The following is a 144,179-nucleotide window of genomic DNA, read 5'->3' on the forward strand; positions in this document are numbered from 1 at the left end:
CCAATGGCTCATACCTGTAATTGCAGCTACTCATCAGGCTGAGATCTGAGGATTATAGAAGCCAGCCCCGGCAGGAAAGTCTATGAGACTCTTCTCTTCCAAAGATTAACCATCAGAATGATGGAAGTGGAGCTGCGGCTCATTGGGAGAGTGCCAGCCTTGAATAAAAAAAAAATCTTAGGGACAGTGTCCAGGTCCTGAGTTCAAGCCCCAGGACTGGCAAATTTACCTTTGACCCAAAGAGGACTGGGGCATTCTGTTTCCAAAGAGACTCCTTCCAGAGGAAATGAGGACCAACTCCCCGCTTTAAGAACAGCACCTGCTCCAGGCCCCTGAAGTGTACAGAGGTGTCCAATAACTACGATTTCCCAGGGCTCCTCCCAGACACCAGCCTCTCCCCTTCTGACTCCTTTTACTCTTTGGACATTTTACTCCCCTCTATGAGTTCAAGAAACTCCATTGTCTTTGTATTATGATGCACACAATTTAGTTTTTCACATACTATCAAGTTCTGGAGCAGCAAAGACATTTTCATTCCCTAAAGCTTCGAATGTTTTTATGGCACTGGACATGGAGTGCAGAGCCCACCCTTTATCTGCAGCAAAAAATAGGCAGAGACTGAAATTTCAGTTCTTTCTCCTCACCAGTGCCAAGATGGTGGAGGGGACACGTGGTGTCAGTGGCTCCTGTGAATGGTGCCATTTCACTCCACACACCTCTCAGGAAGCAGAAGTGTACAGTCAGTTTGGGGATTAACTTATAATTCTTCGTATGTTTTTCAGATATCCATTCGTAGTCACATTTTCATCTAAAAATTGAGATGCCAGCAAGGGATGAAATATTACAGCAACAAAAGAAATTAATGCCAGGTGCTTAGTGGCTCACACCTGTAATCTTAGCTATTTAGGAGTCTGAGATCTGAGGATCTTGGTTCAAAGTAAGCCCAGGGAAGTAAAGTCCATGAGATTCTTATCTCCAGTTAACCACCAGGAAGCCACAAGTGGTGCTGTGGCTCAAAGTGGTAGAGTGCTAGCCTTGTGTGAAAAAGCTCAGGGACAGTCGCCAGGCCCTGAGTTCAAGCCACACACCACTACCAAGAAGAAGGAGGAGGAGGAGGGGAAGAAGAAATTAACAGGATTGGGAAGGTGGCTCAGTGGTAGAGCGCTTGCCTAGCATGCATGAAGCCCTGGATTTGATTCCTCAGAACCACATAAACAGAAAAGGCCAGAAGTAGTGCTGTGGTTCAAGTGGTAGAGCGCTAGCCTTGAGCAAAAGAAGCTCAGGGACAGTGCCCAGGCCCTGAGTTCAAGCCCCAGGACTGGCAAGAAGAAGGAGAAGGAGAAGGAGAAATTAACAAATGTTTTTATTTAGCCAGAGGAAATAAAAATTTATCAGCGCCAGACACAGGTGGCTTATACCTGTAATCCTAACTACTCAGAAGACAGAGATCTGAGAATTGTGGTTCAAAACCATTCCAGGAAGACTAATCTAAGAAAATCTGACTTCTAATAACCAGCAAAAAGTAGAGGCATGGCTCAATTGGCAGAGTGCCAGGCTTACGCAAAAACCCAAACAAGGGCAGGTTGCCCTGAGTTCAAACCCCAGTAGTGACACATACACATGCACATGCACACACACGCACACACACGTATACGTGTGTATACATATATACACACATACATATATTTATAATATATTGTCAATGGATAAATGAGTTGGCATTCACAACCACACTCAAGGTTGAGTTTTCTGTTTGGAGTCCTAATTTTCTTGCTTTGTCTTCAAAGTTTGTACACCCAAACTCCACAGAGACAGAGACGCTAAAAATGTGTGCTGAGTGAAGTAAATATTAGCTACCCAAGAACTAACCACACAGAGATAAAGCTGTCTTTCATATTGTCATTAGGAAAAGTATTAAATGATTGCCTGTCATATACCAAAAATACTGTCAAAACCCTGCAGGAATGATCAGGTTTGCTTAATATATCATAGAGTTTTCAAGGGTAGGAGAGGTTGGTATGACTCATTCATGGTTCATGAAAGATTATGGTCAGATATTGACCATTAATCTCTCAAAAGCTTCTTGCTGACTTTAGAAGAAACAATTTATCTTCCTCATAATGGAATCAGTTTAGGAATACACTAAAACCTATGGATTTAGCCAAATGGGAAATACAATCAAAACCCTGAATTTCCTCCATAAGCTGCAAAGCAAAATTCTCTGCCAACGTCTGCCTGAAGGTTGCTGTTCATAACGAAATACCTGAGACTGAATACTTTATAGGGAAGAAGGGTTATTTTGCTCACTGTTCTGATGGTCTAAGACCATGGCCACTGCGCCCCAGTGAGGGCCTCCTAGCTGTATCACAGCATTGCAGAGCCATTGAAAGGGAACAGGCTACTGGTAGGAGGGTCAAGTTCATGCACTTGTAAGAACTCACACCAAGAGACCAGAGACCACCATTAATCCTTCCTCAGGGTCCTGCTCCCACGAACTAATTATCTCCCTTAGGCCCCCACTACAGTAGCACTGCCAGCCAAGCTTCCAGCACATACCCAATGGAGAAGCAATTCAGTCATATCTCAACCATACAACCTGCCAAGACATCATGCCCAGGAGCCTGTGTCTTGGATGTCACACTGTCTCCATGGTGATCTGTAGGAGGATCTTGGCATTCCCAGCATGGGAAAGTTCTAGACCCTGATTTTTATTTCCATACATAAAAGAATGAATACTATCTATTGAACTGTGCTTATTCTAAGGAATTAGTTCATGAGACCGTAGGAGCTGAGAAGTCTTACAACCTGGCATCTACAAATTGTAGACCCAGGGAATCTGATGGTGTCATTCTGTCTGAGGCCAAAGGCCTGAGAAGCCAGAGCGGGATGTGTCCCAATCCACGAGCAGAAGAAAAATCTGCATTGCAGCTTGACAAAGCTCTACTTATTTGATCCTTTTCAGGCCCTCCAGGTCCTGGGCAATGTCCTAATGTGCTAATGCTAATTGCAAAAGGAAAGGCCCTCAGAGATCATCCAGAGACAGTGCTTCATCAAATATCTGGACATCCTGTGGCCTAGTCAAGTTGATATACATAACTAATCATCACAGGTTTTTCTTCTCTAAGTTTCAAATTTCCTATAATAAACATGTATTGACCTTAGTTCTCACAGTGGTTTGGCTCTCTGGAAAGCTGAGATCTTTATTCAATTCATCTCACATGCTTTCCCTTATTTTTCTTAATGTAGCCATCATTTTAAAAAATGAATTAAAAAATACTCCTTGAATTTTTGTGAGCCTGATTGTGTTCTTGGGGGTAGTCTACATAAATTAGAAAATAAAATGGATCTGGTATTTATGGTATTTAATTTCCAGAAGGAGATTAAAATACACACATGTGCACGTGCGTGTGCGCACACACACACACACATATATCAATTGCTATTACAAGCTCTTCCACAATGCAAACAGAATAGTTTGACTGCAGTATGCACTGAACATCTGCTAACCCAAATTAAAATGAATGAGAAACTAAATTAGAATTGCTTTTTCCATCTAACATATTATGAGCTAGAAATTCTCAGTGTTTTCAAGGCATTGTCTATTAGTGAGCTCAGTCAATTGGTGCAACAAATAAATCGTATCCTGGGGATCTAAGGAGTTAATGACTAAGGCTTCCTTGGCACTTAATTAACAGCTAGGTAAAGCCACCAGGCAACACCAATTCAGAAATAACAACAAAGGTACAGATTTGTTCTCAATACTCAGCCAAATATTGGTCACACTCTTTCCCCGCCCCCTCCCCCAAATTGGATCATTTTCTATCTTTGGCTTTAATTACCTTGTTATCAAATATATTATCTCAAATACAGAATTCTATGAAGACAGTGTGACTCTCATGTTTGCATTCTGGAGTCTAGCCTCTATATGAAGCAATTTTAAAAAACTGAACAAAAAGTGCATCATCAAAAATTTGAAATCCTGGCACAGAAAGAATAATTCAATGCCCATTTCTGGTACTTACGAGCAGCCGAACCTAGTGCCAGCTCTGAAAGTTGTGTCATCTAAGAGACCCCTGGCCTGGAGGCCTTGGCATTGCTTTGGTGTTCCATAGCCATCCGAAGGCAAGCATCTCGAAGGCCAGAGCTTCTAGAAGCGTGGATGATGGGATTTCATGTCCTGGGGCACCCAATTTGTCAAGCAAAATCTCCAGCCAGGGTAGGAAAGGTTTTCTGAACAGGGAGCTCTGAGGGTTAATGTTGCAGAAGTAGATGTCCCAGAGCACACAGGTACAGAGTGGACAGGTCACCATAATTGCTCTTCCTACTATTTATTATAGCAAAGATGAGGAATTTGGCCACTGTCGGGGCCCAAGCACTAAGAAGGACTTGGTGAACATTCCAAGTGAAGAAGAGACAGAGCATTGAACAGCTCCATCAACGTTGGTCCAGCCTCTGCTCTGAGGAGGTCTGGCAGCAAGTTCTTTGCTAGCCATGTACATCACGAGTTGCTGTAACTATTTTATTCAAGGACTTGGGGCTCATATGTGGTGTTTGTCTTAGCTACTCTGCTTTCCAGGATGTTAGTGATGGATTACCTGGGTCCTTCAAAAAAGCACAAACCACAGCCATCCTCAGAGATGGAGCAAAAGCTAACGAAGATGTATGAGAAGAGAAAGCAGAAAATTGAAAAAGGATCAAACACTTAGCACAGAATTTCTTGAGGCAACAGTCATACACATACATTGACTTAATTTTTATATATCTCTTAAATTCATGATGTTGAGTAGTAACCACTTATTTTGATCTGAAACAAACTGTGTCTTGCTTGTAGATTTTCCATCAATCTAGGTTGTCTTTAGGATGAAGTTTACATTCAGAAAATAAAGGCACTTCTCTATAAAAAGCTGAAGATGCAATTTAAGAATCCTACCGTGGTTTCAATTATTATTTAATTTTTGACCATCTGATGTAGAGCAGTAAGATTTGAGTATGTTTACTTGATTATAAACTGTTTCCAAGTCTGAGATGAAAAATTATATTTCCCAAGATGTGCATTGCTGAGGTATTTAAAATTACTTTAGAAAAAGGAGTTCTTGATATAATTTTTCTCAGTTTCACCATGTGAAAAAAATAACCAGATTTCCTAAAGATGGGAATATTTCCCACACTCTGAAGAAATACATGTTTTAAATATCTGTGACCTTGGAGAGGTACAGTCCAAAGTTTCCTCATAGTTTTTAGATTATATAGCTAATAAAAAGTACCATGTTTTAATGACAGTTTCTTTTCATCACAAGATACATAGCATATACTACTAATTGAAGGTGTTCCCAGGCATCCATGATGCTTTTTTTTTTTCTCTGAGACTAGGACTTAAGTCGGTATCTGACCTTTTCACTCAGTGGCTTGTGTTCTGCCACCTGAGCATGCCTCCAACCCTATGTTTTCTATTTGTCCCTTGTTCAGTGTATGCGTTGTGTTTCTTCTTTTAAACTTGATGTAGGTTGCATTTTACAAATTTGCATTTTCTGTTAGGAAATAGTAAGTTTTTTGTTGTCTAATGAAGGAAGCATCCTTGGGTGGAGATGCAGAAATGGCCTTTTGCACATCAGGTAGGAAATCCCTGGTAGATGGTACCTGGGTCACCACTCTGGCCTCTAGAACTATACATTTCTGTTGGAAACCACCAAGGTTATGATAGGTGTGTATATTCCATACTATAATATACACATAATATAGGAAGTATGTAGATATAACATATGAAAGCTATTTCAAACAACTGAAAACACCTAAGAGCACTTTATAAAATCTACTTGAACAAGCTAGGTGCTGTTGGCTCATGCCTGTGATCCTATATTCAGAAGTCTGAGTTCTGAGGATCTTGGTTTGAAGCCAGCTTGGGCAAGAAAGTCTGTGAGACTCTTATCTCCAATTAATCACCCAAAGCTGGAAGTGGTAGAGCACTAACTTTGAGCAAAAACATTCAGGGACAGTGTCCAGGTCCTGAGTTCAAGCCCCAGGATAACACACACACACATCTGTTGGATCATGAAATCTAGCCAACACAGAAATTAAGATTTTTAACATGCAAACTTGGGGAAAAATAAGTGGTAAATAAATATTGATTCTATTTAAATATAAAAGTATGGATCCAATTTTATATTTAATGAAATAGAAAAAGAAATATACATCTAAATATAAAATATGTGGTAAAATGCAATTAATAAACAATAAAGAATTACTGCAAACCTTTCCTTCTCATACTGTTTTGTTTAACTTCATTGGCTCTAAAGCACAATATGTTCTCACTGTGAAGATGATTTCCCCAAAAGCAACAATTGTTTTTAAGTTTAACTTTGTTGGAGTCTTCTTTCCTCCCTCCCTTCTCCCCTCCCTCCAGCTTTCCCTTCCTTCCTTCTTCCTTTCTTTCTTTCTTCCTTCCTTCCTTCCTCTTTCTTTTTCTCTTTCTTCTTCCCTTCCCTTCCCTTTCATTCATTCCTTTCCTTCTTTCTCTTCCTTCCCTTTCTTTCTTTCCTTCTTTTTTCCTTCCTTCCTTCTCCCCTCCCTCCCCTCATCTCTCCTTTTTATCCCTCTCTCCTTCCTTCTCTTTTTACTTTCTTTTTTCTCTTTCTTCTTTCTTTCTCTTTCCTTCCTTCTCTTCCTTTCCTTTCTTTCTTTCTTCCTTCTTCCTTCTTTCCTTCCCTTTCCTTCCTTTTCCTTTCTTCTTCCCCCTCCCTCTTTCCATCTTTCCCTCCATGCCTCCTTCTCCTCTCTCCCTCCCTCCTTCCTTCCTTCCTTCCTTCCTTCTTTCCTTCCTTCTTCCCTTTTCCTTTTCTCTTTCTTTCCTTCTTTCTCTCTTTTCCCATTTATGAGTTTCTCTATAGCCACAGAAAAATTATTTAGCAGTCATTTGATTTTAAAAACTAATAATCAATTTAATTTATTCACTTAAAGCCATAAGGATACAAGTTCAACTTGCAAATCTCATTATTCCATGCTTAAGCTTAGTACATTTGAGCTGTCATTTTTAATAGCCTTTAATTAATAGTTGGTTCCATTTTCAAAGTTAGTTAATTAAATCTTTTAAAGTGTTTTAAACTGGTTTATAAATTTCATACATTTTCTTTTGTTAAAGTCTTTTAATTTTCTGAATGACAAATCTTTCCAAGTAATCAAATAATTTATATGTTGGATGAATTAATCTTAAAAATATGGTGAACTTTAAAGTCTATTAAACATTCTGGTACTATATATAAATTTAGTGAAATTCTTACATAAATTCACCAGTGTCAACCCATTACTCCATTTTCACATTTTAAGCTAGAAACAATCTAATAAGCCAAATTCTTATTAATGTTACAAAAATAAAATACTAAATATGCACAAGTTCTTATGCAAAATAAAATGTTAGTACATTTGTTTCTCTTAAATGCGTGTCATTAATTCTATCCATCTTCTGGGTATTAACTAAGACCTAGTATGAATTCCACTCACTCACCTCCAATTATATGGTGTCGGAGACCACTGTAAAACTTTTCCTAAAGCTATCATTTGCTAGAGTTATTGCTTAACCACAAAGCCAATTGTCAGCTCATAACATATCGATTAAGGAATTTTGTAACAGACCTCCCTGTGGCTCAGATTTATCATGAAGATAGATACTGATCTTTTACTTACCCCACCCAGCTGCATTCCATTTTTTTTTTGTAAAATATTGTGTTACCAATATGTTGCAACCACTTCCTCGTTCATTTATAGTATATAAGCCTGCTTGTAAGTTCAATAAACAGACCTTGATCAGAACCCTGTCTTGGTCTCCTTCCTTGTGTCTGGTTTGTCTCTCATTCAGGTCAGTTCCTCTTCGAGCCCTTGTTGACCGACCCCGCAGGCCGGGGCAATATGGGTAACTAACACAAGAGAAACCACACAGTTTAGGTGAAAAACAACAAGACAAACAAATAAAAAACCCTTATTTGTTTAAAATTCAGGCTAGTAACATTAGAACAAATCTTTTTTTTTTTTTTCTTTTTTGCCAGTCCTGGGTTTGAACTCAGGCCCTGAACTGCTTTTGTTCAAGACTAGCACTCTACTACTTGAGCCATAGGGCCATTTGCAGCTTGTTCTGAATAGCCTGGGCTGGCTATGAACTGTGATCTTTAGATCTCAGCCTCCAAAGCAGCAAGGATTACAGGTGAGAGCCACCAGCACCTGGCTTAGAACTAGAAAATCTGTGTTCAATTGTCCCACAACTATTTATTTTTATGTGTGCAGGTTCTGGGGCTTCATACCCTTGCTTAGCTTTTTCACTCAAAGATGGTGTTCTACCACTTGAGCCACACCTTTACTTCTGGCATTTTGCTAGTTAGTTGGAGATAAAGAGTTTCTCGGAGAGTTGTCTGCCTGGGGCTGGCCTTAAACTTCAGTCCTCAGAACTGAACCTCCTAAGTAGCTAGGATACGTGTTGGAGCCACCAGCACTCATCCTCAACTTTTTTTTTTTTTTTTGGTCGTGGGGCATGAACTCTAGGCCTGGGTGCTGTCCCTCAACTCTTCAGCTCTACCATTTGAGCCACAGAGCCACTTCCAGTTTTCTGGATGGTTTACTGGAGATAAGAGTCTCACAGTCTTTCCTGCTCAGGCTGGCTTTGAACTGTGATCCTCAGATTTCAACCTCCTGAGTAGCTAAGATTACAGGTGTGAGCCAGTGCGCCCAGCCTTCAGCTATTTTTAATTTGAAAGTATTCTAGTCTTTTCAGCCCCAGCCTTCTACTTTTACTTATTTGCAATGTCAAATGACGTCCTACTTTGTAAATAGTTTCCAGAAGGTCACTGAGGAACCTAAGCAACTCCATTTCGCTTAAGACCCCCATCTCAGTTCTGCAACCTAACCCTTGACCCTCTTCAGCCACAATGTCTGGAATTACCATATCTGAAACTCCAGAACAGCCCTACCTAGGGTCTGGTGACCATTATCTAAACCAGACACCCTGCAGTTTGAGACTCCTTGGTGGTGCAAGCCAACCAGTTTAAAGTACATCAGCCCCTTGATCTAACCAACAACTTGTTTCTGGTCCTTTCCCGCTTTGTAGTGCGCCATTCATACTATAAAGTTGTTTTATGATTTTCTCTCGGTTTGTAGTCATCTGTTACAAAAAGTTATGATGTATGCAAAGCCCCTGCCTTCCCTAAAAAATGTATAAAAAGTGCTGTAACCCTGGGCTCAGGGCTTCTCAGCGTCGTGGGCTGCTGTCATGTACTGGGGGGCAGGGGGGGGCGGGGGGGGGGCAAGCTTGAGCTTGCAATAAAGACTCCTTTGCTTTTACATTGGTGACGGTCTCTGGTGGTCTTTTGGGTAAGGATTTCCAAATTCGGCTTTACAGTAACTAATGCAGATCTTTTTCAAAAACAAGTAAGGAGATGAGATCCAGAGCGGTCAGGTGTGAAAGAATAAAGAGGCAATGTGTTTTCTCCATGTTTTCATTTATTTTTTTTCCTAAATTCTGTGTTTCAGAGAAAGGAAGGAGGGATTCTGTGTTTGTTTTTGTTGATCTCTTTTTGGATAAAAAGTGCTTCCGTGCATAACAGTGAACAAGTGTTTGGAAAGCATCCACCAAATAGCTTGTGGCTTTGGTTATAAAGAAGTAGTTTATAGAGAAGGGCAGCTCAAGGTGACACAGGCAGCTGGGGCAGGCCCAGCCCAGAGCAGACAGGGTGAGCAGACGGGCTGACAGGCTGAGGCTTTAGAGGTCCCCTCCCACAGAGGGAGGGAGAAATCAGTCCTGTGAATGGATAGAAAAAAAGTCCTAGTGATTTCACTAAACTGAATGTGTGTGTGTGTGTGTGTGTGTGTTTAAGCCACTAAACTGAGTAATATGTACACGGTAGATCCTTTAAAAAAAAATGTTAGCCCCTCCTACTTCATTGGTTTGATGGTCCCTGGGGATGTGTACCAGGGCTTTCAAGTTAGCTAAGTGTCCTCTGAGAACACTCTCGGTGGCTGAGGAGAGCCAATGACCACAGTCTGTTGTTGTGGGAGAGGCCTTCCATAGGACACACAAACCTCCCATTCTCTGTATCATTGCTCTTTCTGGCATCCTCTTGAGTTCAATTCCTTCCCCATCTTCCCCATCTCCTAGAAAATTGACACCCTGTTATTTTATGGAAATCTCCAAATGTTGGTCCTTAGGACCTCTTTACTTGTCAACCTTTTACTATAGGACTCAGATGTATTCCTCCCATGATGCTCATGGCATGACGTCTTGTTCCTCACACCAAGTCCACCACTCACAGGGCCCTTCCAGGCCCTTCCTGCCCCCCACCCCACCCCCACCCCATTCCTCCCCAACTCCAAACAGCAGGATCTTCTCTGACCTCCCACTTCCTGTCCACCATGAGGTGGGCAGCATTAACCTACCACATGCTCTCACCCCTGTGGTGTCCCGCCTCACCACAGCTCCATAGCAATGGAACCAACCAACCAACTGGAAATGGAAAACTTGGGACACATAAGCCCAAATAAATCTCTCCTCCTTGTAAGTTGTTGATCTCAGATATTTGTCATGATGACAAGAAAGTTAACCAACCCCGCTCTGATGGATCACATACAAACAGTTAAGAGAACAGAGAAAGCAGAAGAAAGCAGAACATGGCAGAGGTATGATTCTATGGACTCATGGATTCTCTTAATCAGAGAGAAAAGGGAAACAGAAGGGGGCATGTGGATCAGAGAGAGGCAGAGAAGAAAATCCTGCAGCTTTCCTGTTCCAATGAGACCTGTCTTCCTGCCAGAGCTTCTAGAAGATCTCTATGTATGACAAAAGCAAACAGGGCCATCATTCCCTACACCTAAGGGATCCTTAATTAGCACAACCTAGCATTGTGCTTTGCTCCTGCAGTGCTTACTCAAGGACACGTTAAGCAATAAGAGATGGGAATGAACTTGAATTGAATGTGGACGGAGCCAGTGCAAGGCAAGATGTTACCATCACATGTCTGACAGAGACCAGTCACTCCCACTCAGCCGATCCTCCAACACCCAGGAAAGAAGACAGTTCTGAAATATCTCACAAACTTTACATAAAAAAAAAAAGCCAGGCACAGTGGGCTCATGCCTAGAACCCTAGCTACGAAGGAGGCTGAGATTTCAGGATCATGGTTCAAAGCCAGCCCAGGCAGGAAAGTCCATGAGATTCATATTCCAATTAACCACCAGAAAACTGAAAGTGACGCTGTGGCTCAAGCGGTAGAGCACTTGCTTGAGCTGAAGAGCTGAGGGACAGCATCCAGGCCCAGAGTTCAAGTCCCCAAAAAAGAAAAAAAAATCAAGAGTAATTTCCCCAGCAAAATATAACCTATGCTGTTCAAACATGAATGATTCCATATTTTATATTTTTCTAGACTTTCAGTAATCTTGGGGTTCACTTGCTATTGATCCTGGTAAGTTCCACATGGAATACTTACAAGCATAAACGTTTGGACTGAATTAGTCACAGGGGATTTGATTAAGATGTATGGAATTCTGTCTCTGCTGATCTTTATTAATAAGGCCAAAGTGCAGTTCCTATTATAATTGGATCTTGCATATAAGATCAGAATTGGCTTGCAAGACAATCTGACCATTATGTAAACATTTCCACTTTGAAACCTTTCCTGAGTTAAAATAAATAAATTGTAAACCAATCAGTGTTAACACAAGAAACATTTAAATAAGAAATCTAGTTTGTATATACTATAGAGGCTCTAGTACTAGAAACAATTATTTTTTAATATGTTCAATAAAATGTTCATATGAACAGAAACACTTAGACATAATGCTATACCTGCGCTAGTCTTCTTACCACAATAAGAAATTGGTAGGGAATAGCTTAATTACGTATTGGATACAAGAGAAACATGGAAAATGTCCACTGTTTTCTCTACTTCATTTTGCCTCTGCTGGGAAAATGATCCAACTAAGAAAGTTCATATTGCTTCAGATTAAAAGAATGGTTAAATAGGAAATGAAGAAGGAATATTTGTCTCCCACAAGATTATATATTTCTAAATACATATACAGAAATATATGTATAAATAGACATAGCCACATAAATATAGAAATCATCTCCAAAAAGCGACCTGGGTAAGGTTGTATGGGCTTTCAAATGAGAAAGAAAACAACAATCAAAGAAGGAAAGGGGCCTGGGAAGGTGGCTCAGTGGTAGAGTACTTGCCTTGCATGCATGAGGCCCTAGGTTGGATTCCTGAGCACCACATAAACGGAAAAAGCCAGAAGTGGCACTGTGGCTCAAGTGGTAAAGCACTAGCCTTGAGATGAAGAGCTGATGGACAGTGCCCAGGGCCAGAGTTCAAGCCCCAAACCGACAAAAAAATAAAATAAAATAAAAGATAAGGCAGGAGTGATCATAAATCAATACACTGGTCTGGAGCTGGGATTAAGACAGCTGGCTATTCAGATGTAACAGGATTAAAGGACAGGAATTAATAAAGGACAACATAAACTAAAGCTATATGAGCGGTTTTACCCATGAGAACTGGGTCTCCCTGCTGTTTTCTCTGTTAGGCTCCTGACCATCAGACTGAAGTTCATACTTCCAGCCTCAACCTTACAAGACCTGTGACTCTGAGCTGCCGTGGGTGGAGAGGAGACAGAGGATGTGATAGACATGACTTCTGTGTTTGCTCTGCCACTTACTTGTAGCACCAAGCTGGAGACCAAACCTTTAACATGTAGCCTTTGAAGTGCGTTTCAGATCCAAACCATAACACCATTCAAGCTAAAATTGTAGTAAAAAAACAGTTTAAGGGTCTGGAAGGGGCTGAAAAGGTGGCTCAGCAGTACAGTGCTTGCCTTGTATGCATGGTGCCCTGGGTTCTATTCCTCAGCACCACGTAAGCAGAAACAGCTGGAAGTGTTGCTGTGGCTCAAGTGGTAGAGCATTAGCCTTACACTGAAATGTTGAGGAGGAACAGCGCCCAGGCCCAGAGTTCAGGTCCCATGACTGACCAAAAAAAAAAAAAATCCAAAAAACAAGAAAAAACAGCTTAAGGGAACCCTACTGCATTGTTGGTGGGAGTGTAAACTTGTTCATCCACTTTGGAAAGCAGTATGGAGGTTCCTCAAAAGACTCCACATAGAGCTCCCCTATAACCCAGCAATCCCACTTTGGGGCATTTACCCAAATGATCACAAACAAGACCACACTAAAGCTACCAGCACAACTATGTTTATCACAGCATTATTCACAATAGCTAAGATATGGAACCAACCCAGATGCCCCTCAGTAGATGAATGGATCAAGAAAATGTGGTATATATATAATTGAATTATATGCCTCCATCAGAAAGAATGACATCGCCCCATTTGTTAGGAAATGGGAAGATGGAAAAAATTATATTAAGTGAAGTAAACCAGGCCCAAAGAAACATAGGTCCCATGGTTTCCCTTATTTGCAATAACCAGTATATGTCTGGGACAAGTAGAAAAGGTCAAAAGCTATGTACATACATGTGACCAGATAAGATGATGTTAAGAAAAATGACTCTCAAGATAGGGACACAAGAAGTTTTATCTCTGTTGTTGTTGTTTTTAATGTACTTATAATGTACTATGTGTTTTTTTTTGTCTTTTGTATGTTCCTCCCCCACAATATAACCCCTGTTTTCACTGTATTTGATGTAAGTGCCCTGCATCTTGTATATACATTTTTCTAATTTGGGGAGGGGAAGGGAAATAACAAAATGCTGAAATAAGGATACAGGTTGACCCATTGTAACAATGAGATGTACAAGACATTATGTTAAAAAAGAACTTTACAACTTCAGCGGATGGTGGGGTGGGTGAGGGAGCTGGGGAGGCGAGGAGGTAAGGGATGGGAGGGGAAAAACAAAGGAGGAGGTAACAATGCTCAATAGGAAATGTACTCATTATCTTTCTCATGTAAACATAACCCTTCTGTGCAATATTTTTACAATAAAAAACATATAAGAAACAGCTTAAAAACAATCTCAAAAAGTTAGAAAATTCATATTATGATATTTTATCATTGACTACAGAAATAGTCATACCAAATTTCAAGTTTTTCAGAGGGACAAAGAAATGAACACTGAAAAATATCTACATGTTACATACAGGCATAGATAGGTAGGTAGGTAGATGATAAATAGATATAGGTGATAGGTATGTATTTATCTATACACAATTTAATCTGATGACTGAAAACAATTATGTTTGGCATTGATTATGAATCACAGACAGAGAATTAATGCACCATCTATAAAAAGAGCTAATTAAGGACAATATTTAATTTGAAACATTTTGCCTCAAATGCATTTGAACGGCATTTGTCATAACTGTTCCTTCTAGGAGTAATTTATGCAAATTAATAACAAAATTGGGTCACCAATAATGCAAACATAAAAACAAACAAACAAAGAGTTTCAGTGATTATTCAGTGCACTACTTCTGTAAAATCCAAACCATATGCCGCAGCCTAGAACAGTATGACATGACACAAAGAGATATTGGAATTGAAGAAATTAGAAAAGACGGAGAAAGTGTGAAGCAAGCAGAGACTAGGAGGACAAGGTTCATTGGTTCTTGGGCCCCGAGTTCCCATAAGCAAGCCTCTGTATTCAGTTCAGTACAGGGGAGGCTAGCACAGGTATATGCAGAAAAAAAGCTATCAATCTATCTTGTGGTTACAACCATTCACATGAGACAGTTTGTGTACACATTAATAACTGACTCCCTTATTTTAAGGCAGCAAAAGGAAGCAATGAACACTTATTAACTGTAACACAGTCATCTTAGTCCCAATGTGTCAAGCTTTATAGGGTCCAAACAACTCTAACTCAAGCATCACAGGGTCCAGTTCATAGTAACTTACACATTTGCTTTGCCTTGTCTGTTCCACCTTTTCTAGTATCTAGCTCTCAGCCTTCTGACTACTGATTAGGCAGCATTCCAACCTCTTAACCCTGTCCTGGCCTCAAGCTCAGCCTCAGAGTTCCCTACATTTCTATCAAGTAATACCTATCTAATAAATAGATATTAGGAACAAATAAGTGAGCAGAGAATTGGCTCATCAGTAGATGTAATACTAAAATAAGTGTAGCTTGGAAAGCAATAATGTTGTGTTAAAAGTTAGTGCAAGCTGGGTGCTGGTGGCTCACACCTGTAATCCTAGCTACTCAGGAGGCTGAGATCTGAGGATCGCGGTTCAAAGCCAGCATGGGCAGGAAAGCTATGAGACTCTTATCTCCAATAAACCACTCAGAAAACCGGAAAGTATTGCTGTGACTCAAGTGGTAGAGCACTAGCCTTGAGCTGAAGAGCTGAGGGACAGCACCCAAGCCAAGTTCTACTGACAAAAAAAAAAAAAAGTGTAAATGAATCTTCCAGCTTTCTGTGTAAGTGATTAGGAAATAACATGAACTCACCCTTGGTATATGTTCCTTCAAAGATCTCTCTAAGAAACAAGTGTATGAAAATAGCCATGAAGTTGACCCAAGGTGGTACATGTATAAAGAGAACATTCTTCTTAGCCAGTGGGTGTTTTCTAACTTGATCTCTTCTAATCCTCTAATATTCTATTAGCATATAACTCCATCATGGGTTTGTCACCTGGGTGATGGATGTTTCCAGAGCCTCCATATTATCACAGCAATGGCTGTGCTGCTGTCACAGGATTTTCCCATAGTAGGAAGATTTCTGGACAAGAGGCAGGGAATGGAGGACTAAGTTGCTGAAGGAAAACTGTTATTTTGCAGCTGGGCACTAGTGGTTCACACCTATAATCTTAACAATTCAGAAGGCTAAGACCCAGAGGATTGTGGTTCAAAGACAGCCTTAGCAGAAAAGCCTGTGTGACTCTATCTGCAACAAGCCAGCAAAATGCTGGCCTAGAGGTACGGAAGTCCTTAGTTTTGTGAGTATAGTTTCTAAAACAGTGCTTCGAGGTCAATAAAAGGAGGCAGGTTAGACCCTCTGTTGCTGGACAGCAGCGACTGCAATAGTCTAGGCAGCACAGTTCTGAAAGCTTCCAATAGAGGAGAAAGGCAGGTAGACACAGTGAAGCAGATGGCTGTTGTAACACTCCAGCTCACAATTCTTTGTTTCTTGAGAAACTTCTCTAGATACACAGAATTGGACATCTGGCAGTCATGGTCCTGCTGTATGACACTCTTCCCACCCCCTGGCCAGAACACACAACTGATCAAGTGATTGATACCTAGTGCACTCTGCCAAACCAAAGGAATTGGAAATTTTTGGATTGAAAGTTGCCCAAAGTATGAGGTGCTGGAGTTGAGTGGCCTTCATGACAGTTCTAGAACGAGTCTCCTACTGTTTAAAGAACTTCTGTTCTTTAGAGAACTTAGGACCAGGAAAGCAGCAGGAAGCAGCCAGGCAGGGCAATCTTCCTGCCCCAGCTTCTACTTTGCTTGGCTCACTGAATCACCTTTTCCCTCCTTTACCACACACTGGCTTCCTGATTTCTGTTGCACAAGATGGAAGGGAGTTACTGGCTTCTTCTGAGTTTCAGCCTCCTCTGTTCCCCACACCAGACAAATAAATTAAGGATTTCTTGATATAGACACTGAATGCTTGTGGAGGGATTCTGATTGGCCACTTGTTGATTGGCTACCATCTTTGTTGATTGGTCACCATCTTTGTTGATTGGCCACCATCTCTGTTGATTGGCTACCATCTTTGCCAGCAGTGACGTTGTCCTTGTACTCATGTGCCGCATGGCCATACCCATGGTGCAGCATGTTGCGTTTGGACTGTTATGAGGAAGTACCACATACTAGGTCGATTGTACACAGCAACAATTTATTCCTGGGCTTTCTGGAAGCCCAGATCCCTCAGTACAGGTTCAGGCCTCCTTCTAGATTGCAAACCAACCACTTCCTATCATCTCTTCACTTGGATTCCTCTTATAAGGACATAATCCCATTCTTTTTTTTTTTTGTCAGTTGTGGGGTCTGAACTCTGGGCCTGGGCACTGTCCCTCAGCTCTTCAGCTCAAGGCTAACACCCTACCACTTAAGCCACGGTGCCATTTTCAGCTTTTTTATCTGCTTATATGGTGCTGAGGAATCAAACTCAGGGCCTCATGCATGTGAGGCAAGCACTCTACCACTGAGCCACCTTCCCAGCCCAACATAATCCCATTTTAAAGAGTGCCACTGTCATAACTGTAGCACTTCTCAAAGGGGTCACCTACAAATACCAGCGTAATAGGAATTAAGATTTCAAAATTGAAATGGCAGGGGAAAACAAACTTCACTTGAAGATGAAACGTGAGAGATGGGAAAAGTGGACAGAAGGGTCAGTTTCCTAGAATGAAAGGGAAGCAAACAGACAATGCAGGTATGGAAACCAGATTGCTGACTTTTATGACTGTGTCATAATACATAGGAAATCTGCCTGTAGCCCCTGGAGTAAGAAAGGCTGGTCCAAAGACCAGGAGAATGCATACACTTAAAATCCTTTCACTCCATCTCCAGCCTTATTTTCTGCAATGAAACCAAGATTTTGAGACATAAAATTACTGCCTGGAGGACAAAGAGCTGCAAAAAGAAAATAAAACAAAATCCAGAGCTGAGCATTGCGTTAAGAAGGATAGGTTTTCTGGGAGCCATTTCACTACTTTTTCCCCCCCAAGAAATTTTAGATTGTCTGGTAAACTGACATTGTGATAGTTATTCATCATAAGGGCTTCTGCAATATTGGGTGTAAATGAAGACTGAAGGTCAGCTACTGAATTTCCTATAAGTGAAATAAGTCAGGCAAAAAAAGCCCTCTTTGGAAACAAGTACGTTTCCAAATAAGTTAGTGGCGCCACGTGGGAAAACTTGCTTCTTGTAAATAACTTTGGTCGGTGACAACGTAATTGGAATCAATGTTGGGGAAGCTTGAATCCCAAAAGCTTTCCTTTCAGATCTTACCATCAGTATTCTGCCGACTATCCCTGAGATTTTTCTTATTTATTGTTTTACAACTTTTTCATTTTTAAAACAGAGCAATAAATCAGTGGTAGGCTTTGAAAACCAAATTATTTGACAATAAAAAAAAATCTCATATTCTTCATAAAATCTTCCTGGAAAATATCTACACAATTCATACTTATAAATATCTACCGAAGGTAAAATTTCTAAACAGATATGAAGTTTAAAATAAAGGCACACATGGATTTATCTGGTTGGGAAAATACAGGTTTGCAGAGGTAGCTGGCGTGGTGTTTGGATCACAGAACTGTACCACCTGGAGAATTAATTGTGTCTTCTTGTTTTTGATGACATTGGCATTTGCTTTACCTCAGGGACAAAGAATCCAGACTGGAAGAAAAGGAGTCCAGATTCTTCTTTCTTAGACATGCAAGCTCCAAACTCGGAGGTGCCTGATTTGCTGCGTGCACTCTGAGGGCCAGCTGGTAGATGGCAGATACAGGAGGAATGGTCACAATTGTGAACCACAGTGACTCTTGAAGGCATCAAAGACATTAAAAAGTTAAAAGTAAAAGTACAGCTTAGAAGCAACCTAACTTCAGAAGTGTCTTCAAAGATAGGGATCATGTGAGGTGACACTTGAACATCAGAAAGCACTGGTCCATGTGACCATCTGTGAGCAGATTGTAGGCAGATGAAATAGAATGGTTTTCATGTGTGTAACAGCCAGAAGGCCTGTGTGCTTGAGGTAAACAAACACCAAGGAGAGGAGAGGCCAGGGGAAGCAAAGTGCCGAGTCTGTTTCTGAGCCAGCCAACTGTGAAATCCTAGCTACTCAAGAGGCTGAGATCTGAGGAGTGTGGTCCAAAGCCAGCCTCAGCAGGATAGTCTGTGAGACTCTTATCTCCATTAACCAGCAAAAAGTCAGTAGAGCTATGGCTCAAGTGGAAGAACACCATCCTTGAGTGAAAGCTCAGGCACAGCTCCAAGCCCTAAGATCAAGCCCCAGTACTGGAAAAAGAAAAAAAAAGTAAAAATGAGATGATGTTCAAGAGTATGTATGCATACATGTGCCTATTATCTACACATTTATAGTATGTGCATACAATGGTCTAGTATATATACGCAAATACATAGAGTGTATATGCCTGCACGGGTCTGTTATATACACATATAGTGTGCATACATGTCTATTATATATACATGTATAATGTGTATATGCAACATGTGCTTGTTATATACACACATATATATAGTGTGTGCATATATGTGTCTATTTGTGTGTCATTCATTTTTTTGTCCATCTAAAAACTGCCAAAGGAACTACTTAACCACTACATTTCACAGATGCTGAGTATTATCATACACCTGCGAGTTAATTAAGGAAATGAGCACCTTTAGAACGCACAGCAACTCACCCCTGCACCTAGACTCATCCTGATGCCTCTCACACACACTTCTACTGAACGGGAGTCAGAATTGGAGACTGTCTTAACCCTGATGCCCTTGACCTCTGCATCTGCCACTCGCTCAGCTCTAGAGACGACCTGCTGCCCCTGGGCACACAAAAGTCAAGTGCAGAACACAGCTTCTGTTCTACTTACGCAGCTGAGCTTTGGTGCAGGTTGGAGTCTGTTAGGGGGAAAATCTTTTCCTCACTGCACAAAGTTATCACATGACTTGACTCTGGCCCATCCTCCAGCCCACCCTCTCATCTCTTCATTTTATACATGTTAGTTTTTTTGGAGGAAGGGTGGGAGTCATGGGGCTTGAACTCTGGACCTGGGCACTGTCCCTCACCTCTTCAGCTCAAGGCAAGCGCACTACCACTTGAGTCACAGCACCATATCTGGTTTTCTGGTCATTTATTGGAGAGAAGAGTCTCATGAATTTTCCTTCCTGGGCTGGCTTTGAACTGCCATCCTCAGATCTCAGCCTTTCTGAGCAGCTAGGATTATAGGTGTGAGCCACGGGTGCCTGGCACATGTTATTTTTTTTTTTTTGATCAGTCCTGGGGCTTGAACTCTGGGACTGAGTGCTGTCCCTCAGCTCTTCAGCTCAAGGCTAATGCTCTACCACTTGAGCTACAGTGCCACTTCCAGTTTTCTCGGTAGTTTATTGGAGATAAGAGTTTCATGGACTTTCCTGCCCCGGCTGGCTTTGAACTGCAACCCTCAGATCTCAGCCTCCTGGGTAGCTAGGATTACAGGCATGAGTCACCGTCGTCTGGCCACATGTTAAATTTTTTAAAAATAATTTTTATAGATTTCAGAGGGCTTCTTGCCTTATTTTTTTGTTGCAGAAGGCAATCTTAGCACCTCCATTTTACACAGTGAATCAGGCCTCATGAAGCCCAGTGTGAGGGTGGAAGCTTTCCCACGGGCAGTAACAGAATCTACAGCCACTGGGTTTAGTGTCTCATTTCTACTCATGGCTGAGAGTGACATCGGAGCCAGGAGAACGGCAGCCTGGCTAGGCTGAGCCTCCAGGCCTGGTTCAACCAATACATGAAGCTATTTTATTTAAAAAAAAAAAATCCCAACTTGGGTGACGTCAGACCAATGGTCGTTTCTGCCGCGGGCACGTGAAGGAGGCAGCAAGTTCAGTTCCAAAGTATCTCTGAGCCCGCCGATTAGAAACCATGAGCAAAGCTCACCCTCCTGAGCTAAAAAAATTTATGGACAAGAAGCTATCATTGAAATTAAGCGGTGGCAGACATGTCCAAGGAATATTGTGGGGATTTGATCCATTCATGAATCTGGTGATAGATGAATGTGTGGAGATGGCTACTAGTGGGCAACAGAACAATATTGGAATGGTGGTTATACGAGGAAATAGTATCATCATGTTAGAAGCCTTGGAACGAGTTTAATAATGATGGCTCATCAGAGAAATCTGCATCTCTTCTCCAAAGGGACTTCTTTATTGTATAAAATTTGGTCATATACATTTTTATAGTTAACTTTTTTTTCAATAAACTTTTACAATAATCAAAAAAAATCCCAACTTGTTTCATTAGCACCTAGATTTATTTTTCACAGTTTTTATGCTAGAGAATGAAACTGTGTAAAAGCCATATAAAGATGACTTAGTAGGTCGTGATTTTATTCTCAGAAACAAATAGTCCTAATTCATATAATTGTTAAATTACTAGTATTTTTTTTGGAGGCGGGGGGAATTGGTCATGGGGTTTGAACTCGGCCTGGGTGCTGTTCCTCAGCTCTTCAGCTCAAGGCTAGCGCTCTACCACTTGAGCCACAGCACCACTTTCGGTTTTCTGAGCAGGTTATTGGAAATAAGTGTCTTGTTGGGAGCCAACTATCTCACTGGAACATCTTGAGGCTGAGTTTACAGAATCCCACCTTTTCACCTTGCCCCAAGTAAACACTCTGCAGCTACTAACAACCACCTTTTCACCTTACCCTAAGCAAGTACCCTGCTGCTGCTTCGGCCAATGAAAAAGCTTCCTTATTCCAAGCATATAAATACCCTTGTGTGAAAAATAAAAATTGGCAGCTTGATCAGAATCCTTGTCTTGCTGTCCTTCTTCGTGTCTCTTGTCCCTTCATTCCTTCTCGCTTAGGTTCACTGCCCTGGTTGAAGTCCTGCGGGTCGGGACAACTGGCGCCCAACGTGGGGCACGAGCCTCTGACTGAGGAAGGAACGCCGTCCTCCGGGAAAACTTGGCCAAGTACAGTCCGAGATCGCGAGATTGCCTCGACAGACCCCACCGAGAGACAGATCCAGGAGGAGAGTGAGGACGGCGCATGGTGAGTGACCCACTATGGGACAAGCAATTCGTCACATGATCTATTTCTGTCAGACCTCAAGGAGGCCTTCAAGACACGGGGAACTCGGGTTAAGAAAAAGGATTTAGAATTATTTTTCTCATTCATAGAGGACTTGTAGGAATCATAGATGCAAAAGGATGGCAAAGAGTAGGAGATTGTTTAACAGATTATTATGAAATCTTTGGTTCAGGAAAGGTTCCTGCTACCGCCTTTTCCTATTGGAATTTGATTAATGAAGTTTTAAAATGTTCTCTATTTGATAGTGGAATTTTAAAACTTGTAAAAATGGGAGAGGAGGTTCTTGAACATGCCTCTCGGCCCCCCGCGGCTTGTCCATCGGTTGTATTAGATATGACTGCTGGTCAATTTACTGAAAATCCCTTCCTTTTGTGGCCCAGCCCTTCAAGGGCCCACTGCCCCTCCAGATCCAGATGTTTTTTCTCTCCCCGCTTTACCCAACCTGGCCCCTTTACGCGAGACCCTTCAACATAGGCGAGAACACCTTCAACTTTTAAAAGAACTGCGGTCCCTTGGTTATGAACTCCGCACACTGGCCTTGGCCAATACACCAAAACCGCCTAATAAAATTAAGGTTAGATCACGCCATCAATCAGTCCTCGCCTTTCCAGTAACTCAGAGCCAGACAGATAGGACCTCAGAGGACGAGGAGGACAAATCAGAAGAGGAGGAACAGGATACTAGGGATGAAGAGGAACAACCCACCCAGGGAAAAGGCCAACAAGAGTATAAGAGGCTTAGCCTCCGGTTTGTTGAAAAGCTTAAAAATGCATGTGCCCAATATGGCCCGACTGCCCCTTATACGTTAGCCTTGTTAGAAAACCAAAGTGCACGATGGCTCACCACTAATGATTGGAAATTTCTGGCCCGCGCCACCCTTAGTGGGGGTGATTTTGTTTTATGGAATGCGGACTTTAAGGAACAATGTAGAGAGACCGCGCAAAAAAATTTGGCTAAAACATCTTCAAAAACCTGGACCTATACTAAACTTTTGGGTATTGCGCCCTTTGATACCAATGCTAAACAGGCACGCTTTCGTACCAGACTTTTGGCACAAATTCAAAATGCTGGCCTTTATGCTTGGAAGCGTCTCCCTCAAAAGGGATCGGCTACTACTTCCCTGGCAAAAGTTAGACAGGGGCCAGAGGAACCCTACAGTGACTTTGTCTCACGGCTTAACTTGGCTGTGGAAAGGCTTCTTGGTCCTAATGAAAGTGAAAGTGCCTTTGTTAAACATCTTGCCTTTGAAAATGCTAACCTGGCATGTCAAGATGTCCTCCGGCCACATAAAAACAAGGGTGACCTCTCTGAGTTCGTCAGGCTTTGTGCTGGAGTAGGAACTGCCCACACCATGGGACTCGCCATAGGCGCTGCCTTTACCAAGGCATTTCAAGGTTCAGTCCCCGGCTCGGCTCACATACTTGCTTTAATTGTAAACAACCTGGTCACTTTGCGCGTGAATGTCCCTTCGGCAAACAAAGCCAAGGGGCAGTACCCTCCAAAGCTACAGGTAGACCACTCCCTGCCACTCTTTGTCCCAAATGTGGTAAGGGCCGTCATTGGGCCAAGGAATGTAGATCCAAAACAAATGTCCTTGGACAGCCCATTCTCTCTCGTGTTTTGGGAAACTTCCCTCTGGCCCCGACCATCCCCAAGACAAGCCCAGGGGCGATAGGGTTTGTCCCCTCCCAAACTCCCAGTCCTACACAAGCCCCCCACCTCTCTCCACGATTGCCTCCCTCCAGCGGGCAACCCCAGGCAGTGCAGGACTGGACCTCTGTGCCGCCACCGACACAGTACTAGACTCTGTACAAGGACCTCAAATAATATCCACTGGGACCCTGGGACCCCCTCCGTCTCATATGTGTGCCCTTATTCTTGGAAGAGCCTCTGCTACCTTACAAGGTGTCCAAGTTTTTCCTGGTATTATTGATAATGATTATACAGGAGAAATAAAAATTTTGGCCACGGCCATTAATGGGATTGCAGTTATTCCAACTGGAACTAGGCTTGCACAATTGGTACTGCTCCCATTAAATTCAGGGGGTTCTTCCACTGCTCAGACCACACCACGAGGAACTGCTTCTTTGGGGTCTTCAGATGCGTATTGGGTTCAGCCTATCACTCAAAAAAGACCCACCCTCACCCTGCGAATTGAAGGAAAGGAGTTTCAGGGAATTTTGGATACTGGTGCAGATGCCACAATTATTTCCCAAAAATATTGGCCACCAGGTTGGCCCCTTACCTCGTCCCTAACTGACCTTAAAGGCATAGGGCAGTCAAAAAACCCTTTGGTCAGCTCCAGGGTTCTTAATTGGACTGACAAAGAGGGCAATAGGGGAACTGTTACTCCTTTTGTTGTTCCTGACCTCCCTGTTAACCTATGGGGCCGGGATATCTTGTCCCAGATGGAAGTTATCCTTGCTAGTCCCAATTCTGTGGTTACACATCAAATGCTCCGTATGGATTTTGTCCCTGGTACGGGACTTGGAAAATCAGGACAAGGAATCGTTGAGCCCATCCAAGCTACCCAAAAAACAGATAAACATGGGCTTGGGTATTCGGATTTTTAGTATCGGCCCCTGACCCTCCTGTGCCCCATGCAGATAAAATCATTTGGGAATCCCAAACCCCTGTGTGGGTGGATCAGTGGCCCCTTACCCAAGAAAAATTGGAGGCTGCCTCCATGTTAGTACAGGAACAGCTGGTGGCAGGCCCTATAGAGCCCTCTACTTCACCATGGAATACTCCTATTTTTGTTATAAAGAAAAAATCAGGCAAATGGCGCCTTTTACAAGATCTACGCGCCGTTAATAAAGCTATGCGCCCAATGGGAGCGCTACAGCCAGGCATTCCCACACGGGTGGCTATTCCCAGGGACTATTACAAAATGGTTATTGATTTAAAAGATTGGTTTTTTTTTTTTTTACCATTCCCCTACATCCTGAGGACAGACCCTATTTTGCCTTTAGCCTTCCTCGCATTAACTTTCAAGGCCCCATGCAAAGATTTCAATGGAAGGTACTCCCCCAAGGTATGGCTAATAGCCCTAGCCTTTGTCAAAAATATGTTGCCCAGGCAGTGGACCCTGTGAGAAAACGATGGCAGCGCGTCTATATATTACATTATATGGATGACTTGTTGCTTGCTGCACCTGACACCCACAAACTTAGAAACTGCTATTTGGACCTTTATAAAGCCCTTACTGCCCTGGGACTACAGGTTGCCCCCGATAAAGTTCAAACACAGGACCCCTATACTTATTTGGGCCTAGAACTCCAAAATAATCAAATTCGGGTTCCTCAAATTCAACTTCATTTAGACCATCTTCACACCCTTAATGATTTTCAAAAGTTGTTTGGAGATATTCAATGGCTTAGGCCATACCTAAGGTTGCCCACCAGTGTGCTTTTGCCTCTTAATGAGATTTTAAAAGGTGATTCTGCGCCACAGATGCAGAAAAGGCCTTTGATAAAATTCAACATTCATTCATGCTAAAAGCTCTGGAGAAAATAGGAATAGAAGGAACATTTCTAAAAACAATAAAAGCCATTTATGACAGACCAATAGCCAATATTATACTTAATGGGGAAAAGCTACAACCAATCCTCCTAAAATCAGGAACAAGGCAAGGATGCCCACTGTCTCCACTCCTCTTCAACATAGTCCTAGAACCCTTAGCCAGGGCAATAAGGCAAGAAAAAGACATTAAAGGGATCCACATAGGGAAAGAAGAAGTTAAATTATCCCTTTTTACAGACGACATGATACTATACCTCCACGATCCCAAAAACTCCATCCCCAAACTTTTAGAAATCATAAGTCACTTCGGCAAAATAGCAGGATACAAAATAAACCCACAAAAATCAGTTGCCTTCCTATACACTGATAACGCACAGGAAGAGAGGGAAATAAAGGGAGCAACCCCATTCACAATAACCTCCCAAAAAATAAAATATTTAGGAATTAACCTAACCAAAGATGTAAAAGAACTATTTAATGAGAACTATAAAAAGTTAAAGAAAGAAATTGCAGAAGATACTAGGAAATGGAAAGACCTCCCATGCTCCTGGATAGGCCGACTTAATATAGTAAAGATGGTGATACTTCCAAAACTAATATACAAATTCAATGCAATTCCTATTAAAATCCCAATGACATACATCACTGAAATACAGAAAACAGTCCAAAAATTTATATGGAACAACAAAAGACCTAGAATAGCCAAAACAATTCTAGGGGATAAAGACAATATGGGAGGGCTATCCATGCCGAACTTCAAACTCTACTACAGAGCTATAATAACAAAGACAGCATGGTACTGGCACAAAAACAGACCCGAAGACCAATGGAACAGAATAGAAGATCCAGATATAAATCCACAGGCCTACAGCCAGCTGATATTCGACAAAGGAGCCAAAGACATACAATGGAAGAAACACAGCCTCTTCAACCGCTGGTGCTGGGAAAACTGGGCAGCCACATGCAGAAAACTAAAAGTGGACCCCAGCCTATCACCATGCACCAACATCAACTCAAAATGGATTAAAGACCTTAACATTAAACCTGAATCTCTGAAACTACTACAGGACAGAGTAGGAGAGACACTTGAACTAATAAGCACAGGAAGGAACTTCCTGAACAGAGTCCCAGGGTCACAACAAGTTGGAGAGAGACTCGACAAATGGGACTACCTTAAAATAAAAAGCTGCTGCACAGCTAAATCTATCGCAACTAAGCTAGAAAGACAACCAACTAATTGGGAAAAAATATTTACCAGCAATATATCAGACAAGGGGTTAACATCCTGTATATACAGGGAACTCAAGAAACTAATCCCTCCCAAACCTAACAAACCAATTACTAAATGGGCAAGGGAACTAAAGAGGGACTTCTCAAATGAAGAAATAAAAATGGCAAAGAAACACATGAGGAAATGTTCATCATCCCTGGTGGTGAAGGAAATGCAAATAAAGACAACCCTGAGATACCACCTTACCCCAGTCAGAATGTCCCACATCCACAAATCAGCCAACGACAAATGCTGGAGGGGATGTGGAGAAAGAGGAACCCTATTACACTGCTGGTGGGAATGTACACTTATACAACCACTTTGGAAAGCAGTCTGGAGGGTCCTTAGAAAGCTAAAGATTGACCTCCCTTACGACCCAGTCATACCACTTCTAGGCATCTACCCTGAACAACAGGAACCAATATACAAGGATGCGTGCACCTCCATGTTTATTGCAGCACTGTTCGCAATAGCTAGGATATGGAAACAACCTAGGTGCCCCACCACAGATGAATGGATCCAAAAATTGTGGTATCTATACACAATGGAATATTATGCAGCCATTAGAAATGACAAAATAATGGCATTTGCAGGGAAATGGATGGAGCTAGAAGGAATCATGTTGAGCGAGGTAAGCCAAGAACGAAGAGACAAACGGTACATGGTCTCCCTGATAAGTGGATGCTAAATCCAAAAGGTTAGGTGATACGACAAAACTAACAGGACTTAAGAAACAAAGAACTCCCGCTCATCTGGTTGAACCACTACTAAATATCCCCATGCTGCTGATCACAAATATGGTATATAACATGTGAACACTGTTATATATTACAGACTGTGGTAGACAATTTGCTCCAGGGAAGTTAGAATGAACTTGTGACTTTGAAATTATGTAATCATTTAATCACAATCAAAAAAAAAAAAAAGAACCTCGGGGAAGGGAGGGAGGGAGGGGATGGTAGGGGGAAAACAATGGAGTGGGTAACAATGTTCAAGAGGAAGTGTACTCATAACCTCACTCATGTAACTGTAACCCTCTGTATAGTAGCTTTACAAAAAAAAAAAACAAAAAACAAAAAAAAAAAATAAAAAATAAAAGGTGATTCTGACCCCTCCTCTCCTCTCGAGCTTACTCCCAATGCACGAAATGCCTTAACCCAAGTTACTGAGGCCATCGCCCAGCAGTTTGTTACACAGATTTCCTATAATCTTCCTCTAGTCTTAATTATTTTACATACCCCTCATACACCCACAGGATTGTTTTGGCAATGGATTCCCCACTCCCATAATAAGGGCAGCCCCTGCTTTGGGTCCATTTACCCACCACATCCCCCAAGGTTATTGCTGTTTACCCTGCCCAGGTAGCCTCTATCATTATCAAAGGTCGCTTGCTCTCTCGACAATATTTCGGCAAGGACCCTGATACCATTTTAATTCCATACACCAAAGACCAGACTCAGTTTTTACTTCAGACTGGGGAAGAATGGGGCATTGTCCTGTCAGGATTCTTAGGACTAATTGACAATCATCTCCCAATGATCCCCTTTTACACTTCGCCCAGCTACATCCATTTGTTTTTCCCAAGGTTACTCAAAAGGCTCCCATTCCTCAAGCCCTCACTGTCTTTACAGATGGCTCAAGCAATGGCAGCACGGCCTTCGTTGTTAACAACCATACCATCACCTCTGATGCCAATCAGCCCAGCTTGTGGAGTTATTTGCTATAACACAGGTTTTTATGACGTTTTTTGATAATCCTATTAATATTTATACAGATAGTGCTTACATTGCTCATTCTGTTCCCTTGCTAGAAATTTCAACCGCTATTAAAGCTTCCTCCAATGCGGCATTTTTATTTACTCAGCTTCAACAGCTAATTCAGGCCAGGAGACATCCGTTTTTTCTGGGACACATTAGGGCACATTCTGATCTCCCTGGCCCTCTTACACAGGGTAACGCTCAAGCTGATGCGGCCACTCGTTCCATTTTTCCAGTTTTTGTTGGGTCTGTCCAAAAGGCTACAGAATTACATAATCTCCACCATTAAACTCCCAGAGCCTTCGGTTGCTTTGTAAAATTACTAGACAGCAAGCACGGGAGATAGTAAAGGCATGCCCTGCCTGTGTTGTCTCCCTTCCTGTACAACATCTGGGTGTTAACCCCCGTGGACTGCTACCCAATCAAATCTGGCAAATGGATGTTACCCATTTTCCTGAATTTGGAAAAACAAGATATATACATGTCTCCATAGACACATTTAGGGGGTTCGTTTTTGCTTCACCATACTCAGGAGAAACTGCCAAAGATGTTCTCTCTCACCTTGTTTTAGCCTTTTCTGTAATGGGAAAACCAGCCCACATAAAGACAGACAACGGCCCAGCCTATACCAGTGCCAAGTTTAAACAGTTTTGTGCTATTTTTCAGATTTGTCATACTACTGGGATTCCCTATAGCCCCCAACATCAGGGCATCGTAGAACGAGCCCACCACACCCTAAAAACCTGGCTTACTCGCCCCAAAGCCTCTGCCTTTTCATTTTCCACTCCTAGGGATCGCCTTAGTCATACATTGTTCGCCCTTAATTTTCTAACTCTGGACAGTGAAGGCCACTCGGCAGCTGACAGGCATTGGCACCCATCTTCCAGTTCTGCTCGCCCGTCTGTCATGTGGCGAGACCCCCTTACAGGCAAATGGAAGGGCCCAGATCCTGTTCTCATCTGGGGGCGAGGTTCAGCCTGTATTTTAGATCAAGAACAAGCGGCCCCAAGGTGGCTGCCAGAACGCTTGATAAAACAGGTGAATGGCTTACCACAACCCAGGGGAAACCTTCCCCCTGAGGATGACTCCTTTTCTCTTACAGAGGCAGCTAGAACTCCAGATGTGGACCTTCCTGTTTGAATTTATTAAACAACAGATTGATCTCTTGGCTTCTAAGCCCATACAGGTTCATCACCATCACCTTGATATGGCAGATGGTGGCATTTAAATCTAGGATCTACCCCAGGCTTTTAATTAGTGTTTTGCCATGAGCTTGTTCCAGTGGGAAACCACCCCCCCTTCTTTTCTTATTTAGAAAACCCTTCTTATTCATAACTCCTGACCATTCAACGGGCAAGACCTATTGCGCCCTTGCCATAAGAGATAGGTTCGCCCCTCCTCCTATAGGCCCCTCTGCTTGGGGGAGGATGCACCTATGGGAGGAAGAAAAAATGCTCAAATCAAGGGTGCAGGTAAGACTGCAGGGGGATGGATCTGCGAGATCCCAAAACCCAAGACCCCTGAGTGGCAAGCTCTGGTGCATGACGGTTGGCATGCATACCCACAAGCCGTCTCCTCAAAAAACATGCCAAGGCCTGTAAAACTCCCCTCCCCGAGTGAGGACGCTCACTCGGGAGCGGAGAAAAACCTGGGCCCTTAGAGGAACAGAGCCTCTGTCACCCCCTTAAAAAGAGCAGCCAACAATTAATGGTCAATTTTTTAAATAAGAAAGGGGGAGAGTTTATAGAATCCCATCTTTTCACCTTGCCCCAAGTAAACACTCTGCAGCTACTAACGAACACCTTTTCACCTTGCCCTAAGCAAGCACCCTGCTGCTGCTTCGGCCAATGAAAAAGCTTCCTATTCCAAGCATATAAATACCCTTGTGTGAAAAATAAAAATTGGCAGCTTGATCAGAATCCTTGTCTTGCTGTCCTTCTTTGTGTCTCTTGTCCCTTCATTGCTTCTCGCTTAGGTTCATTGCCCTCGTTGAAGTCCTGCGGGTTGGGACAACTGACAGTGTCTCATCGACTTTCCTGCCCGGGCTGTCTTTGAACCACGATCCTCAGATCTCAGCCTCTTAAGTAGCTAGGAGTACAGGCGTGAGCCACCAGAGCCCAGCTTAAGAGTACATAAAGTGATTCATTTCATTATATATAACATACACACAGAGGCATGTGATATAATCTGATAATTTATTCTTTTTGTCTCCCTCTTCCTTCCCCATCCACATCCCCGAGACCCATTTTTATTTTTACCTTCTTTTTTGCTTCTGATATTCCACATGTGAGAGAAAGCATGTGATTCTTGTCTTTTTTAAATTAATTTAAACTATAGAGGTGATGTACAGAGGCACTACAATTATAGACCACCAGCCATGAAGGAGAAAGTCCAGCAAGAGCACAAGTGTTCAAGCCCTGGTACATACATACATACACACACACACACACACATATACACATACACACATACACACACACACACACACACACAGAAAAATTCTCACCAGATTCAGTAACATAATCTTATTTGTTCCACTGAAAAAATCATGGAAATGTCATGATCACTGAAATTTCCTGTTATTACAAGAAGACCCTTAAGAAAAGCTGTATCTTGCAATGGAGATCACATACAGTGATGGAATAAGGCACTAGAACCTCTTATTAATATAGTGTCTTCTTGATATAGGTAATTACTTTTATTTAGATGCAGCTGGAAATACTTACTTGGTTGGCATTGTTAACTAGGAGAGCAAAAGGTGAGAATTACATGGAGAATTTTCTTCATAAACTTTTTTAATGTGGAGATGACAGGGTCTTGATCTGTAGCCTAGGCTTACCTCAAATTCATTATTCTATTTTTTTAGCTTACCAAGTGCTTGGATTACAGATGTGTGCCACCATGCTCAGCTTTATAAACTAATTTTTGAGAAATCGTTTTTTTCCATATTCCTGAGACATAAAAATATGATTTTTTTTCATTCATAGGTCCAAGGCTCTTGGGGAGGAAAAATAGGATCTATATTTTACACATAAGATAAAATGACAAAGCAATATCACATCTTTTGCATACTTAATATGTGCAGGATCTGTATGAAGCACTTTCCGTTTAATCCTGACACCTCTAGGCAAAAAGCACGCTAATTGCCCATCTTCTGATGAAGATACTGTGATTAGGAGAGGTGGCTCAGTGGCTGCCGGTCAGGAACTAGGAAGTGGGTGATCTGAGACAGATGAGTAGTGGTACGAGTTCTTGATTCTTCCTCCTGCCCATGAGAAATGAGGCCTGTCTTGGGGAAGGTGAATGTTTGGCCTCAAGAACTGGAGCAGATTTTCCTGCCTGTGGACAGAAAGATAATATGAAATACATTAAATATACTCCAACTCCTGTTCTTTGGAGCGTTTGTCTTCTAAGAGCTTGAATTGAGAATTGAGGTGTAGCACCCCAGAGATGCCAGTAGAGAGCAGAGGCCAGCCCTGGTGTGCATGTAGCACCAGTTACAACGAAAGAGCCCTTGCGCACCAAAGAAGAAGTTGAATGTTAACTGGGTGCCAGTGGCTCACGCCTATAATCCTAGCTACTCAGGAGGCTGAGATCAGAGGATCATGGTTCAAAGCGAGCCTGGGCAGGAAAGTACACGGACTATATTAATCTAGTTATCCATATCTTGTTTTATAATTGAGAATCTAAGAGCCAGGGAAGAAATTGACTCATTCATAGATTTTCCACAATGAAGGCCCAGCAACTACCAAGTCTTTTGGCTGAGATGGATGTCAGGGTTAACAAGAGTACCAGTCCCACTCATGGCAAATAACCTACGGGTGAGCAAAGGGGGTTGGAAACACAAATAATATGCAACTGCTGGGTGGGGCTGAGGGTCAGAGCATATTTCATAGCAACACAAGAGGGAATCATTCATTCCTCAGCACACCCTGCCTGTGAAGTTGTCACTCCTGAAAAGCCATGTGCCGTTAGAAAGGTCTGCACTTACAGCAAAAGGCTTACTTAAGATGGCCAATTCTGGCTAGACACATGTAGAAAGCTGAAATTAGATCCTTATGTATCACCCTGCGCCACAATCAACTCCAAATGATACAAAGACCTCAGTGGAAGACCAGATACTGTGAAAATATTACAGGAAGGAATAAGGAAAACACTAGGGCTCCTTGGCACAGGTCAAAACTTGCTAAGTGAAGATCTAGAATCACAACAAAGAAAGATTGGACATGCAAATCATCCTGATCTGACCTTTCCACGTGGCTTTCATGGGTTGAAATGACACTCTGGGCACTATGAATATGTACATAGTCCCAATGACACTATATCAATTAAAAATTAAAATATATTGCTGGACACCAGTGGCTCCCGTCAGTAATTCTAGCTACTCAGGAGACTGAGATTTGAGAAGCCAGCAGGAAAGGCTCTTCTCTCCAATTAGCTACCAAAACGCCAGAAGTAGAGTTATGGCTCATGTACTAGAACATCAGCTTTGAGCACAAAAGCTCAGGGACAAAATATATTTAGAAAGGGACAAATAAAAAATAAGAAAATTAGAGAACTTCTGAATTAGAGGGAATCCTACCAAGTCTTGAGGAAATTGGGCCTGTGGTGAGCCTGCTCCGGAAGAGGTGGTCTGTGGATACCTCCCTCCAAGGAGGAGGGAGAGGCTGCAGACCTGTGTGTCTGCCATTTCCTCAGATCTTGCCATGTGCACACTAAGATACACAATCTGTGTGTGTTGCCATCAGTTAAAATGGGAATCTGGAGAAGTAGTTTGTTGGTAGAGTACTTGCCTGGCAGAGGTAAAACCCTAAACTCAATGCTCAGCAACACACACACAGACACACACACACACACACACACACACACACACACACACACACACACACAGAGTCAAGAACAAAGTTACATAGGAAAGCAACAAGCCTCCAGCACCCTGCTGATTGGGAACCCTTGGGGGAAACGTTGGACTCACATGTCTCTTTCACAGCACAGGGAGTTTCACTTCTGATTATCCACTTCCAGTACAAAGACCTGAACAATCTGAGGGCTGGGAAGGTGGCTCAGTGGTAGAGCGCTTGCCTTGCATGCCTGAGGCCCTGGGTTCGATTCCTCAGCACCACATAAGCAAAAAGAAAAAAGCTGGAAGTGGTGCTGTGGCGCAAGTGGTAGAGCAATAGCGTTGAGTTGAAGAGCTGAGGGACAGCGCCCAGGCCCAGAGTTCAGGCCCCATGACCGGACCCCCCCCCAAAAAAAAAGACCTGAACAATCTGAACCCAATACACAAAAGACTCCTCCACCCTGTGACAGACACAGACCAGGGGATTTGGCTTTGCCAAAATAATACCCCTTCTGGCACCAGAAACTGGATTGACATTGCAAATGGAAGCACTTGCCCTAGCTCCTCATTGGGATCAACCCTACACTAGCCTCTTGGGTTTCTTTCTTGGACAATTATTTTGTGTTCCTAAAGAAACGAGGGTCCCTAAACATCCTTACCAAAAACAAGGGGAGGGGGGTGTCTGTCCTTCACGGAAGGAAATCAATTTCTCTCGTTTGGCTATTTAGGCATGGGTGGATATCACCATACAATACACCCTGTGTGTGAGCATGCTACCTGGACTCTATTCTAATTACTGAGCTGGGTGTAGAGAGCTATGACACTATGAAGATCCTATTGCCTAACTGTCCCTCTGGGAAGTCTGTGAGACTCTTATCTCCAATGAACCACTAAAAAGCTAGAGACGGAGTTGTAGCTCAAATGGTAGAGCAACATTCTTGAGTTGAAAAAGCTAAGGGACAACCACCAACATAATGTACGAATAGCAATTAGGTCATCTTTTTTTAAAAAAATTTTTTGGGGTCTGGGCATGGGGCCTGAACTCTGGGCCTGGCGCTGTCCCTCAGCTCTTCAGCTTAAGGCTAGTGCTCTATGACTTGAGCCACAGCACCACTTCCGGCTTTTTTTTTTTTTTTTGCTTATGTGGTGCTGAGGAATCGAACCCAGGGCCTCATGCATGCAAGGCAAGCACTCTACCACCTTCCCAGCCCTCGATCATCTTTTTGCAAACTTAATTACCTAAGGCTCTATTGATTGGGGACATTTTGAATATGGTCTGGTCTATTAGGTAATATAATCAAGTGATTGTTTGTTAGATGGGCTCATGTTATTGTGGTTGTGTAGGCTTTTGTGTATAAGTTTTTAGTGTTAGGAAATGCTGATTAGTGTGTCGAGATAAGAAGGAAAGCAATTATGGCACATCGTTCACAAGCTTGTTGAAACTTGGATATATGTGTATGGGTCAGCGACACTGAGGCTAAACTGTACACCGTCCTCAAAGCAAATGACATAAAATTATGTCATCTCCAGGGAAATGGATGGACCTGGGTGGGGGGAGGGGGATGTATTAAGAGAAGCTAGTCAGGCTCAGAGAGATGAGCGGCACATTTTCCTCTCATATGTGGACGTTAGATTTAAAATACAAACATACATCACATTCAAGGTTATATTCATGTTCTCACAAGCTGACTAAAAGGAGATGAAGGGTAGAACTCCTCTGACAACTACAAAATGAATACCAGGGAGACATGTTGGGGGACCAAAGGGGGGGCACACGAGAGGAGGGAGGGAGGGTTTATCAACACAGTTGAGAAAGGTAGAAGGGGTGCCAGGGATCAGGAGGCACTGAACACTGTACAACCACCACCACTACGACTGACAGTAACGCAAGTGATGAGAAGCGATGCCACTCTTGCGCACAAGGGCAAGTGGAGTTTGTTGTTGGTGGTGGTGGTGCTGGTCCTGGGGCTTGAAGCCTGTGCACGCTGCTGTCCCTGCTGTCCCTGAGCTTGGGTGCAACTGTGGCTCCAGGGCCTGAAATCCGCCGCTTCCCCGGCAGCCAGGCGAGATGGCGCCGATCCATGGGTGCCCGTGTCCAGGATGGACACCCTAGGCCCGGCCTCGCCCCGCGCATCACCAGGCCCTGCAGGCCCGGGCGGTACCCGCACCTGTCCACCCCGCGCGGAGAACCCGCTTCCCCGGGAGGAACGAGCCACCCCACCTCCCTTTTCCTCTCTCGAGTCGCCGGGGGCGGAGAAAAGCCCCGTGGGCGCCCGAGGTCTGCACAAGCGCAGGGATCCTCTGGGGAGATCGAGGCCGCCTCGGATGCTGAGCCCGCGAGGCCGGGGCCGGGGCCGTCGGGGTCGCCTGCAACCGGATGCTGGCGAGGACCGAGCGCGCGCGCCCGGGTGAGCGCGCGTGCGGCGGGGGTGAGCGCGCGTGCCCGGTGAGCGCGCCTGCAGCCGGGCGGCTTGGCCGCGTGCGCCCGGGGGAAGCGCGCGTGGAGCTGGAGTGGCCGCGTGCGTCAGGGGTGAGAGCGCGTGGGGGTGGGGGTGGCCGCGTGCGGCGGGGGTGAGCGCGCTCGCGCGCGTGCGCCCGGGGTGAGCGCGTGTGGGGCGGGGGTGGCCGCATGCTCGCGGGGCGGCTGCGGTGAGCGCGCTCGTGCGCGTGCGCCCGGGGTGAGCGCGTGTGGGGCGGGGGTGGCCGCGTGCTCGCGGGGCGGCTGCGGCGGGGGTGAGCGCGCTCGCGCGCGTGCGCCCGGGGTGAGCGCGTGTGGGGCGGGGGTGGCCGCGTGCGGCGGGGCGGCTTGGCCGCGTGCGCGCGGGCCGGACGATGCGCTCGGCGCGCGGAGGTGAGTGCGGTGGGCGGCGGCCCGAGGCGGCGGGGGCCGGGGTCGGGTGGCGGGCGCGGGGCCCAGGACGAGCCGCTCCCCGGCAGCGATGGCGGCTCCCTGTGGGCCTCCGGAGCTCGGCGGTGGGGTCCGGGCCTGGCTGCCTGGCAACGGCCTGGGCCCCGCGTGCGCAGGACGGGACCACGGGCCGGGCGACGTGGGGGCGCAGCCCGGACCCCGACCCCCGCGCGGCCCCCGGCCCGCCGTCCTCATCTGGGGCTCGGGGTGGCAGAGCGATCGAAGCCAGGCTGGGGCGGACGTGGGCCTGGGGAGGCGGCGGGGGTCGGGGGGGGGAGCGGGGGACGCATTTATGAAGAAATCCGGGTGCCCGGAGTGGCCCTTGTGCCTGAGGAAGACGCGGGGCCGGGCCGGGGGCCGCACCCGCCTCTCTATCACTCCCTCCTTCCCTCCCTCCCTCCCTCCCTCCGCCCCTCCTCCCCCCCCACCCCCCCCCCCCCCCGTGGGTTCGTGCAGGCCTGCATTGGGAAATCCATTGTTTCTCCTGTATTGCAAAGTGCCAGCTTCTCCCTCAGCCACTCCCAGGAAGAAGTGCCCAAGCATGTTGGCCATCCATCCATCTGTCCATCCACCTGTCTGTCTGTCTGTCTGTCTGTCTGTCTATCTATCTCTATCTATGTATCTATCCATCTGTCCATCCACCTGTCTGTCTGTCTATCTATCTCTATGTATCTATCTATGTATCTATCTGTCTGTCTGTCTATCTATCTATCTCTGTATCTCCGTCTATCGATCTATCCTTCCATCTATCTTTCTGTTCTCAAAGGGGAGGATACTTTGAGTGTGTAGTGTTCCTCCGTGAGCTAGGGTGTGATTTAACCCTTCCCACTGCACACGAGGCAGGTGGAGATGGTGTACTGCGAAGGGTTGGCTCTTGGAGGAAAGACCACAGAAATAAACCTTAGGCCCGACTAAAAAAGGAAAATATTTAATACTAAAGGAGACTATGATTATTATTTTTTTCCTTCTTAGACTGAAGGGTTTATTCCAAATGAATGGTAACTGGGTAACTGTAGTCCTAAAGACAGTCCATTAGCAAATGCAGATATAATTTTAGGAGTGTTTTGAAGACAAGGAGGCAGAAGAAACGATTGCGGCCTTTCCAAAAAGGAAGAAGGTCTTGGTTCATAACTTTCTCCTAGAGCTATTTGCCAGACATAGGGCACTAACCGTGTACTGATGTTCTTGTGCTAAGTTAATCTTTTTCTCTTACATCCTGTAGTTCACAGAAAACCTGTCTGTTTCCATTAAGGCATGGGATACAGAAAACTCAGCTAGTGATTTAATCGCTTCGGAAACTCTACAGGCAAGTTTACCTGGGTTTTCATTTTAAATTATCTATATTGTTTAAAAATACCCTCTAGATGTGTATTTTAATGTTTTTTTCTTTCATGCACGTGTTTCTAACACATTTCTAAGATTATCTCTTTGTTGCTTTGTATGTCCCTCCCCCACAGTATAACCCTTGCTTTCACTATATTTGATGTCAGTATAACTTGTGGAGGAGATGGGGAAAAACCAGTTGTTTAAGGATACAGGTGGACCTGTTGCAACAATGAGAAGTACAAGTTGTCATGTCCAAAACGAACTTTACAACGTTGGTGGGGGGGGGCTGGGGGGGAGGAAGGAGAAGGATTGGGATTGGGGGGGAGGGGGGAGGCTGGGAAGGGATGTGAAGGGTAAACAAAGGAGGAGGCTGCAATGCTTGGTAAGAAATGTACACATTATCCTGCCCATGTAACTGTAACTCCTCTGTACAGTGTGTTCACAAATAAAATTAAATTAAATTAAAAAAAAAATGTTAACCAAAAAAAAAAAAAATACCCTCTAGATTTTAGCTTGTTATAGTATTTTTAGTCTGTTTTTCTCAGAGGGTTGGAGGCAGTGCAGGATTGAAACTCCCCTAAACCCTCTTGAATGATACCGGTTTTTCTTAAAAATGAACTTACTAAGCCAGGCGCCTGTGGCTCACACCTGTCATCCTTGCTACTTAGGAGGTTGAGATCTGAGGATCACAGTTCAAAGCCAGCCCGGGCAGGAAAGTCCGAGAGACTCTTATCGCCAATAAACCACCAGAAAACCAGATGTGGCGCTGTGGCTCAAGTGGTAGAGTGCTTGCCTTGAGCTGAAGAGGTGAGGGACAGCGCCCAGGCCCAGAGTTCAAACCCCACGACGACCACCACCACCACCAACAAAAGCTTACTATTGAAATACCATCCATAAAACGTAACCACACAAACTTTATGAGGAAGGTCATAGTCAACTTCCAATTCAGAGTCAACCCTCATCCCCTGAGAAAGTGCTCTGTTGGGTAAGAAAGTGCTCTGTTGGGTGCTCTCATGTGCTTCCTCTGGTGGAAGGTTTTTCTCTGCCCTGTGCCAGCCTCCAGCCTCTTTCTGCCCATCATCAGCTGAGACAGGCAGAATCTCACATTAGGAAATGCCTTCATCCCTCTCACAACTATGTCTTGTCCAGGCGCAGTGCCACTCCCTGTTCCAGCTTTAGTAGCTGTAGGTAGGTCACGGTTGGCACAAAGCCACTTTGCACAGCCTCCTGGGTGAGCTCAGCCCATGAGGTCAATCAGAATGTCCTTCAATGACCTTGATGGACAGGTGCATCCTAAAGTTGCCATTCTGCAGGCTTCCTAAAGTAGCACCCCAAGAGTTGTAGGATAAAAGGCGTGTGTGCTCCAACCTCTGACAGAAAGGGATAAAACCTAGAAAGCTAGAGCAGATCTGTTTCCCATACCATGTGTTTCTGACTGTGAACAAAGATAGTTAACGAGGAAGCCGAGGCCTTTTGCCCTTTCGTTCCATCCACAGTCCAAGTACCTGCAGCCCTGCCTGCCCTTCAGCTGCCATTTTATAGAAGGACTGTGAACCCAGTTGGGTGAGGCTTCTGGTTGAGTAGCACAGCCTTGTGGGTCAGGAGGTAACAAAGAAGAGAGATCTTTGGAGAGATTATACATGTCCCAAGATAATGGCATTTCAAGGGATCGGAAGAAGCATTCCAGACTGGAACAGGTTTTTTGCGTATGGTCTTCTCTTTGTGTCTATAGGTTCTCTATGCACGGATTCAACCAACCATAGCTTCAGAGTAGTCAAAAAACATTATATCTGTAGTAAAAATGAATAGGCTTTTTCTTGCGGATCTTCCCTAGACTCCATAGGATAACAACAATTTCCATGGCCTCCCGTTGTTGTGGGTATTGGAAGTAGTGTAAAGATGACGAAGAGTATAGAGGAAAGTGTTTGTTGATTCCAAACCTGTGAGGTACAGGGGACCTGTACCTTTGGAAGAACACAGAGGCCCCACGTGTTCCCTACTGTTAGGAAAACAGAGGCAAGCAGGAAAAGAATAGAGCAGACTCCATTCTCCATAGGCTAGGATTGTTTATTGCCAGTGAGGGGCACAGACCTTCCCAGGGGTACAGGGGTTGTGCAAGGGGCAGGATTTGGGTCCCAATTCTATGGGTATTAACAGGGAAACAAAGGAGTGGGGGGTGGGGGTTAGGGATGGGCACTTAGGGTTAGGTCCAGAGTGGAATGTGGGGGGGAGGGGGGCCTTTGGCTGAGCCCTCCCAGGTCCCCCGTGGCCTGCCTGCGGGCAGGTAGGTGAGCATACCTGTTTTGCTTGACCTAGGGGAATAAGGCGTGTTCAGTCTTTAGATACATAAAAAGATCCAGCCCCGAGGGGAGAGGGAAATCCTTCCACTACTGCCTGCAGCCCTGTTTTCTACAGAGGGATGCTGAGATAGAGTCCGCGTAGTCTCCAAAGAAAATATTTGCCACTTGGCCTTCTATGCAAAAGAAAAATTTTGCCCATACCTGGGCTAAAATACAGATTTCTGCCAAACACCCAAGCTGTGCATCCTGAACAGGATTCTTGAATAAAATGCACCATCCCTATGAAAATATTTCTTCCCAGCATGGTAGTGATGATTCAAGGGATGGCTTGGGTCTGCTTCAATTAAAGACTTTGATTTGGAATTTTAAAAAAATATATGTATATGTACATATATATCAGTCCAGCATTGGTGGCTCACACTTGTATTTTAGGTTTTTAAAAAGAGGTAGCCGAGTAAGAACTGCACCATGCACGTGGTATTCAGGTAAGGGGTAGGTTTATTCATCGTTCAGGCTGGCACCAGGCCATCGTGATCCTCCACGCAGTGGGGAAAGGCCTGGGAAAGAGAGAGAGCTGGGGAAAAGAGCTAAGAGAGCTAGAAAAGAGAGAAAAAAGCTAGAAAAGAGAAGAGCTAGAAAAGAGCAGAGAGAGAGAGTCTGGGCCTGGGCTAGGCCTTATCTAGGGTTTGGGTGGAGAAAGGTGTGGCCACATCAAATTCAGATGTGACCTCAGCAGATGCAGATGTGACATCTTCTAGGTGTCCCAGTTGCCTAGGTAATGCAGGTACTGGGTGAAGACTTTGCTGCGAGGAGGGTGGAGTCTGCTAGGCATCCAGGAGCAGACTTTACACTGTAATCCTAGCTACTCTGGAGGCTGAGATATGAGGATTGTGGTTCAAAGCCAGCCTGGGCAGGAAAGTCTGTGAGACTCTTTTCTCCAATTAACCACCAGAAAACTGGAAATGTGGCTGTGGCTTAAGTGGTAGAGCGCTAGCCTTGAGCTGAAGAGCTGAGGGACAGCGCCCAGGCCCAGAGTTCAAGGCCACGACTGGCAAATATATATATCTAAAGTGCTCTTTCATAGTATTAAAGAATTCCTTCACACTGACACAAACCCTCACCTCTATAGTCTTCACCATCCCTGAGTACCTACTCATTCAGAGAGAGTTGAGAAGTGCTGAATGTGAAGTTCTCCCCTTCATGTTCTCCATGAGGGCTTCACTGTTGGGGTCAATGAACATTTGCCTGGTGGACAAGAGTGGACAAGGTCTGGAATGTTCCTCATTTAAAACAGTGATGGATTGAAGTGTTACTAGAGCAGTTTCCCCAGCCCTTCTCAGGGTGGACAAAACTGTCACAAGCCTGGGGTTTGTACTTGGCTCTGGTTCTCCCTCTCTTCCCCCTTCCCCGCCCCCCTCCCACCTCTGGTTCTCACCCCCCCACACCCAACCAGGCCCTCCTGCTGGGGTGTCTGTCACAGCTTTCCTTCCTTTCTAACCTGCAGAGGTGTTTCCCCATTCCTCCCGCCCTCCCCCTTCCTTCCGGAGGCTGTGGTTGAGGTTTGAGGTACTGCCCCTGGCCGGCCCAAGAGGAGGAGACGCAGCTGGAAGTGGAGTTCCTTTCAGAGTGCCAGCTCCTGTGGGTTGCACAGGTCTCTGAAAAACAGCATTGGGAGAAACATCTGTTTTGTGGTGCTGCTAGGGAAGTGTAAGCTGCCACAGAGGGGCTTGGACATTCGGGGACCCCAGGACCCACTTTGACTAAAAAAAAAAAAAAAAGAGAAAGAGAAAGAGTTCATGCCCTCTGCATAAAGTCCTCCCCTGGCCGGCTGGCGAGGTAAGAGCGGGTGGTGGTGGAGGTTGGGTACAGGTGAGGACAGCACATTTCATCTAGATGTTCCTTTTCGGGTTTTCTTGCTTGTCATTGCTCCTTTTTTTTCCCCTTCAACTCAAATAACTCTGCCTCGGCCCACGCCCGAGTGTGTAAACTTTTAACAGTCCTTCCACAGGCAGTGTTCCCTGTAAAGAAGTGTTTGGAGAACAACAGGTAATGGAATGCCTTGGACCTGCTGGGGCAGGCGTGGCAGTGGGAAGCTAGGTGCCTGCCGGAACAGTAGTGTGAGAAGGGGCTTGTAGGCACAGACTGCTGAAAATGAGCAGGGTGCTGCTCTCTGGAGAACGAATACTTCAGATCCCTCTGGGGCTTGAACTCAGGGCTTCACGCTCTTGCTTGGCTTTTTTTTTTCCCCCCTCAAGGGAAAGTGGAGCCAAGCTCCACCTTCAGTTTTTTGCTGGTTAACTGGTGATAAGCGTCTCACAGACTTTCCTGTCTGGACTGGTTTTGAACTGCAATCATCAGGTCTCAGCCACCTGAGTAGCTAGGATTACAGGTATGACCCACCCACAGTTAGCTTTCAGATTCATTCTTAAAAGGTGAATACTTTTTTTTAACCCGGGTGCCAGTGGCTCACGCCTGTAATCCTAGCTACTTAGGAGGCTGAGATCTAAGGATCACAGTTTGAAGCTAGCCAGGCAGAATAGTCAGTGAGACTCTTATCTCCAGTAAACTACGGTGAAAAAGCCGGAAGTGGTGCCTGTGGCTCAAGTGGTAGAGCACTAGCCTTGAGGAAAAGAAGCTCAGGGATAGAGCCCAGGCCCTGAGTTCAATTCCCAGGACTGATCAAAAAAACCAAAAAACTAAAAAGATGAATTTTTATTTATTTATTTACTTATTTATTTACTTATTGTCGGTAGTGGGGCTTGGATGCTGTCCCTGTGCTCTTCAGCTCAAGGGGAGCGCTCTACCTCTTGAGCCATAGCATCACTTCCAGTTTTCTAGTGGTTTATTGGAGATAAGAGTCTCAAGGGGGACTGGGAAGGTGGCTCAATGGTAGAGTGCTTGCCTTGCATGCATGGGGCCCTGGGTTCGATTCCTCAGCACCACATAAGCAAAAAGAAAAAAGCCGAGGAAGCTCTTCAAGTCAAGCCTTCGTTTGCGTTCATAGGTCAAGCACTTTGCATTCTTAAGCATTGTTAGTGTAAACAGAGCCTTGGTGTAGTCAGTAATGTCTCAGTCTCTGTGTATGTTCAGCTGCGTTCCGCAAAGGAAAGACACATGGTTCTTAAATAAAGTAGTAGCCAGGTGCCACACATATATCCACTCATGTATTGGAAAAAGTTTATGCATTTTTTAAACTCTGCTGTAGTTGCTAGAAATGCCTAATGTGTGACTTTTCACAGTTCAAGTCGTGCCCCTGAGGGAAAAAAAGTTCAGCCTGGAGCTAGTAGTTTAGACCTGTAATCCTAGAAACTCAGGAGCCAGCCTGGGTCGGAAAGTCCGTGAACCTCTTTATTTCCAGTTAACTAGTAGAAAGCTGCTAGTGGAAGTGTGGCTCAAGTGGTAGAGTGCCAATCTTGAGTGAAAAAGCCAAGTGAGAGTATGAGGCTGAGTTCAAACCCCAGCACTGGCACACACAGTCATGCTGGTCTCACAGGAGCACACTTGTGACCCCTGCTCAGGAGGCTGCAATCCAAAGGATGTTTCAAAGCCAGCTGGGGCAGAAAGGTTTATGAGACTGCATCTCCACATACAGCCAGGAAAAAAGCTGGGCTGAAGGCATGACTTACATGGTAAAGCATCAGCTTAGCAAACACACTGCATGAGCAGGTAGCCCTGAGTTCAAACCTAGTACCTCGTGAAACAAGTGTTCTAGAAAGTTCTCTCCCATAATTCTGATCTGGTAAATGACTTCTGAGTTGGCCAGAATGAGAAATATGGGAAAGCTCATTCATTACCACCAAAAAAAAAAAAAAAAAAGGTTTACAAAAATTAACCTTGTCGGGGCTGGGATGGTAGCTCAGTGGTAGAGCGCTTGCCTTGCATGCATGAGGCCCTGGGTTCGATTCCTCAGCACCACATAAGCAGAAAAAAAGCAGGAAGTGCTGCTGTGGCTCAAGTGGTAGAGCGTTAGCCTTGAGCTGAAGAGCTGAGGGACAGCACCCAGGCCCAGAGTTTAGGGCCCACGACTAGACCCCCCCCCAAAAAAATAAATAAAAAAATAAAAAAATTAACCTTGTCATCTTGAAGCTTTTACTGTTTGGGGGCTTTTTGTGCTTACTAATTTTTCTCTAGTGAATATATGTAAAAATTTGCAATTAGAAAAGGTTTCATATATTTTAAAAGAGCTAAATTAGCTTTCCTTCTGCAGAAAATATTCAACATTGGTTCAGCCCAGGAAGGAATTACTTTGGTTTAAAAAAACTGTACCATAGCTGGGTGCTGGTGGCTCATACCTGTAATCCTACCTACTTTAGGAGGCAGAGCTCTGAGGATTGTGGTTCAAAGCAAGCAGGAGCAGGAAAGTCTATGAGACTCCTATCTCCAATAAACCACTCAGAAAACTGGAAGTGGTGCTTTGGCTCAAGTGATAAGAGTGCTAGCCTTGAGCTGAATTGCTGAGGGACAGTGTTCAGGTCCAAAGTTCAGGCCCCATGACCGACAAAAAAAAAAAAATTACAGTTTGGGCTTTTTGTTTGTGTGTATTTTGCTGAATCCTTTCCATGTGAACCACTGTCTCCTCATTTCATTTATTTTCTAGTGTCTTAGCATGTTTTGATGAAAAATAAAATACATATCTGCATGCATGATAAGTTGTGGGTGATCAGGCTCTGAGCATGTGTGTGGTTAGGATTTGGTCCTGCTTTACTGCTTGTGTCAGGGTTTACTGGTCATAGAAATTGACATCCAAATCTCAAGGTTCTGGATAAAAAGCCACAGCACCACTTACAGCTTTTTCTGAGTAGTTTATTGGAGATAAGAATCTCATAGACTTTTCTGCCTGGTTGACATCTCACTATGATCTTCAGATCTCAGCCTCCCAATTAAAGGGATTTACAGGCATGAGCCACCAACACCCTGTCGGATTCTTTTTTTAGTGAGTACTCCCTTTGTCCCTTTTAAATGTCATTCGTTTAAAACATCTGACATTAAAATTAATAATAGCAGCCTTCTTTCTGTCATTTTTTGATGTTTCTCAGTTTTAAACACTGAGTCCTGTTGTTTCAGAAATCACAAGCATTGTGTTCAACTGTCACACACTGCCTCTTGTTAACTGCGTGAAACCGAAGGTCTCACTGAGAGCAACTCAAGAAGGTAAGAAAAGAGACAGGTTTATGATTTCAATGTATACTTTTCTTCAGGTAATAAGAATTCATCAAGCTTACTGTCAGGGCACTGGCGGCTCACACCTGTAAACCTAGCTACATAGGAGTCTGAGAGTTGAGAATCACAGTTCAAAGCATCCTGAACAGGAGAGTCTATAAGACTAACAGCAAAAAGTCAGAAGTGGACGTCTGGCTCAAGTGGGAGAGCACCAACCTTGGGGGTAAAAAGCTAAGGGATAGTGCCTAGGCCCTGAGTTCAAGCCCAGATACTGAGTAGCCAGAGAAACATGGAAGCTCAGTACCAAGGATGGCCATTAATTAAAGCGCTGGTCACCCAGACTAGGAGTTGTGTTCACCCAGTGGGTTACAAAAAAGGAGGACACTAAAATATGTGTCTACTGTGGACATCTAACTCTCAAGAGACAGCCATTGAGCCAGGTGCCGGTGGCTCACACCTGTAATCCTAGCTATTCAAGAGGCTGAGATCTGAGGATCACAGTTCAAAGCCAGCCCGGGCAGGAAAGTCCATGAGATTCTTATCTCCAATAAACCACTAGAAAACTGGAAGTGGCACTGTGGCTCAAGCGGTAGAGCGCTCACCTTGAGCTGAAGAGCGCAGGGACAGCGCCCAAGCCCAGAGTTTAAGCCCTATGATCAACCCGCCAAAAAAGAGACAGCCATTGGATTTATGTCTCAAAGATGTGCCCTACAGTTGAACTGTCCACTTTTGTCTCCCCCCAATGTTGTCATCATAAATGATTATTTCTCTTACTCTAGACCTGCTAGTCAGATCACACAGCCCAGAAAGATGTTGGATTTCTTTGCACCCATTGCCAGTAATATCTCTTTGCATTAAATCCTTCACTTCTTTTTTTTCCCCCCATAGTCACAGACAAGAATATCACAAATGGGCTTGATTGACTTTTTAAGCCCACCATATCCCTTTCTGTCCTTCAAGGCATCTAGGAGAAAACATTCTGTAATGAACAATTACTTGTACAGCATAAATGAAAGGTAATGCTCTAGCCCTGATCTCCGTATTAAAAGCTGCAAGGGATATTTGGCATTGGTGCCCTTTGGCTGTGGTTCGGGGAGGGTACGTAGGATCCTATCAGGAGGTTTGGTTTGGGTTTGGCATTCTTGTTCTCCTAGGGTTCTCCTTGATAACCAGATGTCCACTGGACACGTGTCTGAGGATGCAAGGCAGAATCCTAACCCTGTCTTTGACAAACCTCCCAGAACCCGTGCTTCCTGGCTGCTGTACATGGCCCCAGCTCTCCTTCCTGCCCTCCCCAGCAGGATGTCTCTGAGATCGCTCAAATGGAGCCTCCTGCTGCTGTCGCTGCTGAGCTTCCTGGTGATGTGGTACCTCAGCCTGCCCCACTACAATGTGATCGAGCGCGTGAACTGGATGTACTTCTACGAGTATGAGCCGCTCTACCGGCAGGACTTCCGCTTCACCCTTCGTGAGCACTCCAACTGCTCTCATCAGAGCCCGTTCCTGGTCATCCTGGTGACCTCTCACCCCGCAGACGTGAAGGCCAGACAGGCCATCCGGGTCACGTGGGGTGAGAAGAAGTCCTGGTGGGGTCATGAGGTGCTTACGTTCTTCCTGTTAGGTCAGCAGGCCGAAAAGGAAGACAAAATGTTCACGCTGTCCCTAGAGGATGAACACCTGCTCTACGGCGACATAATCCGGCAGGACTTCGTAGATACCTATAATAACCTGACGTTGAAAACCATCATGGCGTTCAGGTGGGTCACCGAGTTCTGCCCCACCGCCAGGTACGTCATGAAGACCGACACTGATGTGTTCATCAACACTGGCAATTTGGTGAAGTATCTCTTGAACTTGAACCAATCAGAGAAGTTCTTCACCGGCTATCCTCTGATCGACAATTACTCCTACAGGGGGTTTTACCAGAAGGCCCACATTTCATACCAGGAGTATCCGTTCAAGGTGTTCCCACCCTACTGCAGCGGGCTGGGTTACATAATGTCTCGGGATCTGGTGCCCCGGATCTACGAAATGATGAGCCACGTCAAACCCATCAAGTTCGAAGACGTGTACGTCGGCATCTGTTTGAATCTGCTGAAGGTGGACATTCACATTCCAGAAGACACAAATCTCTTCTTTCTGTACAGAATCCACTTGGATGTCTGTCAGCTCAGACGCGTGATCGCCGCCCACGGCTTCTCTTCCAAAGAAATCATCACGTTCTGGCAGGTGATGCTAAGGAACACCACGTGCCATTACTAATGCCCCTCGCCCCCAAGCCTAGAGGGCAGGATGCTTTGTCCTGGGAAGGGGTCAGGTTGGCGCCCCATCCAGCTCAAGGGCAGGTCCAAGGCTGGCCTGTGCTGAGCTGAAACTCCTGATGAGGCAGTGGACCAGATGCTGGATGGCTCCCCTATATTGTGATGTGTTTAGACGCAAACCCGAGTTAGTCCTCTGCAGATGACAGTCGGAGGACTTTAGCACCTTCTAAAGCAATCAGAGGTTTTTGACGACCAAAGTAATAGGACCAAACAATCTGACCACATTTTTCCAGAGACTGTAATTTCTTAAAACTCTCTTCCTGAGCAGCAGGCTCACTAGTCCGTAACAACAAAGCTGTGTGGAGCTGTGTTTATTAAACATTAATGTGTATCTTACATGAATTATTATATAATGTGGATATTATATATAGTTCTGTGTGAAAAACTTGATTGGCGTTAGACTGAACACAACGTTTGTCAATTTTGGGTCATTCAGGAAGTACTTGAAGATGTTGCAGTATTTCTACGTTACCTATTATTATTTAGTGTTACTTCGAACATTCGGGGTATTTAAGTGTTACGGTGATTTCAGTGCTGTACAAACAGAATAGGGCATTGTGTGTTCCCATCTGAACGCTGTTCTAGTTGCTTTGCCAGTCTGTTCATTTCCAGCCATCCTGTGGATGTGCAATCCGGTCCCATTAGCTTTGTTTCACATTGAACTGTGGTAGTAATAGAGAAGGATTAAAGTGAGAAAATATGAGTCATTGTCCTCTTTCCAGAACTGCCATTCCTAGTGTTCTAGTGTTCACCTGTCTCATTTTCCCACCTGGAACTTGGAATAATGCCTGGAATAATTCCAGGCAGTGTATTTCCTTTGGGAAAGGACTCTGAAGGTACAAAAGGCCATGATGTTTGGAAAAGAGTGTCATGATCCAGTGTTTGAAGATCCAAGCTGCGTTGTAGATTTACCTTGTGCGATCAGTGTGTGTAAAGAGAGGGAAGGAGGGGGGGAAGGGAGAGGGAGGGAGGGAAAAGGGGGAGGGAGGGAGAAAGGAGGGAAAGCCGCTGTCATTACCAGTTTTGTTATCAAGATGAAAAGCCTGAGGGGTAGTCTAAAGGCCGATTGAAGTCTCACATGCTTTTACAGAAGGGTTTCGCTTATCTGTCCTTTGTTGGTCTGCTGCTGTAAGCAGGTATCCTTGTCTTACTCTTGGAATTCTGCTACTTGTTGATGTGGGGCAGGTAATTCCCTTTCTCATAATGGGGTGAGAGCAAGTGACCAAATTCTTGGCAAGAAGTCTTGAGAGTACATAGGCAGCTCATAGGTTTATATCTCTGTGGAACCGCACCGTAAATTCAATTCAAATGATCATAGTATCTCTGTAACAAGGCTGTTTCTATTTCCCCAAGATCAATGGAATGAAATACTCCGTCCCCTGCTGCTGTCCCCGTCCACCCAGAAGTCAAGTTCCTCATGATTCACAGCAGTGGCAGTGAGGATTAGGTTTGGTTAGTTTTGCAGAAGATGATGTTGATATTCCTGAAGTTGACTCCAGGGGTTTGTTTTTTTGTTTTGGTTTTTTTTTAGCACTGGGGATTGGATCCAGAACCTCATGCGTGCCAGACCAGCACTGTACTACTTGAATCACAGTGCCGGCTCACAGAGGGCTTGTCTGGTTTGGGCTGTAGTGGCCTTATGCTTGCAAGTGGCCCCCTACTACTTGGGCCATGCCTCCAGCTCTGGATTTCCAAGGAGAACTTTCCCTCAGGGAACAGCCAGGAAAACCATATCCAGAGTTGAAAAGATTCCTCCTTCCAAACCAATGAGGCCTTCTTAAGAGTTCTGTGAAGCAGTTCTGAACATTTCAGTCCCATGTTTTTGCTTCTAGCTACATTTCCCTTTGGCTTCCAGGAGGTGTAAGTTAATGTTGTTAATGTGACCACCTCTGGCAGTTAGCCAAATGAAGAGTTTAATTCTGGAACCTATTCTCAGGCTAGGCCATCCCGCAGCCCGGCTGTTACATGGCCTTACACACTCCCTGCCTGCCTCGCTGTGCAGACGTAACACACTCCCTGCCTCCCTCTTCGTGTAGATTTGCACACTCCCTGCCTCCCTGGCTGTGCAGATTTACACACTCGCTGCCTGCCTTGCCGTGCTTGTCTGCAGTCACCACATTTATGGCCCCCAGCAGGTCACATGGCAGGAGCTCTCAGGTCCTAGAAGCTGGGGGACAGCCACGTGTCTTGCCACTGGCTGTCCGTTCCCTGCTCCTGTGTCTTTTCACTCCAGAGCACTGGCCGACAGGCAGCCCACCTGGAACATTCTGTTCTTACAGAGGAAAGGGAAAAATCCAGCTAGTGGAAATATTATGCCATGTCATATACCTCCCCTGGTCTAAACAAACCCCACACCAAGCAGGGTGTCATGGGAGTGGAGAACCAGATTCCTCACAGGAAGTACCTGCACCACATCCTGCAGCGTCGGGAAGGTCCCGTTCTCCTACAGAAATGAATAGATAGGTAGGTACAGGGCTCTCTCTGCTGCACCTGCTCTGTGGAAGGGAGATGGGACTTGGGCCTGTGCTGGTATGGTTGGAAAGGTAAATGTTCTTCCCAAAGGTCTGTGTGCCAAAATGTCACCAGCCTGTGGCACTACTGGGAGGTGATGGAACCTTCTGGAAGTGGGGCCTCGAGGAGGATAGTGGAACCTGAGCCCCTCCCTCGCTGCTTCCTGGCTGCCATGAGGTGGACAGTTTCCTCCACCATACTTTTCCATCATGAAGGGCAGGGGGCCCAGAAACAGACAACCACACACTGAACCCTCTGAAATTGTGAGCCAATGACTCCTTTCCTCCTTTTAAGTTCCTTATCTCAAGGACTTTCTCACAGTGATGGGAAACAGTGACACAGGTTCCAGGACTGGCTTACGTAGATCAGTGACACAGGTTCCAGGACTGGCTTACGTAGATCAGAGGTTTGGTTTGGGGGCCTCTTCAGAACCACTCTTCATGCTCTTCCTGCCTTCACCTAAATGGCAGCTGTCCTGGCTGGGTCCTAAGGACTCCCAGTTGTGCAGCAGCCAGGCCTGAGCTGTGTGACAGAACCACTTGTGGATATGAAGACCTTTGTCCTGGAGTCCAGCAGGCATTTACTGCAGGGTGGAGGGAAGACCAGCTCTGAGGAGAGAACAGGTGAACACGGAGAATGCGGAAGTCCAGGCTGCCATCTTTGGGATTCTGACACCCTTTAAGGCCCTCGGACTTGGTCTTTCTTATGTGAAACCAACTCCTCTGGATTTTTTTTATGAGCCATAGACCAGCCCATTTAGATTCAATTTCTCCATCAGCTCCTGATTATCTCGCACTTGGTTAACACAGGACTAGACCTTGAAGGACTCCATCCAAATAAATAGCATATTTGTTTAAAAAAAAAAAAAGTTTCTTTCTCACATGAGCCTAAATTCATTTTCAAAAGTTGAGCGATAAATCAGACAACCTGGGTGGTGGTGGGCAGATGCTTCCAAATCCTTCATCCTCTTATCAAAACCCAAATTGTATAGTGGTTCGCAGCCCTACACCCTGTCCTGCAGGAAGTCTACCTCACTGTGCTCAGAGCATTCAGGGATAGAGAAGTAGCCGTGATGCTGCGGTAGCCATCCCCTGGCTCCTCGTGACCTCTTGTGGCTGTGTCACTCCGCTTTTCACAAATAATGTCCTTGTTGTCTTACTATAACTGCTTCACAGGGGAAAAATCATGTATTCTGAGCCAAACACGAATAACTATTAGATTCTAGCTCCTCTGAACTGTGTGTTGTGCCACCGAAAAGCTCATGTGGCCTTTTATAGCCACTGAGCCAAGGCCCTAAATCACTACGTGAGCCAGAAATATGTGTGGACATTTGGCTGGAGGGTGTTAGCAGCGGGGAAATCTTTTGTATAGCCTTTACAAGTGCTCACATTCTTAGCCTAGCAATATGGCTGGAGAGCTTTACATAGCCTCAGGACCGTGAGCAGTCTCCCTCCAACCACCCAGGACCAGGACCACGGGCAGCTCCCCTCCACCTCCACCCAGGACCAGGACCACAAGCACCTCCCCTCCACCCTACCTAGGACCAGGTCCACAGGCACCTCTCCTGCACCCCACCCAGGACCACAGGTACTTTCCTTCTACCCCACGCAGGACCAGGACCATGGGCACCTCCCATCCACCCCACCTAGGACCAGGACCACAAGCACCTCCCCTCCACCCCACCCAGGACCACAAGCACCTCCCCTCCACCCCACCCAGGACCACAAGCACCTCCCCTTCACCCCACCCAGAAACACGGGGACCTCCCCTCCAGAGCAGCAGCTGAGCTGCCCGGCAACTCCTGGCCACCAAGGTCAAGAAGAGCCCCAGATGGGCACAGGCATCTCCCGTATCTCTTCTCAACCAGAACCGAGTTATTCCTGCTCCCGATGCAGCATGGAGGGCTCCATCTCTGACGTGTGGTTTCTCACCTGGTTAACGTCCTGTCCCCTGCCTATGAACTGTCTGCTTTCCAGATGACAGCTCAAGCTGACCCTCTCCTCTACCCCACAGCACCCCAACGGCAGAACTGACCCTCTCCTCTACCCCACAAAAACCCAACTGCAGAACTGACCCTCTCCTCCACTACACAGCATCCAACTGCAAAGCAGACACCCGAATGGAAGTCATCTAGCTGAAGGAAAATACAGTCCAGGCATCAAGTTTAACAACCTTAATGCTTTATTTTTTGCTTTAATCTTGTCATCAAGGGTGATGCTTTTAGCTGTTCATCATGTACACAGGAACGCAGAGTGAGTGCGTGTGTGAAGCCGCTCATCTCTACAGCACTGACTGGCTCAGGACACATACAGGGACCCAGCGACACTCCGGATGGCTACGCAGGCCGCACATGCAAGCCGCACACACTGCTCCTTAGCCAGCAACACCACAGACTTGTTTCAGATGCTTCTTAGGGACAAGCATGGAAGAGTAGGAACAGAAACATTTGAAGAGGTCCCAGAACGAGCTTCTGGAGTTGTATAGATCGCAGATACTTTTTAAGAACTTACCAGGTTGAGCCAACATTGTGACCTGCTATTTAAACCTGTGTTAATTTAATTAGTATGTACCACGTGAATATCCCTAAAACGCCAACGAATTACAGATCACACTGCCTTTGGATAAACTATCTCTGTGGTCTTTCAAGTAGCAAGAAAATGCTGATTGGAAAAAAAAGTCTTGTGAAAGTAAGTGTAAATAAAAGCTTATATAGCCAATGTTTCCAAGTTCCATCTATCTTATTAAATATTTACTCAACGATGGTATTTTTTTCTTCGTCTTTACCCTTTTTCTCCCTACCCCATCCTGTCCTACATTCCGTTTTTAATAAGGGGGTTCCTCCTATGGTCATCTCATAAATCACAAATTGATGTTACCTCAATCTGAAGCTCCTTTTATAAGTTCCTATGATTAAAAACACAACAAAAGCTGACTTCAAAACACACCCGAGTTTCACTTATCATTCACTCCTGATTATGTGTACAGAGACAATTGCGAATCAGTAGGATTCTAATGGCTGTGGAAATGACCAGGTGGGCAAATGATTCAGAAAAATAAAGTGATGTCTTTTTCTTTTTGCTTATGTGGTGCTGAGGAATCAAAACCCAGGGCCTCATGCATACAAGGCAAGCGCTCTACCACTGAGCCACCTTCCCAGCCCCAAAAGTGAAGTCTTTTGTGGTTAAAAAGTCTGAAAAACGGTCTGATATTTTAGAGGTCTCCCCACCCCCCTCCCCCCCCCCCCTACAGAAAACAGAGACTATTCTAATTGAAAATGAAAATTCCATGGTCCTCGGGGTATGTAATTATGTATCCCCAATGCATGATTTTGAACGATCTGGCAGTTCCATTACACAGAACCAGATGATCGTTCTTTCTTTGTTCTTTTCTGGAAGGTCTGCCTCTTGTCAGATGCCTGCTGTCCTCTTGGCAGGTGGATTCTGTGCACTGTATCAGCCCCACATTCTCTCCCCATGGGGGAAATGAAAAGTTCAATGTGTTATCATGCATTATCTGAAAATACTTCTATTTGAACTAGAAAATCCAGCTTCTAACACGTTCATGCAGAAACAAGTGGCAATAAGAGGCAGGAAGTTGGAGGTGGGGAACCCTTAGGATGGATGCACACTAAACAGGTAAAAAGGAGGTTGTCAGAAATTCAGATGGTCACACGTTACCACAGAGGTCCTTCTGTTTCTTCACCGGGGCCCTTATCCCACCCAGGGTTCCCCAAATCTACATCTCAGCTTGGAAAAGCTGACAAGAAACACTGAGCAGCAACTGATGGTGTGCTTATGTGTGAAGGATGTTCTCAATTGCTGACCAATCTATCATATGTAGGAAAGAATGATCCTAATTGTCATATCCTTATAAATCTAAGCCCCAGGGAAGAAACTGAATTATGTCAATGGCAGAGTTCACCCTGAGCTCATTTAGAATTAACTCTCCAGTTCTGACTCAGAATAATCATTCTTCTCAACACCCTAAAATTTCTTATTTCTGTGCCCCCTGTCCCCCGTGGCTTCCCAAGGGAATGCTGAGGTATAGATTTCCTATGATATCAAGTACTGTATGTTCTATAAATTAAGATTTACTTCAGTAATTGAATAAATTTGAAAGGCCATGTTACTGTTCCAACATTAATATGTATTTCAGATATATTAAAAAGGGCAAACCATATTTTCTAGAGTACAGGCAATAGTTAAGCTTTTGCTACTGTTGTATCTATTATTCCACTTCTGAATATGTGTTGGAGATAAAAAAAAAAAAAATGACCAAGATGTTAAATACAGGTCCCACTGCCTGGTGTCTGTAATCCTATTTGAAAGGCTAACTATTTACTTCTAGGATCTTTAAAGTTTCTAAAAAGGGCTATCTCCTCTTTGAAAATGTACAAATTCTACAGATTCATAATTAAACCATGTACAGGAATTGGAAAGTCAATAGAGCCCAGGGCGGCAGCAAGCTGAGACACGTGTTTGCACAGGGATATGGAACCGGAACTGTAATTTCACCAGCCTCATTAGTAAAAAAGCAAGCTTCCTTTCTAGTGTGTCGGTGAGCAGTAATAACTGTTCTCTGCTGATCTGTGGGTAGGAGTCAGAAATTGTCTGTATGTGGTAAACTCACATTTCAGAGAACCTCCATTCCCATGTTAATTCCTGGGTATCTTCGGAGGGGTGTGGTGGTGGGGTACATCTGGCCTGAAAAAGTCACTTGGTACATGGTAGCCTGGACAGATGTACTGCTGTGTGTCGTTTGCCACCCTCACTCAGCCTTCCGCCGGTATTGATAGTTTCTGTATGGCACATCGTGTTATAAATATCCTGTACTGATCATTCTGCATGCTGCCATGTGATGTTATAAATATCCAGTGGCCCTTGGCAGGAAAAAGTTCCTTACCCCTTGCCCACTGAATTCCTTGATTACATTACTTTGCTTTGGTATGAATACATTTTAAATGACGAATTAAAATACAAATATTTGGAATAACGCAAGCTAGTCCGTTTAGCTTCTGGATTGCACCAGGCAATGGGAGAATGTGCGGCGAATACAGTCTCTCAGCTGCTGAGGCCAGGGGCTCAGGCAGACCTCCTCAAAACCGCCCAAGCCGCACCCAGAGCTGCCCACAGCCTCCATCGTAATCCACTGTGCTGAGCTGGGGGTGTGGGTTCTTTGTTTTTGTTTTTCAAAATGACTAAATGGGCTGTGGTAAATGCTAGATAGGCTTTTGTGGTTAAAGTGGGCCAGGTGATAGGAGTTCTAGGATAAATGAAAACATGTCCCTAAATAGAATCTGTCCCTTGGCTTCCTGCTGCATGCTGGACAGGGAACATGGCTGTGATCATCTGTCACAATGCGCAGTTATGTGTTCTCCTCAAAGACCTGAACGACGAGAGATCGCAGTGCTTGTCCGGGGGCTGGTGCAGTGATCACTCAGCACATACACTGATTGCAGGCAGCCTATGGCTTATCACTGTGCAGCCTAACTGTGGTCAACTGAACAATGGGAAAGCATTAACACTACTAAGTCTAGGGGAAAATATACATGTTAAAACATAACACACGCCAATCGAAACTTCACAGTGCTGACAGCCCACTGACCCTTGCAACCCGCCAACTGGCCACAGGATTGTCCTTGTAGATTGCCGCCCTACTGTAGGTGAACAGCCAGAGGATGGGTATATTCCTGTAGACATGGAATTTTAAACAAGTGCCCTTACCCCAAGTCATGCTGTAGCACACTGGATTATTTATAGGGCTATCTGCTATAATTTCCAAACACACTGGACCAGGCCTAGAGTGACTACCATCGAGCTTTACATTTTAGGCAAGAAATGACTTGCCAAACTGAATCAGAGAAGGTAGGCTGACGAGGGACAGGAATTTGAGGACATATGAGCTATACCTTCCAAATTATTTCATTGAATGTGGACAGAACAACAGGAAAGAGACTAAACAGATGTTAATAATAGTTTACATTTCTATTATTTTATAAGTTAATTTAAAAATCTCAGTAAAGATTCAAAGGTGAATTAAAACCAAGTATTTTTCCCCCTGCTCTATTATTTTCTCTATGTACTTTACTATTACACTGTGATGAAATGCAGAAATATTTTGATTCAATCTGAAAAGCAGAAAAGCAATGGAAAACTCTTGGAACCGATCTGAGAACTGCTTAGCTGCAGGACAGCTCTAGCTTGTTATTTCCATAAAAGGAGAGAGATGATATTTATAGTCAAGGAAGATGGCTGAACGTCTGCTACCAACGTGAGCTACCAGCAGTCATAGTCTGAGTCTCTCTGCCAACCTCTTACGTGAGAGGACTAATAACTGTCAACTGTACTATTACTGCTTAAGGTCAACATGAATGAGGAAACTGGCTCTATTTTGATATACCAGGATTTCCTCAAAGCAGTCCCACTGAATTGTACTTCCTGGGACTTTTCTTAGATATTATTCAACAAATTGTTCAGTGGTCCAAACAATCTAGAAAACACTGAGCAGAAATAATATAGATAGATGCTGTTTTTCCTTCACTTCCAGGACATTTAAATCCCTATGTGCCCTTTCTAAGAAAGTATGTGTTTTCCAGACTTCTCTGATTTGGAACTCCTATGCTGAGAAAAGCATCTTTGGAACTTGTGTTCTCGGGGCCACACAGGGAAACATGATTTCCTCTACTCCTGCAGTGACTAGCTGAAGAGGCTACAGAACAGTGAGTTAATTGAGTGCATTTATTTTAATGCAGGTAAAGTCCACCGATCCAGTATGGCATCTAACAGTGATGTCATTTCTCCCGGGGTTGGATCAGGAATGCTGGTGTGAAAATCCAAGGCAATTTTGGGGAAAACTATTCAGGAAAGATTAGTCTAATGGTAGGTCAAAGGGAGGAAAAAAATCATTTCTGAAATCATTGGAAAATAACAATTTTCAACAGAGGATGCATTCCTATACGATGTACAATGTAAGGTTGCCTTTTAGAGTACAAACCAGAACGTTAGATGTGCCAGGAATTCAGTGAGAAAAAAGGATCAGGAAAAAAAAAAATTAAGGTCTTCCTGGCAAAGGAAATGAGCTCATTCCCTTTATGAGCCCCTCATACAATTCCAGACTTCCCCCCCGCCCACCCCCCCCCCCCCCCCAAGTGAGCCTCGCCATTGTGGAATGTAATTCCTAGAATCACTCAGATTAAGACTGGATGAAGCTACCACAGTGGTGGGACCGAGCTCGCCATTGTGCAAAATGTCACAACCATCACACTTGGGTGGAATGGGGTGTTTTCAGTGACCTCGCCTGAAAATGTGCTTTACTGTAACACTTATAAAATACTCCCGACACACACAGGGTCCAAGAGGCCAACAGTGAATTCACAGCAAGGGTCAGCTGGCCACCGGTAGTGACTACATATGCAAACAGTCATGTTGTGTTTGAATAGACTCCAAGTTGATAGTCTTGAGCAAGTTCTTCATGGATTAAAAAAAAAAAAAACAGGTGTCGGGAACTGAGAACTAGCTTGAAGATTTTCCTATTTAAGTATAGTTTTTATGATTACAGAACTACATATGTAGTTGAGTTATTTCAAAAGACCCCATCCCCCCTCCCCGTCTCTACTTGAGGGGGTTACAGTGCCAGTGTGCAGGCACAGAGTGGTGACATACAAAGACCTGGGAGTGGTGTCTTTCTTGCTGGGGGCTCCTAGGATGCACTCATTCTCAGCTTCAATTCTGCAAGACAGTTTTTCTAGACCCATCCCGACATTTGGCACCAGGGGGACTATTGGCAATTGGAACTCAGGCTCTCTAAGGAGTGCAGCGGCCTCGGGCGGTCATTCCAAAGCTCTGGCAGTGCTGGTCTGGGAAACTCGGCAGGCAAATCTGTCACTTTCCCTCAGCTAGTCAACCTTCCTGAGCTTTTCCAAAGGGTGAGTAGCCAGAGCACCCCTGGGCAGCCCAGGGTGCTGCTGTAGATCCCTGCTGCTGGACAGAGGACTCCAGGAGGACCCTTGGGAAGGGAATAAAGCATCTGATTTTATAACTTAACTATGCATCACACTACTACTATTTTTCTTAGAATTTCTAAAATTTGCTTAGAATTTCTTAAAAATCTACAGGTCATAGTGGGGGGGAGTGCAGAAAAGGAGGCGTATGAGACATACACTCGTTTGGTTAAAAATCCGAAACAAGCTAGTTTCCCACATAAAAATGTGAAGATGTGGTGTGAACCTCAATTAGAAGGTTATAACCACTGCACCAGCATGATCTGATAAGAAATTTTCCTTGGTGAATAAACGCCAATTTACTAGTTTAGTAGCATTTCTTTCGTCTTCAGCAAAATATTACTATTTCTAGTCTAGACCTAAAAAGGATGTAGAATTTTAAAATGTGTTTTCCTCATTATTATGCATTATTGTTAGGCAAAAAATAAGGGTGAAACTGGGCGCTGGTGGTTCACACCTGTAATCCTAACAACTTAGGAGGCAGAGATCTGAGGATGCAGTGTGGAGACAGCCCAGCTGGAAAGTTTATGACTCTTATCTTCGATTAACCAGCAAAAAGTGGGGTTGTGGCTCAAGTGATAGAGTACTAGGCTTGAGCCCAAAAGCTAAGGAACAGTGTCCATACCCTGAGTTCAAGTCCCAGTACCAACACACAGAAAACAATGAAGATAAATAAGGAAGGCGAGGTGGGTATGGATGATAAAATGCTTCAGTTAGAGAATGGACCATGTTAACGAACCCTCAGCAAACAGCTTGACTGCCCAACATCCTTGACTGGGTGGACTTGTTACACCCTCTCCCACCCCACCCTCACCTGAACACGCACCCATGCATTCAGTGGCTTTCTACAGGATCTAAAAGGGGTGGCAGATATTTCATACTACAACCTTCTACAGTTAAGAAGCAATAACCAATATTCTAATTCTAAGGTTGGGAAATACAGTGTGTGTGTGTGTGTGTGTGTGTGTGTGTGTGTGTGTGTGTGTGTGTGTGTGTGTGTGTGTGTGTGTGTGTGTGTGTGTGTGTGTGTGTGTGTGTGTGTGTGTGTGTGTGTGTATGAAAGTAAGCAAATCTCTTGGGAAATCATTAATAATCTTCAGTGCAGTCAAAGGAAGGTTAAGCTGTGGGAAGAGTCAAGGCAAAGGGCAGACCTCAGCAGCCCAAGTTCATCTTTCTTCTTCACAGATCTTGACACAGAAGGGCTTCTTGGGGAGGCTCTGCAGCTGAAGGACAGAGGCAGGACACTGGGGAAGGAAGGCGCCGGTGAAGAGGGGCTGGATGGCTTCAGAAAGAACCAGACCCAGGTTGAGCCCGTACAGGTAGAAAGGCAACAAGACTCTTGTTTGGCTGCTTGAGTTGCCTCTATTTCTTTAGACAAAGAGGATAACCGATATTTTCTCTAAGTTAACATAAAAAATACTAAGGCTAGGGGAAAAAACAGAACTTTGGTGACAGGAAATGGAGAGCAGCAAACCAGGTCTCCAAATCCTTCTCCATACAGAGCCTTCCTTGAGGTGCAAACCAGCTTTGCAGGCCCTGGGCTGTCTTCCTCCAGGTGATGTGAGGCAGTTCACATTTGTCTAGAGAAGGCTCTTTGCATGGCTGATAAGTATGTCCAAGAAGTTCCTCCAATTCTCAAGTGTGCAAATGGTGGCTGGAAACTGAGTTCAAGGGACCCACACACATTTCTTGGCCGCTGCTTCTCTAATCTCTGCTTGACAGATACTCGAAAGCCAGTGTGCTGGGGGAGGAAAGCCAGCTTCATGGGAAGCAAAGCTAGCTGCAAGGGAAGCAAAGCTAGCTGCACAGGAAGCAGCACTTGGGCGGTGGTCTCTCCAGCTCTCTCCTTTCTCTCCCAGTTCAGACAGACTTCCAGGGGCACTGGGAGTTTCTCTCTCCTAACTCACTCTTAAAGATGGAAGGAATCTGACACTGTAGTTTGCTTTGTTTGCTTCCCCTCATGTTGTATTGGTAAGAGGACAAATTGTGGGGTTTGGCAGCCAAACATCTGTCTGTCACAGATGCGAGCCAGAGACATAGTCATGCGCAATGGAGAGAATCGCACCAGGGTGGGCCAGGAGTCATCAACTAAGCGGGGAGTGAGGTGAGGGCCCATTCCTGTTGTGGAGGCCATGCCAGGATGCCAGGAGGCCCTGCTATCTGGTGCTTGCCACTCCCTTCAGTCTCCATGAGCAAGCCAAGAACCCATTACAGATCTGCCTTGGGGCGGCTGCAGTCTCGAGAGGACAAAGCATTTTTCAGACCACTCTGTTCTTAGGGAGAGGGTACTGACATTCTGGCTCCCAACTGGCCAGGCAGCACAGTGCCCATCCCATGTGGCAGGGAAGGCGTGTCCCTGTCCCTGCATGCAGAGCGGCCATGAAGGCTGAACCCTGGACGACTGTGATGGAGATCCTGAAAAGAACCTGCAACAGACTGCCGCGAGCACACCGGCCATCCCCGGGTTTGTGCATCTACAGCTACCTACTTATATATTTTGACACTGATGAGAGAGTTGGGAAAGCATGAAGAAACCATTTTCCAGCCTTTCTACCACTTTGGCCAGGGCATCTCTGTTCATCTCTCCATTATCAATCTAAGACCACCAAGGGAGGGAGGGGGACGCTTAGAGTCTGGGGCGGATGATCCTAATTACAATTCCCACACCTTTTACTACATGAAAGAGACCAGTGTGTGAAAAGTCCTTCGTCTAAGGCAGCGGAGACCCCTGGAGGGTTCACTGCTCTTCTGTTTTGCTGCTATTCCTGAACTTCACCACCATGACTGTAATATTGTCAGGGCAGCCTCTATAAAATGACTGTAAAACTATGCTCTTTGCTCCAAAGTGAGGTTCATCCAAGCGCTCCTTGATGAATCGAACGGCTTCTTCATTGCTGAAAGCATCCCACAGGCCATCAGACGCCAAGATCATGAACTCGGGCTGGAGCTTGTCCAGGTCAAAGGTCAGGATGTCGGGGTCCGGAATGACCACGTTGAGATTTTTCAGTGGATAGTCTCCCAGGGATCGAGACATGGCCAGGATTCCCTGGACCCTCCACGAGCCATTGAAACTGATGAAACCACCTGGAAAGACAAGAGTGAGGGAGAGAGTGAGTTTGCCCAGTGGGTATCTCCCACAGTTGGTACAGTCTGGGTAAGTGAGTGACAAGGTGGTCTACTCCATGTGAGCTGGGCCAAAGTATGTACCCTCTTCCTCGTCCCATCAGGATCCTGCTGCCTGGTTTAGGGATTGAAACCCCCCCTTGGGCCCCCATTCTTGGCATCTCTATGGATTTCAAGAATATTAAAGGGAAGAGATGATGAAAAAGGTGAATGTATTTGCAGCTCTTTCTATGCATTTCTGAAAGCAGAATAAGGTAATCTATTGAAACCGCTCCTTAAGAAGTGGGGAGTGAGCTGGGTACCACTGGCTCATGCATTGTGATCCTAGCTACCCATAAGGCTGAGATCTGAGGATTGGGGTTCAAAACCAGCCAGGTAGAAATGTTCATGAGACTCTTACCTCTAACTAACCAGCCAAAAGTCAGAAGTGGGGGTGTAGCTCAAAAGGTAGAGCATTAGCCTTAAGAAAAAAGCTGAGCAAGAGTTCAAGGCCCTGAGTTCAAGCCCCAGTACTGGTGCCAAAAAAAAAAAAACAAAAATGAAGTGGGGAGCAGAAGGGAGGCACATTTATATGCATGGAAGTATCACAAGGAAACCCTACTGTACAATTAATATATGCTTATAAAAATGGAAAAAGAGCCAGGCAGAAGTGGCTCACGCCTGTAATCCTAGCTACTTCGCCAACAGGCTGAGATCTGAGGATCATGGTTTGAAGCCAGGAAAGTTCATGAGACTCTTATCTCCAATAAACTACTAAGAAAAAGCCAAAAGCAGCACTGTTGCTCAAGTGGTAGAGTGCTAGTCTTGAGCACAAAGAGGCTCAGGGACAGCACCCAGGCCCTGAGCTCAAGTCCCATGATGCACCAAAAAAAAAAAAAAGGAAAAAGAAACCAAATAACCCAACATGTACAGTATTTTACTCAGATTGATTGGCTCTCATATTATGGTTTTGAGCAGGAAGGGAAGAGCTGTCCCGAAAGGAAGGCTGGTGTCAGAGGAAACATAAAGACAGTAAAACTAATCACTGTTCCTCAGGCCTTCCTATAAAATACACCACTGATGCAACTATGTAGAAGAACAGAATAAGATGGATTCACCTCCTTGGAGATGATGTTTGTATTTGCTTCTAGAAGGATCATCGCAGAGGAGGGGTGGATTGGTGGGTACAAGCAGGAACAGGATGGGGGATAAATGGCAGTGATGTTTCAAAAGAGGGTGCTGGATGCCAGCATTCCAGGTGTAGTGTGTACACCTTGGCTTGTGCTGATACAAGCCCGGGCTAACTGCGTCTCAAGCACAGGCTCACAGCAGTCCCCGGGGGAGAGGCAGTCAGGTGGATGCTCCCAACTGCCTGCAGCTCAGCGAAGCTTGGCAGATGCTCTGAGATCATTGTTTGTTCCAGCTCATCGGCAGTGATTGTGACCGAAGCCTTCATTCTAAATGATTCGGGGTTATAATACAATTTCAATAACTTTTTGGCTCAACACGACAGCTTCCTACTGTGAAAATTCAAACATTCATTAGGTTCACTTCATTTACTCATTGGGCAGAAGCTGACCTGCAGAGACGGAGAGTCTCTCTGCAGATTAACAAGACAGCTGGGGCCCATGTGGGCCAGAGCTGTGTGTGTGTGTGTGTCTGCACACGTGTGTGCCTGTGTGCATGCATCCCACTTCTCTGCTCTGGCAGCTGGTCTGTGGCCTGGCATATCATGAGGATGCAGCTGTCAGGGAAGGGAAGGAATTCTTCCCTCAAGTGCTTTGTGTTCTCCTTATGACATACTACTATGTAACTTGTTTTCTTTTTTGTTAGTATTGGTGTATACTATCGTCTTCCCCTATGTAACTTTTCAGGGGGAGGAAGTATGGTGGATAAATGAGTGAATACAAGACCTCTTTATTTTAAAATATTTACTTTTACCAGTTAGGTCTTGAGGCATGGAAATAAACAAGACCAAGTTCTTGCTTTTAAAAAGGTCAAGGTCAGGAAGGGATGGGCACGGGAGAGGGCCAGCTCTGCCAACGCTCAATGAGAGGAGACCTAAGGAATTCCTAGAGGATCCAGGCAAAGACAGAACTCAAGAGCAGGAGCGCTTGTGGCACACACCGTGGTGCTACCTGGTAGAGAACAAGCTATTTCTATCCACTCAGCGGTAATGGCATTTGCAAAGCCCAGATGAACCAGAAACAAGGATCACATGAGAAATGATCAAGTGTTTGGGGGGACTGGAAGGAAGCAGGATGTGGCAAGAGTCCTAGAAAGATACAAGAAGAAAGTACTCAAAGACATCATCAGCCCTTTTAAGCTGGAATAGGAAATCCTTGGTCCTACAGAGGCACAGCCAGTAGCTATTTATTTGATAGGAAACATTACAGAGCCACATTCTGGTACCCTCAGGAGCAATGAACTGCAGGACAACAGGGCAGTTTATCTCACAAGCACTCCCCAAGCAATTGCCTTAGCAACCAGACAACATGGCAGACATTCCTTGGAGTTGGTCAAAACGCACCAGCTCTCTTGATCCTCTTTCTTTCCTTCAGTTGGTAAGGTTTGTGGTCATGAGACAAAGGAATGGCGTTCCCATCTTTGTCACACAGGACTCCTCTTGAGTCACCTACATTGGCCACGGTGAGGTCTTTATCTGACAGTAGAGCAATCAAACACGTCGTGCCTACAAAACAGAAGAGAGAGGCAGTGATAGAGGTCAGCAGTGCATGGAAGTACAGTTGTTCTTGGTTACCAGATTCTTCTGTCATTAAAGCAGCTCCTGCTGGGTAACAGTTTTACTCCAGCTACTCTGGGAATGATCACTGCCACTTCAACAATACTGATCATGGCTGACAGTCCATTTTCTTAACCCTGTTAGTGTCACTGAAATAGGCTGGGCTAGCATTATCATTTCCCTCCATCACTTTGTTTCAGCTACCCTTAATTTAAAAACATTGTGTTCCACAGGATTAGGAGAGAATCCAAATCATTTTCAAGTCCCAGATGACTGGTATGTGTTTTCAAGCTTCTCATTGGTGTGGAGGTTGTGAGAAGACTCAGTAAAAATGGGGAGGCTGTGAGGGGACTGGGATCCTTGGATCAGTGTGCTGAAGGGCAGCTGCTTAGCAGGTGTATCCTACAGCCCGGTGGTGGAATGGTTGGTACCAGGAATCAGGGCAGCTCCAGGAGGGACGGAGAGAATGCACAGGCCAAGCAGGGGACCTGTGGTGACGTCAGAAAGGAGGTCGAGGTGGGCGTTGGGAGGGGACACAGTCAGAAGGGAAGCAAGGCATGCTTTATGGTTTGGAGCCCACACCAAGTCAACAAAAGGACAAGCTCTCCTCAGCCCTTTTAGAAATGAGAATGAATCAAAGCAAAGAGGTGAATCAGCTTTCTAGCTGGCACAGCCGGGGTCTGGCCTTCTCCTGTTTCCCATCCTTCTGAAGGTGTCACTAAGCAAATATCCACTGAAATGCACCCCCATTCATCCCACCTCTTGAACTAATAAGATTCTTTATTTCTTAGTATTTATTAATTATTCTTCATGAACGGTTTCCCCTTACTAAGAACGTCAGTCTCCATAGCAAGGACGTAAATTGCATCCAAATAGTTTTTTAGTCTTTATAGAAGAAAAAAGATTTAACAAGTAAAGACACATGGATATCAAAAGCAGGGAGAACTAGAATTAGCATATTCAGTGACTACAGTTCAGTTTGAAGTGTTTATTTATTTTTGGTACAGGTCCTAGAGCTTGAACTCAGGGCCTAGGTGTTGTCTCTAAGCATTTTTTTTTCTCTCAAAGCTAGTGCTCTACTATTTGAGTCAGAGCTCCATTTCTGGCTTTTTGGTGGTTCATTGGAGATAAGAGTCTCACAGACTTTCCTGCCCAGGCTTGCTTTGAAATGCAATTCTCTGGTCTCAGGCGTGAGCCATAGGCACCCGGCTTTGGAAGCTCTATTCTTGTCTATTTGACTGCTTTGAGTAGAACTGGCAAAGATGGGGGAGAACAAGGTAGGGGTGACACTGATAAAGAAGCACTGTCTCACATTCTGACTTGTTGATTTGAAACTCCTCGTACAACTACTTAAATAGAAAAAAAATTAAAACTGCCTTGATCAGAAATGGAAGCACATGAAATGGTTAACTTAAGATTTCTTACAACACACACACACACACACACACACACACACACACACACACACACACACACACACACACACACACACACGAGAGGACAGACAACCACAGAGGACTATCAAAGCAAATGTTTTACTTGTTTTTTAAAGCAGCCATAAAAAATAGAAATATACAGTTTGCTCCAGGGAAGTTAGAATGAACTTGTAACTTTGAAATTATGTAATCACTTAATCACAATCAAAAAAAAAAAAAAAGAACCTCGGGGAAGGGAGGGAGGGAGGGGATGGTAGGGGGAAAACAATGGAGGGGGCAACAATGTTCAAGAGGAAGTGTACTCATTACCTCACTCATGTAACTGTAACCCTCTGTATAGTATCTTTACAATAAAAAAAAAAAAGAGAAAAAAAAAAGAAATATAATAGAAGCACATTTAAAAATAACTAGGAATCATTATTCCTAGGTGCTGTGTGTATATGTGTATATGTGTGTGTGTGTGTGTGTGTGTGTGCGTGTCACATTGGTCCTGGCGCTTGAATTCAGGGCCTGGGCGCTATGCCCAAGCTGTCAAGCTCAAGGCTAGCACGGGAGCCACAGCTCCCTTCTTGGCTTTGTGATGGTTAACTGGAGATAGGATTCTTACAGACCTTCCTGCCTGGGCTGCCATGGAACCATGCTCCTCAGATCTCAGCCTCCCGAGTAGCTATGATTACAGGCCTGAACAACCAGTGCCTGGCTTACTCCCAGATTTTTACGTTGGCTACCTGTGATTCTATAACCATGCTTGCTTTGTCCTAGAGCATCTTTGTGGGGAAACCCATGTGATACCATCAGAGCATAAAATCTCCTACAAGGCACATTCTTGGAGTCACGGACGTTGCTTTACGGGATGTCCAGGCTGTGGGCATTATACCAATGTGGCTCCTGAAGCCAAATATCACTGGCAGGCCATCTGTGCTCTGGGTGAACATGTGTCTCACTTGGGCTTCTACACCACTGAAGTCGCTGCCATTAACTTGGTTGACACTCCTAAGGTGCATGTTCTTGTTTAGCAGGCTTTTTTTCTGGTACTATAGGGTCCAAGAAAGTGCAGGAATCCACCTGGCTGAGATGTAGTCTCCCAACCCCATTTCAACCAGGGCGTTTTCACACCCACTGGGCTGCGTAGTGAGTTTCTATGTCAGACCTTTTTACAGTCATTACTGCTGCTCTAAGAAAGAACTCTGAAATGTAATTGCATCTGTGAGAAACAATCACTCAAGGTGTGTGTGTGTTGGGGGAGGACACTACTGGGAGGGAGCTGAGCTAATAAGGAGAATGAAGGAGGCTGAATGCTTTTAAACAGATTACTTGCAGCTATGAAACTAGAAAAAAAATCACTCAAGGGCTTTTAAGTAGATAGCGACGTAACAGAATTTGTGTTTCCATCTTTCCAGTGGCAATAGGGAAGATAGCTAACCTTGAAGGAGTGAGAAGAAGTAGTTAGAGAGGATATAAATTGCTGTGGCTGACACAAGGGTAGAATTATTATTATTATTATTATTATATTTTGTCAGTCATGGGGCTTGAACTCTGGGCCTGGGCGCTGTCCCTCAGCTCTTCCGCTCAAGGTTAGTGCCCTACCACTTGAGCTACAGCACCACTTCTGGTTTCCTGGTGATTCATTGGAGATGAGTCTCACAGACTTTTCTGCCCAGGCTGGCTTTGAACTGTGATCCTCAGATCTCAGCCTCCTGAGTAGCTAGGATCACAGGCATGAGCCACCAGAGCTCCGCTATAGGCACAGAATTTTAAAACCAGAATGGGTAGGTCATGGAGAAGGAGGAGATTGAGGGAGAAAGGGAAGGCTCAGGACAATCTCTGTGTCTATGTGACGGAACTCGGTGCTCCGTGGATAAGAACTCAAGTGGAAGTCAGCCAGGGGCTTCTGGAGAAGGCTTTGTCCTTCACTAAAAGAACATAAAATGACCCATTTTTCTGACTCAGTATTGACCCACATGTTTCCCAGATCCCTGTAGCCCGGAGGGGCTGTTCAGTGTCAGGGCAAGGAGCTGGGGTGGTAGGGCAGAGTGGTAAAGAGCCTGCACCCTGGCAGGAAACTGCTGAGCCAGCTACCGCTGCCCTCCCTTGTTCTGTGAGATGATAAATGTCTTCTTTTTGAGGCTTTTGGAGTTGAATGTGCCTCTTGTTCTAGCCTGGCTGAGTGAGGGGGGCCATGATCTCTGCCTCAGGGCTTGCTGATGGGAAGTTCAGAGTCCTGGACTCCCTCCCTCAGCTGTGGGCTACACTTAGGATTTATGAGCTGCTTTTGCCAACAACTCAATCCCATGGTTTGCACACAAAAATGGAGATCTACCTCATGATGCTGATTTCAGGAATGTAGTACCTAGAAGAATCTGAGGTCTGGCCAAACTCACTATACACAAACAGCAGACAGGTAGGCAGTGTTGGAGATAACAGACAGGTCTTTCTTCTCTCTGCAGAAAACCTTGTCTACACCTGGGTGGTCCCAGGATGTTCTGGAGAAATGATCAGGACGAAGCAGTGCAGCGTGCGAAGGTGGGAGGGAGAACCAGAAAAACTCAAAAACAAAGCAGATGCTTTACCATAGGGCCTCTTATTGTTTGCACTCTGCAGTCTTGGCCTAGGATTGTTAAGACATCTTATAATCTAATTTTATGTGACAAAACAAACTGCTCTGTTGCTGAGAAACTACACGGAAAAAAAAAAAACAAAACACTGTGCCCAAGAGAAAATGGACAAATTACTTTTTCCTTTTTATGCTTGAGGAAAATATTCTAGGTTCTAGTTTTGAAATGAATGCTTTATCCTTTATGATACTCGTGCTGAAAGAATCCCAGGGCCCAAATATCATCCTTAGTTCTGAACCGTGTGGTGATGACATAATTTAATCTAGATGAGAATTCAGTTCTGAATCTGGAAGAGATCCTGGAAGTGAATGCCATAGCACCATTTCAGTTTAAAAAAAATTCTGAAGGGGCTTGGAAGGTGGCTCAGTGGTAGAGCGCTTGCCTTGCATGCTTGAGGCCCTGGATTCGATTCCTCAGCACCACATAAGCAAAAAAGAAAAAAGCCGGAAGTGGCGCTGTGGCTCAAGTGGTAGAGCGCTAGCCTTGAGCTGAAGAGCTGAGGGACAGCGCCCAGGCCCAGAGTTCAAGCCCCATGACTGGACCTTCCCCCCCCCCCAAAAAAAAAAAATTTTGAAGCAGTGAATTGGTGTAGACTAGGTTTCAAGGTCCTCACTGACTGTGGTGTGGCTGGCTGACCTTTGACCTTCAGAAATGGCACCGTCATCCACTCAGTTGCTCAGCCAGACACGACGAGTCACCCTTGGTCTCTCCTTCCCTCCTTTCTGACAGTCAGTACACCACGGAGTACTGTTACTTCTAAAACACATCTTCAACTCTTCCTGACCTCAGTCATATCAGTTGACACGTACACGTGTGCATTATTAACCCAGGCAGGTACACACACACACACACACACACACACACACACACACACACACACAGATTCAAAGTGAATGGGTCACAACAGCCAAAGGACCATTTATCATACACAACATAGGAGAATCCAACACACTTTTAGGATGAGGAGAAATAAAATAGGTTTATCTAGTGAAAGTCTGACAAGGAATGTTAGTTTAATAACACAATTTCAGGGCCTAGGATCCATTAAGGCCTGATAACAGAAAGAAATTATCTCGGCACGCAACAGTATTGGGTGAAGCCTGTCACTAATGAACACATCAGCCAGCAGTGATAAGATCACTGTCCACACGAGTTTCCAGCCTGACTCCTTTCTCCAGCCCATGCTATGATCAGCTGTCTCAGAAAAGCAGATAAAGCACCATACAGCTCTCAGATAAGACTCCTGCCCCCTGGCCTTGGCTGCATAATTCTCAAAGTCTGCTCAAGTCTGGCCTGCTTGGAGCTACTCACTGATTTTTCTTCTAATAATGATTTCCTTGACATGGGCACACTTTGCCAAGGATCAGATCTGAGGGAGAAGGAGACAGCCCAGTCTCTCTGTCTCTCATTGAATTTTATTTATTTATTTTTTGCCATTTAACAAAGCAGTTTAAGAGAAGTGAGGGCAGGGGAGGGGTGAGAGGGGACGGTGAGAACGCTGAAAGGGGTAACATCCATCAGGAGGTACTGTATTCATGAACTCCTTTATACAGCTACCTAAAAGATATGAAAAGATGACCATCAACATGTGAGTCTAACTTTGGGTTAGGGGGCTATTAGATTTGTACTAATTAAACCAATCAATAGTTCCTCCAATGGATCTTGGTTGATGACAAATTCTATTATTTTAAGCCGTAGTATTATAGAGTTTAATTCTACATGTGCTGGTTTTGTTCTCTCAACAAACAGAGTCATCATTAAGTGGACTGCAAGAAGTGAAAACCAGTGGATGGATGAGTGCCAGCCAGAGCTTCCCCATAAAAGTGCACCCCCTCTAAATGGGAAGTGGGGAGAGGGAGTCCTAGTTCATGATTCCAGTATTAAATATTCACACCTAATCACAATTAAAGAACAGATGTGCCAGTCTCATTCTCAACGACACTACTTTGAATCTGAAATGTTCTCTGATTATACGTTTCAATTGCATTGAGAGTAATGTTTATTTTCTCCTTGCCTGCAGGTCCTTCTGGTTCTTCCTTTTCAGTTTTATGAGCTTGTTAAAGAGGGACACTTCCTGTTCAAACTAAGCCTCCAGTGAGAATCTTAGAAAATGACAGGAAGCCCAGAGGCTTTGGGAGCCTTCTGGACCCTCTAGACTCTGCTATTTGGGGCTACATGTGTCTTGACATTCACTAACCTCCTTCTCATTACTATTGTTGGCATTTTGTTCAGATTATAGCGTGTTATTGAAATTAATTTTTAATTGCACAAACACAACCTGAACTCTAAGTCCAGTGTCTTTTAATGGCAAATAAAACTAATTTCATGGTTGCTTTGATTTTCCTACACAAGCCAGAGTGATAGCTGCAAGTTTTTTTTTTTAATCTTCATTTTATTTGAAAATTTCTCCATTGAAATGTTCTACTTCTCCTCAGGCTTCTCAGCTTCGAATCTCATCTCTGCTTCTTCAAGAATGCTACGGGAGTCGGGGTGTAAGAGGAACTTTTGAACATTGAGTTTAATTAAAAGGGGCCTTTGGCTTTTGATAACAAGCAGAGAGGACAAATGCTGAGAGGAAAGGGGAGGAAAAGGCTGGAATCAAGAGACATTGATTCATCTGGTGCTTAACAGAAAATTACATATACTTTCATTGACCTTTTTTCCTCTTAATGTGGAGCCAGTCCTCTTTCCTATCATTTCCATTAAAAACAAACATGGCCTCTTGAGGTTACTATATTATCCTGTAAGTGAACATATACTGATCATCACGTACATGTGCATGTGTTGGTGGGATGGTGTGTGGAGATGACTCGAGGCCCCTATTCCTGACCATGTACCCAGCCGTCTTCTACTCAATTTGAGGCATTCTTTATCCCAGGAAGACTCTGACTGTTACTTCCGGGAAAAAAAAAAAAAAAAAGTTGTGCTTAGTTTCTCTTAAGGAGACTGTGGAAATATACAGACAGACCTCAAGAGAGAAATCCCAGTATCCATCAGTTAAAATTCCCAACTGTTAGGTATTTGAGGATGGAGTGAGCATTAAGTTTCCCTGCTCACGAGTCAACTCCTGGGACCTTTCAGACAGAGGTCGTGGAGACCCTGGGTCAAGCCAGAAGATTCCAGAATACTAACAGCATCCTGACACTTACATGACCCTAGAGAAAAGGGCAACAAAACACAAACTTGGTATGTCTCATTTACATACGAAGTTCTGAAAAAAAAAATCAAAGGATTATGGAATATGGCTTGGAGGATTATGGAATATGGCTTGGAACAGATAAAACAAAACTTTCAATACAGTCTGAAAAGTGAAGTTATGTACGCTCTGAAACTACGTTTTGGCAATGTGTGCATTACTTCATTACGTGTATTTGGTTTCCCTGGCGTAGACATTATGAAATTAATTTCTACAATTCTATAACAAGCACGTACAGTGTCAGACAAACAAACATACTTCTCAGACCACTGGGTAACTCAGCACAGACCGTAACTGAGAACCCATATGAAGGCAAATAGTTTCCAAATCTGCATCTGCCCTGGTGAACGTGCCACTGCAGGTTCTTGGGTTACACAGAAATCAGTTCCAGATGATTTTTTTCTCACCCTAACGGAACACAGACTCTTAAACCCCATGTAAAGGAACATAATCAAGTCTGTGCAATTACATGCATTTAAGATAAATCAACCATAATCAGATTTGGAGGCAATTTAGTCTGGTAACTAAGAACCATCCATCTTGGTTTGGGCTTAGTGAATTATGAAAGTACCTGAAAGCTCTGTCTCCAGAAAGGTGCTGTCTATGTGACTTGATAGAAATCCTGAATTTGACTCCATTGCAGACCAAAAGTGATATATCCCATCTATATGGGAAAAAATACAACAATGCTGTATCTTAATAATGGTCCTCTCTTACACCTATTTCTTTCTTTTTCTTTTTTTCTTTTTGTCAGTCTTGGGGCCTGAACTCTCGGCCTGGGCACTGTCCCTAAGCTCTTCAGTTCAAGGCTAGTGCTCTACCACTTGAGCCAAAGAGCCACTTCTGTGGTGCTGAGGAATCAAACTCAGGGCCTCATGCATGCAAGGCAAGAGCTCTACCACTGAGCCACCTTCCCGGCCCTCTTATACCCATTTCTAACAATAATACAGGACCCTGTGTGGGTGAGCATGCACATGAACTGTCTAAATAGTTTTATGTCTTTTCCCTCCATACAATGCAAAGGCTTGTACTAGAACAATGAAGACAAGTGAGATATGGTTCTTATTCTAATGGTGCTTTCCATCTAAGGTCAAAAAGAAAAAAAAAGCACACACTTAGATCGCAGCATGGTAAATTGCTATAACACTGCTCAAAGCCTGTGGTATTGGCAGAGAGGGATACTTGCTCAGCTCCATGTGAAGGGAGGAGGTAGGTAAAGGGAGAACCATAAAAAGGACAGTTGGGAGGAAGTAAAAGCATAATTTACTCTTGTGTGGGTCACACAGGAAGGAATTCACATATCTAATCTGACTCATGGGACAGAGAGTAAGGTAAAGAAAGAGTATCTAGAATAAAAATATATCAAAGAGCAGCCTTTAAAGGGGATTTCTTTGTATTTCATTTTCAAAACAAAGAATAGAATATGTACTTGTTTATCCTCAGGAAATTGAATTTGAGATATGAATCAGGTTTTGTATACAATGACTGAACCCATAGAATTATTGAAAAGAGAAAAACAATGAAAAAAAGGATGAGAGCATATAGGATGATTTAAAAAATCATTCTGAAATAAATATGAAACCTTAGAGAGTAAATACAGTATTTCTGGAGAAAATACACTGTCACAGGAAAGTGCTCATGATATAGTAAGTGAAAAAGGAAATAAACACTATACCTATGTTTAGATATGAAATGCCTTCCAAAAAAGTGGGTATGCTGAAGGTGTTCCACCCTGCTGGTGATGTTGTTTACTAAAAGCTGATTGTACCAGAAGATGCCAATATGACCCCTGATGAGTTCACAGCTGAATTGGGTGGTTAGGAGGTAAGGTATGGTTAAAGGAAGCAGGTCGGCAGTGGGGGCGTGTCTTTGAAGGGTGAATCTTGTCCTGGCCTGGCTCTGCTGGTCTCTGAGATCTACTTCCTGGCTGCCATGAGATGAGCAGCTCTATCCCACCATACCCTTTCCACCATGGTGTTTCTGCCTTTCCTCGGGCCTGAAAGCAAGGGATCCGACCTTGGACTCAAACCACTGGTATCATGAGCCAAAAAAACCATTTCCTCCAGTAAAGCTGATTTTCTCATGTGTTTTGTCACTGTGATAATAAGCTGACAAACATGATAATATACAAACTAGATATTCTGAGAAATGGTTTGCACTCCTTGTTCTTAACTGTACTTATTTGCTGATGTAGTACAGAGATACTACATAATTTTTTGTTGATTTTTTGGTGGTACTGTAGTGGTATGAGAGGGAGTTATTTGTGGTGACTTCTGACTCATAAATAAGAGTCAAACAAGGCTGGAAGAGAGGAGGGCTTGCGTGCAGTGGATGTACAAGTGGATAAACAAATGTCAGGGAACTGTTTCTGTCTCACAGACTTGAGATTTTTATAGCGTATTTCAGCAATGATGATGTTTGGGACATCCAAGTTGACACCAGTCTAAACGCATGTCAAATCTCAATGTGGAAATTACTGACATTAAGAAATGTCCATGTTCTTAAACATTACTGAGTTGTAAATATTAATGGAGAGCAACATAATATGTAAGAAAATTGTGCTTAGAAAGATGGAAACAATTAAACAATTTGTCTTGAAACTGCTCACATACAGGGACTTTTCCTGTGATTACTTCATTAATAGTGAAGGTTCTGACCATACATTAGAGTGCTCAGTTAGGACACTGTAGAAAATAAATGACCATACTTGATTTTCCTTAACTCCATTTTTTAGCTCAAGTGTTTCATCTTATGGAGAAGTCAGGAAATATGTTGCTCTTACTTGCAAATTTAAGCTAATGTGCACTGGAAAATTCCCAGCTGTAAGGATCTTAAATTAAGAACACATGTTCTATCTGTCCCTTGATACAATGGTTGTAAAACATTCAGCTGAGGAGCTTTAAAAAAGTGTGAGGGAGAATCTTAGTACTACTTAAGAATTAAATCTCTAAGGCCTTAACTTAGAAATAATTATCAAACTATGTATTATACTTAATTTTTTAATTAAAATGCTTAAGTATCACTTCTTAATGCAAAGAAGCAAGCAAAGAGTTATCTAAAGATAAATGTATTCTGTGAAGCACCAGAAATTGGCCAATGAATTACTTCTCAAACTATGATCATAAACTGTGATGAACTATGATCATAACCAAACTCAGCCAGATGTGGTGGCTCAACGCCTGCAATCCTAGCTACTCAGAAGGCAGAGATCTGAAGATCAAGGTTCAAAACCAGTAAGAGCAGAAAAGTCCATGAAACTCTTATCTCCAGCTAACCACCAAAGGCTGGAAGTGGAGCTTTGGCTCAAGTAGCAGAATGCTAACCTTTAGTGAAAAAGCCAAGCAAGAACTTGAAGCCCTAAGTTTAAGCCCGGTATTGATGCATACAAACAAAGAATGACCCAATTCAGATCCAAACCTGGTACATTTATACTCAGTCTCCAAAGGAGTAAATGTTGTCTGAGATCTAGGGCCATTCTTAGAAGCCCACTGTTAAAGACTCAAAGGCTTGCAGAAATCAGATCTTAGGGCTGATACTGGAGAAGTTTATTTGATTCAGGCTCCAGTTCTATCAGCAAATAGCAAATTCATTCAATGCTTTCTACCTAAATTTTACAAATGACAGAAGTTAGGCATGAACTTCATAAAATTCTAAGAGAAATGACACCTTAGAGGTGCTAGTACAAGGTTCAGATTTAAAAAACAAAAACAAAACTCTGCCTCCTTCTTTACTGTTCCTAGGAACACCAAGAGCCTTTATCATTGCTCTATAAGCAGAGCCTTTCTTTTTGTGCCAGTCCTGGGACTTGAATTTAGGGCCTGGACACTGTCCCTGAGCTTCTTTTGCTCAAGGCTAATGCTCTACCACTTGAGCTCCAAGCCACTTCCAACTTTTTCTGAGTAGTTTATTAGAGATAAGTCTCATTTCTGCCCCACCTGGCTTTGAACCATGATTCTTAGATCTCAGCCTCTTCAGGAACTAGGATTACAGGTGTGAACCACCATTGCCCAGCCCTCCAATTTCTTAATTTCTTCAGACTCAGAACCATTAAAGAAACTAGAAGAATTTTCATGCTAATTTCTAGACTGGTAGAGCTAGAGCACACTATACACAATGGAGTAGTGCTGATAATAAAGCATAGAAAAAAAATAGGATGCAGTTACTTTTGCTTTTTAGAGGAAAAAGTAAACTCTTCACTAACTCTCTGCTTGCAAATGTGTGTGAGGCAATGGTATTTTGTCTTGCTAGAGAAATGGTCACAAGATAGGTTCATTCATGCTCACCTTGGTTTCAAACAACAGACATTTTTATTAGCTCCTACAGTTTCCGAGAGTCAAGACTGGTGAGCAGCTGAGCTGAGGGTCAGCTGTACCTCAGGGTCTCTCTTGTGGTCGCAGATAAGCTGGAGGTTATCTCAGAGCTACTGTGGCAGGCTCCCTTCCAAGCTCATTCATGTGGCCTTTGTAGGCCTTAATTTCTCATGGGATGACATCATCACTGAATTCTCCCAGAACAACAATTCCATAGCTACAGACAAGCAAGAGAGCTCATGGAAGTTGGAAGCCAGTCACAACATCACTCAGTATCAGAGAGAACTTCCCACCTATTCTGCCATATTGAAATTTCTTCTCATGGTGGTACTGGGGTTTGAACTCCAGGCTTTGTACTTGCTCAGTGGCTGCTCTACTAATGCCCTCAGCCTTTGAAATCTTTAAAAAAGAAACACATTATTTTTTGATCATGCTTAGTCCAAACTATATGTAATAAGTCCACAGATAAAGTGGGCTTATTGTATACTTTGTTTTTTCCTGGTGACAGCAATTGAACCCAAGGCCCTACGAAGTACTCTACCATTTAGCAACATCCCAAGCCCAATAATAATACACTTTCAGACAGTATTTTGATGTCTCTTAATGTTTTCCGATACTCACTTCTGATGTTTATAGTAGAAATAAAAAATATCCTGCCTACCTGTAACTTTCTTTTTCTCCAAGTTTAAAGTGCTGTCACTTAGCACATTATTTATTTGGCTTTTTTTTTGTTTAAGTTTTTTATTGTAAAAATACTGTATAGAGGAGGTAATGAGCAAGGTCATGATTTATTTGTCTTTTATGGCACATTTATAAAAGACGAGTTAATACTGCTTCCATGCAGGCAGTTGGAAATGGTGAGCTCATGAGTGAAAGGCCACTTACCTCCATACTTGAGCTTACCACTACATGTCCTAGCCCTACCCTTGAGGTCCATGACCTTCTAAGTTCTTAGCCTGTGAAACTCAGCTTCACATCTTCATTTGGTCACTACTTCAAGGGTCTCAAAAGGATAAAGTGCAATGTTGGCCACAACTCATATCCAATGAATGATACTTCCTTATGAGCCAGCCACACTTTGGATCTACATCTACCCTTGCATGCATGAACAACCATCAGAGCATAGAGTTTGCCATTTCTTACTGTTTATGCATGAGCTGGTGCTGACACCAGGATTGGGCTGGGAAACCAGTAAGCAAGATGATCACTATAAATGTTTAAGGATGCCAGGGGTGTAGTAAAACACTACCAGTCCATTACCGATGATGAATTAGTGTTCTATTAGTGTAGATGACCTTCCTTAATCCATACTGGCCACAAGTTCATCAAGATTAACGCTATTACATTGAGCTGCATGTTAAGGAATATAATCTCACTAATTAAAATTTTATAGGGCATGCACACTAGCATTCTGTCAGCATCCTGATTAGCTTTTATTAATGGCTGTATCAGACTCAGGGCATCCTCTCCTAACATTCTGCCACCTGGGAAAGCCTTCAGGGTCAAGTTCACTGTTTATTCACATGGAAAGGATGTTAGGAGAAGGGATGGCAAGGGCATGGCTGATTCTTAGCTTTTGAGTCCCTGTTGAAGCTGACTTCAGCTGGTTTTGCGTTGATTCCTAGCCTCCTTCTTTCTCTTTGGTCCTTTATCTGCCTCTACTCTATACCTGTTCTACAGCACACTCCTTGGTCTCCTTTCTTGTCTGTGTCAACATATATTAGCCTAGGATAGTCTCTCCCTGGTCCACATCTACAGCCACACCCACCTGCACAATCGTGCCTACCAAGTCTACCAAACTTTACCTTAGTGCCGAACTTACAGGGCCTCTGCATTCCATTTTCTATTAGGTCCTCAAACTGAGTATGTAAAAAAAAAAGTTCTTTGTTTCTTCATTTGGAACCAGAGAATGGCACCAACATTATCTAATTCAGAAATCTAGACATCAATATTACCACTTGTCTCCATGCTCATAGCATGGAGCATCACCCAGTGAGTCTCGCTGATTCTACCAATGCCTCTGCAGCTGTCCTTCCTCTTAGTCACTTTTCAATCATGAGATGAGCATAATGCTTAAAAATACAGGTTTTAGGCCCCATTCCTAGTTTGGCTACTTGCTCTACGTACAGCTGAGCTAGGACTCACCTCACTTCTTAGTACAATCTCATTGCCGATGTTTGACTTTTGGAGCAGACAAACTCAAGCCAGAGCATACATTTGAAGAGGACTTCCAGAACACTGGAGTAAGAACCTCCAGAACTTTGTTCCCCCATAAAGCAATGAAGAATACTGTCTTTTCAGAATTCTGGAAATTAGCTCCCAACAATCCATAAGGGGGAAAATAAAAAAAGCTAAATCTTAGGAAACAGTGATCTTTGTTGTGTTTTAATCTCAGCCCATCATCCATTACTCTAGTCAGCTCTGTGGCAGCCTTAAAAACCAGCAGCAATACAGTGGCTTTGAGAATCCATATCCGAACAGCCAACTAGATAGAGCAGAGCAGTGTAGAAACTCTTGGAAAAGTGTGTAATTCTCTGATCTGATTGGGAGTGCTTGGGAAATGAGTGTAATTCTCTGATCTAATTAGGAGCTCTTTGGAAAATGTCTACTTTTCAGGGCTTATTTGATTTGATTCCCTTTTTTCAAAAGTATATAAACCCCTCTTCTCAAGGCACTGGCTAAAAGGAATCCGTTTTGGGCAATTATGTTTACAGTGAAGATATGTGAAAGCCAAATAAAGAAGTAGTAATAATTTAGAATATCTAGGGAAGGAGATGTCCACAGTGGCTCACATCTATAATCCTAGCTATTCAGGAGGCTGAGAAATGAGGATCATGGTTCCAAAGCAAACCAGGTAAGAAAGTCTATGAGACTCTTATCTTTAATTAACCAGAAAAATACCAGAACTGGAGGTGTGGTTCAAGTGGTAGAGTGCTACCTTATACAAAAAAGCTCAGAAACACAGCCTAAGTTCCGAGTTCAAGTTCCAGGACTGACACAAAAATAAATAAATAAAGCTCCTACAAGTCTTGCAGATCTGGGATACCACATACACATGTAGACTGTGCAGGCTCACCTGAAAAGTCTCTACTTTGTTTTCTCTAGCCTAGCTTAATTGCTCCAGGACCCCTGGCTCCTCATAAGCAAGAAGTAAAATAATCATGAAATATATAAAGAAACAGGAGAGAAAGGTCCACAGACAGGTTCACTTGTCAATGGAAAGCAATAAATGGCAATGGTCCATAATGAAGCCCAGGAAAAGACTTTAAATCCACTATGTTTAAAGAACTAAAAATATTTTATCTAAAGAATTACAGAATACTAGGAGAAAAATAGACACTATCAATAAAAAGTTGTAAAATTATAAAAATTATCAAGTAGCAATTCTGGTTTCTCTCTACATGATCAATGAAATTAAGAAAATCAATAGAAGGATTTAATACCAGATTAAAAGAAGCATAAAAAAGAATCAGCAAACTTGAGGATAGTTCAGTTTAGATGATCTAGTTTGAGGAACAGACGAACAAAAGTAAATCTATATATCCCAGAAGCTCAATAAACTCCTAGTAGGGTAAATTCAAAACAGCTATGCATACCAAGATATTTAATAATTTAAACAAAACAAAAGAACTTGCCACAAAGAAAAGTCAGGCTCAAGACTGATTCACTACTTGGGAAGAATTTATAACAAATCTTTACTAATTGTCTCCCCAAAGAAAGAAAACTCCCAATTGATCCTATGCAGCTAGCATTATCCAAAGACATCATAGAAAAGAAAAGAAAATCACAGACCAGAATCCCTTGTGAAACAGACATAAAAATCTTTCAAAAGTACTAGCAAACCAAATATAGCAGTATAAAACAGATTACAATTATCAAAATTGACAATTATCAAGGAATTCAAAGTAGTTACAACATATGAAAATAAAGCAATGCTATAAAAAGAAAATAAAAGACACACACACAGACACAAAAAACTACATGATCATCTAAATAGACTCAGGAAAAACAGTGACAGAACTCAACAGTCTTTCATAATAATGGCATTCAACAAACCCTGGAACAAAAGAACTCCTCTAGTTAGAAAAGCAATCTACAACATCTGCGTATAAATGATGGGTCATGCCTATTATCCTAGCTACTCAGGGAGAATCAAGGTTAAGAGCCAGCCCAGGCAGACAGATCCTCAAGACTCTATTTCCAATTAACAAGCAAAAAGGCAAAATTGGAGGTCTGGTTCAAGTGGTAGATAGAGCTCAGTTGTGAGTGAAAACACTGAGTGACAGCATGAGGCACTAAGTTTTGAGTTTAAGCCTCAGTACTAGAAAAAACAAAGATTACTGTAAACACAATGGTAATATATTTAATGATGGTAGACAGAATGCTTCCTTTCTAATATGTGGAACAAGACAAGGCCGTCTGCTCTTGTCAGTTCCAGTCAACATTGTCTGGGTAATCAGCAATATAATGAAAAGGCATCGAAGATAGAAAGGCATCAGAGATGACACAACAGTACACACAGAATACCAAAAGAAATACAGACACTAGTAGAACGAATACAGATGCACTGAGTATGGCTATAGGAACGAAGATCAATACACTTCTACAGAAGTGGAGATGTGATTCAAGTGGTAAGAGTACCACCCTTGAGTGGAAAAGCCAGGCACGAGCACAGGCTCTAAGTTCAAGCCCTAGTACCAGAAAACACACACACACACACACACACAATCAACAAGATGAAATAAAATTAATTATAATATTAATTATATATATTAGCATCAAAATCATTAGCAATAGATGTAACACAAAGTACAAGGCTATACAGTGAAAGCTATCAAAGGATGCCAAAAGAAACTGAAACAAGTTCTAAATAAATGACAGTCTATACTCACAAAGAATATTCACCACCACCAAAATGGCCTTAGTCCCCAAACTGACTAAAAATTCAACTGAATCTGTCAAAGCCAGAGGTGTTTTTATGCAGAAATTGACGAACTGCTCCTACAATTCAGTTAATAATACTACAAGGGGACCCAGAATAGTCAAGACTGTCTTAAACAATATACAAGATTGACCTTTCTATTTTCAAAAGTTATTACAATTAGTAAGTTTTGAAATTTTGATTACAGCAATAAAATTAATGTGATACTGGCATAAAGATGGACATAAAATCAATGGAATTGAATTGCGAGTTCAAAAACAAATGCTTACATTTTTGGTTTGGAACAAAGCATTTGAGCTAATTCACTCAGAAAAGAATAGACTTTTCAGCAAATGCAGAATATGATCATATGCAAAAGGTGCATCTTTACCTCAGTCTATTTTCACTTGAAAATCTGAACACTGTAAAGAAATTCCTTTTGATGCCTGTAACTTCCTTTCATCAAACTTGTCTAATTTTGTCCCTGGCTAAAATGGTACAGGTGTGCCATGCTATCTAGAGAACCTGTTATAAAATCATATTGTCAACCTTTTGTTGAGCAAGGCCATTTCTAGACAAGAGCTGAGATACAAGTATAAAATGCTCTAATTGGAAAATTCTGGAAGCATCAGCTACAGAAACAGCTGCAGACATTAGTGACGAATGATTGCTTTGTACTCCTGCCACTTTTGATGTTCCAAGATGATGTGTATGAAATCATATTCAACTAACTATTAGGACAAATAAATGAACACTGCACTTAGGAAATAAAACACAGAAGGTGTTATCAATAGCCTGGCTTCAACTTGTAGGGACAGACAAACCTAAAAACCAAATTAGCTTTCCCTACTACTTGTTTTTTTTTCTTCTATATTATGCCTCATAAATTAGTAAAAAGAAACTTATCATTTCTGAATGGGAATTTAATGATTTAAACAGAGAATCCACTTCTACTGAAAAGATTTTATTTATACATGCATGCTGATGAGAGGATGGAGAGAGTGGGTGTGTGGTAACAGGCAGAGAAGATTCTCCGACATAATTACCTTCTCCCGCCCACCTTTTAGCTGCTTGTCCAAGAGCAGAGCAATTACCATATGGTAATGTGTTGCTACCATTAAATAGTGAGCTCCTAGGAGGAAAAGACTGCATTTTTCTCTCTGTTGATGTGTTCCACAGTACAGTGGCAGCTCAGTAAATGTAAGAGACTCTCACAAACTTACTTCTTTTTCACTATGAAAGATGCTGTCATTAACAGCCAAGTCACAGGAACTGATAGCCCTGGAGGAAAACCAAGGAAAAATAAGAAAGAAGAGGCCTAGTCCAGGCTGGTAGCCAGGGTATTATATAGTGTTAGGGAGTGTACTCTTCCTACTGCTGTCTGACGGCTTAGTACACATTCAGTGGCTTCTCATCATCAACATGGCTTCCCTGGCTCTGAGCAGAACTTTCCTGGATCCTTTGCTCAATCTCCTAACGGTTCAATAGAAGTGTCAGCAAAGCTGGGGTTCTTATCTGGAGTTTGGGGTTGTCTTCTAAGCACATACAAGCTGTTGATTGACTTTGGTTCCTTGAAGTTGTAGGTTCATGTTTTCATGCTGGCTTTTGCTAGAAGGTCTCTTCCCTTGCCTAGAGGGCAAACTCTACCGCTGTAGTCATACTGTCTGTCTTACAACTCGGTAGCTTCAAAGCCAACAGGAACAAGACTTCTTGGCACAGGCAGGAGCAAAGTTCCAGGGGCTCAACAAAGCAAAGAAGAATTGATGAATGGGACTGCATCAATCTAAGATATTTCTGCACAGCAAAGGACATAATTAGCAAGCTAAACAGCCTATAGAATAGGAAAAGATCTTTGCTAGCTACACATCAGACAATGGCCTAATATCCAGAATATCCAAAGAACTTTTTTTTTCCCCCCAGGACTGAGGACCAAACCCAGGGCCTTGCGCTCGCCGGGCGGACACCCTTCAGCTGGGCTAAACCCCCAGCCCCTATCCAAAGAACTTTTAAGGAACTAAATTCTCAAAGAATTATGTTTCCCTCAAACTGGGGATTCTGGATGCTTCTCACTTTTTGAGGTTAAAGTATACCTTTACAAGAAAACACAATTAAAAAAGGGAGTCTGATTGGCTCGAGGTAATTCACAATGCCCATCTATTCTGATAACTAAGTATTTGGCATGAAGACTGCCTATCCACACACTGGGCAGTTTTTAATTAGCCAGCCCAAACAATTAGCTAGCTTGATGTATGATGAAGAGTTAAAGAAAACTCACAAGAGAACTACTGTGTCAAGTTGGACAAAAAACAACAACAACATCAACAACAAAAACCCTCAGAGTTAAAATATTTGTTCTGACATGAAACAGAAGAGCCTAGACATGGCTCAGCTGTGTTCCAGGAGAAAAGCCTTTGTCTGGAGGCAGGTCCCAGGTGGTAGGTGTCTGAGATAACTCAGGGGATTTAATTAGCGAATGTAGTTGAAGCGTATAAGTAATGACCAGTTGAGAGATGAGGCTTCCACCTTCTGATCAACTCGGTTAGCACCAGCATTAACAGAAAACATCTGCTGTGAAATCCCCCTTAGGAGTTCAGATCACATTGGACAAATTGTTTTTAGCCTCAACTGGATTATCTCAAGGCCTGGGTAATGAGGTTTGATGTAGGACTTTGCACACATCAGTTGTACAATCATGGGCAGTCTTCGGCTAACTTCACCGAGGTGCCCTATAAAAAAGGACTTAGCTTTTCAGTTGGTATGAAGGCTCTGAAGAAAGGATCACCAGCATTGTCTTATACACAAGAAAGGGTATGCAATAAGGTACTAGGTCAAACTTCCTCAAACCAAGGAGAGGGAGCCTAACACAGTGCATACTTACTAATTAAAAAGCAGAATATGTACAAATAAAATTTTATTTATGCTGCTAATATATGTGGGCAAGGCATTAGAGGAATCATTTAAAAAGGTTCCCATTCACTCTCCTTCCTCATTCACTCTCCTTCCTATGTCCTCCTACCAACTTTTCTACACATATACTAGAGTACATACTATTTCCTGGGACTATACTGGGACCTTTCCCTGGGTAGCAGCTCCCATGTACTGAGGTGCTTGAGCACAGTCCCAGAGACACTCGTTAGGCTGATTTTGCTACAGGAGTTGGTGGAATTTAATTGCTTGGAAGTGGCACGGCATCACCCCAAACCTCAGGAATGGAAAAGTGAAGGTATGATCAGAGATACGGGGAGAGTTGGTGCTTATACTCATTTTCACTACTATTAAAAACCTTGAGTTGAGGGCTGGGAAGGTGGCTCAGTGGTAGAGCGCTTGCCTTGCATGCATGAGGCCCTGGGTTCGATTCCTCAGCACCACATAAACAAAAAGAAAAAAGCAGGAAGTGGCGCTGTGGCTCAAGTGGTAGAGCACTAGCCTTGAGCTGAAGAGCTGAGGGACAGTGCCCAGGCCCAGAGTACAGGCCCCACGACCAGACAAAAAAACAAAACAAAAAAACAAAAAAAACCTTGAGTTGAGAAAGAAAGTGGTATTGGCTGTCTGACAGTGTCAATGTGGTCCTTGACTTGCATAATAAAGGCATAAGAGCAACTAACCTGAAGAAAACACCGGGGCGCCTGTCAGAGGCTCACATCTGGAGGCTGAGCCAGCGCAGACAAATTAGAGACACTTATCTCCAATTAACTTGCAAAAAGTTGGAAGTGGAAGTGTAGGTTAAGTGGTAGAGCACCAGCCCTGAGCCAAAGAAGCTAAAAGAGAGCCCAAGGCCCTGAGTTCAAGTCTTAGTGCCCGGATGGACATATTCACACACACATACACACACACACACACACACACACACACACACACACCACCTACACTCTGCACTGAATTTGAACATCTGCATTATAATTTTAGGAACAGATGAATCATGGTAAACATTGCCCCTACCAGGGTACAGAGCCAGCCAAAATGTTCAGTTTTCAAGAACAAAGGATTTCAACAGTAGAACATCCATCTTGTAGTTGGTTCTGGGCTTTGCTTTTATCACCCTTCCCGTGCACTTTCCAAAGCTTTTTGGAAGGAATAGAAAAGGACAGTCTATATATAGCCTTATTATCTCAGTACCTTTTCTAACTCAGACTAATTTGTGGTCAGAGGCAAGAAAGGGCTGTGTGGTAACAAGTGAAATCGATAGGTTTGCCTGAATTTTAAGAAGAGGCTGTAGAAAGGTTGCTATTGACTACTGACTGTGAATGATGAATGGAAGAGGAGTTAGGTCACAAATCCAGTAGCACTGAGATTCACAAACCAAGTAGGATTGAGACTTGAAAGCATTATTTTCACTGAGATAATATAGAATGTGGATCAGCATCATATTAAAAAGGAAATACTACATCTCAAAAGAGTATGGGTAATAGGTGGCCATATTTAGGTACATTATCTAGACTTTGCATATGTAAATATTTATAAGATCACCAGATCCATTCCAAAAAGGGGAAAAATACTGAAAACATCTATGGAGAAAAGAACTACATTTAGGCTTTTGTTCCTATCCTATTAATTTGTATATACTTTTCACTATTTAGCAAGTACATACTCTAGAAGCGATAATAAAAACATTAACAAGGCACAGATGTTAACTAATGGAGACAGATACTGGCTGAAAACAACTAAAATGTAGAGTCCCAGGTGAAAAATCAATCGTGTTATGCTTAAGTATGGCATTTATTTAATTTCAGTACAACTCTGGACATGTTCACTGTTGTTTTTAATGTGGATATTGGAATATGGAAATGTTTTCCAACAGAGAATTTTCCAAAATATGTTATTTGTTTTGAATGTAAAACTATCTTCAAAGAAATTTATATACTAGGGGCATTTAGATACATATTACTTTCCTTCTATTATGCTTTCCAAATAGGTTCTGTGAAACTTTCTTCTGAGATTTTTCCATCAAACCTATTTTCATGTGTACAGGACAGAATTGGATCCTGTAGGCATTATTCTTGGCTGTTCTAAGTCCTGATGATCCTTCAGGGCATACAAAATATCATCTTGAAATTTAGCAATAGGCTAATCTGGGGGGGGGGGGGAGGAGGAAACAATATATAACACTAGAGAAAACATATGCCTCGCTGAAACTTGCTCATCCGATGAGGACAAAATGAGGCCCGGCTACCAAGTCCTGGAGTTCTCAATCTTACTCAGGTCTATCTTAAGGTTGTCCTTAAGTTGACAACAACTTGGTCATTGGACCAGCCCATTGGGTATCTGACAGTGTGATTTCCTGGAACGGCCACAATCTCTTACAACATATTTTAATAGCCGTAAATGGCATGTGTGAAAGAATCCAACTAATGTTTTTCTGACTCCAGTTTCTAACATCACCATTCACTCTGCTGCCAACAGCATTACCGTTCACTTTTTACACTATTTATGGTCACAAGTTCCAAAGTCATCACCAGTGGATCTGTAACACCATCGGGAACTATCTCATCTTTTTAATAACTGGGAAGAGTCAGAAGCCACCTCCTGCTGCAGAAACTGAGAAGTCTCAAAGCTTGCTTTCCTAGCCTCTTTTGCCAGCAGGATGTGGTCTACGATTAGCTTAATCTGGTCAGCAGGGCCTAAATGCTGAGGCCAAAGAAAGAGTCTGAAAATTAAAAGGTTGAGAAAGAATTCTTTAAGGCAATGGCTATCTCAGTCAGTTTACAGAAGTGACAATGTCAGCAAGCAACTAACAACTAGTGTTGATAATCCAAGCAGAAGAAGCAATATTCTTGTTGGACTACTTTAGGGGTGAGCTTCTGCTGTGGCCTAAGTTTGTGGCCTCCTCTATCCACGTATTTCAAACCTAGTTCTCACAGTCTCCCTCCTTCCCTCTCCCTCTCTCCTTCTCTCCCTCACTCCCTCCCCCCTCTATCTATATATAATACACACATATATATACATGTACATATATGAGAGGAGATTTTGAAAATACACATACCACAGTGGAAACAGCAGTCACCTTTACAGGATTATGGATTTAACCATTTTGTTGAGGGCTGTAGGCATTGCTCAAGTGGCAGAATACTTGCTGATCAAGCACGAGGTTAAGGTGAAGCCCCAGGATTACCAAGGGAAAAGAAAAATGAGCACAAATATTCTTTCGGTTGTCAAGATTTTTTTTTTTTGGTCAGTTGTGGGGTCTGAACTCTGGGCCTGGGCACTGTCCTTCAGCTCTTCAGCTCAAGGCTAGCACTCTACCACTTGAGCCACAGTGCCACTTCTGGCTTTTTTTCTTTTAGCTTATGTGGTCCTGAGGAATCAAACCCAGGGCCTCATGCATGTAAGGCAAACGCTCTACCACTGAGCCACCTTCCCAGCCCCCCAAATTTTTTTGTTTTCTACAATAAGCATGTTATTTTGAAAACATTAAAAATTTGAACATTAAACAATATCCCTCCAAATCTAAGATTATAGGAAAGTTATTGCACACTTTCTCTTTAATATTTAAAAATTCATTTTACAAATTTTGTTTACCTACTCTGATTGCTTCCATTTCAACTTTGTATAAAGTTGAAGTTCATTTAGGTCACCCTTATTAGAGCGTTAGATTTTCCTGTTTCCCAGGTAATTTCTCTTTGAAACACTGACATTGTTCTATCTCATCCTAAATGGGTAGAGTTTTAGGTTATTATCAAGTTTTAGTGTGCTCCAATTATTCCTTCCTTATTCTTCAGTGTGTAGATTGTTTAATTTTATGCTTTTGCAATCGCTCACATACTCTTTCACAGTTTCTGTTGGCAATCTCCTATATGACTTGATGAATGGAGCTCCCTTGACTAGTACAGCCACCCATCACTTCCTTGTTAAATATATTTGGAACAACTTGTCCTTAGAGGTTTAGTCATCCTGTAGACCCCACGGAGTACTCTTACCCAACAAAGATGGCTATGATGTCATAGGGCATGCTTACGTAAACGAAGCTGCTGGCATACTCTCAGGAGACCCCTGTTGTACAGTCTATCAATGACCAAAATGTCCTTTGCCAGGGCAAGAGCACGCCCCTGCACGGACAACCAAGGTGTTTTCCCTTGATCAATTTGTCAACCCACAGAATTCAAATCACTTTTGCTTTCATTTCTTTCTGTTCCTATCTCCTTCATTTATTTATGAGTTTTGAGCTTGAAATTCTATAAACTATAGCTTTCTCAGACATCAACATTCTCTCTTTTTTTTTGGGGGGGGGGTCCAGTCGTGGGGCCTTCATCTGGGCCTGGGCATGTCCCTCAGCTCTTCAGCTCAAGGCTAGCGCTCTACCACTTGAGCCACAGCGCCACTTCCGGCTTTTTTTCTTTTTTTGCCTATCTTGTGCTGAGGAATCAAACCCAGGGCCTCATGCATGCAAGTCAAGCGCTCTACCACTGAGCCACCTTCCCAGCCCTTCTCTCTTTCTTAACAATGGAAACTCACAACTATCCTTCATCACCTCTCTAACTGATATCCTCCTTTGTTTCTCTTGAAATGAGAAGTCAGGAGCCACAGACACAGAGAGTCCCTTGAGATTCTCAGGCTACCTATGAAGAATCTATAGATATTGGTGGTTAACTGCAATACCACTCTAAATTCTATCTGAGCAGAAGACGCAAGTTAGTAAAGAATAAATGGCGGCTTCCAGAAAAGCTCTGGTTTTGAAAGACAGGCCATACTATTCTATTCCAGGCCCAGAGAAGGTCACTTGACTTCCCCATAAATTAGTTTCCCCAAGCAGAAAGGAAGATGAGAAACCACTATTTCTTTTTTAGTGCTTGCTTTAGTAGTATACACACCAAAAGCAGAGTCACATTTTCCTTTGCTTGCTACCCCAGGATGCTCAGCTAAGCAAAGCAGATCAGTTAAGCAGCTTCAGGATCACAGAGAAAAATATTTAATTCAGTGTAGTTAGTTAATGATTGAGACTAGCAGATTAAAAGCCGAGCAAATCTGATAGATCGCATCTGCTTCAAAAATAGGAATCTGGAAGCAGTTTGAAGTGGTTCTAGGATTCTTTAATTTTGCTCAAGGTCAGCCTGTGCCCATTTGAAGACCAAAGTTGACTTTCTGACATCATTCCCTGCCTCCTTAACTTCAAGGTCTGCACATGCCACCTTCTGATGCACATAAACACCAATAACTCAGACATCATACCTTGTGTTTCCACAGGTGGGCTTCAGTCACTCCATGCCATCTGCCTCCTCCTTCTCCTCCTCTCTCTCCCAAGTTTCCATAGCTCACAGAATACTCACTGCCCTCCACATTGTTATGGGACACAGTGACATGGTGCCACACTGCAGTGCCAACACTCAAGATCCGTTTCTTTTCCAGATGAATTATTCTTTTCTATAAGGCCAGCCCTGCTCTGGACTTTTATGGCTGGAGCCCTGGTACACTAGCACACACAGGCATAGGAGTCTGACTGATGACCTTCTCTGACCTTAGCACTGAAGGTCAGGATGGCTGCCGGGTCAGTGAGTCAACGAACTTGACGTGTGCCAGAGATATTAAGGTTAAAAACCCTCACTGAAGACAAAGAAAATGGCCTTCTCCAAACTGAAGCTACAAGAGATGGAACAGAAAGAGTTTGTCTAGTTTTAATTTTCTTTTACTTAAAAAAAATGAAGACCAGAAAATACTTGACAAAGTTAAAAATGTAAGCAGTACAGTTGGCAAAAAAAAGTATCTTTCCCTAGTTTCTCTTCCCAGAGTAACCACCACTAGGAGTTTGCCTGTGGTAGATTATGCTTTGTTTCTATTTTTTTTTTAAATAACTGTGGAAATCCACTCCAAAGTGAAAGCTGTTTCTCATTGTGCTCTCAGATTAAAGATATTTGAATTAATGTTTCAAAAAAAAAATGACCACGCATCGTTGAAGTGGAAGCTACTCTGTTGGGCTGCTAAATACGACAAAAATCTTTCTTTTTTCTCATCTTCTGTTTTATGTAAGATTTTCTATAAATTAGAGTATTCTCTATACTGGATATATCCACATGATATATGGTACACACAGACTGTGTATCTACAACTTTGATAGTTACTAAAGCAAACAATGACCATACAATGAACTTGTACAATTTGCTATGTGATGTTTTAGCATTTCATTTGGTGTGATGGTCTAGTGTACCATTATCCCATTTTCCACCACATACTTTAGCCACTGGTGGAGGGACCAGGTAAAGTCTGACATGGCCTTGGTCCAAGTGATTTATCACGTGTTTCCTTCCTCATGCCCATACAAAACCCACCACACACACACACACACACACACACACACACACACACACACACACACACACACACGCACACACGCACACACACACACATCAGATATACAGGGAAGCTGGTGGCAGTGGAGCTCCCTTGACCAGTATGGGGATGGGACCAGGGCCAAATGGGTGTAGGATGCGATCCACAAACTTCAGAAGGCAGCCAGCATATGCAGGAGCTGTCCTGAGGGGAGCTGGGCTCCAGGAGGTCCTCCCCGGGCCCTCACCACAGCTCCCTGGATCTCATTCCCAAATCAACCATCTGCTCTCAAGCCTTTAGTTTCAGGCTCTGCTTTTGGAGACCCAGGCTAAGACACGCTCAGTGCCCTGTATATAAACAAGGGACTTCGTGCTTAAGGTCTTCACAAGCCAAAAGAAAAGTCATCTCCATTTGAAAACAGGTCAGTTTTGCCTGCTGGATCACTGACAACTTCGGAACTTAAAAGGTTCCTCTTTTGGCTCTGGCTGTCTTCAAGCTTAGGGAAATGAGACGTGTATCACTTATACTCTACACTAAGCTGCTGTGTGGACAGCATATTGGCCTCTTTTTAATGGCTTTTATTTTGTATTTTATTGTAATATTATTTTTTAAAGTGTGGCAAGTCAAATTTTTAGACGATAAGTAGATAATAAATAATAAAAATGCAATGTGTTACTTCTCTCTTTGAGTAAAACAGAGATCAGAGAATGAAGTGCTGACTTAGGTAGGGAAAAAGTGATCTTAGAAAATAGATTAACAAGCCAGGAACCCCTGGCTCACGCCTGTAATCCTAGCTATCAGGGTACTGAGATCTGAGGATCATAGTTCAAAGCCAGCCCAGCCAAGATGGTCCGGGAGACTCTCATCTCTAGTGAACAACCAGAAAACTGGAAGTGATGCTGTGGCTCAAAGTGGTAGAGAGTTAGCTTAAGCAAAAAAGCTCAGAGACAGCCCCCAGGCCAGAGTTCAAGCCTCACAAACAACTTAAAAAAAAAAAAAAAAGGAAACCAGATGAACAGACACAGATCAGCTGTACATTCAAAGGCCGTATGCTTCTCCATCCCTACCTCTTAGACTCTGAGCACCTATCTAGAACCAGGTGTGAGTAAATGTTTGTGTTGAGTGCATAGAGATTTCTTGTGATTTCTCCATAGAAACTTCACAGTTCTCCTTAGACTATCAAGGGGCTTTTCAATGGCATATACTATAGAAACTCTTCATCAAACCAGCCTGGCCAGAAATGGCATACAACACACAGCCTTGAGACTAGGACATTAACCAAGAATAAAATACAAAGGGAAGTCCTCTGAGCCGTGGTAGAGGGCTTGAAAACAGTGCCTTTTGTGAGGCAACTTACCAAATGAAGTTCGAGTATCTAGCAGATCGCAAACACTGAACCTAACATCTTGCTAGATGCCATGAAACATCAGCCAGCTATCAAGGAGAGGACACATCTGGCTTACCCTTACCACTACAGGTGGACAGTCAATACAGTACAATCCTAGCACTTGAGGAATGATCTTTTTTTTCTCTACGAACTCCAAGTTCTATTACCTTGGATCTCATGAAAATTTATGATAAGCCTTCCAATCGGGCCTTGGTTACCGAAATCCCGATAGTGCAGAGAAGAAAAGAAGCAGATAGCATTGGCGCCTTGTCTCTGCACAGCCAACATACTTTAAATTGTGACCACCTGGAACAATTATTTTCTGGGAAGTGAACATATTTTCTTCAGTCCTTGTAATCAAATACTACTTCGGAGACAGGTAATATTACCTACCTCCATTGTGGCAAACAATGGCAACTTGATTAGAAAGCTAAACACAATTCTAGTTCAAGGTTTTTAATCATTAAAGGTGGCACTTCCTGATTCTAAATCTCAATGCTAGCTTTTAGTTTCCAGTACACTCAGCAAAGTCCTTTAAAATTTAAATTTTTATTTTGTTCACCAGAAAACTTAGATCAGTATATATTTACAGATTTTTTCCCTTTCTTCCTCCTCCTCCTCCTCCTCCTCCTCTTCTTCCTCTTCCTCCTCCTCCTCCTTCTCCTCCTCCTCTTCTTCTTCCTTTTCCTCCTCTCTTTTTTTTTTGGTTGGTTGTAGGGCCTAGGCACTGTCCCCCAGCTCTTCAGCTCAAGGCTAGCACTCTACCTTTTGAGCCACAGTGCCACTTCTGTTTTTCTGGTGGTTTATTAGAGGAAAGAGTCTCAGGAACTTTCCTGTCTGGGCTGGCTTTGAATCATGATCCTGAGACCTCAGTCTCTTGAGTAGCTAGGATTATAGGCATGAGCCACTGGTGCCTGGCTAGACTTTTTCTTTTTAATGTATGGTAAAGCCAGGCACCAGTGGCTCACACCTATAATCCCAGATATATGGAAGGCTAAAACCACAGAGATCATAGTACAAGGCCAGCCCAGGCACTAAAGCCTGTGACACTCATTCTCAACAGAAACATCTGGGTGAGGTAGTAAATGTCTCTCATCCTTGCTACAACAGTAAGTCTACAGATAGGCTGCATCCAGCGCAGGCCCAGGCAGGAAGCGAGGCTTATCAAAGATGGTGATTGTCCCCTATTTAACCAACAAAATACTGCTACCTTTAGGAATCACATTTGTGAGTAGTTTGCTGGTACATTTCAGTATTCTTTTTTTTTTTTTAAAGATAAATTTGGACATAAATAACTAAAACTCAGCAAAGAAAAATTACTAGTTAAAAACACACCAAAGATGGTAACTATGTTCAGGTAGTAAAATTAGATATTATTCTTTCCTTTTTTTCTACGTTTTAAAAGCATGCCAAATAGATTTATATTAATCTTCTAATAGCAAAATAAACAAGACAGAGTTTAATTGTTTAAAGAAAATTGGAAACTGGCATCTCAAGTTTCTTTTGGGACTCAGTTTTTCTTCTTCCTTCCAAATCCTCCAATTCTGGTCAGCAGGTCCCTGGAGAGGGAAATCTTCCGAGCCTAGAATGGGGTCCTGAATGAGCTATAAAGCAACTTTAGTGTCATTTTGTCCCTTGGGACCCATCTGAAAAACAAACTGAGAAATTCACTATTTATGAGAATGAAGAAATTTCTTGAAAATACCTTTGACTGCATTTCTGGAATGTTCTTTGAAAACCTAGAAGGCCCCTAAAAAATTCACAGTGGTGTGGGTTTCTGGGTGTGTGGTGGATCTCCTGATAACAGGAAATGGTGGCCCTCCTGAGAGCACTGATTGCTATGACACTAATGGCTCAATTAAAACTTGCAGGTATCATCCATTTTGAGGAAGATAAAAGAAACTTCACAGGGGGTAACCTTCAGCGACGTCCTAAAGTGCTAACACCACATCTCCCCATCCTTTTAAAAGCTCTTCTCCAAAGCGCTAAGCTTTGATTCAGCTTCCAGGAAATTTCTACTATTGAGCTGCATCAGACGATCACAAAGACTAAGAAATGAATGCTGCTCCTTCGTTCTCACTTGCTCTGGGGAAGCTGTATATGGCTTCTGGATGCTCATCTATGGATGTGCAGGTCTTGGGGCATTAATGAACCCAAAAAACGGCCAGCTGGGGGCCCTCCTTTCCTCATCTGCATTGTCTGGTTCCCTTTCAGCTTGTGAGCACTGTTTGTATATACCTGCATGATGTGCTCTCTGGGAAGCTATAGGTGTGTCTAGTGAAGAGAAGGCCAGAAATCAAACCCTTCAAGGTCTGAGAAGAGATCTGAGACGCAGAAGACCTAGACAGCAAGGTCAGAAAGTATCTCAGGTACTTACCGTGAGTGTACAGCACACTTCAGGTACACTCGACCTCTCCCAAAGGGAAGAGTACACAGCTCTTTGCTCATTTCTAGACTCTACTCTTCCTGTGGCTTAGAGCTCTGGAGTTTGACAGTGTCACTACCCTCAAATACATGGGTCTACCCTCAAATATATGGGTCTACTCGGTGCACAATTCTCTCTCATGCCAGGCATTACAGGCCATATTACTTTGTCCTTTACAAGGGACAATGGAGGTTATTTATTTAATCCAAGCATTAAAAAAAAAAAATCAAAAACAGAGTTTGAGATTAGTTACAGAAACAGAAATAAGAACAGTAGAAAAAACTGAACACCTGCAGAAGGACTCTCCCCTGCACCCCAACAGTTCTACTTTGGCACACTATGGCAACAATGAATATTTTCATTAATGATGCCCTCTGAGACTGTTGAGAATTACTATGATTTACTGTCAAATCACGCCACTACTTTTCTTAGCAAATTTTCCCAATTCAAATAAAAACACTCATAGAGAAAATATAAATAACCCTTTGCATTCCGGAAAACAAATCTTGCCTCTTTTTAAGTAGTTTTTTCCCAAGGTATTTTTCCCAGTGAGGATAGTCTTACTAAAACAAAAGCAAATCATCACTGTGTGGATATTAGGATATTGGGCCTTTGAAAGCAGGCAGTGCCCTCTGAACAGAATTAATGCCCTCATAATAAAGGCCCTGAGAGGTCCTTTGCCCCTTCTGCCATGTACGAGCCCAAGAAGAAGGCATCTGTCCACAGAAAGCAGACCCAAGAGAGACACTGAATCTTTTGGACCTTTGGTCTCTGGCTTTCCAGTCTTGAGTGCTGAGTGAAATAGTTCTATCGCTTGTAAACCACCCAGACTATGCTAGCTTGCTATAGCAGCCTGAATAAGACACTGGATTATACAATTCCCGTTTTTTTTTTCTTTGGTCGGCCGTGGGGCTTGAACTCTTGGGCCTGGGAGCTGTCCCTCAGCTCTTCAGACAATTCCCGTTTTTTATAGAGTATAACAATGCCATTGAAACTTCTCACTGCGAATCACGAATCACTACTGTAAAGATGAATGATGTCAACTCTGTCAATATTGAGATGACTTCATGTATAGTGCACTGTTGGAGATCTAAGGAACTGCTTCTTCTGGATTTGCTCATTATTCCTGTGGCTTGCTTTTCTTAATGTCATAACACCAAGTCTCATCTCCTTTTCCTGCCTTCTAATTCTAATCCTATAGAATTATACTCTTATACTTCCTGAACTCTTTACTTCCTGAAGTCAATTCTCTCTTGAACAATATGAAATGCACTCAAATGCATATTTTGTATTCTTCATAAAAGAAAAAATAAATGTTTGACATAGGAGAATATTTAGTGAATGGCAATTTCAAAAGGAAACCTTATGTTGACATGAAAAATATTTTCACACAAAGAAATTTTAGCAAAGTGAAATAATGTTTTTTTTTTAAATAAAGGATTCAAAATAACAAGATCCTGTCACATTAAAAAAAAATTTAGTTTTATGGGCACTGGTGGTTTTGCTTTTAATTCCAGCTACTCAGGAGGCTGAGATCTAAGGATTGCGGTTCAAAGCCAGTCCAGGCAAGAAAGTCCATAAGAGATTCTTATCTCCAATAAACTACTCAGAAAAAGCTGGAAGTGGCGAGCATCAAGAGGCTCAGGGACAGTGCTCAGGCCCTGAGTTTAAACCCCAGGACCAGCAAAAAAAAAAAAAAAAAAAAAAAAAGTTTAGTTTTGACTGTAGAGGTCCTTCATCTCTTATAAGGTTTATATCTAAGCATTTTCTTTTCTTTCTTTTCATTTTCTTTGAAGCTATTGTGAATGGAATTGTTCTCCTAATTTCCCTTTTATCCTGCTATACAGGAAAACTACGACAATTTTTCATCCTGTTATATCAGAGAACTTATTCAAGGAGTCTGGAATAGATTTCTTTAGGTTTTTTTTGGGGGGGGGAGGGGCATGTATAGAACTATGTCATCTGCAAATAGGAACAATTCTACTTCTTTCCCTATTTGAATCCTTTTTTGTTTCATTGTCTTGTCTTATTGCTCTGGCTAGAAATTCTAGTACTATACTGAATAAGAGCAGAGAAAGTGGACATCTGTATCTTTTTTTTTTTGTGGGTCCTGGGGCTTGAATTCTGGGCTTGGGCACTGTCCCTCAGCTCTACAGCTCAAGGCGAGCACTCTACCGCTTGAGCCGCAGCACCACTTCCAGTTTTCTAATGGTTTATTGGAGATAAGAGTTTCATGGACTTTCCTGCCCGGGCTGGCTTTGAATTGTGATCCTCAGATCTCAGCCTCCTCAGTAGCTAGGAGTACAGGCATGAGCCACCAGCGCCCAGCTTTACCTTGTTTCTGATGTTAGAGAAAATAGGTTTTTTTCTCTCATATAGTGTGAGGTTGGCTTTGTCATTTGTAGCTTTAAGGTTGCCACTTCTATTCTTAGTTTCTTCAGTTTTACTCATAAAAGGATGACACCAACAGGCTAGGATAGGAAAAACACTAGAATTTATGGGTGGAGGCAGTATCTTCCTGAATAGAACTCCAGAAGCTAAGCAAATAGAAGCAAGGATTGACAAATGGGATTGCATCAAGCTGAAAAGCTTTTGCATGTAACCACCAGACTGAAAAGACAGCCAACAGAATGAGAAAAAACTCTGCCAGCTGACAATAACTGGAATATGCAGGGAGCTCAAAAAATTAAACTCCCAAAGAATCAATAACCCAACTAGTAAATGGGCAAAATAGCTCAACAGACACTTAATGAAAGTACTACAATAGCCAATAAATACATCCCTGGCTACAAGGGAAATGCAAATCAAAATGACATTGAGACTGCTTTCATCTTACTCCAGTCACAATGGTTCATCATCAAGAACACATGCAACAACAAATGCTGGGGAGGACATGGGGAAAAGGAATCCTAATTCATCATGGTGAGAATGTAAACTAGTGTGAACACCACGGAAGCCAATTTGGAGGTTCCTGAAAAATCCAAAGATAGAACCACTCTATGATCTAGTGATAACATCTGAGCTCTTATCCACAGAAATATTGTTAGGATTCAATAGTAGCATCTGCACACTCATGTTCATTACAGGGCTATTCACCATAGCCTAGGTATATAAATAGCCCAGATGCCCTTCCCTACAACCAATAAATGGATCAAGAAAATCACACACACACACACACACACACACACACACACGTACGCAATGTTATTCAGAAGAATAAAAACTTCATATTAAGCAAAGAAAACTAGGTTCAGAAAAAGAAGGTCACATATTCTCTCTCATATGTGAATATGAGACCTAAAACAAACATATGCATGTATAACTACAGAAAGGATTGCACATGTGTAGCTTGTGTGTGTGTGTGTGTGTGTGTGTGTGTATAGAAATCAATCTAGTACATGGAGCTGTGAGATACACCATGGTAAATAAAACCTCTTTGAACAATTAACATGCAGTTCAACAAAAAGAAGATTATAAAATTTAAACACTTGGACAGAATAGATGAATGGAGAGGGGGAAGGATGGCAAATATAGCCATAATAATTTATGTTTATATGTGTGAAAATAAGCTATGGAAACTAGTTTGGGATGGAAGACGGGGAAGAGGGAGAATGATGGAAGATGTGAGTGATCAGGTGTACACTATATACACAAATGGACATGCTAAAATGAAACTCCCTTGTACAACTAACTGATGTTAATAAAAATGTCCGAATGAATGCATGAATAAAACAAAATATCATATTGGAAAATACAATTGAACTAGTGAGAACTACATAAGGTAAAAATGTACAGAATCTAGATGAGAATGTTTCAGGGACTTGTCCACAAATTCTGTGATGTAGTCTGAATGCACACATGACTCTGACTGCCCATGTTCTTTTGCTGGATTTTTAGGTTACTGGATGGTTGAACTATAGAAGAGTAAAGTATTAAAGGTTGTGTATATTTAAAGGAGAAGAAGGAACAGAGAGAGGGCAAATAGGGAGGTTTTAGACAACTGTCTAAGGGCTTTTTCATTAATTAGGGTTTAGGAGTTTAGAAGCCACAGATGGTAATAACTTTCATTAAGTCACACAGGCTGATTTATCAGTGAATGAACACAAAATACAAATTAACCTCTCTAGAGACCAAGATATTTTCTAACAATTAATTCCTTCCTAAAACTGAGAAAGTAAAGACCAGGATAGCTTAGAAAGAGCCTGAACACTGTAGGCAAATAAAGCTCTTACTATAGGATGTTAAATCTCACGGTACTGGATATTCTGCCCTGGTTCCTTAGTACCATGATAAAATAGTTTCCTATTAAATAGCCACATTTTTTCTTTTCTCCTCTCATTGTGATTTCATCATTAATAGTTAGGTATAGAGGAGACAGTGACCGCAGTGCCACTCGCTCATCCATGTGTACACACAGCCTCCATCAAATCTGTCATCCTGTATTAGCTCACGCAAAATGACCAAAGGCGAATGGAGCTCAGAGTGGGCGACTTAACAAATGGCTGATGCTTCATATCCCAAGGCTTCTGAGGAACACCTTAAAAAATGTCTCTCTGTTTCTCAAACACAACATGCAAGGAAAGGACCCTAAGAAGCCTTAAAGTGATTGAGGGAGAAATGAGATCCAAGTCTGTTCTTACCCAGCTTTGGTGGCATTAACTAGCATTTGCAATATGATTTCTAAGGCCCAAACATGATCTATTCTGTTATTATAACAGCTCTGTGAAGCATATCAAAGTTAATACGAAGAAGAAGGTTCTGAGAGATTGATGAGCTAAAGATCACATCACTATTAAGCTAGAGGGGAGGCCTGGAACTTAAGTCTTTCCCAGATTTATTGAGACATTAATTCTGTGCCAAAGTATTTCCACAAGTACAAGTGTAATTCTGAAGATTAGTAGTTACTCAACAACAACATAGGAAGGCAGAGAATTAATCCTGTAGAAGAATTTCCATGATGGGAAATTATGGCTGCTGTTCATCTCCATTTTGGTGTCTATTTGTGCTACTCCACCGACTAGAACACTAACCTCGTCTCTTTGCAAATCCACTTTAGTGTTCATCCGTCAGTTAAATTAATGTCCTCAACCTAAAAAAGTCCACGCAAACCTTGAGCCACTTTTTCTAATTCTGGACCGCCCACCTTCATTTAACTCTAATACCTTGTGACTAATGCAGGGTACACATGCCTCCAATTCCTAGGGAGTTTAAAGAGAAGTCATATGTTTCAGCTCTCCAACAAGATGTTAAGCAAGATCCATGTTTTCTACATATCAAGTTGCAACCCATCTTTCTGTTTCCTCCCTCCCTCTCTCCCTCCTTCCTTCCTTCCTTCCTTTGAACCACCTAGTATATGGCTGATGCACTTAACTAATGCACTATACTTGATTAATGCACACTAAGCAAACACGAAACTGCCTCGTTGTGATGAATACACAGCTTGATCAACAATTAGAGACTAGTCTCAACCCTACAACAAAGTAACTGTTATTTCAGGCAAGTCTATGGATCTTGGAAATTTTTCCCCAGGAAGTGGGTATGGGGGCAAAGAGTGGGTGGAACATAAACTCCACAATAATAAAGGACTATGAGTATTTAAATATTATCTTGACTGAGGCTAAACACCATTCTGTTTTCCATTAAGGGTAAGAGATGTAATGCTCTGGGTTTAATACTACCTGGGCTATGGGGGAAGATGAGAGGAGAAAGAGACAGAGACAGACAGAGACAGACAGACAGATAGAAAGGGAGAAAGAGAGAGAAGGAGACAGAGACAGAGACAGACAGGGAGAGAACACCATCTAACAGGCAGAAGAAAACTAGTACATCTAGAAAACTAACAAAATGGAAAGAGAGATGTCTTGGGTAAGTTGAGAAGTGAGGCTCCTTGAGAGAGCTATGAAGGAGTCACAGGGTAGAATATAATGGGGACTCATATCATTGAAATATTGAATTCATGGTTAGGCAAATGGAGCATAATGTTAGTATAGGGTTTTAAAAAATGTGCACTCAGGCTGGGAAGGTGGCTCAATGGTAGAATGGTTGCCTTGCATGCATGAGGCCCTGGGTTCAATTCCTCAGCACCACATAAGCAGAAAAACCCAGAAGTGGTGCTGTGGCTTACGTGATAGAGTGCTAGCCTTAAGCTGAAGAGCTGAGGGACAATGCGCAGGTGCAGAGTTCAGGCCTCATGACCAACAAAAAAAAAAAAAAAATGTACTCTGTGTGCTATTAAAGTTTCAAATCAGATGTTAAGAATCTCAGCACTGAGACTGCTTTACATTATGTTGAAAAAAGTAAGAGGCACTGTAAAAATATCCTTGTGAGGCTGGATGCCCATAGCTCATGCCTGTAATCCTAGCTACTTAGGAGGCTGAGATCTGAGGATCACATTTGAAGCCAGATCAGGCAAAAAAGAAGAAGAAGAAAAAAGCTCATGTTAACCATCAAAAAGCTGGAAGAGGAACTATTGTTCAAGTGTCAGATCACTTGCCTTGAGAAAAAAACTCAGGGACAGTGCCCAGACCCTGAGTACAAGTGGCAAGACTAACAACACACACATACAAAAAAATTCTTGTGAAAATAAAAGTGTAAGTTCCTGATGTTTAAAATATTGGCCTTCTGGTGGGAATGTAAATTAGTGTAACCACTTTGGAAATCAGTATGGAGATTCCTCAAAAAAACTGAACATAGAGCTACTGGTGATCCAGTGATAGCACTTTTGAGCATTTATCTGAAATACTCCATGACAAGATCCAATGAAACAACCTGTACATCTATACTCATTGCAGCAAATTTACAACAGCCAACGTAAGGAAGCAGCCCACATGATCTATAACAGAAGAAAGAACACACACACACACACACACACACACACACACACACACACACACACACACACACACACACCCTGGAACTTTACACAGTCATTTGTAGAGTAATGGAAAGATCTGGAAAGCATCATACTGAGGGGAGCCAGACCCAGAAAGCCGGGGGGGGGGGGGGGGGACACGTTTTCTCTCATATGTAGATATGAGACCCAAAACACAACCTCCCATGTAAACACACGTACAGGTAGATGCTTGTATACATAAGCAAGCTAACTAATACATTGTATATGCAGAAGTTAAACTCCATGGAGTAAACCTTTTGAACAACTGGAAGTTTAATAAAATGATTATCAGGAAGCCGAAACAACTTTGCATGGGGGGGAAGATAGTAGGGGAGATGAATGAAAAAAAAAAAAAAATGAACCAATACAGTCAGAATACTCAATGTACACATGTGATAAAGGAAGTAGGAAATGTAAAGTGAGGTTGTGAAAAGGGGCAGGGAGCCTGAGGGACACTGATGGAAGGCATGGTCATCAAGAAGCACTGGACAAGTTAAGTGGGCATGTTCGATTGTAAACCCTTTGTAAAACCTGTGAAGCTGGAAAAAAATTCAATGTTAACAATGGAAAAAAAAATCAACATTTGACCATCAAAAATTCATTTTCCTATATATTTTACTCTGCTGTTTCTTTGGTGAGGGAAAGTAGAGAAAATTTACTTGGGATATTCTGCTTTGCAAATTCAATTTAATATTTTAATAATTCTAATAGTACAATAGTTTCATTAAAATTGGACCTTAGCCCACAACCTAATATAAAGATGACATCACATGAAGGTATGTCTACAACTTCATGAATAAGAAGCCAGAATCTTAGATGTACTATTTAGGGAGTAGGTTTCATTTGATGTGTAAAGAAAAAGCCAAATTCATCTTCAAACTACAAGGGAAAAAATAGTCTCTCCTTAGCACAGAAAATGTGTAATACATTTAAAAAATATATTTGATTCAATTAATAGTACTTGGGTTTTCAGACATAAAAGTTTTCAGTGGATATCCAAAACCAAAGTGATACCTTAAAAGAGCAGATCAAGGGCTGGGAAGGTGGCTCAGTGGTAGAGTGTTTGATTCCTCAGCACCACATAAGCAAAAACTAAAAAGGCGGAAGTGGTGCTGTGGCTCAAGTGGTAGAGTGCTAGCCTTGAGCTGAAGAGCTGAGGGACAGCGCCCAGGCCCAGAGTTCAGGCCACATGACCGGACTCCCTCCCCCCTCCCCCCAAAAAAAGCAGATCAATAGAGGGACACAGTTGATAAATGACCAGGACCATTCCATTTAAGAAAGAGCAAAAATTTAAAGGGATTTGATATTGAAGAGCCATTTCTAGAATCTCCTGAAAAAAACTTATGGCAGTCAAACTACAGAGAAGAAACTTATTATTTGAATCTGGTTTGCCCTTAACCATCTACCTCAGACAAAAGTCTACATTTAACCAAGGTCTACACAGAAATTCTGCGGAGGAGAAAAAATTACACGTGTCTGTGTAGCTTAAAAAAACATACCTGCTTCGTCATAGGATACAGTCAGTTTTTCTAGCATTTCCCGGTCAATTGATAGAATCTGCTGTTCAAGAATGGTCTGATAAGACAACACACTGTTTTCCTTGTCCTTCTCATAGTCCTGAAGATGCTGTTTGAGGGCTTCTGGGAGTCGAGATTTCACATATTCAGCTGCCGTCTGTAAAGAAAACAGAGAATCCCGTAAGTACTTTGCATTTTAATCATCACATGCTGTATCAAGAACTCAAAGCACATTGAACCAAGACATGCACATCCTTGTCACTTTGATCCTGACTCACTGCACCTAGGGAAGGTGTCCCAGCAGACAAATTCACCCAGACCTCTACAAGTTCTCTACCAGGCTTAAAGGTATAAAAGATGATGAACTGGATTTGATGGTCTCAGAGGTAGTACTCCGCCCTTTGAACTATTTCAGTAAAGTCCACAGGCCCCAGGATAATTTTGCTGGTACAAATCTGACTCACAGAAGACTATCTACCTCAGCAGCCACCTCCCTACTGTACCTGGCAGTTCCCCATTCACTAATGCTCATTCCAGCAACTCCTGCAAACTGGAAGGAAAACCACCCGCTGGGACTCACAGTGCAACAGTGGGATGAAGAAAAAAACAAAGAGATCTAAGGCACAGATGGCTGTAATCTGAAAAACTCAACAGTTACCACAGAATGCCTTAACCTTTATATTGATGTGTGTATTTTCTTAATTTGTTTTTGGTAACTTTTTTGGTTCACTTGTTTGTTTGTTGCTACTTGCACAATATACTCTCAACTCAACTAGCCATTTCTAGGTTATTGACAAGTAGGTACAATGCTCCCCTTGGACACTGGAAGACATTTATCCACACACATACATATACACACATTTGATATTGTTCAAGATAAAAAAAATTCAATGTTATTTATCAGTGGTATTTGTCTAAAAATAAAAATGAAAAGTATATGAGCTAAAATATACACTACCTGACTGATGTAACTGTAAGCCCTCTGCACATCACCTTTACAAAACAATTAAAAATATATACATACATAACCAGGTGCTGCTGATTCACACTTGTAGTCCTAGTTACTTAGGAAGCTGAGAGCTAAGGCTCAAGGTTCAAAACCAGCCCAAGATTCTCTTATCTCCAATTAATCAGAAAAAAAAGCTGGAACTGGAGGTATATCTCAAGAGATAGAGTATTGGCCTTTAGCAAAAAAGCCAAGCAAGAATAAAAGGCTATGAGTTCAAGTCCTGTACTGGCACCAAACACAGAAAGAGACAGAGAAAGAGACATAGACAAAGAGACAGAGGCTCATTCAGACAAATGTAACATACATATATATCTACATATTTCGTGCACATGAAAAAAGGTTGTGTTTTTTCACTGATAGAACAGTATGTTCTATAACCTTTGGAAATTATGGGGTAGGAGTATATGTGTTAATCAGGGCATCATGATAAACTATTAATTATAAAACAAAGTACAAAGTACCAGGGATGGCATATCGTTTTAGCTAACGTACACACATGATAGGATGTGCTGTGTATCATCACATATGGAAGAGATATGGGGAGATATACTTCAGTTGTGAAGATAGGTTTTACTTTCTATACTTCAATATTGTTTTCCTGTTCTGATTACTGTAATTTAAAAAAAATTACTTCTAAAATATAAATCTTTAACCTTCATAGCTTTCCTTGTAAATGTTAGCTCAATTTAAGATGCAAGAAACTTGCCAGAACAAGTGACAAGTAACTTCTTAGAAAAGTACATGGAGAAGTGGTAGGAGAAAGTTGGTATCTCAGTCCTTGGAGTAGCTAAAGATAGCACTCAACATTTTCTATTCCCAGATTTATATTCAGATTCAATAAGTCAGATGCTGATGAAATTACAACATTAAAATATCACCAAATATTGCTCAATTTCTTTGCCAGCCAGCTAGTGCAGAACAAATAAAATTATTCCATAAAATGTAAATGGACTCAGTACATTAGCATAACATATTTAATTCTAGAGTTTAATAACAATTTTCTCCTCACACTGGAAAGCAATCTTCTGACATTGCTGAAGAACTGTTCTTAAACCCACACTACTTTGCAATTCAGTGTTACGTCTGTCTTTAACAATTTTCTTCCTTGAGATACCTGTGTGGTACAGGAAAGCAGTTCCATCTTTCATCACATTTTATAAATACTGATGTATTTTATATTATTGAAAGCTCATGACCTATTTCCTCCCAGTTGAGTCTACTGATGGTATTATTTGAGATATAATCATGATACTGATCTTGATACAATTTCTCTATATTTGACTACTGGTGGACCTATATTTTGGCATTTCGTTTCCAGAGCAGTGTAACTTCCCCATATAGAGTTCTTGCTGCTGGGAAGAATCTTAAGGGAGACAAAAGAGAACAACTTGAGGTAAAGTATTAGTCTGTTAAGGTATTTATAAATACCGCTGTACTGACTGAGGGAATGCTCTAAATATGCTCAAATAGCAGTGCTACCTGAAGTTCAAGCATGAGCTTTCATTCAAAAACATAACTGGAATAGTCAAGACAATGCCCAGGAGCTGAGTTCAAGCCCCAGGACCAGCACAAAAAGAAAGAAGAAAGAGAGGGGGAGGAGGGAGGAGAGAGGGAGGGAGGAAGGGAGGGAGGGAAGGAGAATTGATAAAGATACAGGGCATGTAAAAGTGTGTTTAAGAGATGCTAAATGTTTAACAATTCATCTTAAACAGAAATCTTGCCAGCCAGCCCAGCTCTAATTTATGAACTGTCTACCAAGTGAAGCATATTAAACTTGACACTGTTGGGAGAACAAGTTTCTACCATAAAGGAACCTGTGATCTTGATGTGCAAACAAAACACCCATGAAACACTGGGGAAAAGATACATTTTATAAAGCAATAAAAACAGGCAAGAATCTTGAGATATCTTAATATGCTTTTTCAATACAGGAGCCATGTTATATGTTGAGCAGCCTCTAGGGAAAGGAATGAAGATAGGAGAGAGGACATTGAGAAATACTCAGGAAATCAGTCTGGTGGAGTTTAAAGACCAATTCTGAGAGAAGAGGCATCTACTGGAGGACAGAAAAGCAATCGAAATAGTAAGTAGGAGTTCATAGAGAAGAATGAGAAGACATAAAGCTGAATTTAAGAGGCACTAAAAACGGAATTAAATTGAAACAGAAAAGTAGGAAATCTTAAGGAAAGGAAGACTGGCTTTTCACATTGTGGCTGGACAACAAATCCCATAATCTTTTGCCAAAGAAAAATGAATCAGTATCAAATAAGAACTTTAAAAATAGCTTACATATTTTACCCAGTAATTATCATTCTATGGATCTGTCTGAAGGAGATTTAAAGGTAAGCACAAAGCAAACATGCTTACCAAGATATTGCTTATGGCAATGAAAATCTGTCTATAAATTGGTAGATTAAATTACAACTTATCCATACAATAGAATACAACACAGCTATTACACATCATGTTACGGAAGAATGCTAAATTGCTACATTTTAGGTGTGGATCAAGAGGTAGGGCTTCAAAACCAGTAATGGCCCCCTCACCACCAAAAAAAAAAAAATCAAAACAACAATAGAACAGATCACAAAGTAGTTTATGTATACTACATAACTTAAAGAAAATTTGGTTATATTATATTAATGTGCATCAGTACTAATCTCAGAGTAGCAAGAGTTTGGGTGATTTTTCTCTATGTGGTTTTCGAGGTTTGCTAGATTTTTATAGACCAAAAATAGTATTTCTCTGTGCTGACACTGTGTGTTAATGTTTTCCATGTGTTAGCTGATTTAATTCCTCCAACAACCCTAATAAGTCTTATACAGATGAGGTTTGAACCTTACTCTTAGTTATGTAATGAGTAATGCACTAGGGGAAGGGGACATCAGTTTTTGAAAAGAAAAAGAAAATGCTTAGTGTACTCATAGTATTAAAGCAGCCCCAGGCTGGGATAAAGCCAGTGAGGAGAAAACAAGTGAACTCAAGAGCAAAGCCTGGTGACAGATGGGAAAGGAAAATATGTAAGCTGGATTCAATTTTCCTAAAGATGATGGTAGAGCCATTTAAAGTAATAGAAAAGCCAAGTAAAGTGAAAAAGTAAATTAGATTTGCTTTAGAACATTTAACTGTCAGCCTAAAACCTAATCAGCTCTCCATATTTCAAGAAATACTCACCTTTACCCAGCAAAAAGAAGCCTAGAGGAAAAGGTATTACACCTTTTACAGAATTCTGCAGAAACCTGTCAGGCCAATGATTAGATAACAGATTTCTAGGAAGGCAGACACTGTTTTCAAGAAAAGATGAAGGGATATGGAATTCAATTCTTAATAGAGCCTCTTTTAGGAAAAGATCACAGGCAAATGAGATGTATGTTCAAACTGCTTTTCTCCTGGAAAGCAAAGGTCAAGTTACTATTTATTTTGACCTTTTGTGGACTCAAAACAAAAAATAGATTTCTTCTGTCCTTAACTGAACCAAGAAACTATGTCTCTTTACCATCATTTTTATTTAATATTATATACAACATAGTTGTAGGATTAAGAAAATTTTACAACCTCTTTTTAAATGTATTATTTTATTAGCAATTCAAAGACATAGATAGATAGATAGATAGATAGATAGATAGATAGATAGATAGATAGATAGATAGATAGATAGATAGATATAGATAGATAGATAGATAACAATTTTATAAAGTTTTAGGTAAAGTATTCAAAAAAAGAATGTTCCCTATACTCAGTACAGTCTTACTATTTTTAAAGCCAACAAATGGATTTTATCATTAGGTTTATCATGAGTTGTGTTGTAAATGTCAGTTCAACTTCAAGGTAACCTTGGAAAACTAATAGATGAAGTTTTTAGATCTCAAAGCCTAGCAAAAGCAAGTGAAGAAGAAATACCTACTTTGGTCTTAAGGAAATTCTAGAAATTGCTTTGCAATATAAAAATGCCTAGAATTTTAATACTTTTCAAACACGATGACTTTGTAAATTACCCTTCCCCCTCCATTTGTTTCATCTTACACACTCTCTTTCTTTTTTTTTTTTTAGTAAGTTTTTTATTGTAAGAGGGGTTACAATTACATGAGCAAGGCAATGAGTACATTTCTTATAAAGCATTGTTGCCCCCTCCTTTGTTTTTACACACTCTCTTTCTCTTTCTCATTCTCTCATTCTCTCTCATTCTCTCTCCTCTGTCTCTCTGTCTCTCTGTCTCTCTTCTGAGAACTGGACCTAAAAGCAATCTCAGTGCCTGCCTGCCTGCCTATCTATCTATCTATCTATCTATCTATCTATCTATCTATCTATCTATCTATCTATCTATCTATCTATCTATCTATCTATCTATCTATCTATCCTCCCTCCTCTCTATATATACACACATTGTGTGTGAGTGTGTGTGTGTGTGGGCATGCACACCAGTCCTGGGCCTTGAACTTAGGGTCTGGGCACTGTCCCCGAGCATCTTTTGCTCAAGGCTAGCATTCTACCACTTGAGCCACAGCATCACTTTTGGCTTTTTCTGAGTAGTTTATTGAGTGTCATGGGCTCTCTGCACAGGTTGACTTCAATCTGCAATCCTCAGATCTCAGTCTCAAGTAGCTTAGTATTACAGGTGTGAGCCACCAGCACCCAGCTCCATTTATAGTTATACTCTATGTAATCCTAACTTGGAACCCACAGCTTCTGAATTGTGTGTTGACAGTGAATGGGACACAGGCGTTTTGATCTGCCTACATCTGAAGAGACTAAAGCTGATCTCTGCACTGAGGTTAAGGTAAGTTTAACACTGCTCTCTCACAGATCTGGCTCTAAGAGCATCTGAGAAGATTTTGTCACGATGAAAACACCCGAGGAGATAAGACAGAAAATTAAATCTGCAAATACTGAATAGGAAAAGGGCCAGACTTGGAGAGGGTAACTTAAGGATGAGGGCTAAGTATTCATTCGCAAGTGCAATGTGGAGACCCTTGGCAAAGCAAGATGGAAGAGGTGTGGTTTCCTTGCACAGCAGGCTCCCCTGCCCTTGGGTGGGGGGAGCAAGTGTGAGTGCACAGGGACCACATTAATTCCATTAGATCCACCCTGATCTACCTCTGCTATGGTAACATATCATTAACTTTTCCCAGCTGTGCTTTGACTCCAAGCACTTTGAAACAAATCCGAGTGAATGTCCTTGCCCACCAGGACAAGGACAGAAAGTTCCCGAGCTATTCCTCCCCTGTCATTTCTTGCCATTTCTACTCTTGGCCTCTTCTAATCTGGAAAGGTTATTTAAATAAGAAAAGCATCTTTGAGAAACCATCTTGTCCTCCTGAATTCATAATTCTACCTCAAGAAGACAAATCTGATTCATCTGAGAAGATGGCACAATGAGGGAAAAGTCCCAGGCATAAACTAGAAGCATATAAATGAAAGCTCCTGACTCTTAGAGACCCAAGATTATTACCATGGAGAACCGAAGTGTTACAGATGTGTAAATGCTCACCAGTTAGTGTAGCCAATAGCAAGAGGCTGCAGCACTCCAGATGTGAAGGCTGAAATCACAGGCCCTACTTAATCCAGAGGCTGATTCAGTTACAGCTGATTCAAGAGAGGGCCCCAGGGATTCCACAGAGGATGGACCTTTAATAACCTTATCGGTCATGGAACCATATTTATTCTGAGTTTATAGTCACGTGGTAGTGCCAAGCATGACTGAATGTGAAAATATAACTCAAATACCACTTGCTGTAGTCTAGCTTCCTCGCCCCAGATGGCTGCTTTTAAATATAAAAACAATTACTTCCCTCTTCCAGATCCCTGCTTCCTAACTAAAGTAAGATATACTTAGCCAAGGTGTCAGATATGGTTGAGCCATGTGATCCACTCTTCTTAATTTGATCAAAATCTACATCCAAACTCTTAAGACCTTAAAAAATGTATCTGAGGGAAAGATAAGGTTTTCACACTACCCAATGATGATGAATAAATTCTTATATTTTAGGAAGAACTGAGGTTTTAGCAGAAAAGACTGAGTTAGTTTTCTATTCTTTCCTTCCTCCCTCCCTCCCTTCCTTCCTTCTGTGATACTAGCATTTGAACTCAGGGCCTCACACTTGCTAGGTAAGCTATCTACCACCTGAGCCATGCCCTCAGCCCCTTTTGCTTTAGCTATTTTGGGGATAGGGTCTCACGTTTTTCCTGGGCTGGCCTGGACTGCAGTCCTCCTACTTATGCCTCTGGTGTAGATGAGATCACAAGTATGCACTGCTATTTATTGGTCGAAGCTGGGGAGTTCCTCATTAACCTTGCTCTGGTCTGAAATCAATGCCCTAATCTCTGCCTCCCAAGTAGCTAGTATTACAAGAATGAGCCACCACACCCAGCCCATAATTCTTTCAATTTTGTTTACAAATCACATATACACACCTAAATTCTCCTAAGAAACATCAGCATAAAAATGGCCTACCAAGACTTTCTCATCAATCTGCTGCACAAACCAGCAGGCACTCCGCCCAACCAGTCTGGCTAAAGTTTTGTGATGTGTGAGTTCCTATCTTTCCTGAAGTTATAGAAAGAAGAAGCTGTATTATATTTGAAACACCTGAAATCTACAGAAGAAAAATGCAAAGTAGTACATATTCTTGGGGGAGGTAAGCTTCATATTTCAAAGAAAAATTTAGTTAATTACTTGGGCTAGAAAGCTTAGTGAAATACTGATTGCCTTAAGTGCTTTATTCAAATGTAGACTAGGAATTTCCATATGTGATTCTTAGTCATATGCCTTTGGAGATTCAAGAAGCCAAAGGGAAGGATACAAATGAATTATAAGATGATAAGTTATTAATTAAAAAGACAGGAATTCTTTACTTTGACAGTAAAGCAGCCCACCTGGGAGATGGCCAAAAACACAGGTAAAAAATAGCTGACAACAGCTATTTATTCAGGAGCAATGCCAGATGTCTCCTACAGGGTCTTGCCTGGCGTTTACTCCACAGCCACCTGTCAAATTCTGTGCACCCCCAGAAAACAGGGGTGGCCAGCATGGCAGGAAAGCTACAGACCAATGCCAGTCGGTTCATGGCCCCATCTGAAATGGCTGGAAGTAGTGCCTTCAAAAGCAGCGTTAGATACAGGCTCCTCAAATGTGCACTGGGGGCGTGGGAAAGAGTCAATGTTCTGCCCAGCAAGCTGGTAACCGACTTAAACTAACTTGACACAATCAAGTCTGAAAATCCTCGGCACCAAATCATATTCCCTTTCAGTTTTCTTTGAGGCTTGAATTTCTATATTGCAACTTCAATAGTTGATTCGTGATAGCTATTCTCCAATCAAAAAGAAACTATTCTAAGGAAAAGTAATGAAGAAAGAATCTCCACCTGGACACATTGTGAGATTATTCATGAGAGAAAGGTAGAGTGAGAACTGTGGACCCCCCAGGAAACACCTAGGGGAAGGGTGTACAGGGCAGGAATGAAGATCAGGAAAGAAATACTTTCTACTTTGAAATTCAACTTTGTATAAAAGAGAACCCAAAGACCTGCATAGCTTACCAGTTTCAGTACCTCGTCTCCACCTGTGGTTCCCTCAGCCTCCCACAACGCATGTTTAAAGCGGACCTAGCAAAGCAAACTTGACTTGCTGCATCTCCTGTGTGTCAAGGCAACTGTACTTTAAAGCTTCTCGGGTCCTACTAAAGCCATCTCCTGGGTTGCAAAAGGAGTCTCTGAATGGTAGCCATGGTGTCTTCCCCTCTAGGACAGCCCTGGCTCTTGGCTCCGGCCTCTTGTTCAAGTCTCACTCCCACAAGTGTGGGTTTCCATATCACTCAATCCAGTGTTAACTCAATGGCGCTCTGAAATCAGGCTCAACGTTCAACAAGTGGTTAACTCTCCATGACCACAAAGAAAGGTAAGAGAAAGACCAGGCCAACTCTGTTTCTTCCCAGTCTCTTACACCATTTTCTACCTTGTCAGCACACATCTTATTTTTTTTAAGTAAAGCTATATATTATTCTATTATATGAAACAGCAAATACTTGAATGTGTTAACATGATTGAATTTTTAAATAGTATTAGTTTTGAAATCCTGTAGGTTATAGTTTTATACTTTTCTTCATGCTTTTTCCCCTTTACTCTATTTTACCTCTTTTACTTTTATTCAGTCAATAAGATACACACAGCACACATCTTAGTTAATACCACTGGAAAGCAGTGGTAGGAAGCCTGTGTAAATGCAACAAGAGCATGTTACTTCTCATTCAGAGAATGCTTCTTTGTATTTTAAGATTAATTCTGTACAATAATGAGCCTTAACCAAAGTTTTGTGAATAATATATCCTCTTTCCAGGAAAACACACACACACACACACACACACACAACTATCACAAGCCCCAGTCTTGGAACCTGGGTAGCAAGTTTATGAATACACCCCATCTTTGCTCCATCCAGTTGCTTCTGGGTCAGCAGGGGGAAAGGGAGAGGATGATCTCTTTTAAAATGGACATGCAGGGCTTCGTGTTTAGTAAATAGCTATCTGTTTTTGCAGTAAGACTCTGATCTGCTTCTTAAATTTTTATTATATATTTAAATATGCACTCTATTTTAACTAAAAGATGAACACCAATTACTACCCTCTACGGATTTTGATTTGATTCCGATAGTCAACTCATTCACAATAACAGTCCTGTGCATCTCCTAGGCCTTGAGTTTGGCCAATAAAGATCATCATCATCATCACTGGTAGTACTAGGTTTGAATTCAGAGCCTCACGCTTGTTCATACTGCTGCCTCACTTGGTTTCCTGCCACTTAAGCCTTACCTCCAGCCCATCTTTTTGCTGGTTATTTTTGGATATGAAGGCTGGTGGATTGAGTAGCTAGCATTACAGATGTGAGTCCCCAGTCCCCAGACAGTAAATATTTTTTAAGTCTTGTAATAACCTTGATTGTATGCAATGATACAGCTTTACTACCATGGGCTTTTTTTTTTAATCTCTTAAAACTGTTAATGTGCTCAGTATCAGAAAGGCTGAGGCCTTTTCCTAAAGCAAGAAGCCATACAAGCATTTCTGATGCCAGCAAGCACCTGGAGCCCATTCTCAGCAGCATATGGGGAATGAAGCCAGTCTCAACAAGCCAGGCAAGGGCCACAAAATGACCTCGGGAAAAGCACCTCAGCCATGGCCAGGCCTGAAGAAAACACTGTTCAGATCTTTGCCAGAGGAAATGTGGATCCTGGAGAGCTGCAGCAAGACACAGCAGAAGAGAAATCAACCTTGCCAGCAATGTTGCATAACTTTGCATACAGAGTTAGAAAGGGTATCTTATTTTAGCAAGAGAAAAATAGGATACCTAATTGTTTGGAAAAGCTACAATTTCAGCAGTGAATGCACCTGCTTGTAGAAACACAAAGTGGCACATTTTAAAATGTGAATGGGCAAACAGTCCACAGATCTTACAAAGAAAAAAAAAAAAAAAGACTTTCCCAACAGCTACTTCAATCCCAAAACCTAACAGCTTAGATGAGTAGGCACACAGTCCTGTGCTGTAACTACATTCTTTTGCCTCATATTTACTGTTTTTTATGTGCAAGGCAGTGTGCTAGCTGTTAGGGATAAATGGCGAGGAAAATCAGACATGTGCCTAGTCTCATGGTAAAAAGAAAGAAAACTAAATGATGATGGAAGGCACTAGACTCTTTGAGGGGATATAATAATACAAGAATCTAAACAGCTTTGCTGTATGGGGGTGGGGTAGGGAGATGAGACTTCCTTGAAAGAATGACACCTGAGTGAAGGTCTAAGGAAAACAAAGAGGAAATAATGAATGAGTGGGAAGAGTAAGACACATTCACACAGTCAGGACAGGCAGCATATTGTAATGAGGTAAAAATTCCAAAATGTGAATAAATCAGAGACATGGGTGAATAAAATTAATTATTTAATTTAATTTATTTTTTGGGGGGGGGTCCGGTCATGGGACCTGAACTCTGGGCCTGGGCACTACCCTTCAGCTCTTCAGCTCAGGGCTAGCGCTCTACCACTTGAGCCACAGCGCCACTTCCGGCTTTTTTCTTTTTGCTTATGTGGTGCTGAGGAATTGAACTCAGGGCCTCAGGCATGCAAGGCAAGCGCTCTACCACTGAGCCACCTTCTCAGCCCCGTAAAATTAATAATTTTACAATCAAAAAGACCTTAAAATAGATTTATGCTCTGAGGTGTTGAATATCAGCCATTGGGTCTTCTGAAGAACCTAAGGGTGGGAAGGATACAAGCTATACCTTCCCAAGTAAAACCAAGAATAACTATCTGTTATTGGGAAACAAAACAGTTCTGATTTTCTCCCATTAAAATGGGCTAATTACAAGAAGTCTAAGTTGAGAAAATGGATGGCTCCAAAAAGCTCTTGTCTTCCCATTTACTCCTTGTATATATATATTTTTTCTTTTCAGTTTTTCTCACCTGTCTGCTTTTCTGCAGTGCACGTGGACTGGGAGAGCCCTGGTCTTCCTGTCACATTTCTCTGAAGAGCCGAATTCACATCACTTTGACTTTTTACTATGACATGAGTTATAACACATGTTGGTGTCTTATAGAAGTCATATTCTACTCAGTCACAAAACTTTTTTTTTTTTCAGATGGGAACTGTAGGCTAGAATATCATCAAGTGATGTATATTCAACAAGACTGAAATCGTTCATCTCCAGGTTTAAAATTCTTGTCCCTAAAGTCAGGTGAAAAGAATTAAAGTGAGCTATTTATCTTATCAGAAATGTGTGGAGATTCTTCCAGGAGGGCAGGAGAGTGGTGCTTTGAGAGCCCAGGAAAGAAGCCTATGGCCTCCCATCCAAATCTCTCCGCGTTGTCCTCCATGTCCCATTCCAAAACAGAGAGGTAGGAAAAAATGGACGAGGACTTGGGAGTTTCCACTTGGAAGGAACCAATTCTGAAAGCTATCTACAAACCCAGAAAGCACTCAAACCTACAGGAGTCTTCCCAACCTCCCCAGGAGGAAGGCTGGAAAGACCAGAAGGAACATAACTCACTCTTATTAGGTGAGCTGGCCAAGGTCTCTCCAACAGGCTCATAAATTGAGCATTTACTCTGTCCCAGATACTGTATTATATAGTATATACCATATTATAGTACATATAGCATATATGTAGTATGTATATATAATATAGACCACTATATTATATAGTATATGCCACCCTGCAAGGTAGACTTGACAGCATTTACTTGCAGGTATGTCCTTGCATACATCCATATATCCTTTTCTGTGAAATCTATAGTTTCATTAATATTTCATGTAGGCAAATCTCAGGAAGTCAAGAATAAAAAGAATATAATAGTAAAATTGAGATGAAGCTGGGAATAAAGGTGAGAAATAAAGTATGTGTTTAAAAATTCATTTTGTTAGAGATCAATTAAAAATTGATTTCTTGGCACCCAACGGAAAGAAATAAAGACAACCATCTGCACAAGTTACAGTATTCTTGAAATAAATTATAAGAAGATAAAACAAAAGCTATGGCAGATGTTATTAACTGATCAAAGAATAATGTCACTGAGCCAAATATAAAATATAATATATAAATATATATTATATATAACATGCCAAGGCAATGTCAATCAAGGTTATTACATGGTTCCTATTTATGAGCATTGTTATAAAGCCAAATCTAGAGGCAAAGAGCCATTTTTATAAAGTTTTATTGGTACACAGCCCTGTCAATTGGTTACATATTGTCTATGAATGATAATGCACTGCAATGGTTGAGTTGAGCAGTTAAGACAGAGGCTGGATAGTATACAAAGTCCAAAATATTTTTTTGTTTTGTTTTGTTTTTTGGTCAGTCGTGGGCCTGAACTCTAGGCCTGGGTGCTGTCCCTCAGCTCTTCAGCTCAAGGCTAGTGCTCTACCACTTGAGCCACAGCACCACTCTCGGCTTTTTCTGCTTATGTGGTGCTGAGGAATGGAACGCAGGGCCTCATGCATGCAAGGCAAGCACTCTACCACTGAGCCACCTTCCCAGCCCCAAAGTCCAAAATATTTACTACACAGTTCTTTACAGGAAAAACAGAAGAGCCTTGTATAGACAAGAGACTAAACTAAAAATTATCAGACAAGTATATATGTACATGATTGGTATTGTTGAGCTAGTATTTATTATGTGCTTTCATATATGGGACATTGTTCAGGCCTCCAAATGTACAGAAGTAAGTTGAACACAAACTTCACCTTGAAATAAGTCAATAGTCACAGAGATGATTATTTCAAAAAGTAATTGCAAAATGATTCTAACAATTCTAAACCATGAAAATGTACACTCTGATATGTGACCCCAACAAAATGTTTTTAAAATTCTAACACCCCAGGGATTTTCCTTAAATATTCTATTGCTTCTCACTGAGCCATACAAACTTAAAAATTTGAGGGAGTTATGATAATTTTGTTTGAATGTGATAAATGCACTACTTGATATAAGGTTAAACATGAAAAGGATACTAAGTACTTTTTGTTTGGAAGTACTAGAGTTTAAGCTCAGGGCCTTGTGCTTGCTAGGCAGGTGCTCTACCAGTTGAGCCATGCAAGTAAGCCCTTTCTGCTTTTGCTAGTTTTTGAATAGGATCTTACTTTTTGCCTAGGTCAGCCTGGACAAGGATCATTCTACTTATGCTTCCCATGTAGCAGGAATGACAAGCATGTACCAGTGTACTCAGCTTTCTACTAACTGAGATACGGTCATGTGGATCTTTTGCCTGGGCTGTCCTTGAACCATGATCCTCCCAATCTCAGTTTTCTGAGTAGCTGCGATTACAGATGTGCACCACCATAACTGATTGGGTAATAAACATTCTTAAAAACAAGTTGCAATTGGCAACACCCCATAAAAAAATGAACTTAACTTCAGAATTCTCCAAACAGCTATTTGTCAGGGACCAAATAATCATGGGAAAATAGACAATGTATTTTTCTAAAGGACAGACTTACAAGAAAAATTGGGAGCACTGTAATAAACCCAGACATGAACAAAAAAAGACCAAAGGGTAACTTTGTATCTATGATATTTGTTATGTATATGAGTCAGTGAACAAAGAGAATTCTTATTAAAATCTAAATGGAATTAATATATTTTGTTTCTTATGTAAGTATTCATTATTTGGAGGAAGACTGGGACTCTTTTTGTTTTTGATGTAGTACTGGGGCTTGAACTTGGGGCCATGCATGCACTCCTGCTAGGCTTTCATTCTCTCACAGCAGGTGTTCCTCTAGCCACACACCCAGTCTGGCATTTTCGAGGTCAATTGGAGATAAGTCTTGTGGACTTTTCTGCCCAGGCTGGCTTCAACTAGAATTCTCAGATCTCAGCCTTCTCAGTAGCTATGGGTTACAGGCACAAGACACAGGTGCCCAACACATATTTTTTATTCTTTTTTACTTTGTACAAATGTCAATCATTCAGTAGGTATTCAATAAATGCTTGAATGAATGAATGAATATGAATTGAATGAATAACCACCCAAAGTCTTTACTGTAACAAAAGTATTTAAAGATTCCAATAGTCCTTGGGTTCCTATATTTTAATCAATTTGCATTAGATCACTTAAATTACTACTAATATTTATGATGCACCAACTTCCTAAAATATTAAGAAGCTAATATGCAAAAATAAAGTAACAATTCACCAGAGGGTTTTTCTTGAATACTTCTGGAATCAACCCAGAAACAGTGAAAGGTTCTATATTAATGACTGGTAATAATCTTAACTAGGGTATGATTTTCAACACGCACCTGTCACTGTATTTTTGTCCAGCAGATGGCATCAATGTGCAGTGACTAACGTCTTTGGTTATTTAAGAGGGAAACTGAATAAAAATGGGTGGTTGTCCTCTTCTCTGCCAGACCAGCAATTGTTAAAATTCACAACTATGAAAAGCAGAAAACTGAAACACGGTCTAAAACAAACCTCCCAGTTCATTCAAACATCCTCCATTTCAACTTGATTAGCATTTCTGATGACAAGAACTCAGAGGAGCCTTGCCCTCAAAGAGCTAGTGATTTAAGGAAGCAGATAATCTGTAAACATAGTACAAAGGAGTACATGCCTTTTCTAACTGTGAGGCTTTGAAAATGTGTCTGAAGGAGTGTGTGAGCCAATCTTGAGGGATGAACAGTTTGCTAAGCACAACAATGCAGCTCTGTTACGGTTTGGATATGAAACAGTCTAAGCCCCCCCAAAGGCTCATAAATTGAAGGTCCCCACTTGATGGACCCAACATTAAGACTGAGCCAAGATGGTGCTAACTTCACCAATGAGCTAACTGGTGGATAAACTTGAAGCAGAACAGAGTATTGGGGATGGCAAGGACTGGGTGGAAGAAGTGGGTCTCATTAGGCATGTCTTAGAAGAATGTACTTTGTCTTTTTTTTTTTTTTTTTTTTTGCTGGTCGTGGGGCCTGAACTCTGGGCCTGGTCACTGTCCCTCAGCTCTTCAGCTCAAGGCTAGCACTCTAACACTTGAGCCACAGCACCACTTCCAGCTTTTTCTGCTTATGTGGTGCTGAGGAATTGAACCCAGGGCCTCATGCATGCAAGGCAAGCACTCTACCACTGAGTGACCTTCTCAGCCCGAACTTTGTCTTCTGTACCCGACCCCCCCCCCCCCACCGCCTTTTTCCTGTTTCTCTCTGCTTCCTAGTCTCTGTGAGGTAAACAGCCTTCTCTGCCATTCACTCATCTTCTGCTTCTTCTCAGACCCAGTGATGGATCTAACCGACCACGGACTGAAACTGAAGCAGTATAAATCTGTTCTCACTACAGTTGTTTATCTCAGATAGTTTGTTATAGAAAAAACAATCTGAGATTAACACAGCTGTATTGGAGGTAGGAAGCCCAATCCACACAAAGACAGAGGCAAGAATAAAGCTTTGAGGCTAGAGTTGGGTAACAAAGCAGGATGATTATAGAGCTAGAGACAAGTAAGTGTATGTGTGTGCATGTAGAGGGAAAAGCGGAGAAGATGGCAGAAAATAAACAACTAACAGTAGGTTATAACCTGAGGAATTTTAATTTTATGATAACTATTAATAGAAACAATGTTTACTGAAAATTTTTCTGTATGCTGAACATACTTAAGTGCTAGGATAAGCACTTAAGTATATCCTATTTATTCCGCGTTGTGACTCTTAAAATATGTACTATTCTGAGATCTACTTTTCAGAGTCCCACCATTTCCTAAATCCTTAGGTTCCTATGTTGCATCTGTGTTTTGATAACGAAGTGCCTCTCAATCACGTACTTGCTTTAAAAATCTTACAAGTGGGCTTGGCGTACTTTCATTAGGGAGTTCATTTTGTTCCATGGTAATCACTGGGGCAGTAAAGTTGTGTGTTACTCCAGTTTTGAAGGAGTCCTGAGTAACACCAGGAAACCAACGTGGTGAGTTGTATAGCTGGGGGCGCTTGAAGACATTCCTTAGCCATGTGGTGTCTGGTCTCATTTGTGACACAGCTATCAGGAAAGTACTAGAGAAGGGGGTCTTCAAAATCTTCATTGCAAATTTTATCCTAGGAAACTTACTTATTGATTTTCTTCTACTATACTACTCAGTATTGGAATAGCTAGGATAATATTAAGACAGGCTAAAAGAATCCTTGAAATCTACATAATCTAGAAAGTCTGGAATTCAACCATAATACTGACAGATTTACTACAGAGGAAAAATAGTGGTTCAAAGGTCCTATATGACTGCTGTGCATCTTTCATATTAAGTGGTTAAGTTGTATGAGTCTAGCTAACAGAAGGCATGTTGATTATCCAGGAGGCTAAAAATATGTTCGTATTTTTATGTATCATTGGAACAGAAGTTTCTCTGAAACCTCTCCATTAACTTTAGTGACTTAGCAGCCATCAGCTGGCAGTATGAAGCCATTACTGAATTAACCGAAGCGGCTAAGAAATCAGATGGCTCCAAATTCCTGCTGTCACATTAGTGACAATGAACAAATCCACTTATTAAATAACAGCAATGCTCTTGCTGAGCCTTAACTAACAGCAAAAACAAGACCAGTGTGGCTGATTTTCAACATTAGAGTTGTGATAACAGGCAGTCACAAAGGAGGAATGGTTCTTGTATGGAATTCTGGTCAAAAAATTTTAAACACAATTATTTTATGCCAAGCGCTCTTGATGTCAGTTTTTTCTAGGAGATTTAAATAACTTAAGCCACATACTCTTTAATTAAGCCTATAAAATATTGAGCAATAATTTAGATATTGAAATATACACATTTAAAAAGTAGAAAGCTCCAAGAAACTATTTCCAATTAACTGAAGCAGAAGCATGCATGAAGTGGTGGAGTGCAAGCCATGAGCTAAGAAACCGAGCAGGTGTGGGAGGTTCTGAGTTCAAGTTCTGGAAGAAAGAGGAGAGGGATGGAGGGAGGGAAGAAAAAAAGGAAGGAAGGAAGGAAGGAAGGAAGGAAAGGGAAACAAGAAGGAATCCTGAAGTTGTAGCATAACAGCTTCTACCATTCAGGGACTCTTTAGGCAAACTGATCCAATGTTGACACAAAACATTTGAGAGTTAATACAGAATAGAATCTGAGCTATATACATTAATACATATATACCTTTGGGTTAAATAATTCTGTGATACTATGTAAATGCTCAGAAATTTAATGATTTTAAGCAAAAATATGCTACTACTGCTAGGTGTAAAATAGTTGAACTACTTCAGTGATGATGATAAAAATGTTCTTAAGTGCTAACACTCATTGCCCATTTACTCCAGGCCAGACACTGAACCAAGAGCCATGCATGCATTAGCTCAAGCAAAAATAAGTAGAGGAAGGAAATTCACTTAGCCAGTACAAAATTGACCTACACTGTTTTCTTCAAGTAAAATTCATTGTACCTTACAGTTAATCTATCAAACACTGGATAACTATTAATACAGATGGAGTCCCAGCTGTGCAAAATGAAGAGAAACATAAGAAAGTAATTTAAAGGTCATGATCAATAACATCATTAGAACGGTGACAAATGAATTAAATTCCCCTAAAAAAGGAAATATCATATTAGATTTCTTAAGTCCATCTGGAAACCATAAATCTATTTCTAAAACCTGAAATATGAATATTTGAGTTTCTTCTGCCATTAACTAGCCTGTATGATTATACACAACGTATCTAGAACAGTAAGAAATAATCTTATTAATGGCAAGACCATCTCATGACACATCCATCTAAATACAGGCACTGGAGAAACTGTATTCACTTCACTGTTTTTGAATAGATACTACAGAAATTCTTCTGGACCATTAAAATAATGTCCAGAAATTCAATTAAAAACTCTCCCCAATTCCTTACACAATACCTTAATTGTTCTAGATGACATGGGGATTTGGGAAACCCAAAGAGACAGTTAAAACACTTAGATCAAGTACCCACTTCAAACTACTATACACTGGACCCAGGTCTTTTTGTGTGTGTGCTGGTATGGAGGCTTGAAGAACTCAGGGCCTGAGTGCCATCACATAGCTTTTTTGCTACCACCTGAACCACAGCTCTACTTCTGGCTTTTTGCTGGTTAACTGGAGATAAGGGTTTCACAGACTTTCCTGCGCAAGCTGGCATTGAAGTGTTATTTTTCAGATCTCAACCTCCTGAGTAGCTAGGATTACAGGCATGAGCCACTAGCACTGGCTTACTACCAGATCTTTAAGTGTGTTTCTTCTTTGGAGTAACGGCCTAGGAGCAATGATGACTGGAGGCAGAGTAGCTGGCACCTCCAGTGGCCCTAGGTTGTGTAAATATTTTGCTCTTTAGAGAGAGAGAGAGAGAGAGAGAGAGAGAGGAAGAAAGAAAATAACAGTACAAAAAAAACCCCAAGAATCGTTCAAAGACAAACACATTCTTTAAGAGCAGACTCAAACCAAGAACTTGATGCCACTTCTAGCCACAAAGCAGCAGTGAGTAATTAAAAATCAAAGAGTTAAAGATCTGAGTGCCTCAATGAGCTTTGATTGGTACATGATTCAAACTCCATCACGGAAGCCATTCTCCCTCAGCTTCCGAGGTACACAGCCTCAGGCCCCAGGACAAGTCAGCCTGGAGAAGGAAGCTGACTTGGAAAGCTGCAGCACACTATTTATGCAGCCCTAGTTGGGTGTTGGGTAAACATTCACCATCTCCCGCATTTTCCAGTGTCTCAGCAGCCCTGCAGTATCTCTGGTCCTAACACAAGCAAACTCTAATGCACTCGATGACTGCTTCCTAAGCTACTCAAACCAAACAGAAGAAAGAACCACTTACATAAACATCCAGATGCCTGCACCAGCCACCCTCACCCCCCACATCCAGCTGCCTTCCAGGAGATGTATACTGGCTCTAGTTAAGTATGTTATCTTTTTTTTTTTTTTTTTTTTTTTAAGATGGGGATGGAGTAGAGATTCCATTAATAGATCATTAGCTAAACTACATCTTACAGAAGGAGAGAATTTAATGATTGCCAATATAAAGTTCACAGGAGTCATTATTTATAATTAAAAGGAGTTGAACAGTCCTTGAAGGCTACCTGTTCTGATACCTTTCATGAAATAGGAAAAGGAAATGAAAAAGAAAACCTATGTTGATTCCCTTGTTCTCTCTGAGTAGTGGGAGCCGAGAGAGCCTCTTCCACGATGTTTCTCTAGGGCATGAGGCCCAGTGGAGGGAGGGCAGAAAGGGAAGTGTACACCCTTCCCAGGATCTTAAGGTTCTCTGCATGGCCCAGTAGCTTGTCTTTGGTGAGCAACCCGATAGCCTTCCCTGGTGCCTGGGATGTATGGATTGTGACTTATCTTCAGGGTTTGGGGGCATGAAAGTTTTAAAGTTAGAACACTATGTTTTCTTTCTATCTAGGTACATCTATATCACAATGAGAACATTATCAACCATTAAAAGGGAGGATGGAAGACAATGTTTACTAATGTAAAGAATTTACAGTAGACTGGAAAGAAGTATACCAAGCTGTCCTATAGTGTGAAGCCCACATCCATGTAAGACAAGGATAAATCCACACCTGTATTTCTATCTCTATCATCTATAGCTACATCTAATCTATCTTATCTATATGGCCCCATGCAAAACCACTGTCTACAATGGTTCTTACAGGGTGGAATAATTACCTGGTAACTTGTTTCTTGCCAAAGTTTTATATTTTTAGGATATTTACATATGACGTTTGAGCTAATATGTTTGATAGAAAAATGGGAAGAGTAAGAAAGAATGGTGGATTGTACCACTTCTTTCTCCCAGAAAACAAGGAGAAAAAGAGTATCTAATGTTTACTGTAATTTTCTTCTAAATTAGCTGGTTAAATGTTAACTTTCCCTCCTTCCCGGTCTTTTGACTTTGGACACAGCAGAAAACCTACCCAAAAAAGTATCTGGGGTGGGGAAGAGTAGCAAAGTCAAAAATGAAACCCACAGCAAATCAAAAGTCTAAAAATAATAGATACAGCAAATAACAGATATACAAATACCAGCACAGGAGACAGATGCTTTTTTGAACATAGCTTAATGGGTTCCATTTCTTGAGACATTGATCATCTAGATTTCTTGTTTTTCATATCCTCAACTTGTCAACCTGCATTTAAAATGAGTAATGTGCTAACGTTGAAAACATTTGCTCTTGTTACCCTCTAGCTTTGAAAGGAGAAAAAAAAAAAAAGACAGATTCCCTGTAGGAACAGGATTAATGACATATGGTAATTACACTATTAGGTTGAGCGAGCCATAATAGCATAAACCTCCATTAAACACATTCCTCAAGAGGCACTTTTATTAAAGAGAAATTCAGTCATTTTAAATTCATAAACAAAAATTCATGTATCAAAATCCTTTTTAATGTAATAAGGTTGTTGGGAGCCATTTGTTCCACCATTCCTGGCCCAGGAACATTTCAGCGCAAGACAGAAATGTAGATTACATCCTAGTCAAAAGACAACACATTTGTAGGAGCAAGGTTTGAGGCCTGGAATTCAGCAAAACTTGTCTGGGCAACAAAAAGAATGTTCAAAGCTGGGACCAGTGGCTCACACTTACAATCTTTACTACTCAGGAGGCTTGAGATCTTAAGATCCCAGTTCAAAACTAGCCCAGGAAGATAAATCTGAGACTCTTATCTCCAGTTAACCAGAAAAAGCCAGAAACAGAGGCATGGCTCAAGGGGTAGAGTACCATCCTTGAGTGAAAAGGCTAAGCTCCGAGTTCAAGCCCTAGTACCAGCAACACATACACATACATACATACATACATATATACAAAAAGAATGTTCATTTGTATGATGCAAATTCTTGATCAGATCTTTTTCTACCAGTCTTGGTGTTTTCCCAAACACCCATGTCTCACAGGGTGTAGGGATGGGAATGATAAGAAAAGGGAGTCACTCCAAGGGGAATCATGAAAAATAATGGGAGAGTGATAAATACAACACACAGAAGGAGAGCTCTTGCTCTTCCCTTGAGGGTATTTTATACCACTTATCACCCAGTGTCTGAATATAGACATGAGCACTCTGATTTCAATTTCATTTTCAACTACCTTGTTTCCTACTGGGCTTAATTTTATAAATAATTTATTTTACCCTAAAAATAGGTAGATGAAAGTTCCACAATAAATATAAAAAAAATCATTTAGCCAAGTTGTAGCATTTCAAAGTACAACAAGATAAAAAAATATCAAATTGCCTCCTATAACAGTTCTATCAGAAATCAGCTTGACTCAATTCTCTATAAAATGGTATAGGATACAAAGACTAGGATGCCTTAAAACATGTGTCATAAGGAAGGATGATATGCTTTGCTTTCTCAACAGTAGCAAATGGTATTCCCTCATAACCCTTCCAAAAAGAAGAGTCATCTGTCTTGTAAATAGTAGATTCCATTCACCCTGCTTTAGAAGGGTGAGAAGTAACACTAGTTAAGGCTAACATAACATCCAGATGTGGGGGTAACCATTTTCAGAATTTTCATCATGTTATTCTCTTGGCCATTTTACAAATGAGGGAACTAAAAAATAGATACATAAATATGTATATGTATATAGATATAGATAGATAATCCTCCAAGATCATATAGCTAGTAATAAATTCAAACCCTCATCTCTCCTGCTTTTAAAAACACATTTCGCTGATATGTGTGGAAGCATAGATATTTGCATTGGTTGGAGCCACGTCATAAAATATTTACTCAGGGGCTGGGAAGGTGGCTCAGTGGTAGACCGCTTGCCTTGCATGCCTGAGGCCCTAGGTTCGATTCCTCAGCACCACATAAGCAAAAAGAAAAAAGCCGGAAGTGGCTCTGTGGCTCAAGTGGTAGAGCGCTAGCCTTGAGCTGAAGAGCTGAGGGACAGCACCCAGGCCCAGAGTTCAGGCCCATGACCGGACCAAAAAAAAAAAAAAAGTTTACTCAGCCAGATGGTGACATCCAGACAGATAAAGTGTCACCAATCTTGGCCTAAGGATAAAAGACTTTGGGGAGAGTGGTTTTACAAGCTAAGATCAGTCACAAGTATCACCCCAAAAGAAATGGCAACAATCATTTATCAAATAAGGTTTTTATCATCTTGAAAAGTCTGAACTTTATAAGGTTACTTCATTTAACCCCTTGACAATCCTGAGCAGCCATAAAGAAGGTTTGACCTCCATCCTTATGTTATAGCTCAACAAACAAGCATAAAATGACTCACTAAAGAGAGACTCCTGATGGCAAAATGGTGCTTAGGACCCTGTCCAGTGCTACTTCTCTAATGTTATACAGTCTTTGGAAAATCATTTCTTACCAAAATGAACTTAAAAGCCATAGCTTAAAAGGGTGTCAAGCATTCCCAGTAGAATACACTTGAAACAGGTACTTTATCACGGTAGAAATGCACACCTATTTTTTTTCTCAATCCCACTGCAGTCAAGGTACTTTGAATTCATGATATGCTCATAACCCTATTGACTTTCTTGCTTTCCGGGGGGAAAAAAAAAAAAAAACCTTCAGTAATTTGCTTTGCAGAAAACATTCTTTGTAAGCTCTTTTTAGTGTTTAGGTTATTATTTCTAGAGAAATAGGTTTTGCTCTCTCCTTCTACTGTCCACCTCAGATCCCTGCTTGGAAATAGAGTATATCAACAAAGGAAATGACCTCAGAGAATGAGAATGAACAGAAATGCTAAAAAGAATGGCTTCCTTGAAGATTGCTTTGCGTGTAGATAACAAGAAGCTCTTAGAAAGAAAGCAGAATTGACCTCTTGGAGAAAATACTACACACAAAATTCTAGCTCAATAAACAGTGATGTTTCCCAAAGTAGACTTTTTACACAAATTCTAGGCTGGAGGGACACATATACCATTGATGAAGAAGACATGGTTTTGGAAAAGAATCAGCTATGGAAAATGTGATGTTTCTGCCCACAGTAAGCCCTCATTTAGATACTGACTTGATTAGGAATATATGTCGATGGCAACCTTGGACAAATGGTGGGACCAATGTTTTATTACTTCCACCTCCAAGAACAGCTTCCTCTCCTGCCTCAAACTATGTCAGGAGATCAGTGCTCTCTGCCATTTTGTTCTTCGTCTTTTTGTCACTTACCATAGCTCACACAACTGAACATCTGAGCATCTGATGCCCCATGAGATTGGATAAAGAAAATGTGATATGTGTGTGTGTGTGTGTGTGTGTGTGTATGCTCATATACACTCACATAGACATCAGAATTTTACTCATCTATCAGCAAGAATGGTATTATATAATTTGTAGAGAAATGAATCGATGGATGGATGGATGGACAGATGGATGGATGGATGGATGGATGCACCTGGAAAAATTATGTTAAGTGAAATAAGTCAGGCCCAGAGAGACAAGGACACATATTTTCTTTCATATGTAGAAATGAGATCTAAATTAAACATATACAGGGCCATACACATAGATACACAAATGTATTAACTAAAGTGTGGTATATGCAAAGGAGAATTCCAATGGTGTAACTCCTTTGGACAATTATCTTACCAATTAACAAAATGAATACTAGAAAGCTGGAACTTGAGGTGCAGGGATGAGGTTAGGGGAAGGGAAGAGACAAATGAAGAGAGGAAGTGGGGAGAATGCAGTCTTAATATTCAAGGTATTAATATGAAAATGGAACTAGGAAAAACTGAGGGGATGGGTGGGGTTGGGAAGATGGGAAGAACAATGGAGGAAGTAACAATAATCAAGATACATGTGTTCACAAACTGACAAGCTGAATTGAAACCCCTTTGTACAACTACTTATAGATAATAAAATAACTTAAAAAAAAAAAAGCTCTGTTTGCTTAGTCAGACAAATATCTGAAAAAGCCACTGACCTAGTGGCTAAGATAGTGACTGGGAAAAACAGGTACATAATTTGCTAACTGAACTACTTGAATGAATGAAGGCTTGCCCATTCCTGGAGATGAGTGTTGCTTCTCATTCAATTTCTCCTTTGTTGCTATCAATTTCTCCAACTCTTAAGTGAAGGAAGGTAACAGGAGAGTCTACCAGTGTATGCACATGGTGGAGTACTACAACCAGAAAAACCAGTTCTCTGAGCCTGGCACCAGTGGCTCACCCTTGTAATCTTAGCTATTCAGGAGGCTAAGATTTGAGGATTGAGGTTCGAACCCAGCCTCAGCAGGAAAGCCTAGGAGGCTCTTCTCTCCAATTAACCACCAGAAAACTGGAAGTGGCACTGTGGCTCAAAGTGGCAGAAGGCTAACTTTGAATGGAAAAGCTCAGGGACTGAGCACAGGCCCTGAGTTCAAGCTCCATGACAGATGCTCCCCCCCCCCCCCCAACCAAACAACAACAATAAAACAATTACTCTAACTGTGCAGAAATGTGTCTCCATATAAACGGCAGGATGCCTAAACCAAAAGGGAGAGACAGGCTGGATCCCCGGGCAATTCTCATTTTTCATCTCAAATGTTTGTCCCCTACTGTCTCAATTACTGCCATTTACACATTTAGTTAGGAGAACAGCACAAATTAGAAACTGTGTTATTAACTATTCTACCTTAAATAAGTAATAAAGCATGAATTAACCAGACACAAAACAAAGGCATCTAGACTAGGCTACATAAATCTCCTGTGCTCTTGCTCTGCTTCCTGAAGTACAGCTACATTTTATGCTCTGTTCTCTCTCATTCAGTCCTTGTACCTCCTTCGGGACAAAAGACTTCATTACCTACATTTGTGTAATGTTTCACATTTACAAAGCACTTTTTCATAGCTTCATTAAACTGGAAATTTCCACTGAGGTACCAAGATCCAGTCACGAAATTCCAAGTTGAAGTTCTAAATTTATAAGTCAAACATTTTCCCACCCACCCACTACATGATTCTAAAAGCCCTAACTCATATTTAAAATGTATGGAACCAAAAGTATTGCCTGGTGCTGGTATCTCACCCCTGGACTCCTAGCTGAGCTAGGAGGATTACAATTCAAAGCCAGCCAGGTTAAGAAAACATGTGAGACTCTTAACTCCAGTGAGTCACCAATTATCGAAAGTAGAACTGAACTGTGGCTCAACTGGCAGCACATGAGCCTTGAAGGACAAAGTTAATGGACAATGCCCAGGTTCTGAGTTCAAGCCCAGTAGCGGAGAGATTTTAGGGTCACTGGCAATAAATAATGGAAAGAAATCTAGGCACTGCCTAAGAACTCTGGACCTAAAGGTGGTACACATCCGACCCACCCGGTAGACCTTTTTTGGCAATAATTTAAGACCAAACCCTCAGATAACATGGTATTTTGAAGTCTGTTCTGAGCTCTTATTTCTCTTGGACCTAAGAATCTCTCAGTATATCAAAGGCTCTAAGTTTAGGCTGTTAAACAACTGGAATAATTTTAAGGATGAGGGATTAAAGAGGAAAAGGTTCATTTTTCTTTGCACCATGGCTTGGTCACAACTCCAAGCAGGGAGACTGAAAAGAATCGTCTAAATGGCACCCTAAATGACAATACCATTTCACAATTGGACTTATTTGGTGAAAAGTAGGGCAAATGAAGTGAGATCCCTTATGGCCAAAGCTTTATGGCACCAGACCAAGATAAAGAATTAAGGAAGGACGGCAGAACCTGAGTAGCCTTTCCAACTCAGACTGAAGAAACATGTACTTGATGATCCCATTCTCAATACTCCGCCCCCAGGAAGAACAAAGAACATCTTCTGAAGCAAGTCAGTCCTCAAGGACTCCTCAGGGTCAAGAGGAAACTTCACGCTTAACTGCCTACCCTGGCTCCCATACCCTCAACACCCACTTCCCATCTTCAAGGAATAGAATCAGCCCCAGCCCGAGTCCCTCCCAGTCTGCCCAAGACCAGAGGAACCTGTGATCACATGAGATTCCTCCTCCACATCCTTGAGCTCATAGTCTCTAGCCTCCCTTCCCTAAGGTACCTAACTGGTCCCAGGAAGAGTGGGGCTCACACATGCCCAACCCCTTCTACAAGAGGTTTCAGCAGGTGATGGGAATAGGCCACCTCTAGGAATAAATGTCCTCTAGCTTTGGTTTGGAAATTTGCAATGAGAATGTAGGCATCCCTCAGAGAATTGTAGCCACTTCATTTAAATTTAATAAAATGAATTTAACCTTTGATCTGACCTGGAGAGCTATTCAAATCCTTCTCTCCCAGTGTGGCAAGCATAAAGGAAAAAGTAAATTTTTCTTGTTGTTAGAGGGATGCAGAATCCATGGCAACAGCATACAACAGGTTTTGGGGTAAAGCAGGCCCAGATTAATGATCCTAACTAGGACCATCAAGGGTGACAGGAAATGGGAGAAATAACGGTTACTTGGACAGGAGAGGGGATAAAAAGATACACAAAGAGACCTGTTAATCCTAACAAAGCTCCACGGGAGGGCAAGTCCAAATCAAGGCCAGTTCCTCACAGGGAGCACCACCTGGGTGTACTCATGTGGCAGACAGAAGTGACAGAAGAGCAGCAACCATCCAGCTAGCCCCCTCCCACACTCTCAGGACAGTAGTTCCACTCAGCAGGACTCCAGCCTCATGACATAACCCTGTGGCCTGTGGCATCGAGGCTTAAGTCTTAACATGAATTCTGAAAAGGAAACAAATAATGGAAATAGCACTATTACTCTTGGTAGGTCATCTTATCCTTTCCAACCCAGGGAGTAGGAGACAGGGATTGATCACAAGCAGCAGATAGCTCAGACCCAGAATAAGAGAAAAGGCTTTGTCAGTTTCTGTTAGCAGAGGAAGACTCTAATTGGCCTTGCTTCAACCACAGAACACATCCTGGACCAAACATTATTTGGAGGGGGCGGCCAGAATGTGTATATGCTCTGTTGCTACAAGTGAAGAAAAGTGCCAGGGGAATTTTAATAGGCAAACCCTACAATTTTATATCCACTATCTCATTTTTCCTTATAGAGGGAAGAAACTGAATAACATCTTAGACCATAAAGAAAGCAAACCATCAGATGACTATGATTTCCTGATCAGCTAATTGTGAGTCTTCTTATGCTTTTCAATATTCTGAATCACCACCGGATGCTGGTGGCTCATGTCTGTAATACTAGCTACTTAATTTTCATTTTAAATTAGAGATTGATATAGGTTGGTGATGAGACTGTTTTTTTATGTGATTTTTTTTTAGACCTTGCAATTTCTGATTTTCTGTCATCTCCATTGTTAATGATTAGAATGCCTATAAGAAAAACTATTTGGGGGGGAGGTAGGGAAGGGATGTGAAGGGTAAACAAAGGAGGAGGCTGCAATGCTTGATAAGAAATGTACGCATTATCCTGCCCATGTAATTGTAACCCCTCTGTACAGTATGTTCATAAAAAATAAAAAATAAAATAAAATAAAAAAAAGAAAAACTATTTGTCCTTTCTTGTAGTTGGTCAAATGAAACTGGTCACTAATGGTTAGTTTAATTGGTGACTATGTGAATTTATTATAATAATTTTCCTACTGCCTTGAGAAGGGCCAGACAGTTGTGATGTGAGACTCTTATCTCCAATAAACCACCAGAAAACCAGAAGTGGTGCCGTGGCTCTACCAGTAGAGCGCTTGCTTTGAGCTGAAGTGCTCAGGGACAACACCCAGGCCCAGAGTTCAAGCCCCACACCTAACAAAGCAAAACCAAACAAACAAAAACATTTTCTTGATCAAATAGGTCAAATTCACATGGTAGCTCCAGATTAAGTGACCTCTAACACCGCTTTTATTTCTAATATCTTATGATGCTAATATTTTAGTGTCTTATTGTCACTAGATAGTTCTCTCAAGGCTTTATGGTATGAGCTAGAGTCCTTCATTCCTCTACTTATTCAATTCATCTGCTCTATATTTACTGAGCTACCTACTGTGCACCACTTTGTGCTGGTAACTCTTTCCTTGAAACATCAATCAACCCAGAAACCCAGAACCAAAAAAATTTACTGAACCACATCACAACTGTCTGGGCTTTCTCAAAACAGTAGAAAAATTAGTATAATAAATTTACATAGTCACCATTAGACTAACCATTAGTGACTAGTTTCATTTGACCAACTACTAGAAAAGCCAAATCATTTTTCTTTTAGGCATTCTAATCACTAACAATGGAGATGACAAAATTAGAAATTGCATGGTCTAAAAATCCATTTAAAAAAGTCTCATCACCAACATATATCAATCTCTAATTTAAAATAAAAATTAATTAGCATCAGAATGCAAACAGATGTAAAAGAGGGAAATAAAAATCGTAGAGATTATTTTTTAGTCCTTAAAAGTAGCTGCTCAAACAGTACCTTTATCTCATCACCTTATGATTACTTCCTATTTTTAAAGTACTCACAGCATGTATTACACACCCATTCTATCACACCAGATAACTTCAAAGGCACAACTAGAAATTACTTTGCTTCTCCAACTGTACTTTTTGAGTGCTTCTGGTTCGAAGAGATAACATAGCTCACCTTTGATTATGGGCCCTTGCTGATATTAGAGTATTAAAGCAACACAGGTTAGGGGTGTTTTATCATAACTGTAAGTCATGGAATGTTCTTTATACACACATCTTGCAGAGATACAGAAAAAAGACCCCCTGGTCCATCATCCTCCAGAGCTTCTGCTTATACACTATCAACTCATGAACCTTGGGTAGAAAACTTAAGAGCTTGGCTTTCTTGGTTCATCTGCAAAGCAGAAATGGTACATGCTGTGAGGCATCCTGGGACCATCAATGATTATTTAAGGGCTCTAACAATCTCCTTGGAATTCACTCAAAATAAAACAAGCACAAGTGTCTTGCCTCTTAAAGAAATCCAATTTAGGGTTCATATACTCAATAATCCAAGTGAGTCAGGAAGGTGCATAAGAATATTTTGTCACGACCATCTATTTGAGTCCGGCCAAATCAAAAACAATAGGACCTTGACCTTCTACCCACTACTCATAGCCACTACGGACATTAAAAAACACAACCCATAAAGGATTTTCTTTTTGAGAGATCTCTTCCTACTTGGTTTGGCAACCTGCAGGATTCTTTTGCTCCAAAGTCAATTCAGTATGTACTTTGGTGACCCTGTGTAGATTCAGCACTGTATGGCCATATTCTGGAGAGAGGTAAGAGGTTCCTGTCTTCAAAAGCATAAACTCTTAATGTGGAGAGTGAGCTAGTCAAACTTAAACAGTAGAGGACAATCGCTCATGCGGAGAGAACTGAACAAGGAGCTCTGGTTCCAGGCCTGATTTATTATGATGATTTATTATTATTAGCTACTTCATCCAAACACAGCATTCTTCTCGCTCCTGTCAGTTTCAAACAAGAGCCTGGCTAGATGTCTGTAGCCTTCATTTCTCAAATTCCAGATTTTAATCAAGCCTTCAAATATGGTACAAACTATGAAGGTTTCAGAAATCATGAAGAAAGAATACAAGTAGGGCCTTCCAGAAAGGGATGGTTTCAACTGAGTTATGATATGAACTGGTCAAGGAAAAGAAACCAGAGCAAAGGAGAAAGGGAGAAGGGAGGAACAGGACCATGCTTCTTTCTATCTGTGTCCACATTACATTATGAGGCACTGAAGGGGACATAATAAATCAGAGCTCTTGTCTCAAAGTTCCCTTTCTCTTACCTTATTTCACTAAATGCTGCCTCCACTCTTGCTTTCAAAGGTATTCTCTGGTCCTAGAATTATCAATCTAGAGATTTTCTGCTGTGGAGCTGAACCTGCCTTAGGACTAGACAATTAAGCTATTAAATATTAATTATAAAACTAAAAGGCCTTCAAACATCTGATTCTTTTTTTGGGGGGGAGGGTGGGTCTGGTTGTGGGGCCTGAACTCTGGGCCTGGGCACTGTCCCTCAGCTCTTCAGCTCAAGGCTAGCGCTCTACCACTTAAGCCATAGCGCCACTTCTGGCTTTTTCTTTTTGCTTATGTGGTGCTGAGGAATCGAACCCAGGGCCTCAGACATGCAAGGCAAGCGCTCTACCACTGAGCCACCTTCCCAGCCCAAACATCTGATTCTTTAAAGAATGCCAGCCCTCTACTGGAGTACAGTGAGTAAAACTAAAAGGTGGTTTTGCAGTCTTCTCTCTGGTCCAACCCTTAAACTAAGCTCTGCAACTTTGAGCAGTTATTTTCTTCTGTGGATATCGTTTTCATCCTCCAAAATATTTGGTGTATTTATAGTGGCAATTTCATTTGATGAAATTACATGACATATTAGGTGCAACCAAACTTTAGTGTTCTCTAAAAACATAAGGTATAGTTATTTTTATGCTTATTATTAACGGTACCACTGTGAAGGCTTATAGAAATGATAAATTAAATGAGTTCAGCATTTCATTTCCAGTAATGGTAGACACGTTTACAGTAAAATAAATAGTCCTTCTGAGAACACAAGAACTTGCTTGCTAAATAATTGATAGCTAGTACAGAAATTTAAGATCATAAATTTTGTTAATAACAACCAAATTAAAACAAACTCAATGGAATTGTCTTGATCCAAATGGCTAGTGTAAGATGAAACCATATCTTATTTCTATCTGGTTACAGAGTCAGTAGCATACCACTACTAAATACATCTTTAATAAAAAAAAAAAAAATTCATGATTCCTACTTTTGAAACTCACTGGCAGTATGAATTGGAATGAGAAGTTTAATTTTGCACATGTAAATGTGACACATAAATAGAGGTTAGGGTGACTGGTAAATCAGATTTGCAGAACAGTGGCTACTGCCAAGGATTATGGCCGTTTCTCATGTGATAGTAACATGTCACTTCCACATTCTGAATTCTAAAAGCTCACTTCAATGACTAGGAATGGCTTCTTGATTTTTCTGCTTCACATACTTGAGTCTGTTTGGACAGATACATTTTAGTCTGAAAGAAAATAGAAAATAAATAGGAACCAACAGTCATTTTACATATTTTTGTTGATGAGTTCGGTAAATATGAATCTCTAGCATTTCTACAATGAAGTCTGATGTCAGTAAAGAGCTGACAGAAGGACCACATATCTGAAAGGACATCTAAATGTGAATTATCACCAACCAACATCCTAAGTCAGGATTCCCCTCAGAATTCTAGACTCACTTTGCAATAGTACCTCAGCTGACCGATCTCAGTCCCCTGTGAAGAACTCATTCTCACCATTATACAACCATTCCCCCTGCCTTGGAGACTTTTCTTTCAGATAATCCCTGAAAGGCTATGTATTACAGACCAAGTCTCTCCCTCAAGCCTGGAAGTAACAAGTGTTTTCCAAGCACCAACTATACAAAGCATGGTGGATTTTTCTAACACATAAGCTTTATGGATTATAAACCTAGTTTATATTGTTCCAGAGAATGACAGGATATGGAACCTGTCCCCTTCAATATCAGATTGGAGTGGCTAGCTAGATTTGAAACGCCTTTTTATAGACCCTTCCAAAAGTAAAAATGATTTCCTTTATGGGCTAGACCTTTTTTTTGATTCTGAAATGTTCAGGATATAAAAACACAGAAAACAGTCAATAGTGTTTATCTTTTTTTTGTCATCCATTTTCTTCATCTTTGAAAAAACTGAAATATCTTCCATTTGTGCAGTGGAGTTTTTAATGTCCCTACCAAATAGAATGTTGAGCTCTTGCCAAAACTGCTTTTAAAACTCGGCAGAAGACTGGATTCCTCAATGCATCCAAAATATTTAGGCTCTAAACCTGTATGGCTTGGTTTTGCTCACAACCTATATCCAAGCTCTGTGGGAACCAGCTGAGGGTTCCAAAGAGGGTAATTCTCTCTGGGGCAGAACTAGGGGCTAAATACTGGCAGCCAGACACACACACTATCATTCATACTTTGGGAGAGAGGATAAAGCTAACTTTTTTTCTAAAGGACAGAGATACCAAGTGAAGCAAATTTCTAGCTGAAGAAGACTTTAATAAGATACTTGGAAACAAGTTTTTTTTTTTAAGTTTGTTTAGCTAATGAAGCTTATTTTATCTTATTGAAAATAGGTACGCAAATCATAGTTTAACTTGCTAAGAACAACAGAAGACAGCAGCAGAAGAAAACAAATCATCTTTCTAAGGTTCCAAGAGTCCCAGAGCCCAAGGAAGGAGATTGTCCAGAGACTTGATTACTTTCAGTAGTTCAAAGGCATGGTTTTTTGCCCAGCAGAGAATCATTTTTGAGTCATATTGAATGTAATAAAATCCTACACCATCTAAAAATTCCAACTCAGCCTCAATACGCATTTAACAACAAGGGATGGCTGAAGAGGAAACTAGTATCTTCTCACAGCTGCTTTTCCTCTTGATGTTCTAGCACTCATTTTAACAGTTTTTGATGCAATGCAAATTTGTGAGCAATGATGAATGAAGAATAAAGCAGTTTCCAAAGTGTTGCTATTAGTTGAGTTCATTTAAGAAATCAATTGCATATGTTATTCAATGACCTTTAACACTTGCTAAAACAAACCCATATTTTCTAGGTTATCTTAATGGAGTAGAACAACTTCTAGCCCCTTGGCTTACGAATCAGGAAATAAAACACAGTTTCCATAAAGTTCTTTCAGAATGCTACTCATTCAGAAAATATTTTCAAATGGGTGCAGGCACAAAGGTGGCTCATGCATGTAACATCAGCTACCTGGGAGGTGGAGATCCAGAGGATCTCAGACTGATTTCAACCCAAGCAATAATATGAGACCCTATCCCCTCAAGATAACTAAAGCAAGAAGGGCTAGCAACATGGATCAAGAGATAGAGTACCTGCTTAAGCAATTGAAGGCCTGAATTCAATCCCCAGTAACACAAAGAAAAAGGGAAAGGGAAAGGAAAAGGGAAAGGGAAAGGGAAAGGGAGGGGAGGGGAGGGGAGGGGAGGGGAGGGGAGGGGAGGGGAGGGAAGGGAAGGGAAGGGAAGGGAAGGGAAGGAAAGAAAGGAAAGGAAAGAGAAAAGGGGGAGAGAGGGAAGGAAAGAGGGGAGAAAAAGGAGATCTTCAAATGGAAATAAAGAAAGAATCCTCCTGATATGTCTAATGTATGAGTCATTCTGATTTGTTGATGAGTTTTAGAGAAGCTGTCCAAACTCTCATGCTCTGGCTTAATTGTAAAATGTACGTGAAGTCCTAAAAGGCAGAGTACCTTTGTTTTGAAATATACCTCATCAGTGAACAGGGAATAAACAGGTTGTTTTTAGAAGTGAATGTTTTTCTTCAGTCCACGAAATCACTGTTAATGTAATTGATACAAATCCTAGTTAATTTACTAGTAATAAACTCCAAGCTAATTTGATAGCACTTCCAACTGAATAGGCATTCATTACTCTCAGAAAAAGGGCAAATCTAGGACATTTATTTAGTGGTTTACTCACTGGCAGAAACTAATCCCAATATTTAGGTACCTGATCTGATAGTCTCACAATTTCATTATTCGGATATGGACAATCTCCCGTTGTCATATGCTTTGTGATGCGAGAGTTCATGACTGTCTTAACTATGATTTTATTTCTTTTGCCTACATTACTACTTAATTTTACTTCCTGGGTGAGCATCTTTTCACTACTGTGGGAGTCATAATTTCATGAAAACAGACTGCACAGTAAATACCGAGATACCTAAGTTCAGTTTGTCTTATTTTAGTCTTTGTTAGGGTTGTATGGTCCAAAGGACATAAAAAAACAGAGAAATTCCCATCTAGTTCAAAAGACTTTATGCTTATATAAAGAACTACATGTTTATAACCTAGGAATCAAAAAGATCCAAGTGATGAAATTGATAGAGAATGCCGTAAGTAATCAGAAGAATCTGGGAATGTACAAATAAACTAAATCCAAGGAGAGAGGACATAAGAAATGTAGATGTCTATTTCAAAGTCCTTGAGGAAGTATTTGTACAAGCTGGGTTCTCTGAGTACCATCCAGGTAACCTGCAGTCTAAGGCATCAGATGGAAAACTCTGTCATTAGTAAATCCACACACTGAGAAATGGCCCAAAATTACTTCAGGTGTGATGTTTCCTTAATGATGAAGTGTTAATGAGTTTTTGCAATTTGAAGGCACAGAAGGTATGTAAATTTCCTTAGTTAACAAAGATGTTGACTGCCTAACTTAAACAAAAGAAAAGAAGTTAAATATTATTAAAGATTTTTAATAGAATATTGCCTTGTTTAGGAATTCCTTTTTTGGAATCTTACATGTTTGGAACTTTTAAGAACACTTAAGTTCTCTCTATTCATCGGATTTGAATAGCATATTTAACATCAACTGACATTTTAGGTCAGATAATGTAAATAAGAAGAAAAAAAGAATATATTAAGTTTATAAGCACAGTATAAATTTTTAATTTTGCAAGTGAGACCAAACATTATTCAAAGGCCTTTTAAAATTAATACTAGACCCTGTCAAGTTATACACACAAAAAAAGAAGAATCTAGATTGGAGAACTAAACTTTAAGAAGTCTAAAGAAGTAGGAACTGTAACTTTTACAAGTCAAGTTTTAAAATATCAGTTTTTAAAGTCAAAATTAAGCCTTCTGAGAATAGTCTTCGTGTTATACAATAAAATCAATCCCACTAAAACAAAAAAAACTCATATTCACCCCCACACACACACCAATTCCTTTAGCTCCCATCATCCTATATTCCTCTATCTCCATCCTAACTAACCTGCTGACTGCTCAGTCATGACCTCTGGAATTTATGTAGAAATGATTCTAAAGGGTAACCACAGGCTTTACCATAATTATGATAGGGAAGATTAAATATTACTTTATTGCTGCTTTTGTTTCTGGAAATTCTTCTTCTGATTAAATTTCAGGAGTTCTTGTGGGTTTTTGGCTGACAGGATCTGACCAGATTTTCTTGTCTTAGACAAAAGTTGAGTAAGCCAACAGGTTTGGGGTTTTGTTTTTTGCTTTTTTGTATATTTCTGATTTAGGTAAAGCAAAATAGGGTTAAAATGCTGAATAAAATATAAGGCAATGTTGTCACAGTTTCTTCAGTACAAGTGTAGCTACCTTAACAGGTAGATATGCATTATAACCATATATTCTCAGCTGCCGGCAAGGACTCAATAAACACATTTTCATACCATAATTGGATCATATTGTAGTCAGCTTCCAGTATATGAAGAAAGTCTGGAGGACACATGAAAACTTTGTAACTATAGTCTTTTGAGGCAGAGATTCTCTCACCACCAAATCCTTCCCCTGCTAAAAGGGATTGTCCAAAATAAATATTCTTTGGTCTTTTCTTTAAAAAAAGAAAAAGAGCCGGGCACCGGTGGTTCATGTAGCTACTCAGGAGGCTGAGATCTGAGGATCTAGGTTCAAAGCCAGCCCAGGCAGGAAAGTCCGTGAGACTCTTTTTTGGGGGGGGGGGGGGGGTTCGGTCGTGAGGCCTGAACTCTGGGCCTGGGCGCTGTCCTTCAGCTCTTCAGCTCAAGGCTAGCGCTCTACCACTTGAGCCACAGCACCACTTCCGGCTTTTTTCTTTTTGCTTATGTGGTGCTGAGGAATCGAACCCAGGGCCTCACGTATGCAAGGCAACGCTCTACTACTGAGTCACCTTCCCAGCCCAGTGAGACTCTTATCTCCAATAAACCACCAGTGCTCAGGCCCAGAGTTCAAAGCCCATGACCGACAAAAAAAAAGAAAGAGAGAGAGAGAAAGAGAGAGAGAGAGAGAGAGAGAGAGTAGGTGTGTGTATATCAGAAGGAGTAGGAAGAAAAAGAGATCAGTCTTCAGCAAAGTCCCAGTGACAGCCACACATATGCAATGTGTACAGGGTTCTGAATCGTCAAGCTGAACAGGATGTTATGACAGCCTGGCAAAAACTTGGAAAAAAAAAAAAAAAGCAGGTGACTGGGAATGTAATGTGGCAGTGGCAGGATATGGAAATTAAATGCATAAACCCAATTGCTGAGTTTCAGCTGTCTCAAGGAAATGTGCATTCCGTCCTTGGGGGACAGGAGAATTTATGCTAGATTGCGAACAAAAGCTAGGTCCTTCGGCACAGGAGACACAAACAGACCTTAGTGCTCCTATAATTTCCTCCATTAAGAGCTTTCAGTAAAAATAAATAAATAAATAAAATAAAAAAGGCCAAGGGAAGGGCCTTCCATGGAGAAAAGGGACTGGAGTAATTGAAGAGCTGGGAAGGGAAGGAGCAGGCCGGGAGCACAGTAGGTTCTCAACTTGTAGGGCTTGGCCCTTAATGACAGAGTACTCCTAGAGATGCAGACTTTTGAGCAGGATGCGATGCTAATGGGTAACAGCTGGTCCTGGAGCTTGCTGCCCATGGGTGGGATCTACCGGGAGGAACAAGGACTACTGGGAGACAAGTCTGAGAGCTACCCATCCTCAAGGAGAAGAGTGGCTTGTCCCCGTAGTTAAGTCCTGGGAGGACTGTGTGTATATTTATGTGTGTGCATGTGTATGTGTGTGTGTGTGTGTGTGTGTGTGTGTGTGTATGTGTGTGTGTGTTTCCCCCAACAATGACTGACAGTAGCTTCCTACCAATAAGAAAGACTCAAAATTGATTTAATTCGAATGATAAAAGAAAGGCATATAAAGTTTCCTTGTACCCAAGACTCACAGGTGAATTTAGGCCAACTACCTGTTTGTTAACTTTCTTTTCCTTTTTTTTTTTTTTTTGGTGGGGAGGTGGTGGTCTGGTCATGGGGCCTGAACTCTGGGCCTGGGCGCTGTCCCTCAGCTCTTCAGCTCAAGGCTAGCGCTCTACCACTTGAGCCACAGCGCCACTTCCAGCTTTTTTCTTTTTGCTTATGTGGTGCTGAGGAATTGAACCCAGGGCCTCATGCATGCAATGCAGGCGCTCTACCACTGAGAAGGTATTCCCAGCCCCTGTTTGTTAACTTTCTATGACAAAACAAGGAGCAAGGATGGGACGTTTCTGGGGCAGCTGTTTCTGACAAGGATTTTTTTCCCTCCAAGCAAAAACCCAACTATTGAACTCTTAACTGTGTGTAACAAACGCTACAAACATGCACCACAACATCCTCTCCATTCGCCAGGGCATTCCTCCATCAGGAGCCTACAAACTACTACTGGAGATAAGCTCCAAGCAGGCCTACAATGCCCACAGGTTTTATTTCTTTTAAAAATGCCTTTACCTTTCGAGGCACACCAATTTTTTTTTTTTTTTTTTTGCCTTTACCTTTCGGACAACACTGTCAAAAGGCTTGCAATCCACTAATCTATTTCAGAAGAAAGATCAGCTCTTCTGTGTCCCAACTATGAACAGACACTGATGCCATATGGAGGAGAAACCAAGAAGAAAATAGAAGCCTTCAGAAAACGTCTGTAGGGCAAAGGATTCTGGGAATTGGTCTTAAAAATAGATTTAACTTTATGTAGGATCTAGTGGACCTCACCAATTTTATTCTGAACCCCAAAAGAACTAATGGTTACAATCCTTACTCATACAAATAAGGAAATTCAGTCTTCTTAATCTGAAGAGATATCACAATCTTTTTCATTAAACATCTCGGTGTTTAATAACTTTTCTCTTTAATATATTTTCTGATCCTGATGCTGTACTATATAAATTTGGGTCTCTTTTCATTTATATACATCACTGAGCTTCCAAGTCTAATAACCTGAATACATTTTGAAATTTAATCCTATTGCCAAATATTATTCATTACCATCTAAAATTCTGATCGTTAGCAAGCTTGTCGTTAGCAAGCTTTGCTTCCTTTCTAGATTAAAATGATTCCAGGCAATAAATGCTATTTTATAAGTTACTAGACCCATGAGATAACACATTTCTTATTGTTCTGTTTCAGAAATATCATAGTGATTGTTCCTAAAGTATCATATTCCACAGTTATTTGCTAATTATAGAGTCTAATTTTACAATTTGCTGTGAATATTTTATATCAAATAGAAACTCTTAAGAAAGGATACATTTAATCTATAACTTTTCTAACATAAGAATATTTATGTCTACTTTTACTTTTTAGATTCAGGGTTGTTATGGTTATTTTTTCCCCCACATCTTAAAAGACATTCTTGACCCTTCTTTGAACCCTTAATTTCCAAATAGATTATAGCATAAATTTTCAAGAAAATTTTGTCATACTATTTTCTGAAGTACTTTACATACAATTCTTTCCAGCCTAGGAGTTACTCCATTAAGTTACTCCAGTAAGTCTCCACTCTACTTATTCAACCAGGCACTCTGATGCCAAGCACTAGGCATACGCAGCAGTGAATACGACAGAGTTCTTGGCCTCAAACAGTTTTCAGTCTAGAGGGAAAGATGAACAAGCAAATAGACAATCATCAAAAGCAGATGTGAGTACTGTGCCAGACAAGCAAGGGAAGAGCCACTAGGCCTAACAAGAACACCCTTGGCAGGTGAGTCCTAGGGGTGCAAAGAGTTAGTATGCACGTGTGCACACTCAAAGAGGAGGAGAGGAAAGGGTTATGAAAGTGTACATGCACAGAGGCCAGAACAAAGGCTAATGGGTAACTTTTCCAAATGGTCCAACGGGGCAAGGCCATAAATCTCAATGAAGAACAACTTCTCTTCAATTAATAGTTTTAGTTTGAAGTCGATTTAAAATGTTGCTGCCATTGTTGGGTCAATACTAGACCTTAAACTCAAGGTCTCTCTCCTCTCTCTCTCTCTCTCTCTCTTTTTCTTTCTCCTCTCTCTCCCCTCCCTCCCTCTCTCTCTTAGCAGGTGCTCTGCCACTACAGCCACCTCCAGTTCTAGCTTTTGGCTGGTTAATTGGAGGTAAGACTCTCTAGAATTTGTATTCTTGGCTGGCTCTGAATCATGATCCTCAGATCTGAGCCTCCTAAGTAGTTAGGATTATAGCCGTGAGTCACAGGCACCCTGCTATCTAGAATTTTATTTCTAAGAAACACTGAGTTGAGGTAATACCTTCTTTATAACTCAGGACCATTTAGCCACCTTTGAAGGCTCTATTGCTTGTGGTGCCTCACCTATATTAAATGGACTCAAATTGGCTTTCTGCTGAAATCATGTCTTTTTTAATATAGTGGACTCCATCTTACTGTCAACTGCACTTAAGACTGTTTTTGCACACGGGACTGTTTCTACACAATAGGACTCCTGCCCTTTTGCTTTTAACAGCTATGAACATAAAGAGCAAATAATCAGGCTCCTGGAAATCATGCTATATCAAGAATACATAAACATAGAGTGGGGCTGGAGGAATTCTCCTGTGCCTAAACTAAAGCATGAGAGGAAGGAAAGACCTTCGGATATCTATTTTAGTCATCCAGAGATCATGTTTGCTTACTGCTCAATTGGTTTCTTTTTTATATTAAAAGTAATTAAGGCCAGAAACACAAGGTTCAGCTAGAAAGGTCAAGGATTTCTAAAAGTGGAAAGACATTTACTGCCATCGTTTTATAGCTTGTGTAACAATGGAGGAACAGGTAAACCATACAACTAGCTAGAATAGGCTATTCATAAGAGACTAGGAGATTTCTTTAATTCTTTCAATACCTTTGTGCAATAATAGCACAACTGTGAAACCAAATTTGTTCCATTAATTCATTTGGAAAGTACCTACTCAATGTCACAGGGACAGAAAGGGAGAAAAAGAGAGGAGAGAAAAATAGAGAAAGGGAAAGAAGGAAAAAGGAAGGAACGAAGACTGACTTTGAAAATAACTGAGCTTTTTTTTAACCAAAAAAAAAAAAAAAAGAGAAAAAGAACATCAAAGCCACGAAATTACACTAGAAAGTTTAAATTTTAAAATATATTGCAAAACTGATAAACCATAATGATACACATGATCATTCTTCCCATATGCTCAATGTTTGTTGTTACTGTTTGGGATTTGTGTTGTGGTTTTTTTTGTGTGTTGGCGATCAAACCCAGGATTTTGTGTATTCTAAGCAAGTTTTCTGCCACTAAACTCCTGCATTGTTTTAGATTCAGGGTTTAACCAAAAAGTCAGCCACGCTCTTCTTTCAGTCTTATGTACTGTTACTGGGGCTTGAATTCATGGTCTGGGCACTGTCCCTTAGCTTTTTTGATCAAAGCTGTCACTAATACAATTTAAGCCACACCTCCACTTCCGGCTTTTGGGTGGTTAATTGGAGATGAGGGTCTAGACTTTCCTGTCTAGGCCGGCTTCAAACTACAATCCTGAAAAGCTAGGATTACAGATGTCAGCCACCAAACCAACCCCTGGCTGCTTCTCTCACTGGTGACTTGAAGTGGTTATTGCTTACTTACTCCTGGCAAAATCTGATACAACAAAGCAAGACATTATCACAGGAAGAAAGAGATGGCACAGCTGCAGCGCCCTCTCCTCCCGAGAGGGAGGGGGCTTTCACCTGGACTCTAGGAATCACCTTCACATTTTCTACAGATCCAGAGTTATTCCTGCAAATGCCAAAAGCTCCCTCAACCAACCACAAAGGCAGAAGTTAAAATTCCTTGCGGGGGGGGGGGGGGGGGAGGACTAATTTATAAGTTGCTATAAACACAGCTCTCACGTTGCTTAAACACAGACCCACTGTTGACTTGAAACATTTCCCCTTCCCTTGGCTTCTATGACGACAACAGCCTGTCTCTCCTCTGCTGTTTGATCTGGCCTTCTCGGGCATCTTTATGGCTCTTTGTCCAACTTCTCCTTAGATGGTCCTCTTTAGACCTCTTTTCACCCTGAACCCTCCGTAGGAGAGAGGTTTAAAAATTACCTTTTGGCAGAGTGTGCAGTTACTGTAACAGTAGCTCCCGTCCTGTCCCCTCTTTGAATTGGCCTAAGGAACTTTCCAGAAGCCCCTTCGCCATGTTACGTGTGCCTGATCTTCCCAACTCAAGCTCTAGGTAGTTAAGTGCAGTGACTTTGAGAAACCCGAGGGTAGCGTGGCCATGACTCACACTGACCAAGCCGTCCTCTATCTGCACCAACCTGCAAAACCAGGAGTATAAACTGACCCCTGTGAGGGCCAAGCTCAAGTACCTAGGCCACCAAAAATCCACATCTCAAAGAAGTGGGACTCTCCCAAGTTAGGTTTATTTGTGTTGGTCCTGGGGCTTGAACTCAGGACTAGCACTCTACCACTTGAGCCACAGCACCACTTCTGATGTTTTTAGTAGTTTAGTGGAAATAAAGAGACTCAGAGACTTTCTGCCCAGGCTAGCTTCAAACCTCAATCCTCAGCTCTTAACCTCCTAAGTAGTTAGGATGATAAGCATGAGCTACCAGTGCCCAGGTTTCATGTGGATGAACTTCAAGTCATAGTGGCTGAAAAGCAACCCGTCCCAGGTGGCTGTGGGGTCAGTAACATCCCACTCTCAGTCCCTTGGACAGGTGGGAGACCCTCAACTCCTGAAGGCTCCACTGGACTGCCACTTCCCCGATGACACCCCAGTAAATCCCGCTTCCAGTCTAAAAAGAAATTACCTTCAAGTTCATAGTACCTGATTTTTATCTTGAATCTAGGCAACTTCTTGTCTCTGACCAACATTTCTAGTAAGTCTAAAGAGATGTTCACCTTTGAATAAATCTCTAATACCTCCTATCCTACAAATTTAAAATTGAACTTTTAAGCGGAACTAGGAGACTCAGCCAGGTGGAGACAGGACACAGGAGAGGAGAGGAAGAATGATGGAGGAGGGGACACTCACCAGGATGCACTGTGCACATAGCTTGACGTGTTAAATTGTGACCCCATTGTACAACTATATGAATAAAAAAATAAGTAAATACAATTGAATTTTTTAACTTTCTTCTAGAGCCAGATCTTTCTCTTCTATCTCTCAATTAACATCCTCAAGAAAATCACAACTGTTATATCTATTACCAGCAGCTGTGGAGTCTCTTACTCTAGTCTCCATTTCATTCCCTGCTACAGCCTTCAAGCAAACTTCCCACATCTCAGAGAAATTCCTCTGCATCCCTCCCACAGCGCTGTCCATAACCTCTTTGTATCATCTTCAATCTCTACTTGATCTCTTACACTTCAACCGGTATTTTTCTCCCTTTCCAAAGCACCCTTGTAGCTTATGTAGAAAAAAAGTTAAGTTCTTAGCAAAACACTAAGGAACCTTAACCAGCCTTGATATCTCTGCTCTCTCCTCTCTCTCTCTTTCTCTCTCCCTCTCTCTCTCCCTCTCTTTCTCTCATTTTTTTGGGGGGGGTCGGTCATGGGGCTTGAACTCTGGACCTGGGCACGGTCTCTCAGTTC

General features: G+C 42.0%; 3 protein-coding genes across 3 annotated transcripts; 2 read left to right on the forward strand and 1 right to left on the reverse strand.

Moving 5' to 3' along the window:
* The first annotated feature begins 20,532 nt into the window (after nt 1-20,532).
* LOC122107289 (small nuclear ribonucleoprotein G-like) lies at nt 20,533-20,942 on the forward strand. The gene has a single exon (XM_042678904.1). It carries the CDS (start codon nt 20,590-20,592, stop codon nt 20,818-20,820), a length of 231 nt encoding a protein of 76 aa, XP_042534838.1. The 5' UTR covers nt 20,533-20,589; the 3' UTR covers nt 20,821-20,942.
* Nucleotides 20,943-44,750: 23,808 nt separating this feature from the next.
* On the forward strand, nt 44,751-47,864 carry B3galnt1 (beta-1,3-N-acetylgalactosaminyltransferase 1 (globoside blood group)). Its single transcript, XM_042678890.1, has 2 exons — nt 44,751-44,831; nt 46,139-47,864. The coding sequence occupies exon 2, from the start codon at nt 46,143-46,145 to the stop codon at nt 47,100-47,102; it is 960 nt and encodes a 319-aa protein (XP_042534824.1). The 5' UTR covers nt 44,751-44,831; nt 46,139-46,142; the 3' UTR covers nt 47,103-47,864.
* Nucleotides 47,865-58,698: 10,834 nt separating this feature from the next.
* On the reverse strand, nt 58,699-101,626 carry LOC122107280 (protein phosphatase 1L). The gene is made up of 3 exons (XM_042678891.1): nt 101,456-101,626; nt 63,304-63,465; nt 58,699-60,755 (listed from the first exon to the last, which is right to left on the reverse strand). The coding sequence occupies exons 1-3, from the start codon at nt 101,490-101,492 to the stop codon at nt 60,409-60,411; spliced, it is 546 nt and encodes a 181-aa protein (XP_042534825.1). The 5' UTR covers nt 101,493-101,626; the 3' UTR covers nt 58,699-60,408.
* Nucleotides 101,627-144,179: the final 42,553 nt, after the last annotated feature.

This window comes from Dipodomys spectabilis, unplaced genomic scaffold (genome assembly GCF_019054845.1).
Source record: "Dipodomys spectabilis isolate Male_0828 unplaced genomic scaffold, ASM1905484v1 ptg000050l, whole genome shotgun sequence".
NCBI classification, from domain to species: domain Eukaryota; kingdom Metazoa; phylum Chordata; class Mammalia; order Rodentia; family Heteromyidae; genus Dipodomys; species Dipodomys spectabilis.

Coding starts and splice junctions, on each gene's coding strand:
- LOC122107280 (XM_042678891.1), bottom strand. CDS start 101,492: ATGCTAGAAAAACTGACTGTATCCTATGACGAAGCAG. Junction 63,466..101,455: donor TGTATCCTATGACGAAGCAG/GTATGTTTTTTT, acceptor TCTGTTTTGTAG/GCACGACGTGTTTGATTGCT. Junction 60,756..63,303: donor AAAGAGGATCAAGAGAGCTG/GTGCGTTTTGAC, acceptor TTGTCTTTCCAG/GTGGTTTCATCAGTTTCAAT.
- LOC122107289 (XM_042678904.1), top strand. CDS start 20,590: ATGAGCAAAGCTCACCCTCCTGAGCTAAAAAAATTTATGGACAAGAAG.
- B3galnt1 (XM_042678890.1), top strand. CDS start 46,143: ATGTCTCTGAGATCGCTCAAATGGAGCCTCCTGCTGCTGTCGCTGCTG.